Here is a 144,179-nt window from a genome sequence, read left to right on the forward strand (position 1 = left end):
ACATGACCTTTAAGTCAGGAGGCAAAATAAAGCATTGCCAGATTTTTTTCAGTTCCTCTAAAATTGCTCACGTGTTCAAGTAATAATCTTCCTGATATGTAGCTCCCAGCTCCTGAACTGATGGCTCCTGGTCCTTTTTTTGTGAATCCATGTGGGACTATGCATAGGTGTGAATTCTTCCTCTCCAGATTTTGCTGAAAGAATTGGAATAATGGCTTTTATGTTTTCCTCACGTTTTTATTCAGTGGTTAGAGAATGATTCTTTGCATTGTGACAAACCCTTCCCACAGGCCCATGGCCATTTCTGTTTTGCAATGACACAAAGTGGTTACATCACCGAGTTTCACTCGGTGGTGTGAGATGGGTGTAACTACGTCAGCTGCAGGGTGTAATTTCTGATCAGAATGACACGTATGGAATGTAAATATGTTCCACCACAAGCTTGTCCTTCCCCATTTCATTGTTCTGCACCTCCTGCTGTGATACCACGCTCCAGGGGTGTTGAACAGGGCAGGTGGGAGTGGTGACTGGGTGAGCTCTCTGGGAAGGTGTGTGACCCAGCATGCTCCAGAAACACCCTGGCACTGAAGGCGTTGTTGGGAGGCGTTTGCCTTTCCATGCTGTGGCAAACTCCTGAAGAAACATGTGTGGGACCACGTTTCAGGGGCAGACACGCCAGGTAAGCTCAGCACCTTACCCAATCCTGCCTCAGTTTCCTTGCCTGCAACGCAGCTGCAGCCCTTGGCTCCCTTGTCAGGCACCTGGAGATGCTGCCAAAAAAACCTGTTGGGAGATGCAGCCAAGAACAAGAGTTACGTGGCAGCAGTGCTGCCGTTGATTATATTTCCCTTGGCCTGTCGTCATTCGTGTAGTTTCCTTCCTAGCTCCACCCTCACCCAGGGCTCTCCAGGGCAGTGCTGCCAGTCCCCTGCCCTTTACCACCACCATCCCCAATGGCCCTGGGGTGTTGGCTTCGGTGGGAGTTTGATGCCTCGGTTTTGCGGTGGAGTGGGCGGGCAGGATGCAGGTCCGGGAGGGGAGGATGATGCTGCGAGCAACAGGACCCGCAGGAGGATGCTCCAGGGGGATGCTCCAGGGGATGCCCCAGGAGGATGCTCCAGGGGGAAGCTCCAGGAGGATCCTCCAGGGGGATGCCCCAGGGGGAAGCTCCAGGAGGATGCTCCCAGGGGAATGCTCCAGGGGGATGCCCCAGGAGGATCCTCCAAAGGGGTGCTCCAAGGGGATGCCCCAGGAGGATGCTCCAGGGGGATGCCCCAGGAGGATGCTCCAGGAGGATGCCCCAGGGGGAAGCTCCAGGGGGATGCCCCAGGAGGATGCTCCAGGGGGATGCCCGGGAAGCGGTGCGCAGCGGATGCCGGCGGGGCGGGTTGCGGGCAGCCCCGGCGGTTCGGGGGCGGGCGGGCAGCGGAGCGCGCAGGGAGGCGCCGGCGGCGGCACCGCCCCGGCAGGCGGGAGGGGACGGGGACAGGGACGGGGCCACACGGGGCTGGCGGTGACAGCGGCGACAGCCACACGTGCCCGGCCGGGAGCGGCGCGGAGCGATCCGATGGGCGGCTGCGGGCGCGGCCGGCAGGTAAAGGAGGGGAGCGCGCCTGGACAGGGCAGCCCGGCGGGTTCGGGGAGGGTGGTTCTGGAGTTTGGGGTTTTTTTCTTGTTGTTTGTTTGCTTTTTGAGGTCTGGCGGGTTTCGCCCGTTTTCTGCCAGCTCGGTCGCTCTCTCTGTTCCGCTGCTGGTGCTTCCCCAGGCACCCCGCAGAACGAACTTTGCCGTGGCAGGCTCGGGGTTACTTCGCTTTTTTTTTGGTGTGTGATGCCGCTCCTGTGACTCGCACCTTGTGTGAATAATGCTTTTTGTTGCCGTTGGTGTGAGAAAATGATGCTGGGGTTATTCTCTGCCTCCTCAGGCAGCTCTCACTGAACCGACGCATCCCCATGTGCACTTGCTGACTGAAATTGAGTTGGTTGGCTGTTGACTTTGACTAAATAAATAAGCCACTTAACAGTAATAATAAAACAATCCCTAAACTAAAAACAAACAACAAAGTGGAACATTCGCACAAGTGCATTGACACAGCGGAGTTGTTGTAAGGGTAACTTTGAGGGAAATGTTGTGCATACAGCGTAGTTTGTTTAGTTTTGGTGGTTTTGTTTGTGTTTTTTTGGGAGGGGTTTTGGTGGCTTTTTTAGAAAATTTGTTTTTTAAGGATCTGTTCATACAATTGTAATGAAAAATAGTGTCAATTTTCATTGATATTTGCCTAGCACAACTATGGCAACTGGCAGGGATCCAGTTGGTGCCGTTAGTTTTATGACAGTCGGTTGGTCACAGCACGCTCAAAGCTGAATTGCTGCTATGTGGCATTAAGAAAACAGAAGCTCTCACCTGGCTATCTTACTATTAGGTTACTGTGATTAAACTGTAGAATTTGTCATGTATTTTGCAGTAATTCTCAGAAATGATACTGTTGAGTGAGTCGATTTAGCTGTCAAGTTGAATGAGTGTATTTGAGTAATAATCTTACTTGTTTGATTTCTTGCTGCTGTTCAATGCCATCATAAAATTGCTTATCATAAAGCAAATAAACTTGCATGTGCTGTAGCCTGAAGATGGATTCAGTATGTGTAGTTTCACTTTACCATACTTGTGGAAGGAAAAATTAAAAAATGGTGCAGAGAGGAAATTTTAATTTTATTTCTTAATAGTTTTGCACTTTAAAAAGGATAAGAATGGTAAATTTTATGCAGTTTAGACAAGTTTAACTTTGATTATATCAAATGAGCTATGGGATAGTTTGTAGATGTGTGGGTTTAAGGTGTCAATTATAAACAAGGGCATGAGGAGAGGCACTGCTGTCATTGACAGGAAGGTGGGTGTCTAAGCAGCCCGGGGATTCCTGTAATCATCCCCTCCTGGGACAGTGCAAGAGGCTGTGCCAGTGCTAGAAGTGTTGCTTATCATGTCATTCAAGGTAATTAGAACCATAACTGGCTCAATTTCACTCATTTCGCCGATTTTTTTTTTTCCCAGTGTCTTTTTCATTTGGTAATGTAAGCAGCTGCTTTTGGACTAACTGCACCTCTTACTTGAACAGATGATTATTTAAAAAATCTACCTGCTTAGCCAAGGAACACTCTTGGGGAGAACAGCGGTTGCACCTTGGATGTTGAAGTTCAGTGGGATTTGGCGGAGCTGGAGTCAGGTTGTGTGTGTGCTGGAGTGGGCTTGGGACAGAGGATAAACCTCACTTCAGAAGTTGGTCCCACTGACATTTCCAGGCAATACCGAGTGTCTGCTTCTCCTCCTTTAGTCTGTGCAGATTTGCCCATTTTATCTTTAATTTTCATAGACAGCAGAAGGTTGGCATGAGGCCCCTACCACTGGCTGTCAAATTCAGGCAGGATGCGTGTAACAACTTGTGCTGTCACTTCATTGTGAGGATTTTGGGTTTTAACTGTTTTGTTCACCCATCACCTGTGCCATGAGCTAATTCTAGTGTAAGGATTTGAATTCCAGTCTCCCAAAGTGCAGAGGGTTGGGGGTCTCATCACCTGGGGTCCCTCTGCCTGGGCACGGGGGAGAGGGAACATTTACCTCAGCCAAGGAGAGCAAAGCATGCCAAGTATGCTCTGCATTTCCTCTGTGTTGTTTCCACCCTTGAGTGGAAAATTATTCCTGATTTCCTCAGAATTGGAGGATTTATGTTGGCACTTATCCCACATTCCCATTTTACTTCCAGTTGTACTTATTAGATAACACGCTTGTATAGGAGCTTGTTAATAAGAAAAAGAACTTTTTTTTCCCCAATCTGTTCCTATTCAGCTTAAGCATTTAAATGTTCCCTGGGCTCAAGGACTTTGTTTCTTAAAGCTTAACTAGTCTTTTCAGGATTGTGAGGATGTTGCAACCACGAGTATCTTGAACTCTGATTTTAAATCACATATCAGTGTAACAGCTGATCCTGAGTGCACCTCTGTTTCCTGAGATGATGATGCTGTAAAATCATCATAGAACCAGATGGAATATTCATATTTGGGCAATTTTCATGTCTCAATATCAAGGCTTTCTTTGTGTATCCCACTGTAATCCTCATATGATTTTCTGTGATCCACATAAGAATTAACTCCACATAAGAATTGTCTTCTGTGTGAGGGTTCTAATGAGGACTGAGAGTGATAAGAGAAACTGGGCCAAGTCTCCCATGTCAGATCAAGTGATTGATCCCCTTTTTATATACCTGGCAATTTCTGCCTTGGAGAAATTAGCTTGGGTGTAACTACAGGTTTACCAGCATAGCCACGGAGTGTGTTGATTGCTGCGTGGGCAGATGGTTTTGGTCCAATTTAGGGATCAGTAGTAAGGAAGCTTTGTTGATAGAGACTTTGTTTCTGTTAGGTGTTCTCTATCTTCCCTGGATATTGGGTGTCTTGTGAGCTGCAAGGCACTGTGGAAGTGCAGTGTCTGTCCTGCCCTGAGGATGTCACCTCCTGAGGCACGTTTGATTTTTGGCACCCCTGTGGCCTCATGCCTTGCTGTGCCAGGGTAAACACTTGCAGGAATATAATTGTATTTACAGTAACTCATCAAAAACCTACTCTGGAGTGATATAAAGGAGGGTTTTGCTCTAATTTTTTTTGAAATATTAAGGGATTACAAATTTTTCTTAATCAAAAACTTCACTCCTTTAAAAAGCTACATAGCCAGAGGTAATTTTCAAACCCTTTAAACTATTCTTTCAACTTTGAAATCACTTGGTAAAATATTTGTAAAGACTGTAGAAAATTAGATGTTAATTACCTTTTCTTGAAACATTCTTAGATGGTTTTGAACTTAGGTTGTTTTGCACTACATTATATATTTGGACAAATCAATTATCTTGGTGGGGGAAGCCTGTGGTGTGTGCCAGGTCAGATGTTTGGCTGGTGTAACAGTAACCAGGTTCCTCAAAGGAAACTCTCTTTCATTTAAGAGAGTCCATTAGAGAGGAGAATGCAGGAGTGGGAACAATCTGAGTGATGTGGGGTAAACAGAGAACAATTATTTATAATTTCACATAATTCAAGATGTTAAAGAGGTAAGAATAAATGAGCAAGATTCAAAGATTTTTTTTTTCCCTAAGATCCTCTTCAATAAAAAAAAAAGTCTTCTATAGCTAAATTATGCTTCTGCTTCACACAAGCATAATTTATCTGTGGAGCTCATTACTCCAATATCTTCCTGTAAAAGATATAAATGAATTTTAAAAGTTGTTTGGCAAATTAAGAGAGAAAACGCCGGGGGCTGTTAATCACAAAGATGCAGGTACAATTTCCAGCTGAAGCGGCTCCTAAATCACAGATTCCTGGAAACAAGGATTATTTTGCAGGCAGAATCACTGTGTGATTTTGTGACCTTATAGTCTTTCCCTGAGCATCTGTTTTTGGTCAGAGTTAGAGGCAGCTTATTGGGCTAAGTGGATGTTTGGAGTGATGTGGTCCCCTTGTGTCCTGTGTGTGATGGAAATTTGGATGGGTTTTCCTGGGATCACTGCTGTTTTGTCTGGAATAGTTTCAAACAGGTGAACGTTAGATGCAGCTTCAATTTCCACACTTGGGGAAAAAAACTTGAAGTAAATAGTATGCTGTGTTTCCTTAAGTTTTGATTAACTGGCTATTCATAAACGTAATCTGCAAAGAACACAGATGGAGTTGACCTTTTGCAAGGCTACAGTGCTGCTGTAAAACTCCATTGTGAAATAATTGGATTATTCTGGGAAAATCTGGAGTGTGTAATAATTTTAGTTTTGATTTCTATTTTGTTTAATGCACACTGCTTTTCTAAGAAGACTTTTTTTGTTCTTTCCTTCACATAAGCAGCCTGCTGACCTTTAGGCATTTTTTTTTAACCCTTGCTCTGGTTCTTTCACTGCCTCCTGTCAAACCCTAGGTGGGGACTGGTGGGGACAAATTGTGTCTGTGCTTTCCTATTAAATTCTGAGCAAAACAGACCCCAGAGCTCAGAGTCTTCAAGTCTGCCTGTGAAATTGAAGCTGGATCTTCCAGTCTGATCATCTGGGTGTCCAACCAGAGAGGACTCTGATGTTGGGTGGGTTGGATGTACTCTGTGACCACTTTTGGCATTAAAGGAGAGCCTCTTGGTAACCATTTCTGGTGGTCTTTAGTTCCAACTAATTAATTTGCTTGCTGCTCCTGGTGTTTTGGTCCGTGGTGGTGAGAGCCAGAGCGCAGTGACCCAGGGGGTGACTCTTCCTCCTGCCGTGGTGGGTGCCTGCTTCTTGTGTATTTACACAGATGCTCCTTCACTGGCTTGTTTTCACTTTCCCACAAAAACAACTTGCTAAAATGCAAGCTAAATACTAACGTAGCTTTTGAGATCTTTGTTTGGCTTTGTTGGCCCTTTGGGATGGGAAGAAATAAAGGGAGATCTTATTCATATCCTTCCTTTCTGGGAAGCACTTGTACCCTTGACAATTCTTCCTGTTGCCCACTCCTAGAGCTATAGATGTAGTCTGTGGAGTAAATTTTGCTTTACTGGAAACTTTAGGTTTGGGAGAATTTCACTGTTTTGGGAATTCTTGGAATTGTATAGCTTTACTGCCTTGAGATCAGAGCCAATTTAGAAATAAACAGTTCTGCTTTTGCGTAATGCCATAAATTAAGGCACAGAAGCAGCTTTGTCTTATCAGGATTTATGAGTGTGCACTTTCATTCTCTCCTCCCAGATAGATAAGCCCTGCTCTAGAAGTTAAGTTTCTAGCCAGGGCAGGGTGTATAATCTATATTGTTTGATAATCTTTTAATGGGGGTGAATGGAAATGAGGGGCCCATGCTAATTTATTTGAGCAGGAATTTGTCTGTGTTGCCATTGATGTGGAGGTGGTGATGATCAGGAGCTGTCAGCGAGGATGGGGCAGTCTCCCTCTCAGCTCACTTGATCACGTTGAGAAAGTTTTTTTTTTTGAAAGTCTGACTCATTTGGGTTTAAGTGAGGAGAGATAAAGAGCTCAGTTCTTTGAAATTTTATTGGATGCAGGTTGGCCTTGAAGTAAAATCTTATTGAACCTAATGGTTTTGACAGTTTCAAATAAAAATATCCAAATGAATGAACATAACTCATCCCCTTGTCGCTGCCTCCCTGGGTTTGAAGAGGAATGTTTTTTTGCTGTCTTTCCTCATGAGAAACATCTGCAGATCCAAATGGCAGACCATTAATGTTCATTCAATAGCAGGCTTTGTTCCCAGTTTCTTCGATTTGGAAACAATTAACTGGAGAGTTTTATTTTGTCTTGTTTTCCTTTTTGAATGCAAACATCTAATTCCAGTTATATATTCTAGTGGATTTTGTAGATTCCTGCTATTTGGGATTGCTTGTAATTATTTTAGAATAAATGCTCCCTACTCAAATTCAAATGGCACCTTTGTGCTTGTGGTGCAATTTTAATTGATTTTATTGTATAAGTGGCTGAATTTTCTTCAACTCTGTAAAACTGTAAGATACAAATCTCACTCCAAGGATTTGTGTTCAGGCAGGCTTCTCATTCTTCCCGTTCACCAAATGCTTCACAGTAGCATTTAACAAATAATCTGTCTGGTCTTTGATAGTAAGCAAACGAAAGCTGATCAAACATTCACCTACTTGGGTGCAAAAGTTGTTTGAACCAGAAAACCTGCAGATCTGTTCAGCTGACTGTGAGCAGTTTGTATTTCAGGACACTTGCCAGATTGGTGACTCCTGTCCATACCTGCTAGACAGAGGAACTGAAACGTGAATAGCTCTTAAATCCATTTAAAAAACATTGCTACATCTTTAAAGGGTTTAGTGACACCTGTTGAAAAGTTCTGGATTTGAGCTTTATGTGATTTTAATCCATAAGCCAAACCAGGAAATTGTATAATTATGAGAGCTGAATTAAAATACCTTTTAGTCTGTATTCACCAGAACTAAACATCCATGATTATAAACTCAGTGTTTTGTTGGTTAATTAGGGGCTAAGTAGTCATAATTTGTGCACTTAACATTTACTTTGAGAATATGTGAATGGGGCACGATAATGACAAGTGGTCAGCTTGATCTGTTCTAAACTGTCCTGCCTGGAGCTATGTGTGCATGAAGGAAGGATTAAAAACATACAAAAAAACCCCACGGTGGTAGCTGTGTACAAAGGAGAAGCCAGTGTGGTTGGGCAGCAAGAGCTGTAAATCTGCTGAAGGGAAGGTGTTTAAAGTTAGCAATCTACCCCACCGTGCCTGTGGCAAATATGCCCCAGATGAATCAGGCCCAGATAGTTTTTTAAGGGCTGTAGAATGTGTCTGCAGGTTTTCACGGAGCAGGTTTGTCATGTTGAATCATAGAAAAACAGAAAGTGAATTTTAAATTGCTTCATCAGGTGTCATCCTCGCTCAGCAATGATAATATTCCTGTTTTGTGGAGCTTTTCTGATTGGGTCACTTCCAGGAATGAACAAAACCAGGCTTTGCTATAGTTGAGGTTTTCTGAACTTCTGCAAGTAAAATCCTGAACAGGTCACTTTTTATTCACCCCAGCAGAGTATTCCTATGCTTTAATTTTTGTCCCTTTTATTCAAGCTTAAAATAGTTACTGGAATCTTAGTTTGTGGTTTTCTTATGATGCTGCTGCTGCCTGTAAGTAGGAACTTCATCTTTAGCAAACCAAAACCCCAGTGGTGAGACTTTGGAAGTGCCAAAGTGTAATTGCCAATGCACATGAGGTAAATTTGCAAACTTTACCTGATTTTCTCAATGAGAAAGTAATGCTGTAACAGAAACTGGGGACAAGGTGCAGATCTGGAGTTCCAGGAGGCTGAAAACTCAGAAGGTGAATAGAAAGAGAAACCTCAATACTTTCTCTTTCCTGTGAAAAATGACTGGCATTTAGAGATGTGTGCTGGCATATGTTCAGTCCTTACAGTTGGAAAAAAAGGAAGTTTAAAGGAGTTAAAGGAGTCTTTGGGTTTGCTGCCATTTGTGTGCTGAACATTTTGCTGTCGTGACTTCAGGGGAGCAATGTGACTGGTTTTAGTTGGATGCATTGGCTTCTTCATATTTAAAGTACTAAATTATTGTCCAGGGTGAGACCCTCAAACACCTGACTTCACCAGGAGATTGCTAAGGGCTTTCTCTGTCTGTGTCCCTTCCAGCTTTCTCAGTGTGATGCACAACTCCAGGTATTTCAGTGCTGTTATTTTCTGTAGGGAGACTTGTTGTTCTTGCAGAAAATCAGGGCTGCTACTGGTACAATTCCCTCATTCTGTGCCATGCTGCAACGCACCAAACTCTCTTTTCTTTAGGGATCTTCACCCTCCTGCCTTTGGGAATTAAAAGGCAGCAGAAACACTGGTTCACTTTACCTGCAGATGCACCCAAGTCCTGAGCCTGGCTTGTGCCATGTCACTGTTGGACAGAGGAGCATGGTGTAGCAAGGAGAAAATAAAAAAAGGGCAAACCAGTTGGTTTTTGTCTTGCTCAGGTTGTCATCAGGGCATTTTTATGAATCAAGAGTGTTCTGTTTGGGTTATTTTGGTAAATTGTTAAATAAAGAATCACACAGAGCTTTTAATAGACCTCTCCTCTATAGTCACTGAAATTTGATAAGAAGTGTGACATTAATAGTAGTTATTTAGGGAGAAATGCTGGCACATGGACAAGTAATTTGCGTATAGTCACAAGCTGCTTTTATTGAAATATGTGATTTAAGTGCTAGTAAAAGGCATGAGTTGATTTGGCCTCCAGTGGAAGTGAGTCTCTGATTTCCTTCCTAGGTTTGTTTTCCCTGAGAGTTATGGAAAGGGAGGATCTATTTCTGTACACCTCTTGTTATAAAAATAAACCTTTTGTTATGAGGGAGGTGAGCAGGGGCTGGAAGGAGAGAGTGAGGAGGGAGGGGCTGGATTCCCAACAGAGCTCCTCCAGCAGGGACCAGCTCCCTCAGCATGCCTGTACCTGCTTCTGTCCTGGTCTTGTGGTGTCCCTCATGTCAGCTCAGTTACTTTAGAGCTCTTTTTACTTCATTCTTACTCTGTGTGTTCCTACACCTCTCCTTCCCTTGCTGCTCACCAGCTTTCCCTCTCCCCCTGCTCCTCCACGTGCCCTGCTCCAGGTGCCAGCATTCCCAGGGATCTTCTGATGGGATTGGGAACAAGGAGACAAATGATAAACCAGATTCAGTCAGTGGGGAAGAAGTGTCCCAGTTGCTGGTGTAGTCTCAGCAGATGGCACAGTGCCCTCAGGAGAAGGATCTGCCCCTCCAGGATCTTCCTTGGAGTCTGGTTTGAGGTGCACATCATCAGTGCAGGAAGCAGATCTTTGTGCACAGGTGTCCTTGGGAAGCTCTGCTGCTCAGCAGGTGTTGTTTGGGGGGTAAAGATCAAATCTGATTGCCCCATTCTGGTAAAATCCCACAGATTCCACTGGAAGGGTTGAAAGGGCCTTTTTGCTTGCACAGGTACAACTGCAAGCCACAATATTTTGAAGGAAGCTCAAAAGAGTGGAAGGAACTTGTGAAATATGTTTGTAAAAATACACCCAAACACTTCCTCCTTCATTTCCTCTATACATACTCATCATTTTTCTTCTGTTTTAGAAAAGACAGAAGCAAAATGAAAGCAATACTTTCATAAGCTGGAGGCAGGTGCACGGTATTTTCTCAGTAACTTTCACTATCAGATGCTATTTTAAGATGCTTGTAGCAGCTGGTCGTTCTCTTATTTCTCCTAGTTACTGTCTGCTCATAAATGTTGAGAAAAAAGCCCTCCAGATTGTGCAAAAGAGCCCCTAAGGAGTTAAAGTGGCCCTGTTCCTCTCTTGCTGCTAAGTGGAGGAGGATGTGTGCTTGTTTCGTGTGTTTGTGAAAGATGAAACTCATCACATTTGAGCCAATTAAAAATCAAAAAGCCAAGCATGGCATCTAAAAGAGCCTAAAACCCCACAAATCTGTGAAAAAACCCCAAACCCAACTGAAAACAACCAACCCCAAACCTAAAATAGAAAATATTACTTTAGATGCCTTTATTATCTGCATGGAACAAACAGGTTTTCTTTAGGCTTTGTATTTACCCTGGATGTTACTTGTGATCTTCTGCAGAGACTGTAGATTTCTTTCATCCCACATCAAGAAAATAAAGCTGGTTTGTTTTGGATATCTTGCTTCCATTGAAGCATGTAAAATTGCTTCTTATGAAGCACTTGTTCTAGTTTGGCTGACAGCAACAGGTCAAGTCTCTATTTTATTTTATGTATTTGAGTTTAGCATCCTGCTTTGCTCTGCAAATGAATCTGTTACAGCAGAGCAACAGAAGAGCAGGATCTGTATCCACAGACTGGCATCATTTGAAGGCCTCCAGGGAAGCTTAAGCTCAGTGGGAAGATTTGGAAGCTGCCCAAGCCATGACCCTGCTTTAGCAGCAAATCACCTGTGCAGTGAAGATTTTACCTGCACTGCATCAGTGCACTCCCTGTGATGCTTGATAGTGCTAAAAATAATTCTAACACTGATTTCCCCTGGGTAATTAGCCTGTGCAGAATCAGATTGAGATTAGATTCTTTTTTTTCTGGTGCCTTGTCAAATTTAAGTCCAGGTATTTGCCATATGCTGCAGGGAGAAAAGACTGTCTCAGTTTGTCCATATTGTGCTGTAGGGAATTCAGTGTTCCCAGCTGCCTTCTGGGATCACACCCAGCTCAGCCTTCCACTTGGGACTTGGTTTTGCTTTTTTTTTTTTTTTTTGCAAAGGAGGTACAATGCTTGCTTGAAGGGGTTGATGATCCAAGGAACATCCTGCCCCTGGTAAAGTATTCCCTTTTCTTGTAATAACTGGTGCTGGGTTTGGAATGCTCCAGGGCAAACTAGTAATGCTGAACAAAGGGTTACTTTATTTGGATGATATTTTCTTATCTCTGTGGCTGTTGGTGTTCAGCATAAAGCATTGTCAGATAAGGGACTGAAATAAGCCATTGCAAAGAAGGAAGTGTTGGTTTCTTTAGAAAAAGTCATTCCATTCCTAGTAATGGTTTCTCTTTGGCTGTGTTTGAGCTACAATGATGTTAAAAACCTGGGGTACTTGGTGTGTTCTGCTATAGAAATAGCCACCCATGCAGTGGTTGTTCAGCCAGCAGAGAGCTATTTCCCTGAAATTTTCTTTTCTCTTCCAGGGAGGAATGGTTTAATTTATGGCTCCTAGAGCCAGAAGACTCAATTTATAGCAAAAAGATAAAAGAAAAATATGAAAAAAGTCCTCAGTCCCTTTTTCCCCTGCTCCCTTATCACCTTCTTGTCAGCCTTGTTTCTCAGTGCACAGAATTGAGACATTATAAACCTAATGGAGGTTATAAACTCATAATAGAACTTTCCATAGCCAAATATTATGTTGCATAAGAGAAATGTAATTATCTTTTCTTGTAATTTGTACAATGTCTCATGCATTAGAGTCAGTGAATGTGCCAGACAGGCAGAGATTGGGGTGAATATCCTATTCCAGAGCAGCCAGAATCAATAGGGGTTTTACACTGAGGGAGTTCCATTAGTTCCTTCCAATTTGAACCTGTGCTAATATGCATTCAAGTGAGAAGCACCTTCCTAACAGCCTCTGATGCATTTGTTGGTAATTTCAGCTGCCATGGATTTAGGTGTTTATTAGCATTTAGTTATAGCTGAAAACACTCTGGTTGAATTTGAACTTAGAGGCGGCTGGCATGCACACTGACCCAAAGCTTTCACCTTCATTGCATAAACAAATGAGTGCAAGGATTATTTGATTTAATTAATCTAGAGCTGTAATAGTGTTGGCATGGTGCTCAGGTGTGTTTTTGTCATCATGGCTGACTTTGAAGATGATACTTTAAAAATATTAACCAGGAGCATCTTCAGTGTGCATGGGGCACTTCTGGGTGTGCAGGGAATGGTTCCATAGTGAAGAAAGACAATTTCTTCTATAATTTCCAGTGTGAAAATCAATTTGGGCTTGTTCAGTTTATTTGCTTGGTTATATTGGGCACTTTTATAATATTTTCAGAGTGTCTTGCAGTATTTCTCACTTGTGGCTTTGCTGGCTTCCTGTCAAGCCAGTAAGTGAAGTAGAATTGCAGGATGAGTTCTCTAGGCTTTCAGTGCCATTTGAAATATCTCTTCTACCTGGTAGAACATCTAAAAAATCATTTAGCTGAAATATTATGTGAATTTAAGGGAGTGCATATGGAGTGTTTTAATGAAAGAAACCAAAGCACATAAAAAAATTTCTAAAAAATTCCAAGGACCATAATTAGAAGATACTTAAGGGAGGATAAAATGCTAGAAATAATTGTTCAGTCATAGTGAGCTGTGACCAACTTTTTTGTCAGTAATCCTTTCTGTTTTGTCCTATTGCCCCCAAAAGAGGAGGAGATAGCAAAATAAAAGGATATAATAAAAATGACAGGTACAATCAAAAGCAGTCTCTCTGAAGGAAGAGATTAAAGTATATGGATCCTTCTGAGCATTTGAGATTTGGCAGCATATTAAAGAGAAGGCTGAAGGAGATAAACTGAAAACGTTTTCCTTTTCTTGTTACCTAAGAACAAGGAGCCATTCAATAAAATCAAAAACAACAGAGTTAAATTGATAACAGGAAGTGTGTCTCTTTGAGTGTTTTCTGTTTACAGATTTTTGCCACAATATGCCATTGAGAGGGGAAGAATAAAGAGGCCAAGCTTAGGCTAAGAATTTGGCAAAATACGTTTTTTCCCTGTGGTTACTTAGGGAATATTTGGCAATGCAGTTGGCCATGGACTTCTGAGGTTGAGGAAGGAAGAGAGAAAACTTCTGGTCTGTGGAGGATAAGGACGACCTGAACAACATGTGGGTAGCAAGGGCACACTTTCTACAGGCAAGGGAGAATTTCTCTCTCTCCAAAATAAAGTTTCCATTGATTTCTATTGATGCTGTTCTGAATGGAGGAGAAAAGCAGAGGAAATGGATGTAGGAAGAAAGAAGGGTTTTGTGTGTGAGTATGGGCTGGCCGCAGGAATCTTAGCTCCAGCACCACTGGGGAGAAGGGTGGTCCCCATTCCCACTCTTCCAGTGATCTCCCTAGGGAGCATTTCTTGTCACGGTGCTGATCTGTGTGTCTTCTTGAACTGAGGAAGTGAAAAAGCAGATGGCTGATGTCAGAGTGTATTTGCCCTTCAGACTGTATTTACCCTTTTCTCAGATGAGAACACATTGCCTATTTGTTGTTAATTATGTATTACAGCCATCATTCAGGTTAATTTATTTGTAAATACAATACTTATGTAAGAGAAGTTGTAGCTGCAGCTGGCATGTGGTTGTAGAGGTCCAGAGGCAGAATATGGTTAAACTTTCAGGCAGTCTAGTGACCAGGGATGGGCTTGTTCTCCTGTGCTCTCAGTCAGACAACCTGCTGCTTTCTGTGCAGAAAATATCATTGATGTGTTGCTCCAGTACAGGAACTCTGAGGTGGCAGCTCAGGGGAGCCATCCCTGCTGTCTTGACAAAAGCCCTTTTAAATTTTTTTTAACATTTTGATTCCACTGTGTTGCTGCTGGGCTTGAGGAGGACTCTGCCCACTCTGGGTTAAATGCAGGTTGGTCTCAGAGACACAGTGCGGTCTCTTTTAGAACGGGCATTTCTAATCAGCAACTGAGGCAATCCAACTGGGAAAAAGAACATTTGACTTGGGGAAAGCAACTGGAAAAACCTACAGGAATAAGTCTGCTCCTTGGTAACAAAATCTCAAAGCAAACAAAATAAAAACAACGGCAGTGGGTCCTCAAAGTGAGAGGGGTGGAGAATAACAGGAAGGGAATGGGAAGCAGTAAGTGCCTTGGGAAGTGGATGTTGAGCTGGGCTCTGCCTTTATTTGCAACATCTTGGCTCTCCAGCAGGTTTCAGAGCAAGTAGGCGAGCCATGCAGAGAGCAGTAGCAGAAGATGAGTTGTTTAAATGACTCCCAGCAGTGTGTTTCATAATGTTTTGTGCAAACGTGTTTAGCCCAATAACTTCTGTTGCTGGCACGTGATGTAACGCTGCCAGGGAGGCTGTGCCTGCCTTGTCAAGATTTTATGAAGACAGGGAAGGGCCTCAGTGAAAGCTCTCAGCTGCAGTGAGCAAATCCAGCCATGTCTCCTGAGGTTGTGCAGGGCATCAGGTGCTCCAGCTCAGGCATCCCTCCCTCCATCCCCAGTCAAATTGGGCTGGCATTTATGTCTCTTCTCCTCCCTCTGTAAACTCAGCCTGAGTTCAGTGAGAAACACAAAGGTGTGGTGGGTCTTTCTATATGAAATCTTCCTCTGTTTTTACATAGTGGTACAATAAGGGACAAAAACCAATTTCAGTCTGTACGTGTGCACTTTGATATTGTGGCTGTGTTAAGCTAATACATCTATACTAACACACATTCCTGTTTGGGCAAAACCTGTTATTGCCTTGTGAATGCATGCAGTGCCATTAAGATTATTAATTTATTGTGTTGAATATAATAATGCTGATATTCTTTATTTGCCAGTATAAATGGGGGAGGGGAGGATTGTGCAGCTTTAGTTAGACAGCAATGCAGTTAGGGAATTCTTTTGTAGATTCCTGAACACTCTGCAAGTGTGGTGAGGTTAGTCATAAAGTTATTTAAATAAGTTATTAAGTAACTGGTTATACAGCCTCATTCAAATTAATGAATGCAAGAGTCGATTTCTTTGAAAGCAGGCAGTAATTTCTCTGTGTGCATTAATCTAACAATTGTGTTTCTGCTGCCTTTCCTGGTGTTTTTCCTAGTAATCAGGAAAACAGTGGGAAGTAATTTTTTGTCGATTAGAATAGTTAGAATGTAAACATGCTGTGAGTTTAGGAATAGCCCTCATGTAGTTAATGGGTGTATATTTCTAAGGATGTGGGTTTGTACTGTAACCTCTGTGTGACTGTGAAGGAGTAAATCTGCAGGTTTCACCAGCTTTTTTCTTACTGGGTTTTGATGATGATTTGACCACCTCTTTTCACAGAGTAAGGATGATTGCTCAGCTGTTAACCACGGAAGAGTCAGTCTGTGAGGATATTCCTGTGCACAGAGGTGTCCCTGTTCCCTTACGATGCACATACAGTGAGTGATTTTATTTTAGCTCTTATATTCCTGACCTTCCCAGCTGTGTAAATGCTCACTATGAATCAGCTCAAAGATGAGTCCACCAGTAGGTTTTCAAAAGTGATCCACCCATCCATTTTTGTATTATTTTTCTCTCAATTGCCTACTTTATAAGGAAAAATAATTCTGCAGTTTTCACTGACAGTGGGCTAATGTCAGGGAGTGTTTTGGGGTCCCAGCTGGGATTCCTCAAGTTCCACGTGCTCTCTTCAGCCTCAGCTACTTAGTTTTTACATATCTGCCAACAACACATGCTGTAAGAATCCATGTAGCCTTGGAAATAGCCCACAAAGCCCTACATGGCCTGGGAAAGTGGCAGCAGAAATGTCAGTGCCAGCTTTGCCAGCATGTTTTGTGTGCTTGCATTATCACGATTTAACTCCAGTCAGTAAGCCTTGTGCAGGAACAGTTTCAAATTGGATAAATCTCAAGTTTTCACAAATCAGGGCTTGACAGAAGAAGAAATATAATGTCCCCTCTTAGAAATAATGAAGTAGTGGGCAGACATTGCATTTTTGTGTAGGAATAAATACTTGCTCTGGCTGTTTTCCTCCTAAATAATCAAACCTACCCACCAGATTGTATTTGGAAGCACTTACTAATGTGACATGCTCCGTTTTAACTGTTCAGAGAAATGACTGAAAGTTTTAAGATGAGACAACATGAATCATAGTCTTGAGCGGCTGTTCACTTTTGTGATTGACTTGCCTCCTTCCTACGTTCCTTTTAGTCACCCTGGGAATCGCTGAAGCTGTTCTGTGCAGGAGGCATTGCTGAGATTCCCCTTGCAGCAATGGACTTGGACAAACAATCCGTGTGGGGATCCCTGAAACAGAAGACGCGGCCGTTCCTGCGAAACCTGAGCGTGAGGAAGACGAAGAAGAGGTCTGGCAAGATGCTGGAGAGGAAGGGCCGCTCCTTGGACCGCTGTCTCAGCGTGTCAGTGCCTGACATGCTGGAGGTGGACACTCTCATGGAAGAAGAGGAAGAAGAAGAAACAACTTACTCGAGCGCTCAGGTGTTTTCCAGCTGCTCCCCCAAGAGCTTTTCCAGGTCTGTGGTGTCCCTGAAGAGCAGAAACGCTTCGGTGAAGGCAGTGGGAGAGGACTGGCTGTGGGCGTCGCAGCAGAGGACACGGACGGAGGTGACAGTCACCCCCCCGGACACGCAAGCTGTGGGCATTCACCTGGTGTCCTCACGAGGAGCTGAGGCTGTGGGCAGCCCTGTGTCCGAGGGGAAGAAGAGGAGACCCAGCGAGGACCTCTTTGACCTGCTGCAGAGCTCCCGGCTGAGCGCCGCGCTGAGCGACGAGGGGATGGAGGTGGGTGCTGGAGCAGCAGTGAGGCTCAGCCGCCACCTCCTGTGGGCTCCTCCTGCTTCTCCTTAATTTTCTGGGTTAAAACGGGATGGAGGATCCAACCAAGGCCAGGTTGGACGGGGATCTGAGCAGCCTGGTGTAATAGGAGGTGTCCCTGCCCAGCAGGGACTGGAATGAGGTGAACTTTTAAGATCCTTTCCCACCTGACCCGTTCTGTGGGGAGGGGGCTCTGTTCAAGGAATGAATGAGCAATGCAAAGAAGCCTAAGCTTTACATGATATACACATTATTCAAGACTAATTCAGCTATCCTTCCTGTCAGTCTGGAGCTGCAAATAACACTGCTCCAATTCTTTAGTTCTTTTATTATTCTTCTGCTATTTGTAATGATACTTCAGATTTTTCAGATCTGTTGGAATTGCTTGCTCAAATCAAAAGTTGTTGCTGTTCTCTGGGAGCAGAATTAAGGTGCTGATACGTTTGCTTTCTAGTTAATATAATTACCAGGATTGCTATGTATCACAATCAATTTGCCATCCACCCACTTCAGACTCTGATGAAGGCAATAGGTGAAAGATGGCTGTGAGCAAGGTGAGCTCTGCCTGTACCTGGAATTAACCGAAACAAGCATGTGCTTGGGGAACAGACCATGTAGCATCATTCTCAGGACTGTTTTTTGGACTTTTGTGATGATGATTTAAGGAGGTGAAAAACTAAAATGTTTTCTCTGCACTGTCTTGTCCCCCTTTCCTTCCCCCTACTCTTTGGTCAGTATTTGTGTCTGGACATAATGTCCCAGGAGGATCAGAGACCAATATTGTCTAATTCCTGTCTGGCCTGAGCAAAGTGGGAATCCTGAGGAGCTCTATGATAGCTTCATTATATCGACAGCAGGTAAAGATTGTGGCTGCAGGAAACACTTCAGGCAAAATTTATTTTAGTTAGATTTTGTGGAAGTATGTCTGCTCCTGTTGAGTTTTCTCTGGGAAGGTTACGTTTCTAACTTTCTGAGGCCTTTTTCTCATTACCTGACTTTTGCAGTTCTGGGAGCTGCCTCTGCAGTCATCCAAGGTGCCAAAATGGGAACTGGGCGTTTTTGTTCCAAGTCCTCCCTTGGGAATAGAGATTTCACAGGTTAATTGTTTTTTAACTGCACCTTCAAAAGGATGATTCTCATTGATGTGGGGAAAGTGGTCCTTTCTGATAGAAACTACTTGTTTTGCCTCTCAGAGTATATTCTCAGAATGTATTCCTATCAAATGGGTGTTGGCTTCCAGTCTGCTGTGATGCAGAGTGTCAGACTGGTAGTTACTGACCATCACTTGTGGTTTAGGTTTGCTAAATTGTTCACAAATTGGTTTCATCTTGCTAGGGTGTTCATTGTTTTGAGGGCTACTTAAGAAAAGTGACTGAAATAGTACAGTGCTTTCTGTGCTCAAAGGTTACTCAAAAGTTGCAGCACTTCACTCGGTATATGGTAAATATATGGATTCAGTTTTTTCCTGCTGTTGTACACCAGAAATCCTAATCTAAAATCTACCTCAGCACGAGATTAATACTAAGTCCTGCTTTGATTTTTGGGTGAATTGAGTGTTCTAGAATGAAGTACCTGTATAGATGAAATAGCTTAATCTCAAGTCAAGTTTCATCCAGATGTACAATCCGAGTCTGGCTTATTTTCTGCAGCACTTACATCTTTCCCTCAATGTGTATTTCTATATTTGCTGGTGTGTGTAAATCATTTGGTATTTACTTGTGTGGCAAATCATCTCTGTGTGAATATGCTTCCTTACTGTAATCTGCCTCCAGTGCAATTTATAAAGATCTTTTTCCTCGAGAATAAAAGGAGAGAGTGAAGCAAAGGAAAGTAGAAATGAATAAGGAGAATGGAGCAAATTTAATTACATTGAATCTGGTGAAAAACAAATTCAATATTGGAAGGTGTCCATGGCAGGGAGAGTGGAACTAAATGATGTGTAAGGTCCATTGCAGCCCAAGCCTCAATATTCTATGATTCTATGACAACTTCAATATTCAGCTTTGCTTGTACTTGATTGAACAGTTACTGGGTGTGTGCCTCGGATGGCAATAGTTTGTTAGAGGACTTTGGTCCCTGAATGCTGGGTGGGGTTGCTCTGAGGAGCACAAGAGTTCCCTTTGCTCTTGTGTGAGCATCACTCCCTGCCCAGGGAGGTAAATCAGAAGGAGGGCAGATCCTTGGAGCAGAACAAACTAAAAAAAGCAGAAATGTAGGCTGAGCTTCTTTCCCCCCTGAATTGCTTGTCACATGCCACCTACTCATTTCCTGGTTGTCTTTGGCCACCCGATACCGTGAGATCTTGGCGGGTGAGATCAGCTTGTGCTTGTGGTTTTCTCACTTGTGTGAACTCCCCTGCAGAGCTGGGGCTGCTCAGCACAGCCCATCTTCTCCAAGGCTCTGCCCACTGGGACCATTTTCCCATTTGTAGAGAGGTTTGCTCTCTGTTCCCCATTGCACCCAGCTAGGCAAGGCTGAAGAAGCAGGTGAAGTTGTGCTGAATCCCTGCGTGATCCAGGTTGTAAAAGGTTCCTGTCATGCCTTTTTTTTTTTGCCATTGGGTTTTGTCCGTGACCATGTGTCATTGCTGAAGTGCTCTGATATCTCTTTATCTCCTTGCCAACACTTGCAGTGAGTCACTGTCCTGGTTTAGGGCGAATTTGGGCAACTCAAAGCCTTGTCCTGTTGCAGATGCATTCAGTGGTTTTGTATTTTGAATGATTCTTCTGCAGAAAACAAGGGGAGGCAGAGATGGGAACGCTTGTCAAGAAGAACTTTCAATTTATTTATATTCATACATCTACTCTTGCTTCATTTGTTTTCATGCAAATATATTTGGGGCTGTGACCCCCCTGCGTGTGCCCACTTTTGTTTAAAGTTGAGAAGTGTCACTGTAGTTCGATAAAATCAAGGTTTCAGGACCATGTTTTCACCAAGACTTTTATCTGTATTCAGTGATCTCACTGCAGTTAGCTACCTAGAATTACAGTAATTTATATTATGTGGAGCTAAAATGAAAAAACCCCCAAGTTTTTCTATTTAAAATTATAATTGTTCAGTATCTGTGGATGTAATGCAAGTAAACAAAAAACAGAATAAACACAAAATCACAATTTTGAGGGTAGTTTTAAAATAAATGATATCAAGCTAGCCAAGACAATACTTTTAAAATTATTATAATTTCAATGCAGTTCTTTGATCCCGTGTTAGTGCCGTGTAAAACAAGCTGTAAAGAGAGTCCATTACCAGTGCAATGATGGTGCCTGAAGGAGATTCCTGTGAAGCCAGAGACTCCAAGAAACACTAAGTTTAATGCACATGAGTGAGATTTTATGCATACTAGTCAGAAAATTCAAAGTTAGGGTTCCCCTAGCAGCTGTAACTCAGCTCCGTTGTGTGAGAAAATTCTTCTGCTGTTCTTTATGATGATAATTTTTCCACTTTTAATGTGTTTTTGTAAGGTGGCCAAGTTATGATTACTGTGGGAACCATAAAGTTAGATTTTGTCTGTCGTGCAAGGGAAATCTCCCTTGCAATGCTGGATTACTCTACTTCCTGATATGTAATATATGTATTTGCAGGAAGAGGAGGAAAAGAATTACACAAAGGGTATTTATGTTTATTTCAGCATGTCAATACAGCCAAGATTTATGTACTTTGGTGCAGGAGCTGATTGACTTTTAAATGTTTCTGTAGTGCTGCACACAATGCTGCTCTCACCGGAGAGGTTTGGATGCTCCCACCCTTTCACATGAGGATCGGATTCCACCTTGTGTGCATTTCTGCAGCCCGAGATTGCCCTTAGCATCAATCTTTGTGTTTGAAGGGGCTGTGATTGCCCTGCATCAGGCCAGAGGAGTTTCCCAGGCACCTTGGTCCTCTTCAGCTGAAATGATGGTCATGGGCTCTTGGAGCAGCCAGAGGAGCATCACAGGTGTCCTGGCTGCTGAATCACTTCAGCCAGTCTCGATGCTGGGCCCCTGTACCCTCAAGGTGTTGGAGGAAGAAATGTTTGACTTCCTCTCCTAAAACATCCTTTGGATCTTACAGTTATTGCAGCAAGTTGGGGGAAGTATGCATTTCGTGTGTTTTTATTTTCTCTTTTTGTCATGGTTTAACCCACCAGGCAGATAAATATCACAGTTTCTCTCTTACTCCTTGCTCAGTAGGAACCATCATGTGCAGGAGAGAATTGGGGGTAAAAGGTAAAATTTGTGGGTTGAGATAAAGACAGGAAAGGACAGAAAAGGAATAATAATAAGGAAGATTATTATTATTATTTTTATTATTTTAATAATATTTTATGTATTATAATATAAAGATATTATAACACAAAAGTCTAAAAATTAATCATATTAATTATAGATTTAATATTTTAAATAATTTATATTTTTATAGAAATGATAGTTAAAGTATTCAAAACAAGTGAGCACAGTGCAATGGTTTATCACCTGCTGACTGATATCCAGCCAGTTCCTCAGCAGAGGGACAGTACTTGTCCAGCAACAACTAAAAACATCAATGTGTTATCAATATTCTTCTCACCCTAAATCCAAAACAGAACACTGTACCAATTACTCGAAGGAAAATTAACTTATCCAAAGCAAGGACGCCTTTCCCTTTGACAATTTCTTTTTAACTTTTCCCCTGAGCAATTTAATTTCAAACTCAAACCAAACAAAAAAACCCACACAAACAACAACAAAAACTCCCAAACATCAAACCAAGTTAAAAACTATTTAAAAAACCTTTAAGTGGAACTTGCCTTTTGTGTGGTGAAGGAGAAGTTGTGGTCAAGAGAGAGCAGCCGGCTGCCAGACACAACAACCTTCAGACACCAGGAGAGTTTGTGATAAGAGCCTTCAGCACCCAGTGCTGGGGAGGAGAAGAAGAAATTTATTCCTAGCTGGAAGCAGGCAGTTGTTTTTCCTGGATTAAACTCAAGAGACTAAGAGCAGTTACTGTAGAACAGGAAAAATAGAGATACATTTAAATTATCTATAAGCGTAAGTAAGAACATTTCATTCATTACAGGTATGTATGAGTAATTTCTTGACTGATGCTAGGAGCATTTTCTTTCCTGTGTTGTTGTCTAATTCATTGTATCTTTTGTTTTATAGTGTCCGTGTGGAGAAATGGATTTTGACTCTTCCTTATCATCTCAAAACTTTGATGACCAAATGGTAAGTCCTGTCGTTTTGAAGCTTGATCAGAAACAAAATTTATTTTAGATTTAGGTTCTTTGCTTCTTACAAATTCAAAAACTCATCAGGTGAAGAGCCCATTTAGAGATTTGCCAAGTGTGTTGGGTTTTTTTTGTGGGGGTGTTTCAGTTTGTGGGGGATTTGTTTATTTAGTGGTGGGTTTGTGTTTTTCTTGTTTGGGTTTTTAGTAGTTCAAAGTGGCTGCTGGTGTTTTGAATAGACCCAAACGTTCTGCATTTTTGGAAGTACTCTCTAATATCTATATTGTACTGGTAACTGATGAGACCAGCAGCATAAATACTCAAATAACAGTGTAAGGACAAACTGGATTAAAGTAAATACAGCAAGTAACACAGCTGTAGGCTTTGACAGATAGCAAAATCAGTTTCAGGGCAGTGTGAAGAGGCACCAACAGTTCTGACACGCAATTCTTATGTAAAACATGTTTGCTTTGTGGATGAACTTCTCTACCTTTGCTCTCTGATAACCTCTCAAGTGCTGCCTTCACGGAGTGTTCCAGCTGGAGGAGGATGCTGAGCTGTGTAACCCTGTGGCAGCACCTCTGAGGAGCAAAAATCCTCTCGAGTTTGCTTCTGCTAAAGCTCACAACCAGCCCTGCCTGCCACTGGCTTTCTCTCTTTTGGAGCTGCACAAAAGTGCTGTGCTCTCCTCTCAGCGGCGCTGTGAAATGTGTTCTTCCTCCTGAGGTTATCAGGTGGATACAAAGGACTCAGTGATCTTTTCCAACTTGAGAGATGCTGTGAATGCACAAGAAACAGCTCAGAAAAAAATGTACTGATAGGATTTGGAAAACCTGTGCATGCGTCTGTGATGGTTATATCACCACTCATTTTCAGGTAAAACCCTTGCTTTGTTGAACATACTTGATGCTGATACTTAGCTACTTGCATGGTGAAGGAAAACCTGGGAAAGAAAGATTTTTTCTTTTGCTTTTCCTTTTTTTTTCCCATTCTGTCAAAGATTGCCCTAAGGAAAGAGCAGAACTTTGTCTCTGCAGCAGCACTGGGAGCACACCTGCCTCATTTATGATCTGCTTCCAGAGGTGTGTGACTGATTCCTTTGTTCTCCTTAGGCTCTGGAGGAAGCCAACGACTGCCTGAGTGAGCTGCCCAGCCCCTTTGCCTACCTGCTGACCATCCACCTGAAGGAAGGCAGGAACCTCGTTATCAGGGATCGCTGTGGTGAGCCCCACCTTCCCTCTGGCTTCCTGCAGAATTCACACACTTTATCACTTTGTTCACTCCTTTATCACTGATCTCAGTTTGGCAGCAAGCTGGCTGCTTATCTGCAGTGCAAAGAGTCGTGGCCTTGTGTCTCTCCTGCAGGTCAGAGCGCTCAGAGGTTGGATGCACAGGGCAGGGAGCTGCCCTCTGCCTGTGCAGCTGCAAAGCTCCTTCTCAGCTGCCCTTAGCACCTGGACCCGTTCAGGAACTGCAAGGGATTCTATTTGAGCTTAAAAAAAACCTCCAAAGAATAATTGGAGGTTTTTTAAATGATGGAGCTGCTCTTAGGAGTGCTTTTGGGGTTATCTGCAAAGATGATAATAAAAGGGGGAAAGCACAGGAGCAGGGCTGTAAGCCAGCAATCCTCTCTAACCTGGGATGTGACAGAGCAATGACAGCATCCTAAAAACCCAATAACCCACCCTCAAATGGCATATCAAAGAAATTGTAAAATATTTGGGGAATTCCTGGAAAAAATGTGTGAAAACGCCTTCCCTTAACCTGGCTTTTATTCAGGATTTTGAAAGAGGGAATAGAAATTCTTGTGAGCAGCCAGTCACTTGCTGTGGAGGAAGAGCTGCCCTGCCAGAGGCTCTGTGCAGCCTGTAGGACCCTGAGGCAGCAGCTGTGGCAGGACCTTCCATCTGAACCTGTCAGAGACCTCTTCCATATGTCCAGGCTTGATTTAATATTTTTTTTTTCCCTGCATGTGGAAACAGTTCTGGTAGTTTTGTCTTGCAAAATGTCTGAGCAGCTTCTTTTGAGGTGAAGCCATGGGCTTTATTCATTTGGTTTTAAACAAAATAAGCTTGCACAGCCTAAAGGCCTGTGAAGGTTTGCACCTGGAGGGACCTGTCTGATTTCACATGAGGTGCTCATTGGGATTTCTGTTGTCTGCTATCTTAGTCAACTTTTTCCATGCTGGTTTTTCATGGCTTCACAAAACTGTAACTTTTGGTTGAGTGTATGCTTGTTTTTCCTACCAGTTTTGGAAGGAGTGAACCAGTACTTAGATTAAGATCTTTACTGGTTATACAAAAGTCTGTATTTCCTAAGAGTGTTCATCAGATTTTACTAGCAGGCTGCACAAGCCAGGACACATCCAACTGCTCCTAGGAAGAAGATGCTAGAAATGAGCAATTCCAGCAAAGTGGTATTTCTAGGGAAGACAGAGCATACTTTGCTCTAGGCTGTGTTTTGTTGTGTAAGAAAGCAAATGCTTGTCTTAGTAAAGCATTGGACAGCACAGGGAAACAACATAAGGTGGGAAAAAAATCCCTTTTGATGAGTCTCTGTTGCTTTGTGGCCAATGACCTCTCATTTAGTAAACTGAGTATGTGAGGGGATGCTTCCTTCAGTAAAACTGCTGCTTTTTATTGCACAGGCAGCAGGAGGGGAGGAAACAGTGCCTTAATGATTATTCATCAGTCGCCACCATGCTGCAGTGGTGGCTCCTTAAAAAAATAAAAAGCCCACAGTGGATGACCATCGTTACAGGCCTCTGCTGTCACTCTGGTTATGTGACATCTTTGTGTGATGCTGGGGCTTGACCTGCAGCCACTGGGCTTTCTCAAGGTGCCTTTGAAAGTGGGAGGTTGTCAGCTCTGCTCATCTCTTCAGTGTGAGAAAGCCCCAGAGATAACTTGTGGCTGGGAGTGTGAGACTTCCCTCCTCTCCCCCCACCCTGGTGCTGGTTGGAACTGCTGTGCTGGGGTCTGTCAGCGTGCTCTGAATAATTTGATATTCACACAGACTGAGTGGAGAGTGCCCCAGCATCTTTAGCCTAAATAACATAAGTCTTGTAATTTCCCTAAATTTGAATTTTCACTTATTATGCAATCAGCAATTTATCTGGAAAAAAAATCTCAAAGCAGTCATCTAAACCATCAGCTTACATTTTTGGAGGGAGTTTCTTTATCTACATAAAGAAATGGTATTTGAGTGTGGTGTCCTGCCTTCTTCTCATGTTTGCACTTTTCCCCATAATTTTATTTTACCACTGTTTAAATAGCTCAGGCTTAGGTGCTGCAGTGTGGGTGGGTGATGCCCTCTCCTGGCAGCTGAGTAAAGTCTCTTGTGCTCATGTTCAGTCTGCTTCTGCCTCTGTTTAGTCCCAGTGTAAGTATTTATCTATGTGAACATGTAAAAATAAATCTAAGGCGTGTGACCAAGGAGAGACATTTCAGACATTGAAAACAGCTATTGCTAAAAACTGGCACTACTCATCAAAGCCACAGGTTTCTCCCTGGATTTACTCTTTATATGCTTAAGTTATTAGTGGGGAATAATTATGCTTGGCCAAGTAAAGGTGAGCAGGAGTTCCACTCAGAACTGCAGACTTCACTTTTTTCCAACTTTCCCAGAACTTTTTTCTGATTCTTTGCCTCACTATGTACTGCTCTTTCCAGGATATGTTCCCTTTGGTGTGATATAAATTCCTCCTTCACTTTACCAGATTTTCATTGCAATTTTTTTCCTCTTCATAATATTAATCCTGTTAACATCTGCCTTTTCCTATTTTTTTCCTTCATTTTTTATTTCTTGCATTGATTTTTATCTGTCTCTTGTGTCTCTCCTGTCCCTGACTTTCTGCAGTTCCTCTCCTTGTACTACTCTCTATATAGAGGGAGAATTAGCCCAGGACACTGGTTCAGAGATGCATGTGCTTCCTTTAAACAGCACAACAATGCAGAAAAGAAAAAAAAAAAAATCAGAGTTTCAGTGTTTTCTTGTCCTCTTTTATCTAGTTTTTGAAGGATAAGTGAAAGAAAAAGCCTCTGTATAGCAACACCCAACATGTGTCCCCATCCAAGGAATCCAAGTGATGCTAAGCAGGATCTTAGTTCTGGTGGAAAGTCAAGAAGCTCCAAAACCTCCTTTTTTGGGTCAAAATCAGTGTCCTATCTAGGGATGCAGGATGAGAGAGGTGTTACCTGTTGGTCATCAGCTTGCTTGGAGTCTGATTTACTTGCTTACAGTCTCACCCCAGTCACAGAGCAGAAACTTATACTTCTTGTAGGGGAATGAGCCAAACACTGAAGATTATGTATGTGTGTACATACACAGCACCAGAAGTTTGATTTTTTTAATGTATTTTTTATGGTGTTATTGTTACTAGATGTGTTTCAGTGGTGGCAAGGAGTTTGCATCTGTGTAGTTTTAATATTGCAGGTAGTAAGAAAGCAGAAATGTATTTTTTTGATTAAAAATCTGTGGAGCACTGCAGCAGCTTGGCAGAACAGAGAGATGATTATTCTGTATATCATTTGGCATTAAAAAAAATCACTGGTGCTCTAAGTGTTGGCATCTTGTGGCACCCTTAGTGGTTTTAGGGCCTTGATGAGCTTTGTTTTGTGGAGTCCATCTTCATGCTTTGAGCTGGGAGAGGCTGGAGCCCATTTCCACCTGGTTGTTCACCTTCAGGGGCAGGGTGATGCCTTGTGGTTGAGTTAACTTGAGGAAATCTCCAAGGTTCTGCTCCCCTTTGGGATGCTGTGGCTGTGCACATTGCACCTGGTGGAGTCACCCTTCCAGAGCAGTGAACAAAGCGATGCCACAGCTGTAAGGAAGGGCTGCCTTCCTTCAGGTGGCAAACCCAGCTCTGCTGCTGTAAGAATAAACAGAAACTGGGTTTTGGGTGCCTGTGAGGGTGAGAAACCCCTTCCATTTCCAAATCCTGTGCTTTTAAAGTTCATTTTTCATCTGTTAAACAGTGTAGTTACAAGAAACACAGTTCTCTGACGTGGCTGTGGTTGGTGTCTTTTTTCTTTTTCTTTCCCCTTTAACCACGTGTTCCAGCCTGAACTTTGTGTGTGTCTCTTTTCCACCTGGTTTTGTGTTTTGTAGATCTTTTTTTACAGGACCTTTGTGCCCCATCTCTGTTTCCTGTTGCTGCACTTTGGTTTTCCTCTCCTTCTTTTCCTCTGATGATGGAGGCAGTGTGCAGGGAGCGAGGGGAGGTGCAGTAGTGCAGAAGATGCACCATTTCTGTGGGTCCATCCTGCTTTCCTTGTCCTCAGCACATCATCCTCTGCTCTCACATCCCAGAGCTGTGCCAGAGATCAGCCTCCCAAGGACAAAATAAAAGGGAAGAAACTTGTAGAATAAAAAAAACATTTTTAACTTCCAGCAGCAGTGAGCCTGCAGGAGCCCACCACTCATAGCTCTGGGCTGTCCAGAAGTTAGACCTTGGTGATCCCAGTGGGTTTTGCCAAACTCAGGGTGTTTTATCATTCTGTGATTCACTGCCTGGGTCTGTGCTGATACCAGAGTGCCAGAGGAAGGGATGTGTGTGTGCTCTGCTGGGTATTTGTCAGCTTAGAGCAAGTAATTGTTTGGAAAGCAAATGCTCAGAGCAATTAGGCTGAATTGCTCTCTGCAAACACGCTGATTAATTTAGACTTTCTCTGTTTTCAGGGTATCTGCAATTAGATCATTAGGCCTTCAGATTTATTAATTATTGCCATGTATTAGGCAACTTCTCACACTTCTTTTTAAAAGGCGTAATCATGGCTAATTTACAAATGCTGAGAGTTTGGATGGTACTGAGCACTCGTTTGGATGTTTTCTTTGAATGTTTTTTGGATGTTTGGGATGGTTTTTTTTTGGATGTGAACAAGGGCTTGTGCTGAGAGCGTCTGACTGTGCCAAGCCCAGTTTCTGAAAGTGCACAGTGCCTGTAACTTTGCCCTTGGGCACAGTGATCCCTGTGAGCATCCTGCCTGCACTGGTGTGGGAAAGGAATGCACTGAGATGGGAACCTCAGAAAAACAGGAGGAGTTCAAACAAAAGCAATTTAGGTGTCTGGAGGAGTTCAAACAAAAGCAATTTCTATGTCTTTCCATCCTTGTAATGTTAAATTAGGAAATGTTGGAATGACAGCATAGGAAGAGAATATTTGGGCCCAGAGGACACCCTGTGACTCTTCTTGTGTCAGAACTGTAGTTTACAAACCAGGTTTCTTAAACTGTTCTAGCTCCATCAGTCGTCAGAGCTGAGTCTTGGGGGACACCTGCCTGCATTAGCAGCTCACACTGCATCTTTCTGAGACCTTGTAAGAAGATTTTATTGGGGTGAAGACTCAGAATGCCAGAAACAATGCTGAGTTGGGGTTGTTTAGCAGAAGAGAAAGCTCCAGGGAGATCTTGGAGTCTCTGCCAGTGCCTAAAGCAGTGCTCAGTTGGACTAATTCTTACCAAAGACAATTCTGTGCTCTATGTCACATGTCCCTAATGTGTGTCACAGGGCATTTTGGTAGGTTTTTCTCAGTTCCTTTACTTTTTTTTTTTTTTTTTGGTGTTTCTGAAGCGCCTTGAATAGAAAGTGCTATATCTGCATCTTTCATTCTATTAAGTTCAGGCAATTTTTCCCCTCCTTCACCTTCCCTTAAACTGTTTGCACACTTTCTTCACACTTCTCTGGTCTTTTTTGATTTATTGGGTTTTTTTTGTAGTGTTTTTTTTTTTAGGTTTGTGTGTATTTTTCTTTTTCTAGTTGGTTTTATTTTCCCTTGGAACCTATTGGGACTTCTTGTTTCCAAGCAATGTTTCATTTCCATCTGGCCACGTAAAACTAGCTGGGGACAAAACTTTCCAAAATCACCTGAATTTCCTGCCAGCAGAATACTTTTTTTCTGATTTCCCCCTTAGGCCTTGATCTCGACTGTTTCTCTGCAAGGATGTAGTGGTTTTCCACTTAAAAAGAAAAATGTGTGTTCTATTTTAGAATGCCTTTTACTCCTTGTCGTAAATAACTCCAGTAATTCTATTTCTAGGAAGATTTTCAGATATTTATTCTTTACATGCCTATAAAATAAATCCTTAATTTCCTTCTTCAGATTAAAATTTAGTTTTTTAACCCAAACTTAAGATGGTCTAGGTTATATTTCACACTGCTCTTTGATTTTTTTTCAAGATTTTAAGGCAATTTGGTGGTCATTTTTATTTATTTATTTATGGAACGAGACTTGTTTCATATGCTACATTTCCAGTAAGTTTGCTCCCATAAAACAGTGTGTGGCTTGAAATTATATTGGGTCTTCTGGGTTTGTTGGGTTATTTTTCCCCTCGTTCTGAAGCAGTGGATGTGATCCACCTCTCGGTAGCTGCTAGAGGGCAGCAGTATCCATTTAAAAACACCTTTAACAGTTTAGTTTCTTGGGCTACTAAACCCCCTCGTGCTACTCCATCCCAACAACTCTTTGCTCACTGAAAAATTCTTTGACGTCTGGTCTGCCTGCACTCATTGCTTTTTAGTGTTAGTGGAAGAAAATAGAAATTATATTGGTATTATGCAAAGGAATTCCAGGGAGCATCACTGTCAAGATGAATGTTTTTTCTCTCATGAGGGAAGAGGCCTAGCTGATGGAATGATTTTTTTTTAAGAGGTCAACTTTCCTTTTCGTCCTTTATTTGCTTTGCTTTAGGCTGAAAAGTAGATTATCTTGGATTTTTATATATATTTTGTCCATATATATTTGTGTGTGAGAACCTGCTTGTTTTACTGCACAATATACAAATTAACCTCAAAGCACCTTGCTTTCCCCACCAGAGAGATATTTTTTGGGGCGAAATTCTCAACTGGCTTTAACAATAATCCATTCCCCTGTTGATACTGCTACTGATGTGAGTGAGACCTTGCTTTCAGAAGAGCCTGTGTGCATGTGCTTAAAGTTGTTGATTTGGTTGTCTTCACAAGGAAATGGATGCTAAAAAGCTTTTTTTTTTTTTTTTTAATTGGTCTGGCTTTTTCAGAAAATTATCCATTTCTGTCACAGTTAAAAGAAGATTATAAACAAAACCCCCTTTTTTTAGACTGGTTCATCTCTAACATCACCAGGCTCTTTTCAAAAAAAGTTATGTTTTTCTGCCTAGATTGTAGATTGTCTCTTATAAATAGCTTTTAATAGACCCAGACGTCTTTCTGAGCTTGAATCCAGAAGGCTTCAAGCCCTGCATTCAAATGCAGTCAGTAATTTGCAGTCTGTGCTGTTCATTCCATCAGGAGAGGCTTGCCCACCTGGCTTATTTCTCATTCCCTGTCAACTATTTCGGTCACCTGGATGCAATCTGGGGTGTCTTAAAGGAAACCAGAACCAGACACTGTGAGCAGAGAGCTACGTCAGCATCTTGGGAGCCGGCCTGGGGCAGGCCCTGGGGGCTGTGGTGCCACGTCCATCCTGACATTTCTCTACCAGCTTCACTCCAGTGACCACCACCAGCCCCCAGGTGCTGTGTGTCCCCCCACCCAGGTGACAGTCCAGCTGCTGGGTGGCACACAGCTGCCATCCTGCAGTTTGTAGGATGTGGCAGCTGACTTGGGACTGACCTGGGGCAGGCCCTGAGGGCCATGGTGCCACATTCACCCCTTAAATTTCTCCACCAGTTTCACCCCAATGACCACCACCACCTCCCAGGTGCTCTGTGTCCCCCCACCTAGGTGACAATCCAGCTGCTGGGTGGCACAGAGCTGCCATCCTGCCATTTGTAGGACACGGCTACGCTCCGGTGCCACTTGGTACCGACCTGGGGCAGGCCCTGAGGGCCATGGTGCCACATTCACCCCTTACATTTCTCCACCAGCTTCACCCCAGTGACCACCACCACCCCCCAGGTGCTCTGTGTCCCCCCACCTAGGTGACAGTCCAGCTGCTGGGTGGCACGGAGCTGCCCTCCTGTCATTTGTAGGACGTGGCAGCCACGCTCCCATGCCGCTTGGCTGCCAGGGCCTGCCACTGGTTGTTCCCGTGCTGCCATGTCCATCCTGACATTTCTCCACCATCTTCACCCCAGTGACCACCCCCAGCCCCCGGGTGCTCTGTGTCCCCACCCAGGTGACAATCCAGCTGCTGGTGGCCGTCTGTAGGCCGCGGTATCCGCGCCGCCCCATCCCTCGCCCGCCTAGTTGAGATGTCACCCCCATGACAGCCCGACAGGCGAGCACCACAGGACCCCCACCCCGCCACAATTATTTTCCCTCACAATTAACACCGGTGCTAACTTGACACCTTTGCCTTGTTTGGCTTTTGTAAGCCGCCGTCCCCCTCTCTCTGGCCGTTAATTCGCCGCATTAAATATTTTCCGCGGCGCGGGTGCCGCCGCTCACCCGTGAAGCCGCTGGAACATTATGGAGCTGTCAAGATAGCGAGGGATTACCCAGGCTGCCTTGCCGGAGTAAGTGACACCACTGAGGCCCCGCTTTGAGATGTTTATTTTGAGAGTAAGCTGACAAGCATGAAGGCCTGATCCCAGAGTGGCAATCTTATTTAATTAAAGGCCTCTTTTTATTATAGCTTTCCCCCCTCCCCGTCGCTTATTTTTTTATTTTTTAAATATGCAATATATATTTTTATGTAAACAAAATATATTTTGCTTTTACATATATTCATTATATATATATATATATATATATATATATATATATATATATATATATATATATTCTTTTAACCCAAATTCCCTTTATATGTATGTGTTTCTACATATAAATACAAAAGAAGAGTTTATTAAAAATAAATACGTGAGAATGATCACTAAAGCCTGGTTTGCATGAGCAATGCTGGGCAGCCCTTCCCTCCCCCCCCCCCCAACTTTTATTTTCCTTTACTGTATAACAACCTGGAAAGCTTTTCAGAGCAATAATGCAGTTGGGAGGCTTACTTAGCTATAGTCTTCTTGCTTCCCATCCTCAGAGAAAGGGCTTGGAGTTTTCTGCTTGTTGGTATTGAACTTGCTGGCTGTTTGCTTTTATTCTGTATCTCCTATTTTTCTCTCTCTCTCTTTTCAGGTTTTGTCCTTTTTCATGGGTTTTCTGTGCCAAAAGCAGATGAGTTATGGCCATAAACCACCTGCCTCCATCGTCTCTTCGTGCTTTCATTTCATCACTTGCTTTTCTTGTCTTGGCCAGTTGCTCTTTCATGCACAGAATAGGTTGTGGACATTTTTATTATTCTTACTTTTAATTATGCAGCTTTGTCCAGCTTACCCTGTAAATAAAAGTCAGGGGATTTTTTGCTTTTTTTTTTGGTCTTTTAAAATCTTTTTGAAGTGACACCAAAGGGCTCAGTGCTGTTATTTCTTAATTCTGTATCTTCTGAGGACTGCTGCCCCCCCACACTGTGGGGCTGTGATCTATCTGTGTGTTCCCACTCCTGGACATTGTGCTGGTTTTAAGCTGGATGCTTTGTATAAGAGTATAATCATAGTTCTGAGAAATTTTTAGGGAAAGGTCTAGTCCTAACCCACTGGGAACAATAAGAATCTGCCCTCTGACTTTCCTGGCTTTCCATCAGGCCCTTATTATTAATCTCTCTTAGAGGAGAAGAAAAAGAAAATTCTATTTAAAAAGTGTGCAACTTTTTTTTTTAACCAAAAAAAAAAGTGATTTTTTTTTTCAACCATTGTTATTCAGAAAAAGGATCAGCTGCAGACAGTATTTGAAAGCCAAGTGATATTTTCCTTCTGGGACCAAAATGCACTTTATGCACAGAATAGACCAGGTTGTACAACTCTTCCCTTTTGAAATTAAAGCAGAATAAAAACTTTCTATAATTCTTAGAAATATATCTGTCTCCCAGGAGCACAGTTCTTTACAGTGCTGCGTAATTCCAAATAGATGCTTACACATGATTGTTTTTTCCTGAGTTTAAGTCTGTCTTCACATAACACTGATGAGAGCTTTGGATGTTTAAATATGGATTTTTCACATCCTCACAGGTGCACCAAATCATTGGCAAGACCGAGTATTGCTCTTAGGCTGGGTTATCCTGGACTGCCATGTGTTTGTCGGGCCAGTGGGAACCAGGGAGGACAGGTTCAGATTATTTCTGACTCTAAAGTCTGCTGCAGAAATCAGTCTTTTCCTCCAGCAGCCCTCACTGCACGCTGGGGCCAGATGGGACCACCACCTTAGCTGTTACCCTTCTGATGAAATGGAACTGTTAGGAGGGAAGTTTAATTCCAACTATCACACACAATGCAGAAAATACTGGATATGACAAGTGAATGGCACCTAGGCTCAGTTAATTGTAGATGCTGCTACATCTCATTTTTCCCTTTTATTTTCAGCCTGTTGAGATTTTTTTTGCCAAGTCTGTATGAACAACGAAATCAACCATCCTCTAGTTAAATCCTCTCCCTGTGCCTTACTCCCCCTCTTACCCGGTGTCCTGCACGGTGGTTGGTGTTAGGGCAGATGCCACCAGTTTAATAACAATAATAAAAAGTTGATTCCCTCTTCTGTTTTCCTTTGACAGATGCAAGTCTGTCTATTGCTGCCGAGTGGCACGAGCCTCACGCTCTGCCCATGGACATCTGCTCCATAAAAACAGGGGACATTATTGCCCTGGCAAATTGTGCCACTTGGATTAAAAAACATGTTACCTGGACAGTGCTCGTTTTTGCAGAGTCTGTTCTCTGTGTGGTTTTTATCCTGAGCTGATGAATAACATTGCTACTTTTTTCACTGAAACCTCAAATTGGGTTTTAAGTAAATTGGCAAAGTGACGCCAGTGATGAAATCCTGACGGGTATTTTAGCTATTGTTACTGGTTTCCTTGGAGCTCCTATCCCAGTTACGATGCTTTGGAGTTTGGGTCCTTTGAATATATTCCTAGTCACAGGATCACGTCTTCTTTCTTCCACAGTGTCATTAGTTGGCCTGTAAATAGTGCTTCAGTGCTGCTTCTGTTTGCTCTTATACCAAATTAAAATTTTAACAGAGTTGTTAAACAACAATTAATATTCTTAAGAATAAAACAACAGAGATCAGGCAAACAATGAAGATTTTTTTGTTGCCTGCTTTCAGGCAACTTTCTGGTTCTGTCTGAGCAATATTTATATAGGTAATTAAGTATATACATGTATCTGTAATTACAATTAACTGTTTAAATTATTTTATGAAGATATAATATAAGGTTGTGGAGTTGCATATGGTGCTGATGCTAATCTATTTTTTAATTATCACAGGTACAAGTGACCCTTACGTGAAGTTTAAACTGAATGGCAAAACTCTTTACAAAAGTAAGGTAGTCTACAAGAACCTCAATCCAGTTTGGGATGAAACTGTTGTGCTGCCCATACAGACCCTCGATCAAAACCTCTGGATCAAGGTAAGTTTTGGTCTCAGATTTTTGAAAGACTGCCCAATATTTTTTTAAGCAATTATTTTCAACTTTAGAAACATATTGATTTTTATTCCCTGTAGCAGCACGGCATAAAACACAATCCGGTTTAAGAGCTTCAGCAATTTCAAATTAAAATGCACATATGTCTTTCCCAGATTTTACTTGCATGTTTTGCTTTCCGTCTGCAAAAACCCAAGTTTGAAATAAAACTCCTTGACTGGATCTGTTTAAAGCCATGGAGCTGAATTCTGCTCTCTCTCTCTCCCTCTCTCTCTCCCCCCGTGCTTGTGCAAACTCAGGGAAGCCAAGGGCAGTTTCAGAAGCACGTTTTAGGAGTGCAATTTGGCTGGGCTGCGCAGAATTATTACCTGGGATGCAGCCCTGACAAGTAGCAAAGCCTTTTCTGGTTATGAGTAACGTTACAGTTACCAGAACCACAAGCTACCAGTTGTGAGCACTAATTGCTAAAACATCTGTAAGCACAAGTACCTGATTTTTGTGCAGCATTTCATTATGCTGTCGTGTGGAGTATAAAGGAGCAGGCACAATCCATAGCAGCACACACGTCTCTGTTTACATAATATTAAGAAGATACTTTCAAAATGCTAGTTAAATATTTAGCTAAAAATACAAATTAAAGCGGGGAGATGGAAAGTGATCCCTGAATTATATCTAAGCTTTGATCTTTCAAATACAAAATTGAACTGAAAGGGCTTAAAATATCTGTTCTTTCATTGCCTGGGATAAACTGGCTTATGATGTGAAAATTGGAAATATTTGTCTTATTTTGCCACCAGGTGTATGATCGTGATTTAACGTCTTCAGACTTCATGGGTTCGGCATCTGTGGCACTCACTGAACTTGAACTCAATAGGTAACAGTTCATTTAATTAAAGGTTATTAATGCAGCTTAATTGAGAAACAGAGGGAAGTGGTGAAATGTTTTTTTTTCTGGCTCGGAGTTTTTCTATTCGTGAAAACTTATTTTTGACAGAAGAGCGGGGATTTCAAGAGAAATCACTTGAGATAAATCTTCTGCACGCGTTTTTATCCGGCATTATGCACTGGATTCAAATCCAACCTGGACAGAGCCCAGCTCTAGGACTAAGAATTTCTGTGTACGGCATTGTTTAGGGTGAGCTCCACCAGGACAATTTGTGGAGGTGGGAAAAGGAAGAGGGGGAGAAGATTTGGGACCTGTCCTCAGCTTCAGGGGGTGCCTTTCTCTGGGGCTGAGGAGCGTTTTTCCCGGCTGCCAGCGCCCCTTTTCCAGCCTCCCCCTCATCCATCCCTGCCTGCAGCAGCTGCATCTGGCCCTGATTTAGTGCCGAGACAAGCCCTGTGCCTTTTGTCTGCTGCTGCTGCTGCTTGGGCTCAGTGTGGAGCTGGAAGCCAGGAATTCAAGTTTTAGTTGTTTCTTTTATACTCCCTTGCTGTGCGATGACTTTTTTGGGGGGGAAATAAGTTCTCCCTGTGAGGGGGGTGTTGTAGCTCCCGTGGCTGTTGTATCTGAATTTCTAGAAATGTGAATTTGTCCAGGAGATAGTGCCACCAGGTAAATACCAGCATTCCTGTTTTCAGCAAGGGAATGGAGTCATGGAGGGGGATTAAAAGCAGGCAGAATAAATATCTCTGGAGTCAAATACAAACCATAAATATTAGAAAATTCACTTGGATGAGTTTCCTGTCACTCTTCTGTGTAGTGGAGGTAGTAGTAACTTAATTCAGTGTGTACCTGCATATGAAGAGTTATGAGTAGTGAGCAGTGCTATAGGAATATGTGTTGTATTATTAAAAGAGGGGTGTATTTTGTCAGAACCAAGAAAGAACTCTCCAGATTTCCCATTTTAACATTTAAACTCAATATTGGGAATTTCAGACAAGAAGCTGAAATTTGCACAGCTCAGCCTGACCTTTAATAATCAACTCGAGTTAACTGGAGTCAATAAATGCACAACTTTTTTGTTTTTCTTTTTTTTTTTTTTTTTTTTTGTGTTGCCTTGTAGAACTACTGAACAGGTTTTAAAACTGGAAGATCCCAACAGTTTAGAAGATGACATGGGAGTGATTGTATTAAACTTGAGTCTAGCAGTCAAGCAAGGAGACTTCAAGAGAAATGTAAGTGGCTTAGGAAATCAAATTTATAGCTGGAATTTGTAGGGGGTAGAAAAGAAGAGCTGGCATAATGTGATTTACTGGGAAATGCCACCTTTATTTTCATCCTCTGAGACTCAATATTGAAATCGAGATAGAGCATAACTTAAAAAAAAAAAAAAGCCTTGTATTTGGCTGGGTTAAAGTTGTGTAGACATTTGTAGCTGGATGCTTCTGTCTTCTCACTGTGATGTGCACTGTGGCAGTGCTCCCTGTGCTCTGGGTATGTGTCCAGCACTGCAGTGGGCAGGCTGAAGAAAAGCTGTTATATTTCTTTTTTTTTTTTCCTAAACAACAGTGAAAAAACTTATCCATGTGAAAGCTAAAAATTGAGCTTGGATGTTAAGACTTAAACTGCCCCAGTTGTGTGGAGGAGCACCAGGCTGAGAGGAGGAGGTTGCTTGTAAAACCCTGATCTTCCCACTGACAATGTCTTCACTGGGTTAATTGAACTTGGCTCCTGATGCAGAAATTTGGTCATTAGTGATGTTAGAAACCCAGAGAAGCTGGGCAGAATCTGAGAGCACCATAACTGAAGGTGATAGGTTTTTTTTAATTTCAGATCCTGCATGTGGCTTTTTTGCTTCTATTTTTAAAGTTTTCTCCTAGTGTTTTATACAGTGTGTACAGCACACAAATATTGGTGAACTAATCCTGCTCCTGACCAGCAAGGGGTGGAGAATACCCAAGATCAGGCAGTCACTTGGACTGTCTTAAAAACCAAACCTAGTTTTAAATATGTGCAATACATATTAAGAGAAAATATTTCTACAAGTTTTCTGCAAAGCTGAGTATGAAACTTGCTGTTTACAGCACTTTAATGAATTATAGGTATGGAATTCCAGCCTGAATGGGATTATTTATAGAAACATAAATGTTTCAAGGGTCTGGAAACCAAAATGAGAAGAAGCTTCTGTGGAATATCTGCTGTTCCTTATTCATTTTTCAAATAGATGCCTTTTGAGAATTGTAAAGCCTTAATTAATAGCAAGGTAATGATAGAGTTAATTTTACCTTACTGTGTGATTATTTGAAAGCTTCATGACAATATTTAAAATAATGGTGTATTTATATGTCTATAATATGAGATGGGTTTTATTTGGAATGTGAACTCCCCTTTCACTTTTACAATCAGCATGGTTGGCATGTGTTACTGAATTGCAGGAAGGGGTGAAGCAAAAATGTAAAGTTGCTTTAGCAAAAAAGTCAGTTTAGTCAGAAGAACCTCAGGAATTCTAGGATTTTTATTAGGGCCTGGGCTAAAGTGGACCTAGCCAGTGAAACAAAGCTTATTGGTTTAAATAGCAGCTTTTGGTACTCTTGGGTGCTTAGTTAACATTCAGAGTGTAGATGATAGAAGAGCTGGTGCACACTGTAATTTTTTTAAAAGACAATGTTTTAAGCCCTCATATTTCAAATGCAGATTGCTCAGCCATTTCCAAAGGAGTCAGAACAGTGAAATAGCTCTGTCCACATTAGCACTTAACAGCAAGATGATTTTTTTCCCCCTTTTTAAATTAGCTTACTGTAGAACCAGATGGCACCAAAAGTATAAGCCATGTTTCTTACTAATGGCTCTGGGTCCCTCCACTTTTTATTCTCAATTACTTTTTTTTTATTGCCTCTTTTTTTTTGGTGCAATGCAGGTATTTTGAATTTGTTGATTGTTATGTTCCATGAAGCAGGGAAGGTAGATGGAGATGTAGTTGTAGATTTAGCCCTCTATTTTGAAATAGGCTTTTCTAACTCTTTTTGGCAAGCTTCTGTTTGAATTATTTTACTAAACACTTTCCCCATTTTACTCCTTACCCGTTTCCTTTCCCTGGATTCTCTTTGGTACAATAATGGGGACTCATGAACAGAGATGGTCAAGTCGAAAGAAAAGAACTTCATCCAAGGTAATTTATTTTTTTTTTTTACTTAAAGAAAATGAAGGTCCCCTCCCAAAATCTGTGCCCTCCTCTGAAACAGTCTAAACAAAGGAAAACTCAGAATTGTAGAGGCAACCTGTCACAATGTGATAGTTGTGGTAACCTTTGCTTTTTTTGATTTTTCTATTCATTGTGATGGGAAATTGCTGTTGTTTTCTAATTGTAGGTGCCGTGGTAGTATCTAGTGGCAAGTGAACTTAAGACCCCATCCACAAAGAGCTGTAGAAAAAAAGAAAAACTTTCTGTACTAAAGAAAGGAGTGCAAATTCAAGCAAAATGAGAGGAGCTGTGGAGGGTTTGAGTTGTTTCAGAACACCCGGACAGTGGTTGGTGCGGGAGTGGAACCAGACTCTCCTGGATCCCTGTCTGTCTTTGGGACTGCCTCTCACCATGGGTGGAATTTTGTGAGGCAGTATTTCTTCTAGTTGCCCCTGTGGGTTTTAAAATTCCTTTTGTTCTTGGGATGGAGGCTGAGCAGGGAGTTTTCATTACCTCCATTGTAACAGGATTTCCAAGATTTGTGTGTTGCCACATGGCCGTGTAGCTTGCTTCCCTTGGTCTCCTGTAGGATCCCTGCAGGCTTCCATTACTTTTATATTCCTGTATCATTTTTGCATTAGATTTTAACTTGTTCAGGAAGCAGACTGTGGCTTTTTATGTGTTCTGTAAAGCTTTAATTTGCTATTGAGTAAATAACAATGATACAGACACTGCAAGCCCCAGTACCCAGCTTGAGAGCTGTACAGTCTCAGTCTCTGAAAAGCAGAATTTGGCTCTCAAGATGAGTGTGCTCTCATGATATTTTCCCTCTGTAACTATCGGTTTGTGCCTAAATAAATTGAATCATTAACCTCCTCTTGTTTTATTCATTACAACTGTGGTGTGCTGTGTAGAGGAGCCAACCATCTCAGGTATTGTGCCAGCAAGAATGTTTTTGTCAATAGAAGAAGTGCAAAGTACAGCCTTTGGAGCCCTGATTGCAGGGATTTTGCAGTGCTTGGAGCAGAGAGCTGCCAGGAATGCCTGAATGCCACATGATAGACAGTGATGGAATAACTGAAGAGCTTATCACTTCAGTTTTTAACTAAAACTCTGGAAATTACTGTGCCCTGGCTCGGTCAGCGTTGCTTGATCCCCATCTTTCTCACACAGCTGTCTCTGGATGCTCGTTGGCTTTGGGACCTGGGAAACGGACTTGGGTTTTTAAACTCAGCTTTTTCTTCAGAATAGGCAAAATTCTGTTTTGGTTGTGACTGCTGGAAGTTTTGGGGTGCCTTTTTTCCCCATTTGTTTAGGGTTTTTTTTTTTTTTGTTTTTGCTTTTACACAATATCTCATTGGATTTTGTATAATTTTTTTACACACATGTTTTTGGACCTTTAGCTGTCAGCCTTTCAGCTCTCAAGACTCTGTCTCCTGCCTTACCACCTTTCAAAATAAAATTAAGAGATGTTGGAGTGTGGCGCTGATTTAGGAGACATGAAAGTCTTGTTTGAAAGGAAAAAAGCTTCAACCCTGTGCTCTGTTCTGTTCCAGTCACTAGAGGGTAGGAGAGCTTCAGCTCTTCCTAGGGAAGACACAGTTCATGCTCCAGTGTGATCTCTAAAGAAAACCTCTGTGACCATCCAAAGGCAGTAAAAAATATTTCCCAGCATGCGCTGGAAAAAATCTGACAAAGCAGTATTTCCTGGTTTATTGATTCTGCTACTGCACTAAAACACTAGTACTGTACATCAATAACCATCTTTAGTTAGGAAACTCTGCTCTGTGGAAGCAGTACTAGCAGTTTGTGGCAGAACATAAAGGCTGGGAAGAAAAATTGTGTGCATGGGGAATATAGGTGTCTAGGGAAGGCACAAGAGGTTATGGAAGAATAGCCAGAGAGTATGATGGGGTAGAAAACAATGCTGCTGGACGAGATAAAGATACAGGAATAAGGAGTGCAGGGGAAATGGAGAGAGCTCTGTAATGGATACACAAGCTTGTCTGGTTTTTGGCTCCTGAGCTGACTCTGGTTGGGTGTTGCAGGAGGAAAACACAGTATACTTTCCATTCGACCAACATCTAAATTTCCTCTCTCCAGGTTTAGGCAAATAAAAGTTTTCTATTGGAAATAGTTTTCCTGGGAATTTTTTTTTTAATGTACTGAACTGCAGCTGACCCCTATTGTAATATTTAGCTTTTCCTCTTCTATAAATACAGGGAAAATGACTTATTTTAAGGATGGACAAAATGAATATAACTTTCACAGCTGTTTTTTAATCTGTATTGCCTACATGAAAGAAATCTGATTATCCTCTAATTTGACCATTTTATGTTGTCTTAATGCAGATTTGGCACATCAGTGTCCTAAATGAGTCTTTTCACATTAATCACGGGATTCTTGCTGACTTCCCAAATTTACCCCGAATGTTGATGGCACTGGTACCTGTTGCAGCTCCATGTCAGACTGGCAGCAGGGCTCATGTGGGCTGTTGTGGATACTGTGCTCTCTTCATGTGTGTTCTCTGAGCTCCCTTGCTTTTTGGAGAAAAAGCTGCATTTCAGACAGCAGCAAAAACAGTGTCAGCACAAGATCTCCAGTCCAGCTCCAGTAGCCTCATGGCCATTACAGGGAGTATGCAGGAAGGATTCCAGCAACTCAGTATGGTCTTTTAAATCATTTTGGAGCCAGAGCTGTTGAACTGCATGATTTAGGTGTCTCTTGATTGTTACACAGTATATATTTTTCGCTGCTGCTGGAAGGGAATCATTGCATATTTGGGCAGATTCCCCAGACATGGGCAGCACATTCAGATCCCTCATTTTTCATGGGAGCTGAGAACAGCATTGTCCTCCCTGGGAGCTGTTTTCAAGAGTGTGGCTTTCTTCTTTTCCTCATGGAGGGTGGCATTGCAAAGGGAAGAGGATGCTGTTAGGCAGCATTAGTATATTCACTCATGTCTGTGTATTGACATGCTCTCCTCTGTTCTGCTTTCCTTTCTGGGGCACAGAGGGAGTTGGTAGCTCTCTGCTGGAGCCCAGCATGCTGATGCTCACTACCCTTGTTTGTCCCGGGTGGCTTGAGTCTCACCCTGAGTGCCCTGCACGCTCTTTCCAGCATTTGTACAGCTGAATAACCTTTAAGTGTTGAACATCCAGGAGGCAGATAAGCAGGTCTGCTTGGGGTGGATTGACCTGCAGCAGTTCAGTCCTGAAACAAAAGCGACAGAATTGCCACCTTGATAGCTTAAGCTGATTGAATAAATTGGCTGAAAGGCTGACCGGACCCAAGGGCTCCTCAAGCATCTCATCACAGGGGAAAATCCCTCACTCATCCCTCACTCTCCTTTCTTTCTTTTTTTTTTTTTTTGTGTTCCTGTGTGGGCTGTTAGGTTTCATTTTTGTCTGCCTCGTTGTGTTTGGCTGTCTCCCCCAATCCCCCGTGGGCAGCGCGGAGCGCGGGGACTCGCTCGCCACAGGGTCACACATCGTGGTGCCAATCTCGTGTTGGTTCACTTGCCTTTCCCTCTGCCCTCTCCTCTTTCCCAAGGGGAAACTGCCTCTTGCAGAAATGGTTTCTCTGCCTAATGAGGAGAGGTCCGAAGAGTCCTCCTATTTGTGTGTTGTTGTTTTCTCAAATGGCAAATTACGTGGCCCAGTTTTGACGTTGACCTCTTCACAGGGATTGCAGCAGGCTTTCTGTTGTCCTGTCTCATCCTTTTAAATGAAGGATGGGAGAGATGGGCTCACTTCACACTTGGCCACCTCGCCGTGTCATTTAAATGTACGATTTTTCTGCATCTCTTTATTGCTTCAAAAACAAGTTTGAACTTGGGGCATGTATGTGTGTGTCAGGAAAAGAGACAGATTTGAAAGCAGCCCTGATGCACCAGAGGGGATTTGCTGGGTGCCTATAGAGGGAGATTATGGACAAATGGAGTTATCAGGGAGACTGGAGCTCCTAAAGGATTTTGTGAAGCTGGGTCAATGAGCTGGTTCTTTCCCCTCCAAAGCTCTGTCATTCTTGTTCAGCTCCTGTATTTGGCTCTGTGGAAGCAGAATATAGCTTACCTGCTCATTCTTCTTTTTTAAACCAGAACCAGAAAGTGATAAAAAATTGAAAGTTGATGTGAGAAACTTTTATATTCATTTTGAAACCAGGAACAAGATTTTGAGAGTGGTGATGTGAATGCTGATTTTTAATTTTTCTGTTCAGAGCTATGGGATGCTTTTTGTGCAAATTTTTCTCCCTTTCTAAGCTGAGAGAAGAACCATCTTTTTGTGGCAGGATCCTGCTCTATGACCAGGCCATACTTTTGCTTCAGAGATTACTCTTTACTTATCTGATGAGTTACAGTTCCAAATTATGCAGTGGACGTGGGTTCTTAAACTTAAAAAGCATCTAGTTAGTTCTAAGGAATAAGGATCTCTGGATATTTTAGTGCTTTGTGTCTGATTTTTGTTACTGTTTTTTTTTTTTTTTTTTTCCTGGCTGGCTTGTTTGAGGGATGTCTTTAGTTCCAGTTTTTATCCATTTTACAGCAGGGAACTGCTCACAAAGGTGAGTTTTATGGTGTTACTGCTTATTTGCACACAGAGCCCAGCCAAAATCAGAGTTCTAGGCTGTCTTGAGACAACCCTCAAATTTTGGTCTCAAGGCTACCTTGATTTCAGAAACGATGAGGGGAGCGAATAAACAAGTTTATCCAATGCCTTGTGCTTGGAACATGTGCCAGCTTCCATCATGTGTTTCTTAATTTCCAGCCCTTTAGCCTGATCCCAGCTTCAGCCAACTTTTCTTACCTCGGCAAGGCACCTTTGCTTGGGTCTGGGATGTTGCCAGAGTGTGAGCAGAGAGCTTACAGGAAAATATAGCAGGAGAGGCCTGAAGGACCTGGCATCCAGTGTGGGAGCCCAGCTGGAAAGGGCTCAGGTTCAGCAGGGGAGGAGCTGCAGTACCCCAGTGTGGAGGCATCAGTAGCCTGGGAGGTAGCAGCAAAAGGAAGAGCTGAATAGATAAAACACTTCAAAATTGTCGCTGATTAAGCAGTTGTGTCTTCATTTCCTGGCCAGTTTGGACCAGAGCTTTGGCTTTTCTGGTCTCATGGTGAAGGCAGGTTAGGGTAGTGGTGGCTGGAGGCAAGGAGGAGTGTTTGGGGTGTTTTTTTCAGTGCTTGTTTTGCCCAAGTAACTTTGTTGGACTAAAGGCTGTGCTCCTCTGCGCTCTGCTCTGCAATAGTTTTGCCAACTCAGAGGGAGGCTGTGAAGTTGAATCAATTAGCTCTGTGTAAATCAGTTTGAAATGAGTAGGTGTGGGGTATCAGAGAGGAGGTAAGTCTAAAATAAATAAGGCAATATCATTTTCTTGTCACCTGGGAGGCATTTTCCATAGTGCAGACTTCCCTAGGCAGCACTAAAGTTGACTCATTGAAGGCCTGGGTCTGTGGGTCTACCACACATCTGATTTTCCCCAGACGTGCTTCCTTCCAGAAACTGTGAGTGGAATCTGAGACACTGCCTGTTTCACTGGGATTTCCATCAGGGTGGTCAGAGGAACAGCCTGCCAAATACCTGGGGAGGCTGGAGAGGTGGCCACAGAGCAAGTACAGAGGGGCTCTTTGGTGCTACGAGGCGCAGGAAATGTGCCAGACCTGCTGAGCCGACTCTGTGGGGGCGACCTGGGCATGTCCAGGAAATCCAAAGCATTCCTCATGGCTGTGTCTTGCAGGGGTGTAAGACAAGCAGCCTTCCCATGCTCAGTTTGGAGAGAGCCCTGTGCCAGTGGCAGGGCTGGACTGGGGGAGTGGGAAGCTGGGGGGAGTTGTGGAGCTGCTGCAGGTCAGCACCGTGCCCTGAACCGGTTGCAAACATCTTGGCTCCACTCTGCAGTGGGATGCTCTCAAGTGATGCTGGATCTCATGCAGGTCCTGTTAGCTGGAGAGCAGCACACCCCTCTCCTGAGAGGAGCCCAGAGCAGCTGCACAGCCAGAGAAGGGGGTGCACGAGGCTCTTTGCTTGGGGCCACCTGTTTTGGGAGGTCAAGGTTGGTGCATTGCAATGTGTTCCAGTAATACTGTGTGCAGGTGCTGATTTTTCCAGGGGCTGTGTGGGATCCAGGCTGGTTTGGGTACCTCCCAACAGTCCTTTGAACTGTCAAGTCAGCAGCTACAAGGGTGGGGTTATGTGTGCTGTAGAGCTGGGGTAGGAAGGTCCCCAACGCTGAGTGACTCCCTGAAATACTGGCCTGGATGAAAAAAAGAAAAGAATCCAAGTTTGATTTGAAAACTGAGTGATAACAACTGTCTTTTGTGTTCAGCCCGGAAGCTTTGAAGAGAGCTGGATGCTTTGTTTTTAAAAGAAATTGTAACGTGGATAATAAACTTCATCTGTTTTTTATTTTTTTAATTTTTTTTTTTTTTTTTGTGAGCTAACATCAAATACCTCTTCCTCCTCCAAGGAAGGAGCAGGAGGGGGAGGGAAAATCCTTGCTCCTAAAGCAGCGAGTACATCACATCAAACATGACTATGTTAAATACTAAAATGTTCAAAGTACAAGCGAGATAGATAAAGGCTTTGATGGGAAGTGGATATTTCCCAGGGACATTACAAGCAATAATCCAGATGTTATGGTGTAATGCAATGAGTGTCCATGGATAGATGGGGAGCTCAAGCCAAGCAGCGCCTGCTGTAGGCCTTAGCCCTCCACTCCCATGCTGTTACGCCATATGGAAGCAATCTCCAGGCCCCCTTAATAGCCAGCTTTGGATTCCATTTTCACAGGGCTCACAGAGCTAAGTGGAGCTGTTTTATGGACAAGTTAGATAGAAGCCTTTCCAAGATAAACATCCAATTCGAAATTAGGACATACCAAGCTGCAAAATTATTTTAGGGCATATTTCATGGAAGCACTGCCATTTTTCTAAGGCGATTGCCAGACTGTAGAATGCCCTTTGATCCCTTGTGGACATTACTCCCTTTTTTATAAAAAGGATTTTGAAATAGTTGCAGTGTTTAGGGAGGAGTATATCTGCTGGGACTTTGAAGTATGTCCATGGGAACAGTCATGCTTTAGCTTTTTGGCCCAAAAGACGAACTTTAAAAAAGAAAAAAAAAAAAAAAGAAGAGAAAAGAAATTACATTGCAGCTGGATTTATGAATCAAAATCTCGTTTTCTTTTTAAAGGTAGGAATTTTTACCCGTTGCGCCAGGAAAGCCAAACGGGGTGTTTAAATAGAAGTATATTAATATGCTTGTGGGATTCAGAATTCGGTATTTTAACCAGTAAAAAGCAAGTAAAAACTTTGTGAGTTCACCACCTATGATTTAAGAATTTTGTTGCCGGGTAATTGATCCATAAAAAGTAATCTCCAGACATCAGGTGCTTTTGCAATCGTTTTATTTAGCAACAACATTTCTTACTTGCTTTTAAAGCTAACACGTCCTGTTTTAAAGTGACTTGTGAAATCTTCTCCTCCGTCTTGCTCCCACCTGTACATGACATGATTGAAGCTCCAAAGTGTGGCGAGTTAAAAGTTGCTTCAGGAGAATAAAATATGGCAGGATTTTTACTGCGGGAAGAAGAGTATAGCCTTGAGTTTTAATGTTTCCAGCTCACTCCCCCCAAATAAAGGCCTATTTAATCATCCTCTGTCCAATAAAATATTGCCAGTTAGCAAACTGTTAGCGCAGCCGTGCTGCACAAGATGAAGCTGCGAAGGTAACAAATGTGGCTACCAGGTAACCATAACTCCAGATAAAGAGCCTGGTGGTGTCAGTGTTTTTTCAGCAGGCATCAGTATTTTTGATTCGTGGGCTCAGTTTCTGGAAGCAGGAACAGCAAAGTTAGCAAAGAGCTAAGGCGGGTGGCTGAGTGATGGAGGAGGTGGAAGATGCTGCTCAGCCTTTCACCTGGCCGTGGGCTTTATGATCCTGGGCTGCCTCCTCAGAAAGGACAGACCTGTTTTTTATGGATGTAGCTGGAGAGGTTTTAAGAGTTTACTTTAGTTTCTCCCCTGTTCCGTTCCCCATGACTCTCCCGTGCCTTTCCCTGAGCCAAGGTACCAGACTGCTCTCAGTGCTCAAGGTGTGCCCTCGCCACAGCTCAGCCAGGGTAGCTGAAGGTGACTTCTCTGGTGGTCTAAGCAAACCCTGCTGATTTTGCTGTGACATTGAGCACTGTCCCTTCAGTTGGGCAGAAAATCCATAACATCCTACTGCCTTCCATTGCCTGCTTACCCTTAGGGAAGCATGGCGTGTCTCTCTCACTCCTGGTGTGCTTTCCTAGCACAGTTAATGTGAGCATGAAAATGTTTGGATCTTGAAACATTCCGTGTTGTGCCTTGCATTTCAGTCGAGTTAACGTGAGCATGAAAATGCGTTTGGGTCTCGAAACATTCCGTGTTGTGCCTTGCTTTTCAGTCGAGTTCCGCGCGGAACCTGCGGCTCTCGGAGTCGCTGCGCAAGAACCAGCTGTGGAACGGGCTGGTCACCATCACCCTCTTGGAGGGCAAGAACATGCCCAGAGGGGGCTTGGCAGAGATTTTTATTCTCCTCAAACTGGGGGATCAAAGATACAAAAGCAAGGTAAGTATTAAGGATTTCCTTAAGTTGTCTGAAGTCAGTAAGGTGCTTGGTGTTTCTTTTACTGGTGTTGCTACCTCAGATGGAAATATTCTTGATGCTCTTTTTGATAAGTGAGTTCAAAATCAGGAGACCAGACCATTAAGCAGTAGAGAAAGAGCAAGTTAGGAATATTGTGTGTTATCAGTGTTTTGTGCACTTAGCATACTCATCATGTTGATGGATGTTTGACATTAATATGAAATGAGATAAAGCTACATGCATCACACATGTTTTGTTCTCTGCCAATACAGAAGTCGGAGTTGCAGTGCTGGGAAAATAGACCTGAAATGGTTTCCAGTGCAGGGGAATTATTGTACTTTTAAAACACTTTTCTTTAAAAGTATGTTACATATTGCAGAACCTGCCCCTCAAACAGATAAAATGTTCCATGGTTTTGATATAAATTTTTATTCTTCTAGGCTGTGTTTATCTGTATACAGTTCAGTTATATAAGAATCTAAGAAATTAATGACGTTCCCAAAGATACACATTTCATCTGGAAAGTCTAATAAGAAGAAAGGCTATAATTAAAATAATACTCTTTTGAGAGAGCAAGAGCTCTGCATGTCATGAACTGGAAGTGCAGAGGAGGAGAAAACAAACCTCCTCCTGTACAAAATGTACAGAGCAAGTTCACAGAACATAACATTTGGATGTAGGCGCATCTGAAACCTGCACTCTGTCCCTCACATCAGACCTCAAACCAAGGTCATGATATGTTTTTGATTTAGAAAAGTAGTTTTGAAAAATAACAAACGGTTTAGTTACTTTATCCCCGTTACAATCCCTTTTTAAATGTCTCTTAAATGGTCCATAGATGTGTTGTGAATCTGCAAGACTGAGCTCTTTGCTTAACACAGAAGGGTGAAAAACCACTGCTTTGGGTTCTTTAATTCATTCAAACCTGTTTCCAGGTGATTGTCTTCAAAAGGGTTATTCCTGGTTTCTTCCAGTGTGTAATGGTGAATGATGACCATGGAGCTGGTGGGATCTACCTTGCGCTTTGGAATTTTTCCAGCCATTCATTCAGATAACAAGTATATATTTATTGTTATAGAGAGGGAGGAAAGAGAATATTTAGGAAGATGAGATTGTGTGTGATGGGCTGGGGAGCTTTGGTTGGAATGACATTAGTACTTGATGCTCTTACCTCCAGCCTTGTTCTGTAGAATTAATTTCTTTTTTTTCTTCTTTTTGATTTACTGTGAAAATAAGTACTGTTTAAGAAAAGTAAATATTATAACTGCATGTTTTCTAGACACTGTGTAAGAGTGCAAATCCTCAGTGGAGGGAACAGTTTGATTTTCACTACTTCTCTGACAGGAAGGATATGTTGGACATTGAGGTGTGGAGAAAGGATAACAAAAAGCACGAGGAGCTTTTGGGAACGTAAGTTGGGTTTGAGTTAGTGGTTTTTTTTTTTTGGGGTGGGGGGAAAATGGGGTAAGTACAAAAAAATAAAGTTATTTTTATTATTTTTTAAAACTAATAAATTTGTTTTCATCGCCACCATCATAATATATTTTCCTGTCCTTATTCCAGTCCTTTCCAGGTTGTGTTTACATTATGTTTATAAAAACCTGTTAGCGGGTAATCAACTAGACAAAATCTGAATGCAGAGACACCCAGGCTGCCTCTAAAACCTGAAGTACTGTGGGAGCTCAGTGGCATCAAGAGGCAGGATTTTTCTGTATTTTTGTGGTGATATTGCTCCACATTTTTATTTGCTCTGCTGGTGCCAGCCCAGGAGTTTTGTGCTCCTTTTGAGAGTGGTGTCCCTTTTTTTCTGTTTGCACTTTAATGCTGTGCTCTTCTAAGATTCTTTAATTCCATTCCACTCTCTCTGAATTTTTACACTGCTGTTTTCTTAGTAGTACCTCTCTGTTCCCTGCTTTGGTTTTCAGCATTGTCCTGTGGACCCATCTCCCCAAACAACATCTGTGCTGTTGGGGACATGCAGCAGCACCAAGAACATTCACTCTACTGGACACCCTCTTTGGTCTGTCCATGCTCATCTGCTGGCAGGATCATTGCCACAACTCTCAATTTCCTGAGGGTAGGGACCCTGCCTGCAGTTGTTTGCTGCTCTCACCTGGCCAGGGTTTCACAATGGGCTGACTAAAGAGCAGAAACTCATAAGGACATTCTCTTACTTTAGGCATTCAAATAGTTTGAGACTATTCACTGAGAAGAACAATGCCCTTTGGCTCTACAAATGTTTGTGGTTTTGCAGAGCAGGAAATTCTTTCTGGCTGAGTGCTGTTGCTCATCACATGGAGAAGTGGCTGAAGATGAATCTGTTCCTTCCATTCTCACAGTTACTTCCATTACTTCTGATACTCTGTTTAGAGTTAAGAAATAAAGCAGTGTTTGCAGCTTGCCTCGGGTCAGTCTCTGATGCTGGAGCAATACTTCCTGAGGTTTTCCCCCTTTACTTTACTTTTTCCCTAGGCTTCCCTCAACTTTTTTTCCTCCTGGTTTCTGGCAGGTGGTGTGGCAAAAATGATCCATGAAATGCTTGTTCTATTCAGCACTGGTGAGGTCTGTGTGTTAGATTCACCTTAAAGAAAAGGTAAATCTTCTAGGGTAAATTCCTGGAAGTGTTCAAGGCCAGGTTGGATGGGACCCTGAGCAGCCTGATTTAGTGGAAGGTGTCCCTGCCCATGGAACAAGATGATCTTTAAGATCCCTTCCAACCCAAACAATTCCATTATTCCATATTTAAATTTATTTTTGTTGTCTATGTGGAGAAAAATTTTTTTGCTTTTGTTGTCTTAAGCACAGCAAATTGGCTGTAGCATCAAAATGGAAAAAAAATACACTAGTTTTTGAAGAGCTATTGCAAGAATAGGTAAACACCAAGCACATAATAACAAGTATTGTTTTTACAGTGTAGAAACTTTTTGACACCCTATAAATAATATTTTATGAAGGGTTCAAATGCAGTCTAATCTGGAGAAGGATTCTGTTGGAAAAACAGCATTATGAGGTGCCATGTTTATTGTCTCCATGATTTCCAAGTTGAGTTTTGAGATTTCTGGATTTCACAACATCATTGTAAGAAATATTCTTTAGTAAAATGTTTGTGGGTTATATTCGGTCATTACACACAACAGTGCAGCCAACTGCCCTCAAATAATTTGCATGGCTTTAAGGAAAAAAGAAAATTTTCTGGATCTGACTTAATAATTCTGCGGTCAATTTATGAATAGAGTTAGAATTCATTATGGTCCCTTCCTGTTCAACCTCCAACTGCGTTGGTTAAACCTTTAAATATATTCATGTTTTAAATATTTAAATTAGGCTGGAGGTGCTCCCAGCAAAGTCAAATCTGATAAACTTTTGTGGCACGAAGACTCCTCTTAATTCCTTTAGACCCAGGATTTCAGATAATACGGATGCCTTAAGACTCTGGAATATGGTTCTTCTCCCAGGCATAATTTGTTTTCAAGGTAAAATATTGTTCTTGAAATAGGACCTGAAGTGTCTGTGGAGAGCATGGAGCATGTAGAATAAGGAATGCCTTGGACCTCTGGTGCTGAGCGCAAACACCTGGGGTGTTTGTCTGCTTCTGAATTAGTGAGGAAACATTTCATGTCACCCTTCTATCACAAAACAAACCCTCACTGTCAGTGCACATCACAAGCTAAATTATTACATTCAGCCTACCTGCAGTCTCCTCAGAGTTTCAGCTGGGTCCAATTTCTCTTCCTCACTTAAAATCCCACAGCCTTGAGTGGTTCAGCTGCAGGCTCTGACACTGAGGGCTGGCTGCATTTTGGTGCTGGCTGAAATAATCCCTCTATTTAGTCTGCACAGGACTGTTAGTAACGTTTATTGAGTGCTTTTTGTGTCCTTTGGGAGAAGAGGCATGCTATAAACAGGAGAGGATGTTAATGTATATGAATAAACAAAGGTGTTAACATGTGCAGAATTTGTCCAGGCAGAGTTAAATTGTTTATGCCAGGTTGTTAGAGAGTGTTTCTGCATTAGGGGATATGTTCTGGAAAAAGAGATGCTGCAGAACGTTGAAGGGTTTTCCTTCACATATTTACCTCAAGAAAGAGATTTTACAAAAATTGCTAAACTTAAGACATGAGCTCTGAGACTGGAGTGCATCCAATATCTTTATGATGAATGCCTCCAGGAAACTGTCTTTGCAATAAGAAACACCCCGTGTTTTAAAGGCTGTGCTGTTGGGATGGAGCAGTAAAATCCCCATTATGGCTGCAACCAAATCCTTCACTTAAATCTCACCAGGCTGTAGGATGAATCAGAAAAAACAAAATTTTTCCATTGAATAAGTCATAATAAGGCCTTATTAATTGTTTCCCCGGCACCTTTGGCATTTGAAATTTCAAGTATTAATCACAGATATATCTGTCTCTACTCTCTGATGATTCTGATCTCTTTTGTGAAGGGATTTCAAGAAATCTGCAGGGGGTAGAGTGTGCTGTTGTGTACAGATTTTTTTCATCTGTATTTATATGCATTTAAAGGTTCCTGTCATAATTTGATTAACTGTGATTGGGAAAATAAAATACAACTCCATGGCTAGTAAGAAGCTAACCTCAGCACCTTTTAGTGAAATTTTAACATGTAATTCCCTGATATTTTAGTATTTTAATCCCAGATTTGCTGTGTACTGTTCTCAAGTACTCTTTCTCTGCAAAATTAGTAAAAAATGGGGAAAAAGGAAACTACAGGTGAAGGCTTTAAGTCAGAAGAACAGTCTTAAATGAGAACTAAAGCTGTACAGGACTAGAGTCTTAATATAGAGAGGTAGACCTCAATACTGATCAGGAGGAGGAAGGAAAGCATTTAATTAATTGTGGTTAAAAGAAAGGAAAGTGATACAGCTGTGTGCACAATGCAGTCTTACAGAGCTGCAGCCCCTATAGATTGTTCATGTAGCCACTTGTGTGAAAGATTATGTCTGAATTTAATATGTAGCACAGCAAAAGATGACAACAAGCAGAGCTGTTCTATCCAAAGACAGGATTACTCTTGAGAATTTAACTCAGGAGATCATTTGTATCACCTAAAATACAAATGGTCTGAGAGTTTTGCCCTTTGCATTCAGAGCAGACAACTTTTAAACAAAAGTGGATTACCTCCATTAATTTGATTCTGTGCCCATCACAAGTCTCTTACCACTTTCCTGTGAAATAATTATGTGTAGTAAGATCTTGCAGCTAAAAGGCTGAGAAAGAAGGAAAAGAAGAGTTGTTGTTTCACAAGAATGAAGGAAGTAGTTTGGAAATCATTAGAGTAGTTTTAATAGTGTAGAAGTGTTAGTGTGGAAATTGCTGAATTTATATAGTAAATTGAATGTCTAATTGTTTTACCAAGCTGCATTCTCCGCAGTCTGACTTTATAACCTAAATGAAACAGAGTATCTTTTTTTCTTAAGCCTTTTGCCAGTGCAAATGTGGATTTTCTTTTCTCACAAGATTTTTTTTCCTCACAAGAAAATATAGGCCTACCTTGAGTGAACACAGATGTTTTAAGGAAAGTTAGTTTGCACAGAAATCAGACATGATTTGAGGAAGAAATATTTACACTCTACCTCCTGCTGTTTTCCCCTCCACATGTGCATTGCTCTGACCCCCACACCCTTGTACTCCATCTTTTCTTTAACTTTATGCAAATGGAATTCTTTTCAGGAGAGAAGCGATTCCAATTTGCCAAAACAAGATAGAATTATATTTGACTTTGCCTTTGACATCTGATGGAGTTTGAGGTTATCTATTGGTGGGAGACGCTCTTGTCTGAACAAGTTGTGTTTTCTGTCTTACTCCATGGAAAGTTTTAAACATAAAAAAATCAACTGCAGCTTTTCCCAGCTTTTTGTGGACTGCATTGAGTGGGTGGTGTATGAAATGCTGATGTGGGAGACATGGCCTCTACTGCCAGCTGAACCACAGAGCAGCTGGGTGACCTTGAGATTTCCCCTCTCCTTCCTTTAGTTTCTGCATCTAGAAAAAAAACCAAACCAAAAAAACCAAACTCCAAGATAAGGATACACTCCCCCTCCTGTGCTGATACCCCAAGTATCGCTGAAATTGCTGCAGCCTGAGACATGGCGGTGTTAATGCAGCCAAGGTGATCTTGACCTCCGGCATGGAAGCGATAAGCGCTTTTTCTCAGAAAGAAATAAGGTCTTTTTCTCTCTCTTTGTTGTTGTTTTGTTTTCTTTCCTGCTGTAACTTTTCCTGTCATATTTCTCTGAAGAGTCTAGGTGTAGCAGTGAGCTTTAAATGCAACCTCTCACACTTGGAAATGGTGTTGAGAGGCAGCCTACGCGCTGAGCCGTCTTGGTACTCTGCCTGGTTTATTTTCCTTCTCTTTCAAAGCACTTGAAAGCAGTTAATAAGAGTAAACTTGAAACCTGTTGTACCTCCAGAGCAGTGGAGAGAAAAGAGCACACTTAAGGCAAAGTCATTCCCGTTGATTGTGGTCAGAGGAAGCTTAAGGAGTTGTGTTTTAATACACAGAGCTACTGGACAGCTTCGAAACTCATCAGAGCAGTGGCTTTTACTTCATAACATGGTTTCTTGGGTTCTCAGGCTGAAATGTTTTGAGATTTTTTCCTCTTTTTTTTCACCCCCTTTAGCATTCACAGAAAATAGGCTGTTAAGAAGCGGAAAGCATGCAATTTATAGCAGATGGGCATAAACTGCTCCAGCTCTACTACTGGAATGGGATCAATCAGGAACACTACATGCACCATTTACCCAGAAGAAACACACCTGGGGGAACCCTGTGGAATTTTAGCCTATTAAGACAACACCTTAACAAGTTTAGTTTAAATAAAAACTTGTCGGCAGGCATTAAGTGAAGCAAAACCCCTCGCTCTCCATCAGCCACTGCCCATCCCTTTGAGGAATGTTCCTCCTCTTGCAGTGTGGCAGCAAACCTTTTCCTTCCTTCTTTTTTTTTTTTTCTTTTTTCTTATTTTTTTTCGCTTTGTTTGTTTTGTTTTGTTTTGTTTTATTTTTTACCCTTTTTTCATCTGTAACTTTTTCTCAGCCTGTTCTTATGAGCCAAGCCCCATGGAGGTTCAAGAAAGTTCCACTCCATTTACTGGACTTCTAAATAGAAGGCATTTAGCTGAGCCAAGTGATTACACTTTTTGTTGCATTTAACCACTCCCTTCGTGTGTAACTGACTGCCTGGTGATCTCTCTGTGTTAGCCCATGCTCATATTTTATTGTTGTCTCTTTATGAATGTTTCTCTTTTATCCTCTTTATTTTTATTTTTGGGGGAAGCATCAAGTTAATGATACATATTACATGCAAGGAGTGGGTGGGGGGGACTTTTAAAACAGTCCTTCCCTTTGGGAAATATAACAGTACACTGAAAATGTAGCTCTAGTAAGGCTTGTAAAAGAGATTGGGGCATACAGTATAATGTAGCATAAAATGGAGTATGTGACTTTAAAGAAACTAATCTATTTTAGGCTAATGTTTTAAATTTTGCATTTGCCCCTTTTCTTTTCCCCCAGGTGAAATTGAATTGTGTTTCAAATCCATCACAAAACACTGGGGGATTTTAGAGGGGAAGTGAGGCAGGCCAGAGTTAACTTTTCCTCCTGTACTTGCAGCCCAAACCTTTTACTTCCCCTTACCAGTAGACAGAGCAGAAAGCAAAATCTGACAGCAAGTGCAATAGAATCTGCCTAACTAGTATCCCATGTTTAATTTTGGGATGTTTATATTTTTTGCACTGAAGAAGCAGAAAGTTTTGGTACCTGCTTGCTGCTGAAATCAATATAAATGTTGGTTGGTTTTTTTTTTTTTGCCACCTCTTTTTTCTTAATAACCCTTGGCAACGTCGTTCCAGGTGCCACGTTGACATTACTGCCCTGCCAACAAAGCAGACCAACTGCTTGGAGCTGCCTCTGGAGAAACACCCAGGGTCCCTGCTGATGCTGATTGCTGTTGCCCCCTGTACAGGAGTGTCTATCTCTGATCTGTGTGTCTGTCCCTTGGGAGACCCCAATGAACGGCAGCAGATTTTTCAGCGTTATGTGAGTTTGTCTTTTTTTTTTTTTTTCCTTTTATTTTTTCTTTTATGTTTTGGTTTCAAAATAGTCAAAATTGCAGAAAAAAAAATTTCTCCAGTCATAAGGTCATGTCCCCTCCCGAAGAAAACTATTAAATGGAGTAGTTGCATGTTGGATGACAAGGAGATTGGCAGGGCAGGTAGACCCAAGCAATTTGGCTGTTTGTATTTGCTGAGTTTTAAACTAATGCTGTTCTTTGCAAACTTGAATTGTATTAGGAGATTATCATGGGGAATGAGACACTGAATATCATGAAGAGATAATAATACACTTAGCTTTATTCCCTCCTTTGGGAAGGTTATTTTCTGGACTTTAAATGTTGGGAGATAAAGCTTTGTGATGGCTTCCATGTCCTCAAAAGCTGGTCAGGATGGAATAAGTGTATCTCAATTTGTGCCTGGGGAGGTTTAGATTGGATATTTGGGAATATTTCTTTACCAAAAGAGTTTTCAGCACTGGAACAGGCTGCCCAGAGAAGTGGTTGAGCCATCAGTGCTGGAGGTATTTAAAAGATGGGTAGATGTAGCTTTTAGGGACATGGTTTAGTGGTGGGCATGGCCGTGCAAGGTTAGTTGTTGAACTTGATGATGAGGTTGCTTCCAACCTAACTGATTCTGTGATAAGTTATTTAGTGGTCCATAGTCTCTGTTTCTTACTGAATTACAAACAAAATACATCTTTACACTTTTCTCCTTGCAGTCTATGAAGAATTCCTTTCGGGACATAAAGGACATTGGCTTCTTACAAGTCAAAGTTTTAAAAGCAGTGGACCTGATGGCAGCAGATTTTTCAGGTATTTTATTTCTGTTTTGCAGCATAGGATGCTGTAATATATTGCAAATGATCAGTTGATCAAGGAAAAGTGAATCACTCCATCATCTCTGTAGCACTGAAACCTGCCTCAGGGAGCTGAGATACCAAATGGCTTTGACTGCCAAAAGTATGTGGGAAAGTCCAGTGGATGGAGTTCTTAATTTCCCATTAGACCTGAGCAATCTGACAGATAACTTTACAACAGCACATCATGCTAAGTGTTTTTTCCATCAGGAATACGTAAAATAAGAGTTGATACGCAGTAGTGGTGCTCGCAGAGCACCTGCAAAGCAAAGCTTCTCCACCTTCTATCAGGTGTCTTGTGAGTTTGGAGCAAGACTGAGAGATGCTGGGGTGTCTGATGTGGTGCTGGGTGTGTGGGTTTGGGTGGTGCTGCAGGCTGTCACCTGGCAGAGGAAGCTTGTCAGCAGCAGGGCTGCGAGTGCGATGCTTTCTCTTAGAGCTTATTTGAGGCTTCACTTTGGCATGACCTTTTTGGTGCTCTTACTCCATGAAAAATATGGATTTTCCACTGAGCTGTTCCTCAGGTTGTGCTTGGTCCTGACAGCAGTGGACACTAACACCTTTTAAAACCACAACTTTATATTGTACCTCTGGGGAAAATCTAGGAGGTTGATACTTCTCTTGTAGAGACTGCCTGGATATTATTATTTTTATTATCATCTTCTCCAGGATTCTGGAGACCTTTTAATTCCCCTCTCTATCTCACAGCAGCTCATAATTCACAGGCACAGCATTGTGTGTTGTGTATTTGCTGACACAGTAATTTTTTCAAGATAACTTGTTGATAAAGGCAGGAAAGATGGTAGAGGGAAAACATTTTTGCCCCATTCCCTTGTTTTTGTGAAGGCATTGTTACATAAGAGAATGCTGCTCCTGAGGAGCAAAGGACAAAGCCCACTATTAATCATGGTACTGTTTTAGGGCTGTATGCAATTCACTGCTAACCCTGAATTGGAAAAAAATGTTTACTGCAGAAAGCAGTACTTTAAGGAACTGAAGAACTTAATTTGGAAAAAACCAAAAAACAGCCCAAAACCTGTCAATAATGAAAGGTAACTTGTAAAGAAATCCACATCTAAATTGACATAATGTATGGGTCCATATGGAATTAGGGGTGTAACTGCACCTTGCTGACTAATTTAATTTGGTAAGTGTAGCACAGCTTTGCCATGTGCCAAAAGTTCCATCTAGAAATATGTGGAGTTTTAATATAGACAGAATTCACGGAAAGAGCTGAGCCCAGGAGGTTATTCACCCTCAGGAAGACTTTGCTGATGCTGAAGCAGTTGCATCAGTGATGGATTTGGCCCCCTCTCCCTCAGTACTCAAACAGGAGCATGTGGGTGGATAATGAACATTGGAAGAGACACGCAGGTTCTTGATTCTGCAATTCAAAGACTTTTCATACAGAGTATGTGATACACATTCCTTGTGCATAGCACAGAATGAAATTCTGCTTAAGTAAAAGGTTACTCAGTCTGTCATTATATTCAAAATAACCCAGGCTTTGAGCCTGATTCATGAAGCAAATGACAAATTGTTTTTCAATGGCAGTGCTGAAAATATCCTAGTATTATGCTGTAATAGACCCACCAAATTGCAAAAGGATGCAGCCATTTTAGGTAAAAATAGCATAATTTCTGATCATGAAATGAGAGACATAAAGATTAATTATCTGTTCTGAGCCATTCATAAATGATTAGTGCAGCAATTATGGGCTTCCATAATAGAGCCCTCCTAGAGCAGTGCCATATTTCCTGCATTGCCAAGGAGACTGCTCAGATTTATTGTTATTGATAAAAGTAAATTCAAAGTCCCAGCTAAAAATCTAATAAAGGGAAAATCACAGAGGGAATCAGAGGTACAAAGATTTCCAAGGGTTAATAGAGGAGCAATATGAGCAGGTAGTGTCCCCTCCCTGTCCCTTCCCGTAGCAGCCACGAGTCTTAAATCCCCCGAGTCCTGCAGCCTGGTGGGTATGATGTGTGTAATGACACTTTATACCTTATTCCCACAGTAAAGACTGGATTTTGGTGTGATTGGGATTTCTGTATGTTGTCATCATAGATTTTAATTGCAAGTTTTTAGCCTGCTGTAATAATAGTGATCAGAAAACACACACTATCTGCTTTGGTTTCAGTGTTCTGGAAATCCATATTTTATTCTTGGACATAAATTTTTGGGCTGGTTTCCAGACAGCTGTATCATATATGTAGAAGCTCTTCACCCACAGCTAGCCCAGTTTGAGCCTTCCATACTTTTATATTCCCAGATAATAGTTCTGTTGATGTGGAAATGACTTTTTCTGCTTTGTTGGATGTTTTCTGTGTACGCATGAGAGTTCTTCTCAAACACTGCATTTGCTCACTGACCAAAAAATAGCATTCAGAATACCAAATTATACAGTGGGATTGTTTTTGGCATATACCAGTTTGCATTTCAAGCAGTTTCTCTGAAAGGCTACATGCATTTTCCACACTATCAGGGAATGGGCATGTAAGCTGAAAAGGAGAAGACAAATAGATTCCAGTAATACACATGGTCTTTAAACTTTACCAATATTGACTAGTTAATACCCACTGTTTACATACTGAAAAGATTCCTGTTTAGTTTATAAACTTCTGAGAGTAAGACCCTTAAAAGCTCTGCATTAATAATACAGAAAATAAGGATTAAGAAAAGGACAGCTTTTGCTTAAATAGCTTGTTTGTCTGATATCTAAATCCCTGCATTGCTGACATATTTAGTTGCCTACATAGAAGTTAGGCTGGAGTGTCTGTGGCTGAGTTGTACATGAGCATTGGAGATGAGATTAAATCAGATACTGAGCCAGACATGCTGATAAGGGGCCACTCTGCTCACAAAGGAAACTGCTGAGCTGCAATGAGTTGGTCAAACTGCAAATTCATTTAATGTGAGTGATCAAAAAATACATTAGCAAACATGTTCACCTAATGGATTCCATGTTGACATCCTTCTTTAGAGAGGAGGAGGTTTTTTGCCCTTTTTTTTTTTTGCCTTTTTTTTGTTCTGTTGTGGGGGGTTTGCTCTGTTTGTTCGCTCTAAGTCCAATACTTGGATCATGCATGGATTCTCCAGTTGATGTTGGGTTTTGTTTAAACTGTGGCACAGTGTAGAGCCTTCAGAGCTTCAAGGACTTGCTCACATGGAACTAATTGAAGAAATGCTTCTGATTTCAGTCAGTGTTGTGCTTCTTTTCTCATGATGTGGATACTTAATCCTGTAATCAACTGAAGAAGACCACAGGCTCTAAGCAGAGGATAAAACAGGGAGTGTAACTGCAGCGCTGCTCCTTCCCTGGCTCAGGGCAGTGGTGCTGCTTTCCTAAGGTGGCTGAGTCATTGTCACCACAACAGATCTTGCTGTGAGGACTGAGGGATGATTCACTGAAGGTCTCAGATTTCAGGTGTTAGAGTGAAGCCCCCTGAGTGAGCTGTAAGGTAAGTGTTGGAGTTTCCAGAACTGGGGATGATCAGAGATACTGGATTTTTTGGCAACAGAACGGGGCACTTCTCAGTTGCTTTAATGGATCTGATTTTATTAAACAAATCACTTCCTCAGCCCTACTGCAAAGAAGGAGTCTGCATGCTAAATACCATAACTTAATTTTCCTTTCCTTTCCCTAGGCAAAAGTGATCCTTTCTGTGTCTTGGAGCTGGGAAATGACATGCTTCAAACACACACCGTTTACAAGAACCTCAACCCAGAGTGGAACAAAGTTTTCACATTGTAAGTGGATTGCTTTGGAAACCCTGCAGCAACTCCACTTAGCAGCTTAACTAGGAAAGCTATTGACTTTGGGAAAATGCAAAGGTCAAGTTTAAGATATGTCATTTTTTTCATAGTCAGAGAGGATGTTGGAGAAATCTCAAATATAACTTAATTAAAGCCTTTTGCCTTTTACTAGTTCTTGCGTGGAGTTTATTAATAGAAGTCATTAAAAGAAAAATTACTGTGATATTTATAGGAAGAATCATGACTAGACATAATGGAGTCATAGTTTGATCCAAGAGATAATGTAAAAGAAAGTTGAGACCAGATACTCACGCCTACATTTTCTGTAACTTAAAATAAAATATGTTTCATTGAATCTTGATAGAATCCTTGTTCAGTTTGAAGTAAGCAGAGAATAAGAGCTCATGTTGGTGTTGGTCTATCTCCTGGATATAAACTAGTCAAACACTCCAAATTGGATGCTTAAATTTTTATGAAAATCAAGGTATTCTTTTATTTGTCACTTTGTTAATAATAAAAGTTATAATTTAGGTATTGCTTTTAGGCAGCCCAATTTTTTGATCTTGCTGTATGCTGACAAAGGTTTTTGTGAATAAGTGGGTGAGATGAATGTCTCCCAAGACTGCAGCAATCTGTGCAAAGGCTGGCAACGAAGCATTGGTGACATTTGCATCTGTCCAGTGGAAGAACAGTTTGAAAATTATGAACTTCTTGCTAAAGAAACATTCATAAATACTAGGCTGGATGAGAACACAAGAAAAACGATCTGATTTCTTTAATAGAAATACTTTGCTGTATTTCTGTTTAATTCAGGGGTGCAGCTGGATGCTTGTCTCTTGGAGTCCTTTCTCATACTTTGTTCTCAAGAAACTTCCACTCATCACTGTTTTTTCTGAGACTGTGCCAGCAGATGAGTCTTGTCGGATGTTCAGCCAACAAAATAAATCCAATAACAATCCAAATTTATTTTATTTAAAAAGAAAGTTTGTGTCTGTACTTCCTGTGGATCTCAGAAATGTCAGCTATGGACTCTCTCTAACTTTCTTACTAATGTTGCCTGGCTGATCCAAGCATCAAATCTGCAGAGCCAGTCAGGCACTTGTATCTCTCCTTAGATTTTTGTCCATTTAAAAAATAAAATGAATTAAGCCCCTTAAAAGCTATTGATGATTTAGATTTATTTTGGAGCAGTGTGGATTGTTTTGTGTGGATGAGTCCATTTTAGCTGGACCTTTCAGTACCACTACAAAGCCCTCCCTATTATATCCCGGTTTTCTGCAACACACTTATCTGTGTGTGTCACTGTGCAGTTTTAATGCAATGAAACTTGGGTTTGAATTCAGCCCTTGACCTCTCCCAGCAGCAACATTCTCTGTTGGAGAGCTGAGTTTTACATTGATAGCATGACCAATACACAAAATACCAAAAAGTCATTGTCTGGTAGTTTCTTTACCTAGTTATGCAATTGAACCATGAGGGGAAAGCTTGGGGGGAAGCCAAACTTTGATTCATTTTGGGGGGGAATTTAATCAAATGCTAGTTATATACCCCAAGGTAATGCAAACTTAATTAGTAAAAAAGTAGTCTCAGACCATTGTGGAGGGGACTGTGTGCATGTGTATTGAATATTATTTTTTATGTGTCTGCACTTTTTTGTTCCAGCCCTATTAAAGATATTCACGATGTTCTGGAGGTGACAGTGTTTGATGAAGATGGAGACAAACCCCCTGATTTCCTTGGAAAAGTTGCCATCCCTTTGCTGTCTGTAAGTTACCTTTACCACATGTGTCATGGTTGGCTGGGAACAAGTTGTGGGGTTTTTTTTCCCCCTTAGGACAAAACCCCACAGATTTAAACAGATTATGTGATCTATACATGCCTTGGTTGGCAGCGTTTATAGTTCTCCTTAGTGTCACAAGCATTGTCCATCCATCTTAATACAAATTTGGTTGATTGGAAAGCAAATTGCAGAAATGTCTGTACTTCATCAGTGCCACGTAGGTCTGAGAATATAATTGAGTTGTTCTGTGTGTTTCCACATCATCTTCTGAAGGTAACGTTTTAAACATGTCCTTGTTCTGTCTTGCTTCTTTTTCCTCCAAATAAGTAATTTCACATTGCAGTAGGATTGAGTAGAGATAGCTGTTGTTATTGGCACAAGTGAATGAAATTACCTAAAAAGGGGTGTTTTCCACTCCACAGTGCTTTCAAAGACTGGTGGCTTTTGTTCTGTAAACAAATACGTGAGGAGTGAGCGCTACCATGGGAGTGCAAAATCAAAACTGGAAACAAAGCGAGCTCAGGGGAAAGTGGTTGCTCTGGAGATTAAGGAGAGTTGAAGCTTTTTCAGAAACAGCCAAAAAAAGGCCAAGCTAAAGAGAGTGGAACATGAAAGGATCATTAAAAGACTTTAATAGAGGAATGGGGGAAAAGCAGCTTTGTGTTTGGTTAGACTGATTTAATTTTGAAACAAGACTGGTAGTATTAGTGAGCAAACCAGATCAAGAGGATGTAAACAGCTCCATGTGTATGTGCAGTGTCACAGAAGGTTCTGTAGTTTTTACTGTAACGTGTAGGAAGAACTTTCTAGGCTGTGACTTATTAAATCAATTAGTAGATGAGGCTTGAAACATCATGGGACTCTTGTGTCATATTAGCCAAGTTGTGTAAACAGGTTTAGCTGAAAGCATGGGGTTTGCTGTGAGCTGGGAGGCAGTGATGCTCTGCAGGAGTTCCCTGTGCTGAGGGGATGCTGTGACAGATATTTGTGCAGTTGAGCCCTGTGCAGGAGTGTGAGGGGATGATTTGTTGTACAAACATGCTGGTGTCATTCTCGGGGTTGTCCTGTGCAGGAGGTGGACTCCAGGATCCTTGTGAGTCCCTTTCAAGTCAGGGTATTCTATGATATGACATTTATGCTTTCCATATATAACCACAGCAGCACAGGCTGTGGAGAGATGCTTTCAGTGATGCTCGGTGTGATGCTGTGGGTAATAGCACTCTCAAATAGGCAGATGGTGGATCCTGATTGAAACTGCAGAGTACAAAATTGCAGTCTTGTTTTGAATCATCCCCGTGAAAGCAGATTCACCTCTGCAGAAAGGATGCCACACATCTTCCAGGGTTAAGGCAAGAGTTTGAGTTTTAAAGGTTGGCTGCTGCAGGAAAAGGCAGGGATGGGTTTGTGGGGCTCTGTCCCAACAGAGACTGGAGAAATTGGAGATTTCTAGAGGGAAAGCAAAGATCCCATCTGATCAAGGCAGGCCATATAGGCCTCATAGCATCAGCACAGTTTAGGTAAGGGACCAGTCTAGATCTGAGAGGAGGGACTGAAACATTTGGTATTTCCAAATAAATAATGAACTGCCCAGAAAACTCTTGAACTAACTTAGAAGATATGTTCCCAAACTAAATAATGCTTCACAGTGGTAAGGAAATAGGTCTGTGTGCTCCAGTTTCGTTGTCATTTTTTGTCTAAATAAGTGTATTTCTTGTACATGTGAATTAAAACTAATGTGGCTTCTGAATCTCTTCCCAAAAGTGTATATGCTTTCATCCACCCTGTGCTGTTCATGCTGGTGTCTGACACGGGGGAACTCCAGCAATTTGGGGATATAAAGAGTCTAAGATCCAGGATCTGAGGAGTAAATACTGAGCTCTCAGTGGCCTACATGCTGTTTTGAGCTTTACAGTGCTCCTCCCTCAGACTGTGTGATCTTTTTGGGGATATTTTAGATTGTCCATCTATTTTTGTAGCTCGAGTTGTCAATATCTTCTATTTTAGAATAATATTAGAGTCAGTTGGGCATGGAGGATTATTTGATGTTTACAGGGAGGAAAAAACCTCTTAACATCTTTTATTCCATTTTTGATCACTTTGTTAATTTCTCCCCAAGTCCTCGTATCTCTGATGTTACTGGAAGAGAGTGGCTGGAGCAGCTGCTCTCCTGCAGACCCAGAGCTTGCCAAATGGCCTGCATGATCGGCAGCAGGCTGTGTGGGCTCACAGTGAGAAGATGTTAGATTTGGATTTTCTGTTGATTTTATAGGCATTTGTCAAGTATCCCTTAGGAAGCATGTAACAAGGCAGAGGAGGGGAGTGCATGTGTGTGGTAATGGCCAAACTATTCAGTGTAGGTTTTTCTGCGTCCAAGGTTTGGGACAGGAAAAAAAAAAAAAAATAAAAATTGTTTATGCTTTCCCTTGCCAACTGATCTTCTTCCTTCCCATCCAAACTTCTCTGCCTCCTATTTCAGTCAAATCTAGTGTAAATATACTCATCTCTGCTTCTGATTAAAAACATTTTGCACCTATTAACTTGGTCTGCTCAGACAGAGAACTGTAATTTTCTAAGCTCTTTTTCTTCAAATAGGAATTTCAATGTATGTTGTCATTTTGACTGTAACTTTGAATGTATCCTTTGAACCATTTAGATAAATATACTAAAAGAGAACAAAAGTAAAAGACTCAAGGAAGCCTCACAACCATGTAGATTTAATTTCTGTATGTAATCAGGCCTAATATTTGCCTGGCATTGAATTGTCTTTTGAAAATAGATGTGCTTTTGCCATTCTTTTTTCCTGTTAAAAATGCACAAGTTTGACTTGTGAGCTGTCAGCACATGAAGTAAGTTTACTTCAGGAATTGTTCATGGATGACTAGATTCTTTTCTTAATGAAAAATGGCCTTGAATAAAGTATGTGTTGGAGGGATATGAAATGTTTCATTAATATGACACCGAATTTTGGGTTAAATGTGTTCAGTAGTCCCACACTGGCATTTTGCAAACATGACTACACCCTCATCATCACATTAGCACAGGAATAACCTTACAGCATAAAGATTCAGGAATGGTGAAATTATATATTTTTTCTGTTCATCCTTGACTATGATCTAGGGTTATTACAGGAACCAAGTAAGAAAAATAAAAAGCTGGGCAGCATGAGAAGAGTTTTAAGGTGCCAAATGATTAATAAAGCTGCAAACTTCATGTTGTGGTAGAGGTGATCAAGCAGAACTGGATAAATGCACATTTTGCTGGCAATAAACTGAATTTGGGGACAGAGGGAGAGAAGTTTGTAGTTTAGCTTTTATTTTTCCATGTTGATCAACCTGTTGTACTTTTTTTCTCCCGTTCTTTTTGTCAAATTACTGTCCCCCTCTAAAGCATGTGTGAGACATCATCTCAAGCACTGCTCTGGCCAGCCACACTCACAATTTACACTAGAAAAGAAACAGATCAGTGCTGCCACAGCAAAATGGATCCTTCTCTTGCCAGAGGTGACCCACAGAGTATGGCCTTGGGCTGGGAGGCAGATTTTGGGGTTTGGGGAGTGGAAGGGAAGCCCATGAGCACAGAGCAGAGCAAGTTTTTGTGCCAGAAACTGGAGAAGAACCTGGGCAACGGAGAAGTAGGGCAAAAACTTTATTACTTCAAGAAAGAAGTTTGATAGGTTTTAGAAGTTTTGTAGGTTCTGGGGGACTTGAACTAATTATCAAAGAAGTTCTTTCTGTCTCTGTGTTCCTTTGTGTCCTAGATCTTAGTAAAGGCAACCGTGTGTCTTTGTGAGGGTCTGTCTTTTTTCTTCTGCTTCAAGAGACCCCTGTCTCCTAGAAGGCTGCCAGTTATTAGAGACATGGGAGCCTATAGTGTGCTTCAATGAATTTGAAAGCAGAGTATATCAAATATCCTCATGTAGAAAGGCCTTTGAGTGAGAAGTTGTAGCGCAGAATGGAATGTTTTTTTATCTGCTGGATTATCAGGTCAGGGTAGTCCTCAGCTGCACCCTTTTTTTCCAGCCAACAGGAAGAGGTCTATGAAATATTCTCAAGTGCCAGGCAAGGTCAGTAGCCAACGATGCACTGAAAACAAGGAGTGTGCCTTTGGCAAGCTTGATTGTCTAAAGCATGGCCTGGATTCAGAGAGCAGACACCTGACGATTGCACTTACTTAGCACTTGACCATAAGTGCACAGTCCTTTCCAGGAGAAAGTTTTAGAGTTTGAGAAAAGTGAAATTGCTCTGTTTACGCAATGTGAAGTGTGCTGTCAGTTCTGACTTTTATCTCGATCATGAACCAGGATTTTTGGAATGGGGAAAAATCCCCCACCTCTCTTCCAGGGAAAACAATGTCTTGTTTCTGGCATTAGATTCTCCCCCAGCCACTGGCTGCTCACTGAAAAAGTACCAACAGGGATGTTGTCTCAAGTATCACCTAGGATCTTTGTGCTCCCAGGGTTTTCAGCTCCTCCTCAGACTGGCTTGAAGCCCTCATATGAAAGCCCTGCCTGCTTTCCTTCAGTCCATCAGCTCCATATCTCTTTGGTCTTTGGATAGCAGTCCTCTGCCAAAAACCCAAATCTCCATTCCACTTTGGATCCCACAGGAGGTTATTCAAAGTAAAGAGTTTTGGGGTGAAGGAACGAGCATTTTGTACAAAATTGGTTCAGTGCATATGGCAAGACTGGGGAGGAACAAAACCCTCTTTATTCACGTGCAGGTGGATCAAATATGTGGCTTGCTTTCATCTTTTCCTGGGGAAATACGTCCTTTGATAAGGGGAGGTGTGTGCCTATTACAAGACAGCTTTATGTTATGCAGGGCAAATGGGATGACATTGTGCATCAGCAATGAGCACAAGCAGGAGTATCAGAGGTCCCAAATGCTTTAGATGAATTACCCTTGGAGAGTAGCCATTACCCTCTCCACACGTCACAGGTGTTGATGTACAGAGGTTTAACCCAGCGTTCTTCTGTCAGGTCATCAATATATGACATTGAATCTGCATCAGAGCTGGATACAGAGTGAAGTTTTCTTAAAATCAATGTAAAAAAAAGCCTCCAAACCATATTTCTTTAAGACAAGAGCAATGAAAAAACACGCTTTGCTGCGTAAGGGTCCTGTCTTCTCCGTGTTTTGTGTCATATCAATCTTGGCTTTTGCTATTTCATTAAAATTCCCAAGCGGTCAGAAGGTTGTTGCTTAATAGATTTAGCATTGGCTTGCTACATCAATACTGTGTTTAGTCACATTTGTTTTACTGGGGACATCTGTGCGAAGAGTTTAGCAAATATATTCATTCATTTGAGAGGAACCTGGCGCACTTTGGACCTTGACTGGATGGTGGTCTTGTGTACCTCAACATTTCCTTCAGTTAGAGGCAACTTCAGGGAGTGTTTTGCCTCAAGTGTCTCTGTAGGTTGAAATATTTATTGCAAAAAAGAATTTCAGCTTTTCTTCCAACTGATAATTTCCTTTTCGTGGCTCTGTATGGAGAAGGGATGTGATATAGAACATACAGTTCTTTCTGTAAAAATATGGATGTGTTTTTGTCTTTCTGTGTTGATTCAGAAGAGGGAAATGCCCCAAATATCAGAAATTCCCATGGGATGAAAATCCAGACTATGTTTCTGATGGTGACCTTGCAAAATGCAGCGTGTGGGTGTGGTAGGCAGTGCTGTCCTGGTGTTAATCCCAGGGCTGCTTGGTGTTTGAACCCCAGTAAGCTATTTCAGAAGCTTTCAGAGAATGCAGGCATTAGTATTCAGTGAGGATATAAAGCATCATCAATAAAGGAATAATATTGATTATGTCTCTTTAAGGTGCTTACCTGCAGATTATTTTCACATTTAATTTGAACATTCCTTTTCCCTTCCTTTTCCCATAAGTAGATGCTAAGCAGTTTTAGACACAGTTATCAGAACTACTCATGGAGTCAAATCTGTGTGACATCATCAGGTTTGTAGCAAAAGGTGTTTGGGTGACAGAAGAAAGCTGATCTTTCTGACATTAAGGTTCATCCTACGACCCCAGCCCTGGCTGCTCTTCTCCACAGCTGGAGAGAGCATTTGAGCACTTTGGGAATTGCAGAGACTGGGGGAAAGTACCCAGAGAGCAGAAAGAAATAGACGCAAAATGAAATTATTGTAACTGTTTGTCTCTCAGGTTGGGGGAGAAGCTGAACAGAATCTGAACTCTGCCCCAAAAACAGGATGCAATGAAAATGAGGAGTATTTAATGCTCTTTTGCATGTTTTCTTGTGGGCACAGTTGAGACACGCCACCAGTGTAATCTCCATGCAGTCATGGGTCTCAGAATTACCCTGTACCTTTTGTTGAACCATGCTGCCCTAGCACAGCGCCAAAACTGTAAGAGAGTCTTTTGTTTGACTTCTTTTTCAGTTTTTTTCCTTTTTATCTAAATGAAAATGCAGTGGAGACAGGCCATTTCATAGCCTGCCATTCTTCTCTTGTGCTTTTTTTTCCCTCTGAAGAAAGTCTGAAGCTAAAATATCTGTATAAATGTTTAGTCCTAGGCTGTGTTATACTTGCACATCTTTTTCCAGACAATCTGAACACTTAGAATTAAATATGCCAAATAAATCTGACTCTAAAACTGTATTTGCACTGCATTATTTCCTGCCCTGTTCAATTTAAGAATAACAGCAACAATAATAATGACACCATTCAAGAAGTTTCCCAAGCAACCCCTATTTACAAACACAGAGGTGGAAATTACTTGTTGCTGATTTAAAACTTACTGTTTGAAAACACCTGCAGACACACCCAAAACGTTTGATTCAGCTCCAGCTCTTAAAATGAAGAGTCTTTTTCCCAAAGCATTTTTTTTTTGAGTGCAGAATACCTCAATATCAGGCTCAAACACTCAGAAACATTTCTTTTCCCTTTTTCTATCAATTTAGCTCTGTGTCACATTTCTTTTTCTTGTGGGTTATGCTCTTGAAAGTTGTAAGAAAGACATTTATCCCAAAGAATATAAAGAGGCTTTCTCACTGGCTGTTGCTTCTGATGTAACTGGCTGAAATGTGATGAGAAATATATGTACCTGCAATACAAGGAAATTCAGCTCCAAAATGAATAACCATGGGGAATCCAGAATTAGGATATTGTGATATATACTGGACACCTGCATCTCTGCAGACACACTGGGAATAAAGTACATTCTGTCCTTTCACAGCAGAGTCTGTGAATCAAAGGTCAGGCTAAACCTGTTGCTGCTTGCACCAAGGACCTCAAACCAAATCCTTCTGTCTCAGTATTCCTGCCATCAGTAAAACCATTTATCCTTTTATTCATAAAAGTTAACAAAACCACTATTTTCCAAACAAAATTTTGTTTTCATTCAGTAAATTCAATTTTTTTTGCCTTTTTTTTTTTTTGAAGGGGGGAAAAGCAAACTGGTGAGAGAGCAGAAACCTGTATGATGGGTTTACAATGCTGCATGTGGCAGTTGGCCCAAGGACCTTCTGATGCCAGTCCATTTGGCCCTAGAAAAGGGTTTAATCACTTTGGCAGCTCTCCTGCTTTGAGGCTGCAGGACTGCAAAATGTTTTTTTACCTGGCCCTTCCCTGCAGCATTCTCTGCTGCCAGCTTCAGCTCTGTGTGTGTTTTCTCTTGTGGTGAATGCAGAGGTGCTTTTTGATCAGTTTAGCGTTATTGTTTTTATTTATTAGTATTAAATGAATTCCACATAGGTCTCTGTAACTGTAGAGCTTTGGGTGAGAAAAATGGAAATAGCTGGAGTTCCTGGCTGTACACCACTGAGGATGCAAAGTTGGTCCTTGTGAGATCCCTCTTCCCTTTCAACCCTTAGACAGAACCCCCATCTACCTTTTGACAAGCTGTTTTGGTATAGAAAGGGTGGAGCAGCATTGGGAAAGAAAGTGACCTTTCCCTTGTCTTGTGAAATCACTTAGTTCCTATTACACCTTTTTTTTTTTCCCTTACTCTTTTCTACCATGGTTTATAGGAGTGCCTCTTCTAAATGCCAGAGCAGCAATAGCCATTTTAAATATGGTTGCAATTTCATGCCCCCAAATTTCCTCCGTTATCTTTAATCTTTGATCATTACAGTCCCTCAATATAGCTTTTTGGTAGGCTGCAGTATTTTATGTTACTGCTGTTTAGAATTAACTGGTCTGCTTCCTAAAAAGCCAAATGTTTAATCAATACATATCCCACTGTGTGTAATAAATACATTTCTGCCATCATTTTTGAAGAGAGAGTGCTTTTGCTTTGAGCCAAATAGTTTACAAAATGGCAAGGAAGGTATTTTGTTTTGGGGCTGGTTGTTTTTTTTTTTTTTAATAGATTCTTAATGAGATAGGGCCAATGGGTTGATCAGAGCAGAGAAGTGGTATTGAAATTCAGGGGTGGGATGGGGGGAGAAGTCTTTTACATGAATTAGTTAATTTTGAACATTTGTTACATTAGCATTTGCTCCACTTCAGCCGATTCATTTCTTTGGATTGCATTTGTTTGCTGGGTAATAATTTGATAACATTACAATAAACTAAGCATTAAGAAGTGGTTTCGTGTACTGGAGTGTGCAATAGGTAGGTAAAGTTGTTGTTTGTGGCTCTTTTCCTAAACTTTGGAAGGAAAATCCCATTTTAAACTTGTAATAACAGAGGCTGATTACTTCCCATCAACTCACTGGCTTTCAGGGCAGAATTTTCAGACTGGTTATTGCGTGCAATGCTCTACTATAAAGTACAAGGTCTGAAAATTAAAGTTGGACCGTAAGAGATTTAATCTGCAATTTTATAGGTCTCTAATCCAACAGTTGTTTTGTATTTCAGGCTCCGGGTATATTATCAGGGTTTGGGAGAAGTTCTTATTTTTTATTCTTTTGTTCTTGAGTTATAAATGTTTATTTATTTGTTTGCAGTGTCTTTAAATTGTATTGAGGATTACAGCCAGGAAAATATTGATGCTTTTTCTCCCCTCCCCACCCCAAACTATAGATTAGAAACGGTAAACAAAGTTGTTACACCCTGAAGAATAAAGACTTGGAACGTGCTTCAAAAGGAGTAATTTACTTGGAGCTGGATGTCCTATTTAATCCAGTAAGTTGAAGTATTTTCTTTTTTCTTATCACTGGTGTCAGAAAAGTGCAAATCTGCAAGGACAAGGGTGGGGGTGATGCTTTTAAAACCAGGAGCCAAGCCAGAAGAGTCCTGTTCCCATTGCATCTGGTGGTGGAGGGATGTTTGATGCTGTGAGTGAAGAAGATTTGGGCTCTCAGAGCTGTGATGGGACAGAGAAGGGGCATTCCTGGAGGGGTAAATAATCACAAGCAGTTTAGGAAGGAGGTCCTGATTGCGTCAGCCACGGCTTCTACTGCAACAGCCAAAAAAGGGCTTCAGGCTCATTTTATTATACTTTACTTTTAATACCTAGTTCTCCCCTAAAAAGCTGACCCAGGATGTTCTCTTCCCAGGGTGTTGACAGGAAAATTAATGAGGCATGGACACAGTGCTTAGTTTTTAGGTGGCTGAGTCAGTCTCAATCCTTTATGCCCTCTAGTCTTTTACTGAGTTTAACTCCTATTTATTAAGGGCATTGTGGGCCACAGCTCTGCTCCTGCTCAAGTGAGTCCATCCTTGCCCAATTTAACTTGTCTGCATTTTCTTTAGCATGGGATCTTAGAGTGGTTTGGTTTCCAAGGGAGCCTAAAGCTCATCTCATTCACCCTGCCCTGCCCTGGGCAGGGGTACCTTCCCTTAGACCAGGTTGGTCTGGATCCTGTCCACCTGAATGTTTCCAGGGATGAGGCATCCACCCTCTCTGGCCAACCTGTGCCAGTGCCTCACCATCCTCATTGTAGCAAATATGTATTAAAAGCAGCCTCTATGTCACACATAGCCTGGAAAGATTGAGAAATGCTGAAATTCCTGATCTTCCTGAGCAGCACTGGTGATATGAAAATGAAACAACTCCTTTAAAACACCATGATCTTATTTTTATATTTTTTTTTCCTAGATAAAAGCAAGTATTAGAACATTCAAGCCCCGAGAAAAGCGCTTTACTGAGGAGAACCGCAAATTTTCTAAAAAGGTGAAAATTGGGTCTAGGCTAAGCTTTTGCATCTGTAAGATTTGAATTGCTGTAGCACGGTTGCAAGAACAAAACCTATTTATGCATAAAATGCTGAACACATGTAAATTCAGTGTATTTCTGTATATATTAAAAGGTTTGTTTGTGTTAACATGAAATTGCTTTCTGATCTGGCTTGCATCAGTAGTTCTGCTTTGTGCTTCAGAGTGGGGAAAATGATAGCTGTGGATTTTGCACACTTCGCAGCACTTAAAGCTCAATGAGAGCCTTATTCCCTTCTTTGTGAAGAAAGGCTAAATTCCTTATGTAGAAAATCCATAGGATTTAAGAAAATGGCCATTATTCTTTTTAAAGTTGAGAGGCCTTATAATAAGTCTAAAAATCCCTATTTATTTCTATGGACTAGTCCAAAACATGTAGAATAGAGCAGCAGAATACATTTTCTCTGTCCCTTTCCCTGAGACATTGATGTATTTTAAGAATTGAATGACGATAAAGGTAGGTTTGTATAACTGTTTTATTTAGTTTTGGCATCAGTTTGTGCCTTTTTTTTTTTTTTTTTGTAAGAGATGAGGAAAATCTGTAAGGTTTGGGTGTGATCAGAAAGCAGACAGGAGCTGGCGAATGTGTTTGAAATAGAGGCTTTATTTGTAATATGTGCCCTGGCATGCATTTGTAGCCTAAATTATCCCTTTTTCTGAAGCCATAGTAGGATATTAGTGTGTTTGATTAAACTCCTCTTCTCCTCCCCTCCTCCCACTCAATATTTATCAGATCTTATCAAGAAATGTTGATCGCGTGAAAAAAATCACCATGGCAATATGGAATACAATACAATTCCTTTGGAGCTGCTTTCTCTGGGAGTCCACAGTGAAGAGCCTGATAGCATTTGTGGTAAGTGGATTTCTTCTTTTATTGCATGGGGCTGAGTGATCCAGGATCTGGAGTGTTCCTGTGCCTTCCTCCCCATCAGTGTTCCCGTGCCTTCCTCCCCACCAGCGCGCAGCCCTTTCTCGTTGGCTGTTGTTGCTGTTTTGTGGCTGCAGGGCAGCTTGGGCCATTCTGGGCCTGGTGGAGATGGGAATGAGACCTTCAGGAGCAGCCTTTCCTGGCTGGGAGCAGAGGTGTTCACCTCCTGCACGGAGCTCTGGGGGTGCCCGTGTCCGTGGTGGGTGATGCCGCCAAGCACAGGCTGTAACTGTGTGGCGACTCTGGAATTTTGAATTATTTTTAATTTGAAACATGGCAGCTGGGGGATAGGAAAGGCAGGAGGTGGTGGCCAAGAGGGTGATGTGGGGTGATGCTTTTGATTTCGGTGGTGCAGTGAGCTGATGGGTTTTGTGCCTTCCATCTTCCATTGCAGTGAGGCATCACTTCCCTGCAGGTTATCAGTTCCTGCTCTGCCTGTTGCAGATGTATTCTCCTGACTGTAATAATACATTGTTCAGAAAAAAAAAAGGAGAAGGCTGGTCAGCGAGTTCTACTGCACTCTGCAAACCAAAAGCCAACTTCTCCACCTGCCTATCCCGCTTTTCATCTCTCCCCTTTTTCCTCTTGGTGGTAAACACCCCATTTGCAGTTTTCTCATCATCCACTCAAGCACAAAAAGGTTTTGCCTGCTCTTTATTCTGCGGTGTGACATTTTCTTCATGCTTGAAATGTTTGGCATGCCATTAAAGGTTGCAAAAATCGTTTTGTGGTGGTCCAGCATGCAGAAAGAAAGTTTTTGAGTTGAGTGTTTATTAAGAAATACAAGATCCACATCGCTAAGATTTTCTCCTGCGTTTACTGTCTGTGAATTGTAACATACTTAAAGGATTTTTTAAGCAGAGCTCTTCAGTGTATTTGCCACAGATGGGTAAAGTAGACCAGTCCTGATTGAAAGAAGCTTCAGAACAAGGGCAGAGGAGCTGTCTTGACTCTGTAGGTCAGAGGGATGGCTCACACAGATGAGTGGATAGGATGAAGAGGGTCTTTTGTCTCTAATTTTTTGTCTTCCTGTTTCTTGAAGTTCACTCAGAAGATACTATATTATTTATATTATATATAGTTAATGGCTGGAGAGCAGCGTGGTTGGTACCTCACTGAAGTAAGAGTGGCTGTGCAAAGGAGTTCTGTGATTGTGTCCAAGGGAATCAGACAGTTGTTCATGCTGGGGCTGGAAAGAGAAGGTAAAATCCCAGTCTCCATGTCCTGCCATCACTGTACAGCAGGAATCTAAGCACATATTTAAAAGGATTTCTCTTTTTCACCAAAGTGCTTGTGAAGTTACCGCTGTCAAGTTCAGTTTTCCAAACCTAGGAAAAGTTTGGAAGGGGTTGAGAGGCAGAAAAATAAGAAGGTGGGAAAATAGGTCTACAGAAAAAGGAATTTATTCCCAGTGAAAAAGAGTATGAGCAGGTTACAGGTTGATAGCATCTTTACTGGATACCATATTACTCCTGGATTCCTGAAAGGAAGTGGGTAATGGGAAAGGAATAAAAATACTCAACTCTAAGAATAATTACCACAGGTTTCTTCTACAACCCAAAATTTAAGTCTATCTGATTTTTCTCACATGGAGATAATTCAGCTCTGGCACTAAAAATGAAATGCTAATTATATATCTCTCTCTCTCTCACTATTTCCAGCGTGAGTGTTCATAGTATTGAAAATACACACACAGCACAGTAGGTGCAGCATCCCTCCCTGCCCAGTCTGTGTGGAAAATCCACTCCTCATGTGCTGGTTAAAAGATGAGGTGAGGAGGACGCACAAAGCTTCTCCACCCCTTTTTCAGCTGAGTTTGTGAAACCCTTTATTGGTAGCTTTGATGCCAGTTAGGCCCTCAAACTAGAAAATGTGTTTTTTAAAAATTATTTTGCCTTGCAGATGATGTCCCTCAGGCCCCTGGCAATTACCATTTTGATCTGGTATTTCCCTTGGTTTCCCTCTACAGGTAACCCATGCCCCTTCTTCCAAGGGGGAATGAAGTGAGGGAGGAGGAGGAAGACAAGCAGGCGGTGTAATTATGAGAGCCTTGTTTTCTTCAGCAATCAGACAAAACCCACTGCCAGACAGATAAAATATTTGTGAGGTTGTCAGAGCACAGCAACAGCCAAGGACATGGAATCTTTCACCTTCCTGTTTCAGTCTTCCCTCCCCATTAGTGAGACAGCTCGTGTGTGTGACAAGGACATCAGCTGCTTTTGGGGGTGTAAGAGAAAAAGAGGGACAGGTAAAGAGGGAGGAAACAGAGGACAGCACAGGCAGGGCACGAGTGAATGAGAAAAATGCTCTCACTCTGTTTCCTCATTTATAAGATTCATCATCCCAGGCTAAATTTCTTTATTAGGATGTAATGGTGAGAGGAGACAGTCCAAGAACATGTGAGTAGATGAATTTTTTTGTGCTATAAAAATGTAATCACATTTTTCATCAGCGTTCTGTGTTTTTAATCTGATGATTTTTCATCTGAGTTAATTGTATAGGCACAGAGGACACTGGGCTCTGCTGAAGCACATGTAAAATCAGAATTTTTTTCAAGCTTAGAGGTTTAGGGAAGAGGGTTGAAAGGGAGGTGAGACGAAGAGCAAATTTTCACTTTTGGTGATGTTTGCCCTGTACATAAAAAGTTTGGTGGAAATGGTGTTACACAACCAGAGAAAACATCCTGGGTCAGAGGAAAGGGTCACACACAGAATTTCTGGGTTCTTCATAGTTTACCTCTTCTCACTGGTCTGTTGTTAAAAATGGCCACACATAGTTGTGTCTGCCTGGGAATATCAGGAATATTCCCCCATGTGAAAAATGTTGCCTGTAGAGTTGACAGTGCTCATATACCAAGAGATACCTTTCATTACTTTGCGTATTCTTCTCCATCCGTTCAGGGTTTGGGGAGATTTGGGGACATCCTTTTCTGTTTAATCCTGGTATAGTTATCTCTGTATTCAACACAGTATGTTGTGTTTTGATTGAAACAGATGTCACAAAAATCCTTTATTTTGGAGATACCTGGACACACAGTGCAGTACATCCCTGTGTGGTCCTTCTCCTGTGCCTGACGCTCTCCATGCACACCTTGGACAATTTTCTACCAGTTTGCAGTCCCAATATTGTAGCTTTAGCCTGGTCCTCTTCACTCCTTCCTCACCACACTTTTCTCCATTGAGACATCACTTCCACACAGCATTTCTGGTGTCCAAAAGCTGGAGTTGTGTCCTGTAGTGTGCCTGAGGGAATGCCTGTTCACAACTCAGCTTTTATGTCTGATTATAACCTGTTTGTTTTTCCCACTCATGCATACAAAAACTTGTCTTCTTACCTTCCTGTTGCACATTTAAACCAAATTTTTGATCCTTCCTTCTGTATGCAAACACTCCCTGCCTGCTCCGCTCCCCCTTTGCTGGTTGTGGAAGTGAAGTCTGTAATAACCAAATCATTCTTACTGTATTATATGTATTCTTAAAATATTGAAAAGTTAATTTTAGTCACAATGATTTTCATGAGGAATTATGCATCATTGCACATTGTGCTTGTGATTTTATACAACATAATTACACCTTCTATTGACACTTTTCTCTGCATTAATGGTAATTATGCCATTTAATGAAATTACAGTAATTGCATTAAAAAAATATAAGCTGGTGCGAATTAAAAGGATATATTGACTGGAATTTTTACTATCATATATATATTTTTTTAAAGTTTGTATGATAGTTGCAAGAGACGTTGACAGGATCAGGCAAATGATGGGAATCCAGCCACCAGAGCACCTCTAGTGTGGCTGGCAGTGCTGCTCTGGATTCCTTCAGGGTCCCTGCACACTCCCCCATGCCAGAATCCTTCATTTGCACTGGCAGCATTTCCCACTCCATCAAGTTCAGGATTTTCCTGATCCAGGCTGCTGCCAGGGTGGGGACAGGTGGGAGTGATTTTTCCAGCTCAGCCCTTGCTGGCAGCAGGGGCCAGCCAGCCAAGGGATGCAGCAGGCACAGGCAGTATTTATTTATTTTGCAGTGGCATTGCACTGTGTCTACTAATTATTTTATGGTGGGAGGAAGGGCAGGAGTGTCTGATGATGCAGCATAATGTGTTGGAAATGTGGGGCTTCTGGTCCAACTCCCTGCAGCTATTTAATGGTGGGAAGCTGGGAAAGTGACAGGCATGGGGTCATATGGAGCACTTTGGGCTTCCCACAAATCTGGCTGATGCAAGATTAAGGGGGCTCTTGGGGTTGTGGATGCAGCAGCACAACCCAAATGTCAACTTTTGGGCTCCTTGCTGCAGAGGTGGGATTTTGTCACTCTTCTCCAGTGAGATCCCCAAAGCTCTTTAAACCCAGAGGGAGCTCGAGGATGCCTGGTTTTGGGCACTGGCCCCTTGGGCTGAGGGAGCTTGGAAGGCTGAGGAGCCCCAGGGCTGGCTGGATGTGCATTGCTCTGCCAGATTGCTGGAGGTCTGACCTGGGGCAGTGACAGAGAGAGAGAGAGAGAGGAAGGAGCCTGCAGCCTGTGAACTTGTGGGCATCTCTGCTGAGTGTGTGATGGAGCACTCTGCCACTTCAGCTCCTGATACAGCAGCTGGATCTGAGCCCAGCTAAACTCATCTCAGAGAGAAGATACCAATCATCTTATTAGACATGAACAATTTTTGATCCCTGTTGAGCTGGGCTATATTTATAGTGATGAACTGCGGGCAAAAGGCCATTGGCTTGTTGACAGCGTCCTCTAAAATTGCTAATTGCTTATCAGTAAGAGGGAAATGTTCTTTATCCCCTCAGGAAAGACGTTTGTTAACACAAAATCTGAGCCTTCTGGAGTTTACTTGGGGTAAACCTCTCATTCTGTATGTGGACAAGTGTCTCCTGCATGTTTTGGTTTGGCTTTCCCAAGCAAAGCACAAAATGTTCCAGCCCTGTTTGTACTGAGCATAATTCAACCCTGGACATGACAACAATATATGGGTAAAACATCCAATTTAACTCCTGCATTGTTTTGCAACACAGTGATTTATTTTATTGTATTTTTTTCCTTGATGGGAGGGGAGTTATAGATCAATAAGAGGAAATTCTTGGGATGAAAATTTCACAGGGAACATGAAAAATCTACAGAGAAAGGAGACCAGTAGCAGCTATGGAATAAGATAGAGACTTGAGTCACCAAACCTCTCTTGCACCTCTGGCCAACCAAGGGGTTTAATTTAACTGAGTATTTTCCAGTAGGCGGTAATAACTCACTCTTCTGTAGGGTGGGGAAGCAAGATGTGCTCTCACATGAGCTCCCCTAAAATATTTCTTATTTTCCCTGTGGATTGTCTGCTAATTTTGAACAAGCAGTTCCCTGATACAAAACACAAACCACGCTGCCTTGACTACATGTGTAACTGATGAGAAGGGTATAGTCTTTTTTTCTCCCCACCCCCCCCTTTTTTTTTTATCCTCACAGCTGAAGATGAAATATAAATCATTGTTCCCAAACTATTCGGGAACAGCATTAAAGTAATGGTAGATTAAAACGTCTCCACATTAAAAAGCTAAATAAAATGAATAGATGTAATCCTAAAGAGAGAAGAATGAGTATTCTTCAAACACTGAATAGGGAACTTGGAAGAAGAAAAAACTTGAAAAAGAAGGAAAAAAGTATTAATGCAAAAGAGATGGTCTTTACATCCGCTTTACTGTAGAGCTTTTGCTAAGGCTGTTCTCAGCCCATTTGCAGCTTGTGTTTTGCTGCAGTTTTAAAGAAGCAGTCGGCAAAGGAAGGAAGGCAGTTTCTATTTAAATAGGGGAGCTGTAAAATATCCCTGCTACAGAAATTCGTTCATGTTCAGGCTAGAGCTGGTGCTGGAGGAGCAGCAAGAGGCAGGTTTCAGGAATTTCACCTAGTAAGTAATTCTTCAGAGCCCCCAACATTTCTTCCCCTCTTTCCCTCTGCAAATCCCGGGCAAAGGCACACCCTTAAAATCGTTGTCTCAAACTCCGGTGAAAAGGCTGGAGTGGAGAGGTGTGTTTTTATTTCAGGCTGTTATATCCCAATAGAAGTATTTTCCCAATGAAGGAGGAAGCGTTCGCATCCTGCTTCCCCCTGGCTGCCCGTGGCAGTGCCTGTGCAAACGCAGCAGAGCTGGAGCAAAGCTGTCAGGAGCACGGTACCTGACACAAGCGGCTGCTCAGATGAGAAACAGGCTTCTCCAGACAATTAAAGGCGATGGTTGCACCCTTTCCCCCTGCAATTTTTACATTTCCACTATTATTCTTCCGCGGTTGAGGGGGAAATACAGTTTAAGCTCGAGATCCCAGACTTTGCTTTGCTGCAGCAGTTAAAATTCCTGGAATAGCAACAGTGATATTGACGATGCTGAGAGACGCACAGCAAAGTAAACACATGTTATTTCCAGCTCTTTCAAAAATGCAAGAACAAACAAGGACAAAGTTAATAGGGAAATAACCACTTTGAGCCTTGACAACACAATAAACAAGATTTAAAAAGCAGAGTTAGAAGCTTTAGAGTCAGGGTGAGATGGAGCTGAGCAGAGACCAGTACAAATATCCCTTTTAACTTTGAAAAAGATGGATGGCCTTATGTTTCCAGCTCAGGAGTTTTGGGGATTTGCTTCTTACCAGTGAAATGTTCCAAAATAAAAATAAAAGCAAAGCTATGTTTTGCATCTGAGGAGTCATTTCCTCTGTGTGTTCTTAACAAGGCATTTATCCTGTATAGGAATTCCCTTGATTTTGGGGTTGAGGATCTTCCTCTTAAATTATGCTGTGCTGATATTTTTGAGGCTTTCTGTATCATGTACTCAAAACTTGAATGCATCATATCGAAATTATTCCCTCAGCCCTGGTAATGAGAGAGACCTAAATCAGTGCCTCTCACACTTTAATTGCATTTTGTTGGCTTTAATTGATAATAAAGCCTTTTAATACCTTGGCTGTGTGTGTTCAACTCTGTGCTCCAAGTATTTGGGTAAAAGAACAGTCCTGATGTAGGATAAGCCCCTGTGCAGCTGGTCAGCAGGAATGTGTATGCAGGCATCCAGTCGAGAATCAAGGCATGGAAAAAGAAATTCAGCTTTGTTATAGTATGTGGATTTATCCCAGGAAGGTGTTGATGCTGAGATAGCTGAATAGATATGTGTGTCTGTCAGTCTCCCAAACAGGATTGGAAATGTAGTTTTCATCTCTTTGGCTATTTAATGACAGCCCACAAAGCCAAGGTCAAATGTGGGAACATTTTATCTAATTAAAAAAAAAAAAAAGGCAAATGAAAAAGGGCTCTTTCTAGCCAAAACCTGAACTAAAGGCATCCACAAATCCTCCTTCCTCCCTTTGTGCTCAAGTTGCAACCTGTTGGAGAACTCTGCTCAGTGCTTGCATTTCCAGCTAATTTGATATCGCCTTTTTTTTTTTCTTTTTTCTTTTTTTTCTTTTTTTTTTGTGGCTGAAGCTTTGTCATTTGTTTCGAAGCTGTCATTTTTATTAGTCTCCCTGGCTGATCTTTTTGGGCTCTCGTCAGGTGGTGTGTGTTCTCCATTGTCTGCCTGGTCTTGGCAAGCTGTAGGTCCTTTTATTGCCATATGACGTGGGCGTGCTTGCAGCAGTAGCCTGTAATTATACCCACCACAGGTGACAGTTACAAGAGAGCTTTGGTAATAATTTTAGCTGCCTGATCTGATGTTTATGAAGAGCAAACCCTCTTTGTGGTCTGGCTGGAGTTTGCTATATTGTGTTGTACTTTCACCGTTTGATTTATGAAGCCCTTTTAATTTTTTTTAATTTTATTTTTTCCTTCATATATAACGCCTTGTGTCTTTTAAAGTCCTGAAGTTTTGCAAAAGAATTGTTGTTGATCTTCTGCTATTTTGTACTTTTCCTATTTATTTTTGCATGCCTTGTATTTATTTTGCTTTGCTCAGCACAGTAAAATAATACTCTTGCCTGTTGCTGGGTTTATTTGTATATTTAACACTGCTGAACTCCTGTATCTAACACTCCTGCCTCACTAGCAGATATTCTGTGTTCTCCCAACTGTGAGAGTAAGCACACATTAGCATTTAATTATTTAATTTTTTTTAACCTTTGAGTATTATTTAACTGTTATAGAAAAGGTGAAATTCTCTCTCCAGCAAGGCAGCACTTGTTCCTTTACTCACAACAAAATTGCAAAATATGGATTATGTCAAAGTTGAATTTAGCTCATGATTTTTATGCTTATCTTGCCAACCACCATTCTGACTTTAGGAATTTGCCACAAAAAAATGTGGACAAGGCTGACGTGCCCACTACTTAAAAGCTGCTTTTCTCTTGTGCTATATTTGTTTTTGCAGTCTTAAATTCTTTAGAGAAACTTCAGATTAAAACTCATGGGCATCTTCTGAATTTTTGATTCTTATCACAAGATTCTGACTTGTGATTCTTCTGAATTGAGTGGCAGGTTGAAAACCAAGAGAAATTTATCTGCAATAATTTGCTACTTTATCTGATCCTAAAGAGATGATTTTCCATGTCAGGATTCAGTCATTTTCATTTTCCCAATTTGCCTGGTGCTTTTTCTGAAAGTTCACTTTATTCATAGACTGGAAATTGCATAAACAAAGATGAAATTAGTATTCTGAGTTGAATGAATGTTGCATCTGCGTGAGACTCATTAAACAGGAGTGTGAGACAGAAGCTACTTACCCACCACTATTGGAAATACCAGAATTTGAGAAGCTTATTTGTAAAATTCCCAAAGTTGGCATGGATTTAGACTCTGCAAGCTGTATGGGAAAAACATAAGGCTCAGCCCAAACAAACAAACAAAAAAGGCAGGAAACCCATGGCATGTAGGATGAAAAAGGTATATATAAGGAAGCGAAAATTCCATTAAAATTAAAAATTCTTATCCTTAGTGTGCTCTTTTTTCCCCCCAGAGCCACAGGTATATTGATTTTCTTTCAGTCAGCATCTGCTTGGGTTTGTTTCATTATTCACATTACTTTGACCTGACACCTCTTAGAAAGTACCTTAAAGCACTCAGTTTTACAGGAAAATTGTAGACATTGACTATTATTGCCCATGTCGTTGGTGGAACACCCCTTTCAGTGTTCTTTTTTCCTTTTTGTTTTGAAAAGGTAGATATTTTTTTTTGTGAGCTTAGAGCAACACTGCTTTTCCCTGAAAATGAGGGAATAAGTAGAGACACATCTGTAGGCGGATTAAATCACTGTAACTCCATTAGCTCCAGCAAACCTGTGTTGTTTAACATCAGTTTAAAAAAATCTACATCCTCGTTTTGGGCAAAAATCCTGTGTGAATAGAATCATCAGGTTTTCTGAGAAGAGGAAAAGCCTGTAGATGGCGATGGACCCTCAGGAATGAGCCAGCTCTGGCATTCAGGCTTTTGTCAGATTTTTCTGGCAGGTTTTCTTTCTCTTGCTTGAACTATTTTATTTTTAATTTAATTCACCCTTTCTCTCAGTGCTAATGTAACACTAGTTGCAGAAATCGTGACAACTGGAAGAAATTTCCTATTTGAAGGTAATGCAACATTTGGTTTTATGATGGAGACAGATACACCTTGAGGGATTTCTCTTAAGGCGTTTGCTTGTCGGGCTTTTTTTTTCTTTTAAATAAGAAAGAGTTGGATCCTTTACAGGTTCTGAAATAAAAAGAGATTAGTAGAGAAGCTGCAGAGCAAATACACTTTTAAAAAAAGCCTGTTCTCATTTAGCTTTACTTTTCTTTATTAGCAACTAAGATGTGCTTTAACTTAGAGGTAATTCTTAAGTAACCAGAAAGTTCTTGGGTTGTTTGAGGATAGCAGTAATAGTAAAAATATCTTAAATCATGGTATGTCCCTTACATTTCTTTTTTTTAAAATATTCAGTTGGAAATAAATGTGGAGCAGTGGGATGACTGCAAAATCCCAGAAATCTGATTTTAAAAAAAAAATCTTTACTATTAATTATGTATAAATTTGACTGCCTCCACAGTAAAGGTTTGCTCTGCTACCAATGACATCAATAGAGTTTTGATCTCTTCCCCCACAACTTCATGAAAATTAAATCTCTTCTTCTTAATTGTGGCATCCACACTGTAGTCAAGCTTAGCTGCTTTCTTTTGGTGTTTTTCTGTGTGTTTGCTTTCTTCTTTTTTAAAGGTAGTGCTGTGATTTTGAAAAGTGTTAATAAATATGTAAAACATGTAGTGTTTTGTACCAGTCTAATATGCTGATTTATTTTACCTTTAGCATTACCCATGTAAAGTCAGCATGTTTACTGAGAGATGAGTGCCAAAGGTGAGCAAAAGTCTTCACTAAAACAGCCTTTAACTACTCTGCCAGCTCAGGTTCAGAACTTTCTACTTTTGTTTTGGGAGAAGTCGCTGTCTTCTGTACTTCCCTTCAGCTTTCATCTTTTAATGGAAGAGAAGAGCAGCACATCTCTGTATCAAAGCCAATTGTCAGCTTTCATTAGATGCATTCTATTGTTTGTTCAGATTAGAAATAACTGCATTACACTTTGACTTTGAAGGCTTGCTTGTTTTTAAATATACTGGGTATATGTGACCTTTTTGTCATTTGCGATGCACTTGGCTTGGCAAATTTGAGACACCCATTTCAGCAGCAGCCAAACCTTTTTGTCCTGCAGGTACTCCACAAAAAGGCACTTTTTGTAGGTCTGCAAAAGTAAAACAAAACCCTGCTGCAAATGAAAAGCATTGATAGCCTCACCTAAATATTTTTAGCCAAAAGGGTATCTCAAATGCATTTCATGGTGGGGGGAGAACCCCCTGTGCTTAGGGAGAGTGCAGCACCCATTTTTCAGCAGTGGGTGGGAATCCAGTGAGCTGCTTTTAACCTCCCATTATGCATTGGCCATAGGAGATGTGGCTTCTGTCAGAACATGATGGCAAGACAGTCTAATTCCATTAAAAATTTTGCACTAAGCAAATTTTCTTAAAATGTTTAGAATATTAAATGGGAAATGCATAATTGATACAGAGATATTAGCTTTTTTTTTTTTTTTAAACTGAACATGCCCATCAGGAATGAGATGATGACTTGTTCCAGCAGTTAAGAAAACTTCCCCAGATACTTCCATGTGCACATTTGGGAAAATTATTTGCAATGATATATTTCAATTTCCTTAATAAACTAGACCTGTCTTCCTAATTCCCTTTCCCTTAAGTCCCTCTGCAGGGGTTAAGAAATAAAGTATTTTGAAATTATTATCAGATAACTGTTTCTATGAATAAAAAACTAATCTAAGCTTTTTTTTTTTTCCAAAAAATAGATTTATATTCCAAAGCTGGGAAATAAACAGTGGCAGTAGAAAGGAAATATGAGATTAATAAAAATGAAGACATTTTGCAGAGCTACTCTGGATGGTTTTAATCTTGTTTTGTTTCTTTTTCTTTTTTTTTTTTTTCTCCTTTTCTGGGAAGTAGTACTTCTGCAGCAGCATGCCTTGCAATGAAAGCAATCCCTGCTTTCTTTTTTGAAAGTTGTGTGAATGCTGGCAGTGCCAGTGGTCCTTTAGTGCCCAGTGAATCCTGTGTCACACAGGGATACCTGCAGTAAGACACACAGAGTGGGATGAGATCAAATGCTCTGGTTAAAAAGCCTCAGGGAAGCATTATGTGTCTGAGGCCTGATCTATTGTCTGGGAGGTCGGAGAGTGTTAATGCACTCTGCAAAGATTAAACTCCCTCTCTAATTGCTGCAGCACTTCCTTAAAGGATTTAAACAGTCAGGCAAGGTGATGCTCCTTGTCAATTTTTGTCTTCTGACAGCTGTTGAAGTTTATCTGTCTTTCCATGGAGACCACTAGATCATGCAAACCCAGCAGTGGCAAAAGCACAGACCCCAAATTAGGACTGAGAGCAATGAATGCTGCTATTTGCAACCCTTTCAGCTTTTAAATACTCTGAAGTCCTGAGATCAGGGCTGCTCCTACATTGCCATGCCACTTACTTTTGGATATAGGAGTTCCTGAAGTGCCAAGAATAGTTTAAAGCTGAATTTGATGAAGAGTCCTCCTTTTAATTGGGAAGTGCTCATGGTGTGGTCTCCATCCCTTATTGCTGGGCTGGTGCTTCCCCAGCACCAGCTACTGTGGGGCATTCTGCTATTTACTCCCAAAATTTTCCTCTCCTTCACTAAGTCTGATTAGCATTTGAGTTCTCTTGGTCCATATAACCTGAAATAAAATTGCTTTCAGAAAACTGGGAAAGCTCAAGGCAGGAAAGTTTTCCTGCCTCTGAAGCAAATTCCCCCCCTGACAAGTACCTGTCAGTGTGGTAAAAAAACAGTGTCACTGGTTTTTTGAAGCAAAAGAGAAATTTGCCCAGTGGATCAGAACCACTTAAAAGAACCAGTTTATTATTTGGAAGTCCCGATATTTAAAATAATTTTCATTTGCAAAGGAAAGCTGCTTTTGCTTGGAAAGTACTTTAAGGGCAAGGGATGGCAAAAAAGGTAAATGTTATTGAGAGAGAAGAAGCATAGCTCCTCCCCAGGAGAACCTGGGAAGATTTAATATTTCTGCAGCAAGGCTGTGGTATCCTCACGTTCACAGCAGGGCAGCATTACTGTAAAACAGGAGTGGAATTTGACCCATCTTTTTCCAAATGCCCGTTCCTGTTTCACAGGCAGATGTGAGTGTGTCCTGTTTCACTGCAGCTCACGCAACGTGACAGGTCCTGCCGACCAGAGACCCTTCCTGTAGTTATTTTTTCTGGTGGATCAGAAGCTTTTCAATTTGATAGTGTCTGTGTTTTTGCTAGTCTTGCAGCATCTAAATGTGTTGGTGTATCAAATCCATTTCACACATAAATGTATAAATATGACCTATATAAATATACATATATTCAATGCCTCTTTTCTAGACTCTGAGCAGATGAGTAATACAGCTGTTCAAAGGAGAAAAAGATTTTTTCTTTCTTTCTTTTTTTTTTTTTTTTAAAGCCCTCTTGGCTCTGAATCGGAAATTGAGGAGCAGAATTCATCAAGTGTATTCTGATCGTTCTCAGATGGGTAGTTCCTCCTTCCCTTCCTGCATAGCATGTTCCTTTGCACTGTTGCTATATTACATGAAATGTTTCATCTGTATATAAAAATTAAAAATTCAAACAAAAATCTGGCCCACATGAAGAACAGGCCCTTTGGGCATATGGTTCATTATGCATATTCGTTTAATTACTAAAACACTTGGGATGTCTCTACTGCCCTTGCTTTCAACTTGTAAAGTTGGATCTGTTCTGCAGCACAGAATATGTTGAACAGGCATGTGTCATAAAGGACTTCAGTTTTCTCCTGCTTCAAACTCTATATAATGTTCTTGGCTGAATCGTTAGAATTTACTGATTATTAGTTCAATCCACTGCATCAAAACAGCATTTCGGGATCTCTTTTCTCTTAACACCTTCTCTAACCCCGAAAAAGCAAGTTTTACAGTGGTTCAGAGTTGTGTTTAGTGTTGAAGTAATGTGAGACTCAGGATTTAGATTTCAGGCACATTCCCTCAAAGCACCTAAAGCTGCATGTTGAAGCTGTATAACTTTTATTAGCTAGGAAGGGATTGCTGTGATAGTGTGACTTTAATTGATTTTCAGGGCAAACAGGTGGTGATGGTTTAGGCATCCCCCAGTCTCCTGCCATTCCTAATTTGGAGTTGCTCCTATAATAGCTTTATTAAAATAAACAATCTTCTGGCTTTAGTTTTACCTGAACAGCTGCCTGAAATTGCGGGAGTCTTGCAATTTTTTAATTTTTTTTTTTCTTAAGATTATTCTGTGTTTTGGAAAGCAAGATGCTACAGGTCTGCTGGTGGAAAATCTCTATTACATAGTCACGCTGTCAATATACAGGGGGTGTTTTTGTGTGTCACTGCTGTTAGCTTACAATGGTAACATATCTAGGGTATAATTACAGTGAGCCTCAGTCAGCTCCATGCATTTGTTCTGTAATGCAGCAATTTTGTCACACTGCAGATTATGAACCTGCTGGAATTGTTTAAGTGTTTTGTAATCACACTGTTCTGGTGTCCTGGGTGTGTGTCAGGTGTGGGGAGGGCTGGGGTTGTGAACTGCATTTCTCCTCTTCACTGTGGGAAATCTATCCCAGGCAGATAAAGAGACTTTCTGGGCTGGCATGGGGATGTGTTGGGGAATCCCAGGTACAGTTTAAGGACAGAGAATAAATAATCTGGAATTCTTAGCCTGAAAGGATGTAATCTCACTGCTTTATATATGCTTTAGAGGTGCTTTTAGATTTCTGAGTTTGTGGTCTTGGTTTACTGGTTTGGGATTTTTTAAAATTATTGTTTTGTTCCTTTGCTCTGTTTCAGTCTGGAAATGTTTTTTTTCTAGGACTGGAGGTTTTGGAATAGAGAGTACCAGGGAGTTTTGCACCAATGGTGCTACAATCATCTATTCCTCATTTGTCTGGGTTTACTGCCCAGTTAAGCCTGGTTTTTGATTTTTTCTTTTTCCCCCTGTGCCATAGCTGGAGATGCCAGGGAAGTAACCTTATGTGTGATTCTCACTGAACACAGTCTAATTTAACGTTTGCTTTATTAGAGAGCCCTTTTTCCTTTACCCATTCAACTCTAATTTACACTATGAACATGAAGGAGGAGTCATTAAAGTAGCTTAAACATAATCATTTAAGACTCACATTTGTTACCAATTGGAACCCAGTTGAGAGCCCAAATTTAAGAGCACTTCCACCACCACTCCTTCCACTGCTGAGCAATTACGTCACCATCTGTCCCTTGTTGCTAATGTTTCTCAAAATGTTAACAATTACATCTCCAATAAGTGGATATTTATCAGCTCAGCTAATGATAATTTTTTTTCATGACCCTTTTAAGGTGTTCACCTTATCCAGAATAAATAAAGTTTACCTATGTTTTTGACTTCTTTTAAATAGCACAAATATTTTTTTTTCTGGTACTTTTTGGAAGAATTATTTACCATAAGATCAGGCTTTTAACTTGCATAATGCCTGTCTTCCCTGCAAATAGATTATAACTTTGTGTATGAGAATAATTCCAGAGCTATGACCCTGCTGATAAACAAACCAAAACATGGGAATTTAAAATGACCATTTAATTTATCTACTATATAAAACAATAGATTTTTTTTTTTCTCTTGCATGTCACCCCCTCTTTGTTTTGGGATCTTCTCCAGTCACCTTGGTCTGTGATAGTAACCCCTTTAGAAATAGCATGCAGATTTATTCCCCTGCCCTATCCCCTGAGAATTACCCCAAAACATAGAAAATTGTTGTAATATTTTTTTTCTTTCTTTTTTTTTTTCCTCCTGATTTTAAGCTTTACTGCTTGAGGGTCTTAACTGTATTTTACTTGGCACAGGAAATGTAAAATACGTTAGATAAAAGCATGAGGGAAAAATTAGACCAGTCAGCATGTTGGCAAACAGCTATTTCTTCAGTGTCTGCCGCCTAAAAGGATTTGAAATCTTTTACTCTAAAACTGTTGTACATACATAAATATAGAACCCAAAACTCCTGTTGGAGCTGATTTTGGTTTAACCTCTTATAGGGATTAGGGATAAAGTAGGAGCCACAAGAAAATTGGACAGGGGCACCCACTAGACTCGTGGGTATTGGCTTTGAGGGTTAAATGCACTTATTTTAAAGGACAGAGGTGACACCCCCAGGAATGCACCCCTTCGTGGTGGAAGTTATCATCCACACTGACCAATGTGCCAGGCATTTGTTAAATAGCTGGAATGCAATATAGAAATCTTAAATTACAAACAGGCTTTACAGGTGATGAGTTCAGTGAAATAAATTTAGGCTTAGTGCCTCTTCCATAACCTCCTCATTGCAGAAATATATCCATGGATCTTGGTTCCACTTTTCTAGGCTGGGTAACCTCATTAACGTAACGAAAATAATCAGAATAAAAGAGAACCATCGCTTTTTAATTAGCTTAGTTCTTGTTTTGTTGTTATCTCTTTCTGATCCCAAGCATTGTTACGAGTAGGGGATAAATCCATTGAAGGTGTTAATGACAACAGTAATTCAGGCTCAGAGTGGGGACATTTTGTAAGTGTTTGCAGTCTTGAGTGTAGCATCCCAACCTTCCCTGATGGAGTTTCCGACGGCAGTGTCCCAAGAGGATGGTGGAGAACAGATTGCAATATTGTCAGCTCTTCTGATTTCTCTGCGACTTTTGCAGAACATGCTTCTTCTTAAAGCACCATTTCTTAAGAGTCCTGTGATTGCACATGAATCACAGCTTTCATTTAAAACACAAATGAGTCTCTACTTCCTACCAGCAGCAGAGAAAATGAGATCCCCCTGAAGAGTCTAAATCAGGCAATGACAAAAAAGGCCCTAACACATATTGACTTAAACAGTATGAGTTTCTTCGCGTGTTTTTGGGACTATTTTTATTGGTTTTGCATCTCTTTTTTTTTTTTTTTTTTGTTGGGAGTGGAGAACATAGTTTTTTTTTACTTTTGCTTTTGAATATTTTGTAAAATTGTGACTATTCTGACCAGAGTTGCCATCCTCCTCCATAGGCTTTATTCTTTTACTCCTTTTTCTTCTTGAATCCTCACATGAGATGTAAATTGTCAAGCACTAGCTAGGCACTTCCTAACAAGTTGGACCCCCCTTTTCCTCCTCGAGCTCATCCTGGGCCATTCACTCAGCAAGATGCAGTTGGGAAAAGAAGAGTTGGCACATGGATATGGGAGCAGGACATGGCTTTGTGTCATTTAGCCTGTGCAGACAACTGGGTTGGGCTACCATGGCTGGTTTGTTTTCCAAGGCATTACTTGAGGAAAAAACCCATTAACTTCATGGCCATGGTAAAACAAATTGTGCAAACATATCCTTTATTTCTACTTCTTGGTTCTGTGCAGCCACACGTTAGGCAGACTGAGGTTTTTTGGGGCACATTTTGATTCTTTGGTTTGGCTCTTGGGATGTTGAAGTGGATCTTTTGCGTCTTTGTTTTTGGATTCCGGTCATGCTCACACTTACTTCAAAGAGCTTTTTGCCTTCTGGTACACCCTTAAAAAATTAGTGAGTTATACGCTGGTGTGTGGAGCAACACAGAGAGGATTTGTAATGTGGCATAAATATTTAAAGCCCTCCATTCCTTCAGGTCATTTCTGATTTTGGTCGTTGCCGTTCAATACAGAGCACGTTCCGTGCCGCCGTTGAGATGCTCCCCGTTCTTCTGCCGGGGACACAAAAAACAAATTGAATCTAAAGTAAATATGTTTCTTCTGCCAGTGCTGGTTTATTTAAATGTAATTTCTCTTCCTGCCACGTTCTCCAGCACAGCATTGCAATGAGAGAGTGACTCTGCTCAGAACTGACCCTCCTTGAGCTCCAGTTTTGTGGCTGTGAAGTGCAGTAAGAGCACGCTGTGAGGTGAGGGAGCATCAGCTGAATGTGGGAAGGAGAGTATCAGCCACAGTGACCCTGGAATACATCTTTGGCTGAGGATCTTTAGTGGAAAATACATGCTACGTGGTTTCCTCAACCTTTTTTTTTGCCTTGAGATGGGGTTGTATTAAGATAATTTCTATTCTTTTTCATAACTTCTTTTTTTTTTTAATGCTCTCACTATTCCATGCAAAGCCAGCCCAAGAGCACAAGCCTCATTGCTGCACTCCAGTCAGGCTGGGCCCTCACCAGGCACCCTGAGTTTTGTCAGTGGAGGCTCAGCACTGCTGTGTTCCTGTATCCATATTGCCCATATCTGGAAGAGATGTCTCCATATGCACAGCTATATATGCACATATGCACAAACGTACTGCTCTCTGTGAGTATGTTCATTCTCTCCTCTGCTCTTGTACTCTCCCTGTCTAAGGGCAGGAATAAGTATCTGTCAGAAATAATTTGTTGTAGACAGGCTTATTGCCTCCAAGGGATTCGAGTGCCCTTTTGGGGAGCCAGTATCTTATGCTATTGGCTAATATCCTGTATTTTGTTTGGAGCAGAGGGACTGAAAGCCTAGAAACCCCCAAAAATTAGAGAATTCATCCCTGAATATTTATTCTCAAAAAATTTCTCCTTTTTTATGGAGTTCATTTTTGCGTACATGGCAACTTGAAAGTGTGTAGCCCAGAAATCAGTTAAAAATACAGAAATCCTCTCCCCTGTAAATAAGGGGGAGCATGTCTTTCTGTTTCAAATCAAATTCACTGATCTGGTTTAGTGTAGCTTAGTTCAAAACCGAACTTGGACGTTCACAGCAGTATCAGCCCAAGTTTTTCTCGTGCCTTCACAAGTTACACAGAACGTGTTTATAAATCGCGAGGAAACTTTTGATGAGGCTGTTAGAAGTTTAGAGTTCAGTTAAATTGTGGGTTTTGAAACTAGGAGTTTCAAACAATATTTTTCACAGCTCTGCTGATGAGGCATTTCATTAGCATTGGAGCCTGCACTGACCAAGAAAATAACTTTAAACCATGGGTTCCTCGCATGAATTTAATCTCCTTTCACTTTTATTTCTTCCATCTGATGGAATGTATCACTCTCCTCCCATCACTGGTGTTGTCCAAGAGTTATTCTGTCACACAACACAGCATCCCTCACTGCACCACAAAGGCTTGCCAGGTCAAAAAGAGCCTGTTAATCTTACAGTTAGAAAAACCGTAATTACTGCGTAGAAAAATCAGGCAGAAAATCCTATCTTGTGCTAGGTTTCTAAGCCTCTTAAAACTGTTCTATCCCATGAATGTGGGTTTGCTGGTGACAAATGTTTTATGGGCATATTTTAGTAGACACCCGTCTAAAATCTGGTCTTAATAGTCAGATGCTAAATTGGAACCAGAGCGGCAGAAAAACCAGATTTGAAACGTGTTTCTAAGGGTTTGTTTTTACTTTCAGTTGAGACTGCCTTCTCTCATCTTTTGTGCTGCTGTCAAAAGGGCCACTCTCATGGTTGTTCAAACTCCATGCTTCTTGACAGGAACAGTTGGACCCCTCTTCAATGATTTTCAGATGAAACGGCTCCCAAACCTCCAGAGCTTTAACTTGTAGTTATTAGGCCCTTTGAAATAGCAACACATTAATCAGCTGAAATCAAGTGGTCCTTTCTCCAAGGCTGTGATATTGCTGTTGTCTTTTAGGTAGAGCTCTAGTCTAAATATTAGTTTCAAGAGCTCTTTTTCTTCTTTCTTTCCCTCAAGCTAGGTCTATCCCATTCCTGTTTCTATTTTGATCATTGTTTTAGAATGCTGTGAATTAAAGTGCTCACTTCTATAATAGGCTTTTATACTCTCAAACTGCATTAAAAGGAGTAGTGTAGAAAACTCGCTTCTGCTACTTTAACTCTTAGTTTAGAAATTGGCTGCTCTCCTTTTAACTTCCCCCACGAACAGTGTGAAGCCCAGCAGAAAAAGTATCAATTAATGTAATGGATTGTGTCTGACAGGACTTGGTCTAACAACAAGAAACACTGAAGAAAGGAATGGTTTATTGAAACTGGATCATTTGAAGCAGGGCCATGGCTTGTGTCCTTGACTTCTGTGGTACTGGGAAAGTGATCTGAACCTGTTAATGGATTCTCTTTCTAGTTTATGCATTAGGCAAAAGCAGACTGGGGATGACAAGAAATCAAGAAGATACTCTTCCTTGCATTAGCTGTTATTTACATCAGCAGCTGAAGCATTCTTGAGTTTTGGCATAAAAATATTGATAAGAAAATAATTAAGGGAGCATAATTTAAGAATTTCTCCCAGGCATAAAGTATCACGGAGGGGAGAGTAAAAGCATGCCTGATGGAGGACCTTGTCATTTGGGGAGTGGGTATCCATGTCACAGGGCTGCTGGTGCTGTGGTCAGTGTCAGGGAGCTCCCTGAAAGTTGATAAAATAGGATTTGGGCCTGCTTGGGATCTGCTTTGAAAACTGATGCTGCAGAACTCCTCAGAAGGCTGTTAGAACAGCAGAAATATTTCTATTCGCTCTATAAACACACTCTGAACTTTTATTATGTACTGTATGTTCACAGCAATCATTTCCCATACCTCGGAGGCTAAATAATTTCTGAATAGCTAAATCAATTTGTCTTGTGTCTGTGTCGTGTCACAGTAATGAAAGTTCCCTGTACTGTGGCAATAGCAGCAAAGCAGCTCTTGTTAGGGAGATGTGGGAGCTCTATCAAAGCTTCACTGTCTGAGTTATAACTCAGCAGCTGATTAACCAGCCAGCATTAGAAAGGAGGAGACAGCATGCCTCAGCTACCCATTGAGCCTACAGTGAGATTTTGTAATGAAGTTTTATTTGAGGTCTGAAACTTAATAATACACAAAATGTACTGTAAGATCTAAAATCACCAGGGTCTCGACTTCGTAGCTTGCCTGAATGACCTGTGATTGCAAGGTTGTGTTGCACTTGCAGCCGAGCAGGGTGATGTTCACATAGGATGGTGACAGATGCACTAAAATTGGGTCAAGTCCTGCAACTGAGTGAATGAAGAGAGGTTCTTCAAGAGCTTCATTGACTCCTTGTAGGACTTTGCCTGGCTGGCTGCTGGTGGGGTCTTTTTGCTGTTTCAAGGGAAGGCTGAGTTTGCTCGTACCCCAGGGAGGTGGTGCAAATGGAACCCTCTCCCCTGAGCTGAGGCAAATGTTTTGAATTAATATCTGGAAATGGGAATTTCTATGAAAGGAATTTATGTAAGGATTGGATGTATGTTTATATGTATGCATTTTTTTTTAATCTATGTGTGCCTGAGGAAGATAGCTGTGGAGATATGTACAATAACTGGTCTTTGTTCTTTGAAGTAACATTTAGAGTAGGACAGAAGCTGTTATCACCTTCACTTTGTCTGAAAAGACAAGCATATATTCATCCAAGGCAGTTGGAATAGCTTCAGAGGAACTTGTTCAGGTTAGAACTTTTCATTTATGGAGAATGTTTTAGCTGGGAATATCAAAACTATTGAAGGTTTTATTAGCTAAAGTTATGCAAGACTCCTATAAGAAAAATCAAGTACCAATTCTTGTCCTGGATTCATGTGTTTCTGTTGCCTTGCTTACATATGAGATGTGGCTGTGTGAATCATTATCACTTCTAATTTTTTAGTATGTTGAACAACAGGATCAAAAAAGGGGAAAAAAAACCCCCAAACCCAAATCATCTTCCACATTCCTGTGCTGCAAATCAATAGCATGGGGATATATTTCCTGGATGTCAGCCCATTTTATAAATGAATATATCTTGAAGATTGCTTTACAGGCCAACAAATGCCAAGAACAGGATGACAGCTGAATTCCTTGCATAGCAACAGCAAACATGAAATCAGGTGCACTCCAGAAAATGCAAGTGCTCTTTGGGCAAGGTTATGGATGCAGGCATTGTTTCTTGGTTTATGTTTGGCCCATGGTAGGTATTAACTGGCCATTTGTCTGACATCAGGCAAGTCTTTTTTTGTTTAAAAAGTTAAAACAGCTGCTGTCCTATGGGGGTGTAAATTCTCACACTGCTGAATGCAATGGGAAGTGTTTCTTTGGTGCAGTGTGGTTACACTTCCAGGTCCATAACACAAAATACATTGCTGTAAATATCCCATTCTACAACTGCCAGCATTGTCTTTACATGTAGTATTTGGCAAGCCAAGGATGAGGGGAGGTAGAGATTTAGTTTCCTCATCACCCATAGAGTTTTCCCTTTGTTGTTGTTTGAGATACTTCTACTGGATCAGACTCATTTCCATTTACCTGTGTTGTTCTAAAAAATGTGATTGTTATTTCTGATCAAGCCAGTTTCTTTTGGGGAAAGAAAAATGAGAAAAATGTGTTTGTGCCTTGTCTTTGAAGGAGATTGCTTAAAATAGCTTCAAGTTGCTACCAGCATTAGGCAGTTCTTCTGGAAACACTATGTATGAGTAGAAAAGGAAATGGGATCACAACATACATTTTATGGCAGTTCTGGATTTAGTTTATTAACTTTTCATTGCCAACCCCTCCAAGTTTGCAGTCTGTTCAGGTGTTGTTGGTCCTTGTAAGATAGGATTGCAGTTTGGCTCGATGCATTTTTTTTGAAAAATCCGGTGTGCTTTTTAGATCCCCTTCATGTTATTTGTGTTTTTCAGATTCCAGTTTGGCTTCTGGTTTTGCTTCTAGTGGGCTTTGTCAGATACCAGTCCAAACACACAGACTCATACTGGTTTTTGGGAAAAGAGACTCCAAACAACCAGTGAAATCAGAATATGCTGTGCTGAAAAATGGCAAGAGCATGAGAATGGAGACTAGGCTGACTGGATCCCTTTCCAAAGCAAGGAATCATGTGCAGCCTAAGGCCTTGCCTCCTGCAAGGTGACAGTCCTTGCTCTGTGCTGCTGTGCCAAGGGTATAGATGGATTAATGGTGAAGATGCTGATCATCCCCTGTGGAATGACAAGGAAGCTCCATGGCTCCTGTTGCACAAGAGGAAAATGCTCTTCCCTAGCCTGGGAAAGACCCCCTGGAAGTGAGAGTTTGATGAGTGGAGCAGGTTTACCTCTCTAAGTGCATCTGCTGTACACCAGCATTAAGGACAAAAGGTTTTCAGGCTGGAGGGATCCCAGGAAGGAGTGGAGAAGCCTTGGGCTGACCTCATGTTCATGGCTTCTCCTTCCTCAGGTACTGGGGAGGAGAAGCCAACAAGCAGCAGGCTAATGAATTCACACAGAACAGAGGGAGCAGATTTCTTTGCCAAAATAATAATAATCTGGGTGGTGTTAGCAGAGATTCAAGGATGAATGTGCACAGTGATAAAGACTGACAGCCTTTCTTTCTCTTTCCACACTTGTCTGTATTCTCCAGGTGTTTGTGGTCACCGTCTGGACCGTGGAGCTGTACATGGTGCCCCTGGCTTTGCTGGTGCTCTTTGCATACAACTTCTCCCTTGTCACAACAGGGAAGGTCAATAATGCCCAGGATGCCCAGGCAAGTAGAGTGGCAAGCAGAGTAACATTTCTGGCAGCCCCAGTTTTCCCTGAGCGAAGTGTCACACGCTCCAACGGCGTTGAGTTGGTTGTGTAGCTAAACAACACTCCTGTTTCAAAGTTACTGAAAAGAAACCTCAACCCTCTCAATTTTCATTATTCAATTAGAGCAATAAACCACTCAGAGTAGTTGGAGAAGAAGATGAGTGTGTAGGAGGTGGATTTCGCTTACTAAATAACTAGAAATATATTTAAGTTGAATTTAAAAAGGTTTGCAAAGCAGCAAGTTCCTAAAAGCCCTTCCCCTCCTGCCATTGCACTCTGCAACACAATAATGATTTGTGTTTCACAGAGGAGGAAAGTCAATAGGATCCAAAAGAGAATACAGTTCTTTTCAGCCTTGTCCTGTGATCTGAGGTCTTTAGAAGTTTTTATTTCTCTTCCCCATCCTCAGCTCTTAAAGACCCAAAAATGTCTTTTTTTCGCCCCCAGAAATTTAGGCTTTGGTTTTTAACTTGGGAGAAAGAAAGGTTTAAGCACAGAAATTATCACCAAGTGTGACAAAGTGCTACTGTTGGGGTATGAAATGATTGTTTGATGTTGACCACTGTCTTTAACAATGGTAATTAGAGCTGGACAGGAGAGTAAATTCATGATTATCCATAATATTCTGTTTTAAAAAGTGAAATAAATACAGTAATGAAATGGAAGTCAAAGGATAGCTTCTTTCTAACTTTTGATTAAAGGATGATAGATGTTGGTAACCATGAAAATACCTTTAACTAAATGAGTCAAGTGGATTTTACATGAAGGCATAATATCCTAGAATAAAAAAATTAAATGGCAGGTTTATTAGTTTTAGTGTTTAATTTTGCTCCTGGTTTAGTTTTCATCCACTCCCCAGTGGAAAGATTCTTAGAAAACAGGAGAAGTTGCATTATCCAGACCAGGGGAGGCTTAATTTGAAAACATGGTAAAAGAAATGCCTTTCTTCAGTTTCAGCCAAGTCCAGAATAATGCAGAAAGATACTGTGTGTCTTCAGTGACTACTTGATTTCATCAAGAAAAGCAGAACTTCCCATGTGGGAGAATCCCAGGCAAACAGATGTTTTTGTTTTTAATACAAAAGACAGTAAAAAATAACAATAATAACCTACCCAGAAAAAAAAAATACACAGAGAGTGCCTTCCAGCCCCTTCCCTCATCCTGTGGTGAATTTGTTGCATGTTCAGGTGAGGAGAGTCTCACATAAGACAGAAAAATTGAGCAGAACATCAGATGGACACTGCAAAAAGGCTGTTTCTAAAAATACAGCTAATTGTGGTAATACTAAAGAAAGGTCCATCAGGAATTTGGCTCTTTTCCTGTGACACATTCTGTAAGCAGTGCCATGCCATGAAATTCAGGGGTGCATTTTGCATAAGCAAAATCACACGTCTGCCAAAGTGCTTTGCAGGATTGGGATCATATGGAACAAGTAGTCAAAGTGCCTTTAATATTACCTGATTCCTTTTTTATGTGTGTCTATGATTCTAACCATCTGTAGGTCAAAAATAGACAATCAGGTGCTAGCCCCAGTCACATCTGTCCTGCAGATGAGAAAAGGTTTTCTTCAAAATCCCAGTGCTTTTTACACAGTCATTTATTTGTTTTTTTGCTTCTTCAGGCCTTGGCTGGATATTCACTGCCTTTGGTTTTTGTGTGCCAGCACACACATTTTGTGTATACAGAGGAATGCAAGCAAGAGTCTTTGCAAAAGTGAACCTCAGTTTCTCTCTGATTTCTGTGCTATAAAATGTGAATAACAGTATTAACCTCGTACTCCTGATCCACTTGCCAGGAGGCTAAATTTGTGAATATTGGTAAAATGTTTTATGATTTACAGATGGGGAGCTTCTATAGAAATTTAAACCATGATCAGTGTTAATTCAGCTGCTCAGACTATTCCAAAGAGCCAAAGAATAAACCTGGCTATCTGAACTCCCAGTACCTTTTACATCCTAGATGAAACTGCTATTCAGGGGAAACAAAAAAATAATTAAAAACCCTGAAAGAGAAACACCCAACCCCCTAAGAAACCCTAAATTCAAAACATCTTTTTATTGTGATTCTTCACATTCTTTGCATGTTTGCTGTATTTAAACTTGTAGAACACAGATTCAAATGTAGCTATTAAATAACCAAGAAAAAAACCTGGAGGACCCTGTTAAAGGCTCAGCTTATTAAATACCTGAATTGAAAGCCAAGTGCTCCTAATTCCAAGCCTCTGCCAAGTCTTTTGTTTTTTGTCCTACCTGTCAGCACAGAAGTTAAAGGGAGGAAATAATGCTGCATAGAAATCTGACTGGGATTCTATGTGAGATTGATTATGTTCATACTAATGTGCTTTCTAAAGTCTAATGTTTCAGTAATGGCCCTAAAGGGAGGGAGCAGTCATTGTGGCAGTGGGGATGGAACAAGTTGAGTATAGAGTCCTCAGCCTTGACATACCAGTGGGTTCATTTGCAAGGCTGAGAACAAAGTTGTTTACAGATAGTAAATGTTGGCAATGTGTTTGAAAGCCTGTTGCCTTCAGATTACTGGACACAGCCACTAATGCTTTATTTAGACTTAAAATTTGCATAGGGTATTGCATGCTTTGTTCAGAATACCACAAAAAAGAAAGGTCCTTGAATGTAAAACACTCTTTTGGAAAGGAGAAAGTGGTGGGGTTTTTTATTGACTTTCAATAGAAGAGGGAGCAAATTGTACAGTGAAACTTTGTGGGAGTATCATAAGCTTCTTGAACATTGCCTGTCACTAAAAAAAACAGTGTTGTGTTTTGTAATATGCACATCTGCTTCTGCAGGAGCTTATGGGCTTGGATGAAGATGAGGATGAAGATGATAAGGTAAGCATATCTCACAACTGTGTTGAGTAGAATCAGAGAGAAGGTGGGAGAACACAAATAATCTCTCCCTAAATCTTCAGTTATTGTCTGTATTAACTGGGAAAACAGTTTTCAGCAGTTTGCTGCTTGGCAGGTTTGAAAGTAGGAAGGGGTTGGTTTGTGTAACATCCCAGAGTGGGGGTACCTGAGCAAGAACTGACTGTGAGCAGCCCCAGGCTGTGCCTGGCCTTGCAGTGGGCAGAAGCTCATGAATGTGCTCCTGCAGGGGTGTGTGTGGTGGAGGAGGTGCAAAGATGTACACAAGGATGTGCAATCCCCCCTCACTGCTGGTTGACATTCCCTACTAATGGCTTTCCCCAAAAGATTTGGCATTTCCACTTCAGTAGGCCAGAATTGGTGATTTGTGGAGGGCTGGTTAGAATTTTCTCAACATTTCTTTCAGAGCCTGGGAAAAAAAAAAAAACAGTTTTAGTTCAGCAGCTGAAATGTGGAAAGAATTGGAATTGGCAAGGCCTGTTTTTATTTTATTGGAACATACTTACTCATTCTTCTCACTGTGAAAAATTCATTGGATTTATTTCCAAGTTTATCAAACCACAGTGACAAATGATAAAAGGATTAGAGGGCATGACATATGAAGAAAGATTAAGAGAACTTAATGTATACAGCTTGAAAAAACATAAGTAAGTGAAGGAGGATCTGATAATCTATAAATACTTTAAAGCTAAAAGGTGAGGAATTATTTAACGAGCAACAGCATGCAAAGGAACATTAGCTGTTAGGAAGAAAATGTTCATGAGGGGATGTGAAACTTTCAAATTGCATACTAAGTTAATAAGACTCTTCTTGAATATTCTATGTTTTAAAAATGCTGCAGTGAAATTGTTGATCATTAAGAAGCAAATCAATAATGCAGCTAGCGAGTGCACCTTAACTCTTCTCAGTCACAGACCCTAGGATTGAAGCTCAGCACACTAATTGATGGGAATGGTTATTTAAATTTAACTTGCTCTTCTGCTGTGCTTATATTTTAATGAGCGACCAGAAATCTGTCAAAGTTGTAAAGTGAAGTTTAGGCAATCCAGCTGAATTACAGGTTTCTTGCAACACGCAGTAGTTGTTTAAGCGTTCTCATTTATAATTTACTTTTTGAATTGTAAAATTCGTCAAGTGAATGGACCGATATCTGAAACTCTTCAAAAGTTGCTAAGTGAAAGCTGCATTTTTTTCAGAAGAATACTGTGTATCTGTAGAAGTCAATAATTTCTATTTAGTGGGTACCTGGTTCTAGACACTTGTAAGTATTATTTGTGTGATGCCTAAAGGTGTAACTTATTCACCGGAAAAATCCCATTTACTTTTTTCTATTTTAATGTTCCTGTTTTTCCCTTGCAAGTGCTGAGGTGGGAAAAGAGAAGTAAGAATGTACTAAATAGGTATCAAACCCTCTGTTTCCCGTGGTGTGCAATAGATTCATTGCTGCTCAGATATTCTAGGTTACATTTACCCTACATTTAACTCCAGTGACTTTGGTTCTCTCTGTACAAATACAACTGGGTCACTTCAACATGGATTTAATGACTTTGGGTTTTTGTCTCCCCCCAAACGCTTCACTGTCATTCCCTTTCTTGGTTTATTTTAACTAAGTGTGCAGGTTTGGTGAAGCTCCTGGGAGTCAGCATTGAGCTGTTGATGGTTTGGCCCTTCCATTTTGTGATGGGAGCTGCCTCTGTCTCCATTCCACACAAACTCCAGGACTCTCTGACACAGAGAGCTGGTAGCACTGGCTAAGGCCTCTCACAGCAGATACCCCCAGCAGGCTTTCTCACGAAGATAACACTTTGCATCCCAACATTACAGTTGTTATGGATGGAATTCTGGCACAGAGTTGCCAGAAGAGACAATTGCCAGCCCCTACATTTGTCCCATGGCCAGTGCTGTGCAGAATTGCTTTAATGTCTTTAATGCCTTGTGTGTACCCCCATGCAGCAGAGATGGGCCACGCTTGCACTCCCATGACTTGCATCTTTAAGTACACTAGGTACATCTTTAATTACATTAAGTACATTCTAAGACACTTTTCCAAGTCTGAGGGTGGCCAACGCTCTCTGGGGAGGGTAAGAAAAATGTAATTTTATGACACTATCTCATGGCAATGTCAACATTTAAACAGACAAGTCTACTTTAAAAAGAAGTCTGTGTATTTTTTTTCCCTCCCTAATACAAGAGCTCCCAAAGTTGAAATCTGCTAGTTGGGCTGTGGTGTACGAGGTCACTGTTTCTGTTTCCTGTCATCCTGCTGTATCAAAATACTTGCACACAGAGCCCTTCTGGGTTCTGCTGCCTGTTAGACATAACAGACCGTGCTTCTGGGAATTGTAACACACCCTCGAAGAGATGAACTGTTTACAAATTATAAATACACAGACACTTAGTTCAAAAACCCAAGAGCAGATTAACTCCCTCCACCTAGACTATCTGTCTTAAATGACAGGGCTTAATTGCTGACTCCCCCATCCTTTCCCCCTCTGCCCTCCCCACATACCAGCATGGAGGGCTGTAAAAGATAGCAGTGCTCTGTCCCTTTGGCACCAGCTCTTCTGTGGATAAATGCCTTCTCGGATTTGTGCCATCTTGGACACAGAGTTCAGGCTGTGTCCTGTCAGCTCTGGGCTCTGTCAGCCTGAGTAAGGATTGTTTTAAAATTACATCACTGCAGCATCTTTGGTCTGCCAGTAAGAAGGTATAGACAAGCTGCATGCAACTCAGTTTAAGTTGTCTGATTGCTGACCAGTTCTATTTATTTTATTTTATTTTTTTTTCTGTTTCTGATAATGACTGTAGAGTTTCAAGAGCAGACAGTTTCCCTGTGAATGGTTGTGTCATAGCACCTGACTGAAAAGAGCCTTGGAGTCTTCTCCATTGTCTGAACAAAAGTTTACATCTCCACAACAGACAATTAATTTACTACTATTTTCATGTCTGGTAACTGATTCAAAAGAAAATCAGAGACAAAACTAAATCAACAGCAATTCCTGTGTGAAGTTTTTGTTGACTTTTTGGGGGTTTTTTTAAGAGTTTTTGTCCTGTGGTGAGGCAGTGTAGTCCTGCTTGGCTAGTGCAATGTAACAGGGAAGAATCAAATGATACTGTGGCTTTAAGCCAAGTTATTTGGCAACTTCCAAGAAATGTTTAGTATCTCATGTATTGGGAAAAAAACCAGAAGTGGAAGAAAATCACCAAAGAATAAAAATTCAATGCCTTTAATGTAGGAAATTCTATGTCAAAAATAGGTACCGAAGATATACAAAGTTTTATGAACACAATTCAAAAAGACTCCAGCCGAACAAATTAAAGTCAAATTCATCCAGTAGCAAAGAGCTGACATTTTCCATTTGAGTTAGATTCAGCATGTGGAAACCTTCCGTATGGATCTTATTTGTACGGGTGGATTACGATGAAAATTGCATTAATTTTCTCCGCAGTAAAGGTCAGTAATTGAAACATGAACCAAGAGTCTATTGTGTAAGATGCTATATCCCCATACTTAGGAAAGGTCATTCAAGACAATATCATCTCATTGTTTTCTTCCCTGGAAGTATAAATAATTTCATTAGTTTTTTCTTTTTCTCTTCAATACAACAATTGCAATATAATATTTCAACATCCCCCATTAAGATTGCTGAAGAGAAGTGATGGTAAGGACTTGAAAATGCCCCGTGATACACAGGGTATGTTCAGACTGGAGCATCCATGTCATCCACAAAACTATGGGCAGGAAGACCCAGTGCAGGGGTTGCTTTGGTTTTGCTTTGCTCTTTTCCTGGGAGCCTTCTTTGTACAAGAAACTGGAAGTTAAATGGTCTCTTGTTAAATCTCATTTGCACAGCAGCATTTTCTAGGGCTGGTCTTATCTGTAGGCATTTCATAAATTGGCACAGTTCTAATATCAGTGCCGTGAGCCACCCATTCATAGGTTTAGAGATGGTGGGGGAGAGGAGATGAAAGGAGGTTCTTGCAGAGGACTTTTAGATATCCTCACAAAGAAACCTCAGCAGCCCTATGGCACTCCAGAATTCTCCCTCTTAAGGAGAATCACCTACCTAGATGTAGGAAAAAGCCAACACTGCAATTTCTCTAAATCTCTGGAAAAATATTAAGTAGCACTAGGCAGGTCACTGGATCCAGCAGATGTGCCTCAGGGAGTTCTCCTCTCTTCAAAATTCCAACTGTTTAAAAAGTTGTTAAATTTTCTTTTGAATTGGTCAGATATATGAATAGATACCTCCTTCTGTTGTACCCCAAATTGCTGAAGATCATGACCTAGATTATAGATGATGATCCAGTAGTTTTAAGTCTAATAACCATGTGATTGTTCTTAAGTCTCACGTGTTTCCAGGAGAAAGCACTTATTTTGACAAAATTTATTTTCTTTCCCTTTCCAGTTTTTAAATGAAAGATGACTGGTGACTTTCTATTTCCATTCAGGATTGATTCTTGTTGCTTCTTAAGCATGTGTTCCTCACCTGGATTGTGTTTTATTCTATTGTGACTGCTGATTCTGCTCGAAAACTTGTGGCAATACCAGTGGGCTTTGGGTTGCTTTAAGTGTGTCTATGAAAACGTGAGCATGTACAGAAAATGCTTCTTAAGCCCCCTGCATTTCATGCCTGTGCATAGAGAAAGAAACTGAATTATGACCTAGGGTTTTTCACAAAAGATTCTTCTTGGGCTTGGCTTAGGAGACTTCTGCTGGTCCCCTGTGCATGGATGAGATTCGTCTAAAGCAGGCAGAAAAAGCTGAGGCATGGCTGGACAAGGCATGGAGTGGTCATCCTCTGCCCTCCAGGCAGTGTTCCCCAGCCTGAGCTGTAGGATGATGTGCTGTTGCTTTCCAAATGTGTCCTTTTAAGACCGACGCTGCTCCCCTTCCTACCAGTCTGAAGTGATTCTATTGGCTCTAGTGGAATTATTCCAGATTTCACACCTTTTTAACTGAGAGCATAAATTGACCTGTATGTGTTGCATTTCCTCTATTTGGTAATTATTTCAAGTACGCTCAGATCCGCTAAATTTCCACAGGCAGGCACATTTGCAGCATGGTGTTAATAAACAAAAAGATCCTGTGATGCACAGTTTGGGGGCCGCACGAGGCAGTTGCTCAGAGTTTGGCAGCCGTCCCCTCCGCGTGCCCGGCCTCCCCTCGACACGCAGCAGACTCTGCAGCTCGGGGCAGGGCAGTGACTCAGCAAGGCAGATTGCTGGGCTCCTCTCAGCAGCCTTTGGCTCCCACCGAAGGCAGGAGCCAGTTCAAGGTTGCTGTGGTGACTGTTTGCAAAGCTCTGCCTGGAATTCATTTCGGCTACCAAGAGACTGTCTGTCACTCCATGGCTGCCACCTCCCACAAGAGCTTCGTTCTGCTGCTAGACTGCAGCGTTAGTGAAGTGTTCCCTGCTGGCAACAGAGGCCAGTGGTCTGCTGTTTATGCCCAATAATAAAATCCTTTTGGTTTCAGAAGTTCTTCACGGACGAGTGTTTTGGCCCTGAGATGTTTTTTGGCACAGCTTTTGCTGGACACCGGTAAGGTCTGAGTTTTGTAGTCCAGCAAAGAGCAAGTTGCAAATTAAATCCAACTTTGCCCAGCTCTGCTTTTCCCTAAATAACTACAGCATGTTTTGTTGGTTTTTTTTTTTTAAGCAGAATAATAGCGGAGCAAAAAGGAATGCGTGCCTGAGCTATTTTCCTTTCTTTTCCTTTTCCATCAATCTTGTTTGTTGCTAATACACTGAAGAATTAATAACTGGTACATTAGATAAATCCTGGTAAAACATCACCCTAATGTGCTTGTAGCAGCAGTAGCATAATGAGACAGCTACTGTAAGAAAGCTAATCCTGAAAGTTAGGCCAGCCCAGGGCTAGGCAAACTAATTCTTCCAATCCCTGAAGAGATTCAGGATTTTCATTCCTGACCGAGCTGCCTGTATCCTGTTTTCTTCCTCCTTTTCATGAATCCATATTTATGTTTTCTCCTCCCCTTTTCCTCATCTTTGCCCCCAAGTGTTCCTCAGCTTTATATATTGTGTTCCCCTTGGCATGCCAGAAATCTGCTGATGAATACCACTTGTTTGAAAGTTGCATGCAAGATTTTTCTCTGCAAGTGTTTTCTATGAAATCCAAGTGAGCAAGTATTCTGTAGAACTTACCCATGGCTTCAAGCCTAACTTTTCCTTGTGTGCATATGATACTCGCAGTATACATCAGAAATACACTTAGAGAACAACAGCAAAATTTGTCTGTGCATTTGGAGCGTTGCTCGCTGGTTTGGATGTATCCAGAGGAAAAATATTTGAAGGATAGATTTAAAAAATAGGAAACAGCTTTCTGTAAAGATGAAAGCTATTAATCATTGAAACAAATGATCAAAAGAAGTTAGGGGATCTCCACCATCCAAGCTTTGAATTCTGTAATGGATGCTTGGCTAGAGAAGAAGCACTAATGGGTGGCATTTGGCCTTTGTTCCAGAGCAGATGATTGAAGAATTTTGCCTTCAGTGTCTTCCCCCATAACTCTTAGGATTTTCCCTCGCAAGACCAGCTCTGACTGCTGCAGCTCACCCGTGGAGAATTGCTGTGTGAGTGCTGGGGACATCCTGTCCTGGTCTGCCCCACATTTCCACTCTTTGAAAGTCTCAGCGTTGGAAGCCCCTCCATGCTGTGGTTGTGTGAAGGTTTCTTTGGCAACTGACCCTAAATGTCTCAGAGCAGCACGAGTTCCTTCTGGGGAAGGGAGATCCCAGAGCTGTGGTAGCTCTTTAAGTGTGTTTAGATGTCCTGTTTAACTGTTACATGTTTGAGAAATAGAAAAATCTAGGAGCATCTTCATGTACAGCAGCGATTTGGTGTCTTCATTTCTGAGTTCAAGTTGTGTATGTTAGCTGGAGACAAAAGACTTAATTTCTGAAATTGCTGGGTCTTGGTTGGAGTTGTTGGGGTTTTTTTTCCCTCCCCTGACATACTTAATCTTTTGTAAACCCCCTTTTGTGGTTTTGTTCAGGCAATTAATGTAGAAATGAAGGATTCTTAAATCAGGATATGCAAGGAAGAGTTGAAGTAACACACTGATTATACAATTAATTCTCAGTTGTAAATTCATTTTGATGGAGTTAATTCTTTCCCAGAGGCTGAAGACTAGTTTTGGTCCACCCACAGCGCTGTAATCAGCTAAGAAATAAAGGAAACAAAGGCCTTGAATTAATGGAAGTTATCATGACTGGTTTTAGAGAAATAATGCCAGAAACAGGCAGGATATTTAGTTTTCAATTCATGCAAAAGCTTCTGAGCTGTGATCTTAAACTATCGGTATCCAAATCCAATTTTCAAGCAGTTTAATACCTGGAGTCCAAAAGAAAGCAGAAAGGAATGACACCTGGAGGGGATGGAGAAGAATTGTCTGGGTGGTGGGACCTTGCACGGATGAGGAAGTGTGTTTAGTGGAAGATGATTTTGGATTCTTTCTTTACACTTTCCATGAACAAGACAGTATTCAAGTACAGCTCTCTCTATGGCAGTTGTCCAATTAATGATAAAGAGGTGATTGTCCTCCTGATGGACTCTTACTGCTTCTGACAGTGTTTTCTCAGGTGCTGGCTTCACAAAGCATAAACAACACTCCAAAACCTAAATAATTTGGAAAATCCCATTTGTTGTACTTCATTTGTCTGCTTCTCTGTTGCTTAACCAGTGACCTAATAATCCTGTCCACGTGTTTAGACTGCAGGTTTCCAGAACCCAACACCAATAACAAAGAAATGACGTTGACAAATTCCCAGGATTTTCAAACAATTATGCCCATCGTGCATACGCACAGTTGCAGCCTATTTTTCTCTCGAATAACTGATTTATAATTTACAAGGTTTTCTAATCCCAGTTTGTCTCTGCCTTTACACTGTTTGGCCATATTTTGCATCAGAAATGGAGAGCATTGTTGTCCAGGGGTGATTTTAGCATGCAGCCAGGTGAGCATGGGCATGCAGTTGTCATAACTTAGGGACTGGCAGTTTCTGGTTTATTTATTTTTATTTTATGCTCTGCTTCGTGGCTGCAGCAGGAGTTGTGTGTGTTGTGTTGGTTAAACTGTGTTATCACCACATCTCTGAGCTCCATGAGGACGTGTAAATGAAGTCAGCATGATGCAGGCAGAGCTGGCAGATGATCTGCCTTGCAGCTCTGGGCAGCAAGAGTAGGCTTGCCCTGCAATATCACTTTATTTAAGTGGTTTCTTTACCCCTCTGCCTGAATTTGGACAGAGTGAAATTCCCACTGTCTGGTTTTCCATGAGCTGCTCCTCAGCTTCTGCGTCCAGGTTTGGTGGGAAAAAAGCCAGCTATGGCTAAAGGACTGTTGTACCATTCCAGTGAGGAAATAGTTAAATATCATTTCAATGTGTCATTTACATTTGAGCCTAACGAGATTATAACTGGAGCTGTGTGAAAATGACTTTTTGGTGCTATTTTCACATAAACTGACTATTTATTTATTTATTTTGTTCTGGGGTTATTTCACACCCCAAGGGTTTCATTTTTGTTGGTTGTTTTATTAATGTAAAAATACTCATTTTCACACCCAAATGTGTGATTATTTAAAATGCTGCTTCTATTCATTGTGCACTGACTTGCAACCTAAAGGCAAATATTCAAATGTCTGGAGCTTGATAACTCTGTGGTGGTTTTGGCTGGCTTTTTAAACTCAAAAATTGCTGGGAAGAGAAATGGGCAGTAAGTAATTCAAAGTGGTATAAGGGCTGCATTCCCATGCCTGCCTCTCAGCATCCAGGGATGGGTCACAGGTTATTCCAGCACCCTCTGCAGAGTGGTGCCCTGCCTCTGCCAGCATGGTAGTGCCAAAATGCTGGAGCAAGAGCCCTCACCTCTGACTTTAGATAGCCTCTGACCCTGTCCTGCATGGAGGAGGAACGTGGATGACAACACAGAGGCAGAATTGCAGCAGCATTGATGCCAAAGTCTCTGGCCCTTGCTCATTCCCCACCCACCCTTTCCTCTACCTTGACTGGTGTGGGCCATGGAGAACAGGGATACAAAATGCTCTTTACCATCATCTCCCTCCTTCTCTGGGAACAGATTGGTTAAAACACAGCTTAAAACGTTTTGTTGGTTTGTTTTTTTGTTGTTTCTTTTTTTTTTTTTTCTAAATTGGACTGATTTTTAAGTGTCTAAATGTGATGTAAAATCAGTGTCCAGGGCTCTACATTTTGTAATAAGTGAATGTTTTGCTGATTTCTTGCAAGAATATCTGCAACCACGCCAATTTGCATGCCTGTATGTGTGTTAGATTGCTGGCAAAGAAATGCTGAATGCTGATAATTGTATACTGGTTTTCAAGCCTGATTTAAGTAATTTTGATTTTTAATTCATTCTGTGCTTCCTTTTTATTTCTGCACATGTGTAGTAATGTCCTGTAATGTTGTTGCCTAAAATAAGCAGTAAGAAATCAAGTTGAGATGGCCGCTGCAAAGGGAAAATGACATTTTTTCCTTTGATCCTTTTTTTTTCCAGTAAAAGAATAAGTCTCTGTATACAGAATGCTCAAAAAATATTGCATTCACTATCTTGCTGATAATTTATATACACAAACCAGCGTGGCTGTGGGGTGCCTACAAAGCTCAGAAATGCGATACTTGAAAGTCCTGCACAAGAATATTTTTGTTCTTGTGGAGCACTGAGCAGCCAGCACTCCACACCAGGGGTGCTCAGCACCTCTTGTGCTTTGGCATCCAGTTGTGTGAAATCCTGGTTAAAATCCTGCAGCCAAGTTGTGTTAGAAGATGAAGAAACCTCTGCCCATGTGTTGAGGTAAAGGAAGAAAAGACAGGGATCTATTCAAATAATGTTGGTTCTGTGTGATAAACCCAGGGTGCTCTTTCTGTCCTTCCTGCAGTGAAATACTTGAGGTCATGGATGGATCAGCAGTGCTGGACATCTTATTTTCACCATGAAGACCCTAGAAAATTATTCAAAGTTTTGGTTTTCTGGTTTCTTTTGATTAGGAATCTGAGAAAAAGGGGCTGATTGAGAGGATCCACATGGTCCAGGAGATCATCATAGCTGTTCAAAGCATCCTGGAAGAAATAGCATCGTTTGGAGAGAGGATTAAAAAGTAAGCAATAATCTTTCCTTGCTTGACCGTGATTTGAAGTGAAGTAGAAACCAGGGAGATCAAGGTGGATTAATTGTCTTACCTCAAAAATGGCTGCAAGGTGCAGCAGGATAAGCTGGTCAGCCCCACCACTACAGTCTTTTATTCCAAAAAAACCTTTGCAGAGGACAGAGAAGAGGAGAAGCAGTGCTCCTTACTGATGTAGCTTTCATGTTTGCCTGCATTTCTGGCCTTGCTTGTTTGTGATGGGGTGGGGAATCATGGATGCCACAGATACTGCTTGAAGATGTGGTCACAGAAGCATCAGGGAATTCTTTTCAGTCCCATCACAGAAAGTGGGTACTGATGGTCAGTGTTGCCTTTCCCACGCCCTCCCCATCCTGCCCTGGCTGTTGGGGTCACCAGTCACTTGTGTCCCTGGCCAACACATTGATCTTCTTCTGTCTTTGCCATTTTGAGCTGTCTGCTTCCTGCTGGTGCCACGAGGAAGCCCAAAGGGGGTTTTCAGGGTCTCATGGCAGGGAGGGGGAGACACAGAGGGTATCCCTGACCTTACAAAGGAGGGAGGTGAAGAGCCTAAAAAAATTCCCACTGGCAAACACACACAAACCTTTTATAAATCAGTCTTTATTGGAGCTTAATTGATCCGCATTGTTGTCTGTTTTGAACACAAAGTGATGGCTTGTGACCGAGCCTCACTTTAATGAGGAGCTGGGTTCAAGCTAAAAATACAACAACCACATGTGCTGTGGTGCCACGCCGGACACCCCAGCTGGGGTGGAAGTGGCCCAAAGATGTATTCCAGTCTATGAACAGGGCACTGTTCTGCCCAGCTGCATGGCAGGAAGACTCAAAGCACTTAAACACTATTAATTCTTGCATTCATTTTGGTAACAATGGTCTTAAAGAACACATTGGGTATTAATGTGGAACCCCGATGCAATTTCAGAAGGATTCTGTTGTAGCTCGGCAGTGATGTGCCATTAAAAAATTGCTATCAAAGTTTTTTTTGTAAGTGACAGACTGAATTGTGCTACAGTTTCCGTCTGTCACTCCAGTTACACAATCACAGGGAGTTTTCATAGTTTAACTCAATTGAGCTGTTTTGCTATTTTTTATAATTTTTTTTGCTTTAACTTAAGCTACATTGATTGATAATGATGGGTCCTCTCCCACCTATTTTTACTTAATATTTAATACGTCTATTGAAGCTTAAATGTAATTCTTGAAGCGTCCTATTAATTTTATCTGTCAAGGGAAGTTTGTCTTATTTTATACCCTGATAAGTGGTCCAGATTCATTCTCTCTTCTTCCTACTCCCCATCATTGTGATATGATGAAGTTACAGGCAGATTGTGTGAAACAGAGATGCCCAGATCCATGAATCCTCCTGTGGACTAGCAGGCATCCTTGTAGTCCAGGTATCTCAACATTTGGTGCAGGGCATAGGGTTATGTCTTACAACAGCACAGGGGGACAAAGTAATTTCAAAGATGTGTTAGCAGTGGCTTCTCACCTTCAGTCCATCATTGACTTGCAGATGAGAGGTCTGAGTGAAATAAAATCCTGTTTTTCACTACAATGTGGCCAAAGTCTGAAATGCTGTGGTAACTGAGCCTCTCAAGAGTGCTCCTCTTGGGAAAGATCCGATGTGGATTGTTGGAATGCAGAAGCTTGGGCTGCTGCTGGCTTGTTGCAGCTTTTCCGAGCCAGCCTCCTATACTCAGTGTAGTAAGGAATTGCTGGAAATGTGAAGATATAGGACAAAATTATATAGAATATTATGGCCCTCATGTTATGCAGAAAAATTACTGAAACTGCTCTTTCACAGTTTGGCATCATAATCAATCCAATGCAAGTTATTTGCTGGGGTTGACTCTGGCTACCTGCCACACCTGGGCCGTGCACTGGACACACACCTCGTGCCACCTGCACTGTGACCCAGGGGAGCTGGCTCAGCCTTGTCTCCAGATCAGATAATCTGCTCATGAATAATGGAGAGCTGAGTGGCCTGCAGGGATGTGCAACAAGTGCCACACATGGAAGAAGAAACAAAAACAACTGACTTACATGCCTAACAACTCCACTGAACTCCCCAGGGCTCCTCTTCTCCCTCCTTATCATGATATCTGCCTCTCAGACATCTTCCTTAATCCCTTCTAGCATCCAGATGTAGGAATCTACTTATCCACCTTCCAAAGGACCTGCAATTTACAGCATATCTGACTGCACCGAGCACTGCAAAGGGGTCATTAAATTATTGTTGGGTAGCAGAGCACAGACAGTGTCCAAGAACAGAAATGTTGAGAGGGATTGTGTTTCTTCCTTACAGCACATTCAACTGGACGGTGCCTTTCCTCTCTGTCCTGGCGTGCTTGGTCCTGGCAGCAGCAACAGTTATTTTGTATTTTATACCACTGAGGTACATTGTTTTAATCTGGGGTAAGTACTCCACTGTGTCTCATTTGTAAGAGATAAATACAATATATGTCTACGGAGTGAAATCAAACAAGCTTTAAACGACCTGTTACACAGGCAAACAAGTGCTGTTGCTTAGAGGTGAATAAAGATGTTATGCACTTAATATTACCATTTCTCCCCCCTGGGTTATCCGATAATTTGCTTTTCTTAGGGTTCTTTATAAGTTTCCAACAACACCACAAGAAGAGCATTAGCCTAGATAAGCTACTTTCAGTGTTATTATTCTTCTGCAGGAAAGTAATTAGCATCCTGGTGCTGGAGCCCTCCAGCTGGGAAATGGTAGGAAGTGGACAAGATGTGTTTGCAGAGCTGGACCATGTAGATTTGGACCCTGGGAACCTTTTGGGTCTGAGTATCCTGGCAGTCAGGACAGGCTGTGCCCAGTGGGAAACACTGAGCATCTCCTTTTGTCATGGGTCAGAAAGTATTTGTATGAAGACACATAATGAAAAAAAAGAGGAGCTTTTAAAAAGTAAAACTTTCCTAGTGGCATTATGAAGAAATGTGAGGTCGTATTTCATAGAAGGAGATGGCATAGGACTAAGAGAAATGGCTTCAAAGAGCAAGAGGGCAGGTTTAGATATCAGGAAGAAATTCTTTCTTGTGAGGGTGGTGAGTCTCTGGCACGGGGTGCACAGAGAGGCTGTGGCAGCCCCATCCCTGAAAGTGTCCAAGGCTTGGTTGGACAGGGCTTGAAACAACCTGGTCTGGTGGAAGGTGTCCTGCCTGTGGCAGGGGCTGTATTGAGATGGTTTTTATGACTCCCTCCAAACCATTCCATGATTCCAGGTGCTGAAGACTTTCTACATCTCCAAATGACCTCCTGTCTTATTTAGGGTGCTAACTTTTATCTCAGACTTGAGGTAGAAAGGTGTAGAGAACATAGTGCAGGTAAATCCTCCCTGACCTGCAGAGCTCAGCCCTGATGTGGCTCTGAGTTGTAGGGACCCCCTGTGACCCCTGGGGCTGAGCCATCAGCTGCTGTCTTGCATGTAGAAAAGGGAGGGAAAGAGAAGGTGGCATTAAAAAAAAGCCATTCTTGGGCAACAGCAACAAAGAAATAAAAGATTGAATCAAACAAAAGAAAGGGCAAAAAGAAAGGGGAGAAATTGCTGGGAGTAAAAAGTTCAGTAACGAAATATTGTTGTTCTTGTATGGAAGACACGGTGAGTACATGAAAACTATACATCCATTCAACATCATCTAGAGTGACAGGGCCTTCAAATATGATACATGTTAAACAACTACCCTGTGGCAAGGCCTCAAAAGACCTTATGGTATTTTCTGTTTTTTAAAAATCAGGTACACAGAAAATTGTGTTGTCATTTTGCTACAAGTATATGGCTTAAAAGCTGAATCTCAGATGTGAAGCAGGTACATTTCAGGGAGAGGAGAAGGCTGGAGCAGCCATCACATTTGAAATCACTTTCAGAGAAACCACTATGAGATTTTGGACAGGGGCATGATGGAATTGAATGCTGTATTATGATTCTCAGAGGCAACAAACATTTGAATTTTTTTGCTATTCTTTAAAATGGGTTAGCTGATTTCCTTCACCTAGAAGACCTTAAGAGAGGTGAGAGAAGACCTTATGAACTTCACAATAATATGAACATTACAGTCCCATGGATCTTCTGTCCAGGTTAGGGACCTCCTCTGCCAAGTGCAGCTTTGCTAGGTCCATGGAGATGTACTGCTATTACTGCAGTTCATAAGCCTAATTATTTATACAAAGATCAAACTAAAGTAAACCTTGTGATAAGGTTTCACATTGTCCCACAGCATCATAATATGGGCAGTTTGGCCAGTGTGGCTCTGCAGAAAGGGGATAAGCCATGAGGGATGAGGAAGGGAAGCTTTCATTTTCTGAAGCTATGGAAGGAAAAAAAGATTTTTCCCAGTTATTTCTAGAGCCTTCCAGCTGGTCATGAAGGGTAGCAGATTTAACAGCACCCTTGGTTTTCAATGTGTGTATTCTCCCTATAATATCCCCCTGAATTAATTCTTGCTGCAATCACTTTTCACCACCTTGTTGGCAGCACACGAACCCCAAAGCAGAGAAATACCTTTATCAATGATGTCCCCTACTTCCTCCAGGAAGCACTTGTGAGTGATTCCACGTGACAGGGAGCATGTGTGTGGCTTTAAGTCTGAGGCACTGTTTTCACACTAATTTTTACTTGTGAATTCCCTTTCCCTTTCTCACCTTGCCTGAACAAATTTATAGGGAGGGAGTAGAAAAGGCTCGCATTATTTTGTTTGCCTTTTTTTTTTTTAATTTTTTTTTTTTTTTAATCCTAGGCATAAATAAATTTACTAAGAAGCTTAGAAATCCCTACGCCATCGACAATAATGAGCTACTAGATTTCCTCTCCAGGGTACCATCTGATGTTCAAAAGGTAAGTAATGAATGGCCACAGCCAACAGAGGCAAGGAGTGACACTGAGAGCGGCTGGGTGCTCCCTTTGGGAATACAATGCCAAAGATTTTTGAATAAGGGAGATAAGGAATCCGGGGAAAATCCACAAAGGGAGGGGGAGAGAGCGTTAGAAGAGAGGGGAGCCAAAATCCTTTGTCAGAAGGATAAAATGATTGAGGAAAAATTATCCTGAAAAGACCTACTTAAAAATGATCTGGAAAATCACTCAGCGTGGTTACTGAGCTATGGTTTTCATCACCTTTCTGCTCCAGTATTTGTACAGAGGGAGGAGAAAAATAGTCTCTTTGATAGAGATAACCATCCAAAAGGATTTACTGAATTTTCCTCTTTCTCAAGATAGGGGGAGGAATGGGAGGAATTATTTCTGTGACATTGTGCTTGAGCTCCAGGCCTCCTTTGGACAATGCCCTGCTCATCTTTTTCTTTAAAGAAAACCCTGACATGTGTTTAAAATACTCTACAGTTGATCAGATCAATCTTCTACCATTATGGAATTATAAGTTTTAATCTAACCAGAATCTATCCTCCCTCAGTTTCAGTCCGGTCTTGTCTCTTCTCCCATTTCTTTGAAACAACAACATTGTCTTCAGCAATCTCGCCTATCTTCCTGGAAATTATTTGAACAATAAATCCTTTCGAATGTCAAGATCTGTTTATTTCTCTTGGAGGAGGGAAAATAGTCTTGCTGGGTAATGAAGCCACACAATATAAGGGATTCTTTCTTTTGTTTTCAGTGACTGGAATCTGTGTCCCCAGGCCCTGATCCTGATGCCCAGGATCCCTCTGACACTGTACCTTTCTCTGTGGCACTTTCCCTGTGAGGTGCTGCTCATTGGGAATAAGGGGATAAAGTCACTTATCCATAGTGACTTTATGCTGTTGGAGACAGAAACTGAATTGCTCACTTGCAGTGTTGAGGTATCTGGTCAAAGCAGGGTTGAAAAAAGCTTCTTTATCTCAAGAGGCCACCAGACTGGTTGGTGGCAGCACTAATAACTGGAAAGAAATCTCACCATGGACTAGTGGGAGGAAAAACACTAAGCAGGAGCAATCATAGAGCCATTATGCTTCAGTGTATTTTTATTTGTTGTCATTGCTCTTGTAGAGGCCACTGGATTTGCAGTGATGGTTTGCATATGCCCTTTAAATGTTTATGTTTAAAGATAAGCTGCTTTTCTATTTATGCTTTATTTAACATTTACACTTACAACATTTCCTTGAGTGGTTTCTATCATATTGAGATCCTTTGAGCTCTCCAAGGAAAATGATCACCATTTTCTATGGGAGGAATGATAAAAGTTCCTTGGATGGGACAAACCTTGGAGTTTTCCACTAGTGCTGAAAAATAGGGACACACACTTTAGGGACAAGTCATCCATGGAAGCTCCAAAGCCCTTCTGCCTGCTTTGTTTTACGTGCTACCAATGCATCAGCATTTCACTGGGGTGCTACAGTAAGTTAGAAATTACTCCTATCTGTACAGTACCCATTTACAACCACATGTGTTGGACAAAAGACAGAGGAGGAGTGAAAAAGATGGCATTTTCAGCCAAATTTTCCCCATTATTTCACTGGGAATACTTTTGTCTCATACAACAGACAATTTGAAGATCACGCCATCCTTGACAGTCTACCACACACGTTTTAATCATTATGTTGTATATGAATTTGTTTTGAAAGGTGGAGGTAGCTTTGTCCAGGTTCTACTTGGGAGAATACTTTCCTTTTTTGAAATTAAGTATTTCAGCATCCCAGGGACTGTGCATGGTTTTGACAACAGTCATCTTACTGTCTATTGGGATCCACTTGAACTGAGACTCCTGAGAGAAGTTTATTAAACTAATAGGTTAATGCCAGAAAGATAAGAAAAACAACTCCCAAACCAAAACAAACCCAAAAAGATTGCTGAAATCAGGTAGAACCCCATGTATCTCGTTAGAAAAATCTGCTTTTAATATTTTTGTTTCAAGAAATGATGCATGACTTCTCAAATCCTTCCTGCAATTAATCCCCCATGTTCCTGTGTTTAGAAAATGATTCATTACTTTTGAACCTTCCTTAGTTTCCCTGGGTTTGTCCTGGGGGAGCCATTAGCACACGCTGCAGTGAGCTAGAGTTACCTAAGTGCAAACGTCATGCCTGTTTGTTTTTACAGGTGCAGCAGGCTGAATTGAAACCATCCAGCGGCTCCAGCCCCATCAGGAAGAAGCGGTGCGCGCTCTAGGATGCAGCGGGGTTTGGGAACGCAGCGCCTCCCTCCCTGCACACGCGGGCACACACTGCTCCCCTCCCCTCCTTCTCGCTTCAGAACAACACTAGAGACACTGCCACGGACTTTCTCTTTCTTGGAAGATGCGTTTTTTGATAAACACCTATCTTGGGTTTCTTTACTGGGTTGTCTTTTTTGGTACGGAATCCCAAAAAAGAGCAAGGTGAAACGTGAATTATTTTGTGGGACGGGGAGGAGAATGGAAGAGGATGGTGCAACTGCACCTTTTATTTTTCTTTTTTTATTTCCCCCTTTGATTGCAGAGACAAGGCTAGATGTGGCAGCACTCCCTGTGTTATGTAGGAAGAGATAATTCTGCTTAGTGTAGCAGATCAGCTGAGCTGATGTGAGGAGATGCTCTGAACCAGTTTTTAACATATCCAACAGATTTACATTAAGATATGAAAGCTATTCTTTTCTGAGTTAAATCACTGTGCCTAGAAAGGTTTAAGCTCTGAATTAACGAGTCTTTGATACCCATCTTCTGTTCAAGCAGTGTACATTTTAAAAAGTTTTTTATCATAATTAGCAGAAAGAGCTAGGAGCTCCGACAGTATCTCAATATTTCATCCAGCACTTGTGGGTTTTCCTTTTTCCTTTTTTTTTTTTATTCCCTTTTTTTTTTTAAAGCCCAGCCTGTGGTTAACTCTTTGTATACTGGAATCATCAGAGATCCATTGCTGGCAATGGATGCATGAAAACCTTATGCCATGAAAGGATTAAGAGAAAAGGCTAACTCAGTGACCTGAAAAGACTCTGTTGGCTTGCCTTTTATAATTCCATCTCATCAGATATTTTCAGCATAGCTGTTGTTTTCCTGTCTAAATCCAGAGGGGGTCAACACTACAGATCCAAGAGGAAAAGAAAAACCAACACTTTTTAGCCTTAAAGAAACAAGTGCTTGTGCAGAAGGAGAGCACACGCCCAAAGAAGTGGTTGTGCAATAGGGTGCAGGCTTTGGTCTACCACTGATGTCTTCTTGCAGTCTTTCCTGGTGGTTCACATGGAGAGAACCCAAAAGTGAAGTCAAGTGGAAACAGCAATGGAAAGACAGAAGAAAGGACCCCATTTTGTGTTCTGTGGATAATGTGATTTTTTGCTTGCTTACCAATCTTTTAGCAATTGTGCATTTGCTTTATGTATTTCAGAAAACCAGCATTAGTCAGGTTGTTTGACTGGGAAAACTAAAACACAGACTCGTGTGTAAAACCTGCTTAATTTTGGTGATACTGCAGCCCTTGTTCCTTTAGGTGTTGTGGGACATTTTGGGAGTAATTTGTCACAAGTTATTGGCAGCACAAGAGCTGGATTTGTTGCTTATGATTCCCAGGCAGGGATTACCACCAGCATTCCCTGGGGTAGTTGACAGTACAAAGAAATGCAGAAACCTGAGAGAGAGAGAATTCTTTTTTGTTAAAAAAAAAAAAAGGCTTTGAAAGTCATCTAATAAAAGGTAGAATGGTTAAAACCTTGCTTATGGATTTGTGATCCATGGAATTGTGTGTGGTTCCATAGCACAATCTTGTGGGCTTGTTCCAGGAATTTGAAGGAGGAAAATTAACAGCGGACTATCTTCCACTGGGTTATTAGGCAGATTCAGTAGTTTTTCATAAGTTTATTTTTCGAAGTCCCACTGTGCCTTTGAATAAGGACAGGCACATTTTCATATACTTGATTGGCTAAAGAATGTATTTTGCTTATGCAAAGCTGTGTGTAGCTGCAAATGGAAGGATTGAGGAAAGATTATCCTGGTTTAAAAAGCCACAAAAATGCCTCTTTGTTTGCACGTGTGCTTGTGTACCCATGCATATACAGAGTTGTGTATAAAGAGTACATGTATAATGTATTTATAGGCGAGTGTGTGGGGGAAAATGGGTGAATATACAGATTTAAAAACCTTGAAAATGTTTATGAAAAATGCCAAAGATTCTAAAGCTTATCATCTCGCGTCTGTTCTTCTTCATTTTGTATCTTTCCCGGCATGTCTCTCTGGCTGAGCCAGATCTCTGCATGATTTGATTTACTTCAACTTAATGAAGCTGGTTGGAAAGAGCCTTGTAGAAATTACAAAATCTCCAGTAAATCTCCTTCTTGTACATACAATAGATGTCCACGGAACCCTTTTGTTAAACCAGTTTCTCAATCTTCTCTGTAAACAATGCCTCATTGTCTCGCTTCAAACTATCATCTGGTTTATCATACTGTAATCTTGTCATTTTGTAAGGACCAAAGTCAGGCATATTTAAGCAGGCGTGTGGGATCTGATCGCTGATTTGAGTGAAAGCATTCAACTGCAGGAAAAACTGTTTATTTATTCAGAAATTCAGATTGATACTTTAGTAGTTTAGGGGTTTTTCTGTAGGTTTTTCCACGTGGAACTAATTTCTGTTCAGGAGACAGGGTGATATCTTTTTCTTTTTCTTTTTTTTTTTCTTTTTTTTTTTGTGTAAATATGTTGGGTTTCAGAATAATTTGTGTTAATCGTTTTGCTGGAGTCGTACCAAATGAAGGGATTTGGATGGTCCAGTACCTATATATGTTGTGATGAGCTCTTTGTTTTGATAAATGCTGTTTGAAATGCAATAAACATTTGAGGTTAAGCTGATGCTTTTAATTTGTCTGGATTAGGAGATATGTTTCACATTCTTTGCAAAATGCTGTGCTGTAATATTTAGTATCTGACTAGGTGTGCAAGGACATCCCTTGGCAGTGCAGTGTAACAATTCACACTGGAGTTTGCTTGGAGTAAGGAGTGTAAGTGCATCTCCTGCTGCAGCAGGAAATGAGGTAAAGCCTCATCTCACCTTCCTACAACTCCTTAGTGGGATTTCCTAATCTCTACTTCAGGGAAAGGAGGGTTGTGTTTTCTTGCTGCACAGTCCACTTATCAAACTCTATATTCAGATTGGTCATGAGGTTCTTAAAGCAAAATTATCTCTCTGTGTCCATTTCCCCATGCAAATGATCAGGTTTTACTTTTTCAATCTATTTAACGTATAGCATAGAAATTAAAAATTTACATTTTTACTTCAAGGTACTTGTTTCAGGGCATTTGCAGTCTAAAGTCTCTAAGACCAGAAGCCATACAGAAATTCCAGTCCAATTTTGGGTCTTTTGGATTGTAGAATCATGGAGATATGGGAATTTGAAGCATGTTCACTGACTGTAAGGTGTGTAGATAACAGGGTCTGACAGGTGCAAATGCAATATTTACCTTTGCCCAAACATAAGGTTCTCCTGAAGCTTTGGTTTTTGGAATATTCATGAATAGGACTGAGGACTTGGCTTCCCTATGGATCATTGTTAGTAAAAGTCAATCACTGAAACACACCTTGTGGGGAGCAAGCAAATAACTGAGTACAGCACAGCTGGAAATGCCACACACCTTTCCTTTTTCTCTGCTTGAAAACCTCTGATTTTAACCTTCAGCCACAGCTCTGCTTCCCCCTCAGTCACCTCCTGAGCCACCCACCAAGCAGAGGAGAGCCCAGGCTTTGTCCTGCTGCCCAGGGATCCCACTGGAGAGCCCTGCCCAGCACACCAGCACCCCTGTGCATGGCTCTTCCCTAGGAATTAAACTGTCTGCTGCTAATTCCTGCCTGGGGTAAGAGTACAACAGCTCCCTGAACTGGGCTGTCCCACTAGAAAACAGACCTGCCATTTAATTTCCTGTTCTCTATATGGGGCTATGTTTTATTTTATATTTTCAATTTGGAGGGCCTGATTCTGCAGGCATTATCACAAGTGGAACTGGAGTTATTTTCCCATCAGACCAGGAGGTTCACACCAGGAAAGAGTTTGGCTTCTCTGATACCTTAGTTGGAAACTTGACAAAATACATTCTAACCAAACCTTAACCTTTAGATTTTCCATCCTTTAGCTAAGCTGATAGACTGGTTTGGAAATGGTAGCTTTGGCTTTAGAGACTATGGCATGTGTTAGTAGTGAATTTTGCCCTGATTTTATTATTGTGTGTTGTTTTATCTGTAAAGCTCCATGTGTCAAGGCCTTGGTGCATCTATCCCTGTAAATCTCACAGAGGCTTAATAAGAATATCTGCTCCTCCATCTCCTCCATCCTAAGAGTTACCAGCTCATGAGGAAGCTGAGATACTCCAAATTATTGTTGGTTTGTTGCAGATAGAGTGTTTTAATCATTCTTGAATTTGGGTAAATTAAGCCTGGTGAAATATGATTTTGGGACAAAGTATCTGCCTGAGAATTTATTAGAGGGGGAGAACCTCAGCTGGGTAATTCAAGGCAAATGTAAGCAAAGGATATATTTATGAATAATGTAAGTATTCACCAGCATTTAGAAATATTGTTGGAGTGAAAAAAAAGTCTCTTGACATTACAGCATTTTCAATCTACTTTGTGATGTTTTGATTGAGAACAGCACAGCATTTCAAGAGAGTTTAGAGGGACATTTTGTTTTGCATGAAAGACGTGCTCATCTGACATAAATCATGAAACTGAGCACGGGGAAGCAGGAGATGGCATCCAGGTCTCAATGTCACCAGCAGCACCAGCACCTGGGCAGGCATGAGTTCAAATTCTCAGCCTGGCTTTAACCTGAGGGCTGGAGATTCTTGTTAAATTTTACCTGAACGAACGGTGCCAGTCGGTTCCTGCATGCTGGATTGAACACCTGCAAATTCCCTCTTGGCTGAGCATGATGGTGTGCCTCTTGCAGGGGAAGAGAGTCAGAGCTGGAAGATGTGCTGGTGTAAAATTTGTGCTGATGTCCTAGTGCAACCAGCCACCTAAACTGCTGAGAACTTCTTGCAGAAGGAAGGTAGGGCAGTCTCACGGACTGGGCGCGTATGTCTGGTGCTGGGTCTTACAGGGTCAGGTTTGGATGGTCAACAGATCTTGCCTCTCACTCTAATCACTGTCTGCTGGGATAGCTCAGCCAGGTCATTTAAAGAGTGGCTTTCAGCCCAAGAAGGAAGCAGAAGGCCCTGGCCCTCCACTGCTTTGGGGCATAGATGGATGGGTTTGGGGAGGGAGCCTGTGCTAGGGAATGCTTCCCCAGGGAACCTAGGGACTGCTGAGCTGGGAATCTCTCCTCTGGGCTGGATTTCTTGTCATCAGACTTTAGCAGATGAAAAAATGATTTTTTTTGCCATCAATCTCTGCATTTTGGTAAGTTGCTCTTATGGTGGGATAAAACATTAAATGTTGAGCTGTCATCTACAAACTAAAGGTGATAAAACCCTGAGGACTTGGGCCTGCCACTTCCAAATGCACAATCAGCCTCAATTCCCCTGCAGTCCCAAAGGATCCAAATGCCTTCAGGACAGTGCAAAGTCTGCTCACCAGTAATGTTACAGTGCCTTCAGAGATGCTGGTGAATACTTCAATTTCACACTCAGTACTGGTAAGTGAATATAAGGGAAGTGTTTTAGTGACACTACTCTTTATTTCTACCCTGGGTATTTTTTTCCAATGAGATCACATGCAAAGCAACAAACCAAATTATTTCTATTTCTTGAGCAAACTTTGCTACTTCTATCCTAGCTGCTGTATGTGGAATGTGGGATTTGACTGGTCTTTGATCTCTCACTATCATGATACCTTGGGGTTTAGCTCTCTATTTTTTTCTTTATTTTTTTTGATTTTGTGCTGCCTTGGTGTGTGGGTCTGGGTTTCATATAAGGGGATAGTAAGGTGTGGGTTTTCCTATATTGGGATAGGACAATTGATTTTATGGGCCTGTATCTGTGCACAGCTAAACCACATATTTTTCACTTGCTCAGTACTGCCACCTCCCAAAGCAAAGAACATCTCTCATCCTCATTTTCAAGAGGAGATGCACAGTGGAAAGAGCATATGTTCCTACAGACAAAAAAAGCCAGTTAGATTCTTGTGTGCTAAATTTTGCTTTGATCATGGCTGTCTGCTTTCTCCCTCCATCTTCTGTCTGCCCATGGTTGGTTTGAGTATCTGAAACCACACAGCAGCTACAACCTGAGAAGAAGGGCTGGGAGGGGGGTGAAGTCTCCCTCCAGCCCTGGCAATAGACGACTTTACTGAAAGTCAATGCCATTCCCTTGCATTTATCACTGCCACTCTTGCTCTGCATATTTTTGGTATTCGCCATGCATTGTTAGCAGTGATTGTCATGTAATTAAATCACTGCTCATCACAAGAGCCTATTTTTATGCTGAGATAAGCATCAGAAGTCTGCTGCAGCGTCCCCCAGATCAATAAAGATGTTCCCTGTAGGATTACAAATAGTCTGGGGTTGTACAGGGCACTAGAATTAATTAGGAATGATTTCTCTTTTTCTTTTTTCTTTCAATACATTTTTAATTGTTTATCCATTTTCGATGGGCTTGTTTTTAACTCCACTGTGATGGCCCAGATGCTTCTGTTCAGACCTTTTCAGTAGGATATGATACCAATTTGGGCAGTACCATTTGATGTAAGCAGTCACAATTATCATCATCTTTCCATAGCCATGTGTGACTGTTGCTTCAAAATATGTTTTTGAATGAGGTGTGTGCATCTCAGGCTTTGCACTTGAGATTACAGTTAAATGGGTTTATTAAATGATTGAACTTGGAGATCCAAACACAACAAGTAACCTTCAGGTGCTACCCCGAAGATTTTGGTATTTTGATCAGAAGGCCAGAGGGCAAGTGGAGAAACTCGAGCCATTTCCTGAAGGAGCATTTGCCCATGGTCACAGAGCAAGTATGTGGCAGAAAAAGCAGCCTGGTTTATTTTGATTTAGGCTCTCCTAGTCTCAGCTGTCCACTTTCCTTTGCATTGTTTTTGCATTTTGTCCGGCTTGTGGGGCAAGCTGGTTGTACCACCCTCATGCGATCCATAGGAGCTGTGGGGTGTGAGACAGAAGCTTCTGGAGAGTTGCCACAAGCAGAGTGGGAATGTCCATGAATGGATGAGGCATAGGGAAGTGAAAGCCTTCTTTTCCCCTCCCCTTAAGTCAAACAGCTGAGTGGCTCGTCCTTCTGATCCAGCATCATCAAAAATGGAAACAACTTCTGCTGTGCTGGTGAGAGTGTGTTTGCCCTCTCTAAAGCACAGGGAAAGAGTAGATTCCTTTCAGGGAATAGAAGCAGCATCAGGATTCCTGTAGGTAAATACAACCACTCCCTGCATGAAAAAGCAGTGAGCAGTTGAGGTTTTGCACTTTCATTGCTGTACTGAAGTGGTGCTCTTCATGAGCTGCACCTGAAGTGCCCTGAAATCAAATGCCTGTGGAGCTCAAAGGTTTTGGATCACTCTCCAGAACTCTGTGAAAGGGGTAAGCAGTGGCCAAATTTGCTGCTGATAACTAGGTGCCCTTAATGCTGAGAGGATGGTGATGCCCTGAAAGAGGATTCCTCACAGTAACACAGTGTTCCATGGAAATGATTCTGTTAATGCTAGGATTAGGAGACCCCATGCCCAGATCCACTACAGGAGAGAGGAAATACTTTAATTTAGACCCATTAAGACCCAAACTATGTCAGTTTACTGCACCACAAACTAGCTGAAAGTGCCTGTGCCCAGAGCATGGTGTGATGCAGCTCCTGTCAGGCAGCCAAAACCCAGGGCTGGCACGGGGCAGCACAGAAGACCTGGCAGCTTCTGAGTATCTCTAGGTTAAAAGCTTGCTGAGAACACTCTGAATCAACCTTTTTCCATAGAATCAGTCAGGACAGAGCTCCTGCACAGGTCACATTCTGCAGCAGAGGCTTGTTCTGTCCTCCCCTGCATCATTGAGCACTAATAGTAGGAAGGGCACCATCGTTCTGCTTGTGCCAGCAGAGCCTGGATGATCCCAGCACTTGTTCCTGGCTCACCCCATGCAACAGAAAATTCAGTCTTATTCCTTTTCCACTTGCCATTTCCCTCCTTCCCCAGAGGGAAGGGGTTCTGGGGGATTCTGTTTGTCCCCTGAAGCTCTGCAGGGCTGCTGCCCACCAGAGGCAGCGCCCAGGGGTGCAAGGTATGAATGTGCTCAGAAAGTGGAGTGGGATTTTGGCAATATGGAGTGGGATTTTGGCAATTTTTCTATTGCACATGCAGAGTGTTAGGCTTCTTTGCAGGGAATTTCTTTCCAAAATTATTTTCAGTTTTCTCACATGTTCAGTCATTCCCATCATCACAGTGTGACCTGGATTAAGGTAATTCAAAACAGGATATTCCTGTAAAAGCCTCAGAAATTTTTATGAGAAATAATTCTTCCTATTGCCACCTTGTAAGGTGAGTTTGTCCATTTTTTACTCTTATTATTAGAGTTCAGGTGCATGAGATAAATTTAACATTCTCATACATTTTTGGGGAATGGTTGGCATCCATGCTACACCAAAATGCTCAATGCCATGGAAAACTGGATGACTTAACCAGAGGGGGAAGTACACTGAGATTTTCAGTGGGCATTTACCTTAAATTCAGTGAGCACCATCCCAGTCCTGCTGAAGTCAATGCCTTTTTATCTGAAATCAGCCCTGGACACCCTTGCTGGGCGGTGACCTCTGTGGCAGTTGCATGGTCGCCTCACAGATAATTTGCAAATTGCCCATGAGCCCTGCAAACCTGTCTGGTATGGTGCTAATTTACTGGCAAGGTCTGGGCGCACGGATCCAACGCTCTGCTCCAGCTCTGCCCAGCAGCCAGCCTGGAGGTTTGATTTCTATGCAGCATGTCAGGGATATCTGATGGATGGGCTCAGCCTCCCTTTCACATGTGTTTGGAGATCTCCAGCCAGGCCAGAATTTGCCACAGTGGGGAAGGCATCAGAAATATTTCCGTAAATATGACCCCTACACACCCCAAAAACTTATCTAGTTTGTGCATGGGTGTTACACAACCCTTGCTCAGGGCTACAGGAAGTGGCTGGACATTATCTGTCCTGTGTTCCGGCTGGGTTTATTTTGGGGTGGTCCGAAAGGAAATCCTAGCGGAGAGGCGGGTGGAACATTTTTTGTTGAACTGATGTGAAAAAGAAAAATACCTGGCCATTTGAAAGGGTTTGAACTCTTAGCACAAGGCTCTGGGAGATGGATGAACGGTCAGAGGGAGGTGACGGGCGGGTCAGAGATCCTGTGGCACAACTCATCACTGGGAGAAATCCCTGTCTGCCAGTGAAAGTCTCAGGACTGGCTGGCAGCAGCGTGATCTGTGGCAGCCAATTCATCAGGAGGATTTCCCGTCTGAATATGCAGATGTGAGCACAATTATTTCACCTATCTTCACAAACAGAGCCCGCGTCCCTGCGCGCTTAAATAAATCTTGGCACTGTCCTTTCCAGGAGGCATTTCAGGTTCAGCCTGGTTGCCTGCATCCTGCAGAGTTTTGTTCAGCAGAGTCCTTGCACACAGCCCGTCTCCTCTTCCCTTTCCGCTTCCCCTTCCTCCTCCTCCCATCCCACCGCAATCGCTGCTGCCCAGACCCATCCTTCACTCGCACAAAACTGATTTCTGTTTATGGAGCAGCTGGCAGCAGCAAGGCTTGAGCACTGAGCGATGACTAAGAAACAAGCCCACTTTTCCCTTAGCTGTCAGGAGCTTTTAGAAATAACACCCTCCTCTGAGGAAGTCAGAATAGCAACAGGAAAATAAGTAAAACCTATTATAAAACAGTTGTCCAAGAACTTAGGCACGGCGCGGGGTAGAGATCAATATGCTGTGAAGGTTAAATCTATTTTCACACTGTGTTCTATTTCACAGTTTAATGGTGTTTTAATGTGTCTGTCACTGAGCCCCCTTCATGTTGTGCAGGTAGAGGCTTTACAAAGGAGAAATAACGTTGGCTTTACAAGCTTCACAGTAACATCTTATTTACCAGCTGAGATCTGATGCTTTCCTCTCTGGAGGTACACCAGGACTATTTTATTTTATTTTATTTTATTTTATTTTATTTTATTTTATTTTATTTTATTTTATTTTATTTTATTTTATTTTATTTTATTTTTTAATTTTATTTTATTTTATTTTTTTATTTCACTTTTTATTTTTTAATTTTTATTTTATTTTAATTTTTTATTAGTGTTTTATGTTATTTTTTATTGATTTTTATTTTATTATAATTTTTTATTAGTGTTTTATGTTATTTGTTCCTTTTTTTTTTGGTTTTTTTTATTTTTTTTTTTTTATTTTTTAGAAGACATAACGCGTTGTTGCATTTGCAATAATTTCAGATGGCTTTTGGGGAATGCCTGTAGGGTTGGGAGCAGCAGGAGCATGTGTGTGCTTGTGTAGAAGGGACAGAAATATCTACTGCTGTTTATACAAGCTAAATACATGGAGGATATGCAGAATTCCCAGGCTTGAGTTTGCATCCAATTCACAGTAGTACATTTGAGTGCTTCAGCTTGAACTCAGCTGATGCTGGGATGTTGGATCAGGTTTGGAAACAGCATGAAGGACAAAGTAAATGTTCTGAGAGAGGGTGGGGGAGAAGGAAGGCTGATTTTAGTGGGAAGGATGGAAGGAGAGAGGGAGCAAAGGCAAAGAAGTGAGCTATATAATCCAGGGTATGTGCAGTGCTAAAGCACAGTCCTGTCCTCTGTGTTTGGGGTGAAGAAATTTGTATTTCTAAGGCTCAACTCACACTCTTTGTTTAGAAGAGGAAGAAGGGGAGAAACCCACTGTTCTGCTTTAATTATGTCTCTTGAACTTCAGCTGGGGAAGGGAGAGGTTGGGACACCCTGGTCCAAGGGCTGGCTCTGTGCTCCCTCGGGGAATGGGGCAGGCAGACGCTCAGGTGTGCTCACCTGCTCAGGGGGGCTGCTCTGAGAAACCTCCCCCCGCCCGTGGCTGAGCCAGCAGCTGGACCCTGCCCCTGGCCAGCCACAGCCCCTGCAGTCTGTCAGGGCTGCACACACCTGGGCTTGCTCCACTGACAGAGCCAGGTGAGCCACAGCCCAGCAGCTCCTCGGGCGAATCTGAGTGCCTGGGTTTGCCAGACTGAGGTGTGGAGCTGGGGGAGGACAACCTGCTTATGCCAGTGGCTTCTCCTGTGTGATCTCTCTGCCATCCTTGCCCTCAGCAGCTCCCTTGCATCCCTGGGAGAGCGTTCTCCATTTCCTTGTTGCCTTCCCACCTCTCTCATCTTCTGCTCCCTCAGTTGCTCTTTACCCTCCTCTTCCTTTGTCTCGCAGCCAAATGACTGAACTCAGCACAGCCTCCTGGGAGGGGTGGGCTGTGAGAGGGGAATGCAGCAGAGGAGGAGATATGATATTAAATCTTCTTAGGAGCAACTTATTAAAAACCTCACGCTTCCCCTCAACTGGTCTCTCTGCCAGAGTAACAACCTTTGCTCTGCCCAGGTCTACCGAGGGCAGATGTTTGTTGGAGTGTGAGTTTTTAGACTTGCAGAGCATTGACTTGGCTTAACCTGTGTATCCCACCACAGCAGAAATGTCTGCACTGTGTGTTTTGGCTTCGGTGTGCTGCCTGCTCTGAGTTCATCTCTTTCCCCCCTTCCGCTTTCCATTGTTGGAACAACAATCTTCTGCTGGATGCAGAGCTCAGCCATCTCTGTATTGTGGGGCCAAAACAAACTCTCTGCTAGCGTGTTTTCCATCCTCCACAAGTTAAAATACCAGTGCTGAGAGCAGCTGCCCTCCCAGGTGGGGAGCCTGTTGTCCGAAAATCCAACGACTGACTTCATGGGGCAAGACTTTCTCTCAAGCAATGCTGCTGAGAAATGAATTTATATCCTTTGGAGGGCTCCAGTGGGTCCCTCCCCGACCACCACAGCCACCAAAGGTGCAGCCTGGTGAGCTGAAATGTCACCAAAGTTTTGTGCTGCAAGCTACAGTGCTGAGCACTTGCTTCATCTGTGCTTTCCAAATGGATGGAAACCTCTGAGAAGGTCAGGGCTGGGGACAGAAAACTTTGGGGAGACACAGTCCCATAGGGCTGCCCAAAAATAGCTTCAATCCATTTTTCTGCTCCAGTTTTTCAAGTCCAATGTATGTTGGTTGTCAATACCCAATACTTTCTCAACATCTCTAACACATTCATATCTGGCCTTGGGTGAAATGGTGATTTAATAATATTTTCTACTTGGTAACATAACCTGTTGTTTGAATCTTGTGTCTTTGAGTTTTGGTTTGTTTTGGTTTTTGGCAGAGTCCTTTACTGTTTAAGGGTTATTTCACCTATTCCAACCATTAGAATATCTGAATATTCAGGAATATTAATGAATCCAAGAATATCTGAATTACCACCTTGAATGTACACTTTGAAATTTAGTCCAAGTGTGGTCCCCTTTCTGCAAAAAAAGTTGGATACCTGTTATGGTTCTAATATTTAGGGACCAAACTTATGCAAGTGTGCCACCTTAATGACAGAGTTTTAGATTAAGCTGTAAATTTGAGAAAGCTGCCTGATCAAGTGGCTTTGACATTTAATGTTCATTTTTAGAAGTAAAACATTGATGCCTTGGGCAATCTGTGGCCAGGTGCCTTATATCAGGTGTTGGGGTTTTGGAAAATGACAAAAGCGACACTGAAGCAGAAATGCTTCATTTTTGTAAACTTTCTTTCTTGCTTCACAGAGGAGACCTAAGGGAAAGAACGCTTGGCTTTTTGTCTTGCTGAAAATAAACTTTAACAGAGGTCATTAATGCAATAATATAGTTTGTTAGAAACCTCAGATTTACTGTGGGTTTCCCTGTGAAATACTGAAACACTGAAATCACAGATTAGAAGTAAATATAAGGTAAGAGACAGGAAGATATCCAAAATCATGTGAATTTTAAAGGAATTAATAACACACAGGGATATGATAGTTTAGTGTTGGCTAATTCTTATTGATAGAAGCTAAAGGAGGATTTTCTAGTGTGTTAGAATTAATGTTTCTGGTAGCAGAGAGAAGAGTTTTGCTTCTCCTGCTGGGAGAAATTCAACATTCCCAGGGGATGGTGGCAGAGGGAGGCTTCAGAGGTCTGCACATCTCCTGGAAAAGAAATGGGTCTGGATGCTCCCAGACAGGGGGAAAAGTGAATTACTGAGCACCAGCCAGGGCAGAGCTCGTGGTCCTGTCCAAAGAGAGAACTGTGCTGGTTTCCTGGCACAGTCCATAGAAATTAATAGTTTTTAGAGTATAATTTAGATTTTTTCCTTTACATATTCTGTTAATCAATCTTGGGAAGTATTTTTCAGAACTTTGTCAAATGAACATTTGAAAGTGCTAAGTTATGTCACACAGAAACCTTGTCCTGGTGGATTTTAATGAGCAACCTGAAATGTCATGGTCCTGGACTCTGAGGTAAAGAAGTCCTTCAGCTCTTCATAGACAGTTCCACTTGCATTTCACATAATATCTACTTGTGGAGATTTTGGGCTTCTTGAGTACATTTTTGAAGTCATATTTCTGCCACTGAGGTTAGCTAGTGGCTACTCATATTTTCCCAGTGTCTAAAATTTTCTCACTTCACATAAAATTCTCTCCCTGTAAAATTGACCCTATAAAACACCCAGGATGCATCAGCACCACTGAAGCAATTTAAGTGAATTGAAACATCTAAAAAACATTGTTTAAAACCCTCACCTAGGCCTGATACTTTGTGAAATTTAGTGGAGTATATACATTGGAGATACTTATAAAGATAAAATCAGTTCATAACCTGATAATAAGTACAGTGATACAAATTCATACATTTCTCTGAAATGCTGAGGCCTTCTTGCCATTTCTAAATTGGAAAGTCACAAACTTACTTATATGTTTTATTTACATCCCCAGCTACATTTTATTGCAAGACTTTGGAAAATATTTTGTAACAGTGCAATAGTTCTGACAGTAAGTCAATGTAAGATATCACAGAAAAAAAAAATTCTCAACAATTATCCTTCCCACCCAAACCTTTTCTTAGAAGCAGTATTAGAAAACTTTAATGGCATTTTACTCCCACCATAGGCAAAAAGAGGTTTTTCATTGACTTGAAGGGAAGAAATGTTTAACCCCTTACTTTTTTGCAGTGGAGTCATTGGTGGATTTTGGATTGAAACTGATTTATAATAAATAAGGCCAGTTTCATTTAACCTGAATTGAGCAGCTCCACAGCTGAGCTTCTCTTTCTCTGCTTGCACCCCCCTCTAAAAATATCTGCCCAGGTGATGTTGTGATGCAGTGAAAAAACAGAATCCAGTGATGATAAAGAAGTTGCTGCTGTGCTGCAGGCCGTGCAGAGGCTGCAATGTGATATCCTGGCCCTGACACAGCTCCAGCAGAGCTGTCAGAAAGGTCAGGATTTCAGTGACGTGTCTGTGCGTTTCCAGAGCTCTCTGCACTCCTTCTCCTGCTCTGTGCTTTCCTTTCCAAACCACTCTGCAGCAAACCCAACCTCTCATCAGACCTCCCTGGACTCACAAATTGGGGTTATAAATAAGTGGGGAGAGTTTCAAAGTCAGAAATTTCCTTCAAAGCCTTTTGGAAGGGGATGTATTTTGGGGCATGAAGGCCATTTTGGATCCTCGAGCTTTCTCTCACAGCTCTCTTTTCCATGCTGAAAGTCTTGTACCTTTTCTTTTTTAGAAGATTTGCTAATTCTCTTCTCACCCTCTGTCCCCATGCCAATTCTTCTCACAGTTGCTGCATTAAATGACACATTTACAAGGTGTGATTGACCAGGTTCAGGTCTGAAATTCAGTACGTTACATCTAAAACTCTGATTCACGACTGCAAAATTGCATCAACTCAAGTGCAAATTAGTTAAACTTGGGATACCAGTTCTCACCTGAATTTCAGCCTCACTTAAGGGCATCAAATCACTGTCTGCACCTCTGCTGTGGGAACTCAGTGTGGGCTGCAATATCTGTCTGAGGAGCTGGGGATGCAGCAGGGTTAACTCATCCTGAAACGGGTCTGACCAGATTGCCCAGGTCACACAAGACAGCTGGGACATGTCTAGGGATAAAGTTGTGGCCTTCTGTAACCATGATAGCCTCCTTTTGAGCAGATTGCTGATTTTTTTTTTTTTTTTTGCCACTCTCAAACCCATAAAACATTACCAGTAGAGATGAGGATTTCTGTATAATTGTGAATCTGTCAGAATGGGCTTGATCTTCACACCAGAATTTTTGGATGTACATCCATATTCCCGTTCAGGTTCACATATTTAATGGTTTATTTGAAACCTGTTGCATACTTTTTATCTTTGTCTTTAGTGAAATATTTACATTTCTTCAGTGAACACTGAACAAAGTCACAAAGATATCCCCCATACCCACCTCCAAAGCCAGTCATTCCAAGTGACCTTTTTTTTTTTTTTAAGACATATATTTCTACAGCCTCTTTATTAGTGGTATTTTTTCCAGGTTTGGTCTTCAGGTTAAGCTGAACTTCACTGTGTTGTGGACCATCTTGCAGCTCTGCCACCTGATACCCAGGAGTAGAACAGCCAAGAGCTCCTGCCTGGAAGCAGGGGATGGACTGGAGCAGCTTTTATCCTGCTGGTGAGTGTCCTGGATAATGAAGTGTGTGATGACATGAAACATCTCTTATTTTCATCTCTTACTCTGTCCATTTTTGCTTGTTTCTGAACTTGGTAATGATTGCAAAGCAGCAGCTGGGAAAACACATCTTGAGTAATAGATGGAGGATTTTAGGTATTGCTAAAATCAAAAGAAGCAATGGGCCAATCTCAAGGAAATCACCTGCAAAACATCAAATGGCCAGAAGGATTTTAAATGGCCATTTATTCCAGGAACTGGTACCTTTTGTGTAATCATACTTAGATGTATCAAGTTCAGAGGGAGAAGTCCCACTCCTAGGGGGAGTGTTAGTAAACAAGTAAACCAAGGAACATGAGGAAAAGTAATACCTTTTATTTGACACACTAATCTCAGTTGTGGGCAAGGAGACAAGCTTTCAAGTATTGAAGCCTGTTGTCAGGGCTGAGACACCACACTGGTTTTCTGGTTGAAGCTCTCAAGTTCAGGATTGATCATGTCTGATTCTACCTCAACACGTACAATCACTACAAGGAGCTGCAGACCTCTTTCAGTGGGAGTTTCTACTGGAAACACAGCTCCTCGATTGAATTCTTTAAGAATGAAGAATCATTCACAGCTGCTGGATTATGAACAGGACACAGCCTAAAAATGAGGCTAACTTTGACTTTCAGTCTGTTTCTTAGCAAACTGGTCATGTGTTTTCCCAGCAGGATTGCTGGAGTGAAAGTGCCCACTGTGTTCTGGCCCAGTGTAATCTGCATTTCTAATTAAGGCTATTTGCAAGTCCACTTATCTGACACGTGCAAATAACAAATAATAAAGCAATGAGAAAGTAGCAATCTGCAATGAAACCTTTGTTTTAAATTTCCTTCCTTTATCTTCTCTCACATAAATGTCCAGTGCACAGTTAATTGAAAACCAAATCTCCAAAGGTGTGAATTGTCAAGGGAAAGCTGCATTATCTAACATGATGTATCCTTGTGTTGAGAAGTTGCAACAGGTTGGTCTAAATCATGATTTGCTTTTAAAAAGCAAGAAAATTTCGAGCTCTGGGTTTTTTTAGGCTCCTTCTCACTGCTAAACCTTTAGCAGTCCCTTCTTCCTATTATTCATGATTTCTCTGCTGTTCTCATAAGAGGTTCTTGATGATTTTTGATTTTAGAAGACAGCGCTATAAAAAGCAATTAAAAAAGTCAAAATATCAATAGACTTGTGATATAAAACCACAAGACTTGGCAATACTTCATTTTCCTTCAAATTTAGTGTCTTCTCATGCACAGGTTTTCTCAGATTTCTTTTGTGAGGAAACAAGACTGGAGCTCTGATTTTGCTGGGCACGGAATAGAAAGAAGAAGAGAGGAACAGTGGACCTCTGCCATGATGGGAAAACCTAATTTTTATCTTAGTCCTTTGACTGAGTAAATGTTGGCTGGATGGAGGAGCTTGCTCTTGTGGTCAGAGGGAAGAAAGCTGGAATGAGGATGTTTGACCTGAGAGCTCTTTTCTGTGAAGAGATAAGAAACATAACTGGAAGGAAACATTCAGAAAAGAGGTAAATAACCTGTGAAGTGTTTGGTCTTTGTCCTGTTTGGGCTATTTTTTCTGTTAACCGTTGTATTACTCTGTCCATCCTTTGTTTTTGTTGCTCTCAAAGTGTACCCAACACAGCATCATTCGTCCCTTCCATGATTCCCTCTACCCTTTGGCACTACCATATGCAGAACATCATGGTGAACAGGATGAGAGATAGATCCATTTTAGTAATTTCTCACCTTATGCCTCTTCCCATGGTCTAAAATTCAGCAGGATCTCATCTCTGGTGTGATTCATAGCCAGGAAGACAAGAACACAGCTGGAGGCTGTAGTATGCAACAGGTATGAAAAGGAGGGGAAATATTTTATGCTGCTGTTATCACCAAAAATAGATCTGTAAGACCAGTGATGGAAACCATCAAGATTGAATACAAGTAAGGGAGAGCACAGGTGAATCTTACTCTTTTATTAGCTACAGAGAAATAAATGTTAGGGACACATAATCCCAACCTGTGACATGCAGCTTTTATTTCCAATATAATATTAAAACAACAGCATGTAAAAGGAGAATTTCCTTCTTCTTCCAGCCACTGCAGAAAGCCCAAACCAAGACAAACCACGAGTGACCCTTGGTAGGTCAGAGCTGAGCAGGTCTCAGCCACTCTGTGAGGACAGGGAGAGCCCAGCTCCCCTGCCCACCACAGGCAGCAGCACTGGGGTGAAAATTCTGAGATCCTCCGACTGGGAAAGGTCAGGAGAGCATCGCCGTCTCTTGCAGGAGCTCCAGCACCAAGGGGAAAAATAAATCACACAAAGCTTAAATAGGAAACCGCAGCTGCTGTCAGATTAAATCTGTTACAAGTGCATTCCACTGCCTTGCTGAACAGTGTTTTATTTCACACCTCAAAATGTGAGGCCCTGTGCCATGGACTTGCTCCTTTTCCCCTATTCCCCCTAGATGACTTAACAAGCTGAAAGTGCAGCTGGAAATTAATGCTTCCTGTCTTTTTAAATAATGTGACATTGAAATCTTGGTATTTAATGCGTTGGCATTTAGCATGCCACAATATTTCAGTTACTTTGCAGTGGTTGGGGTGCAGAAGTGTTATTACAGCTGTTCTGAAATTCTGACAAAGAGGTGCATTTCTCTCTTCTTTTTTTTTTTTTGTTTCTTTTTTTTCTCTACTCTGTCCCACCATAATTGCTTTTTGCTGCATCTCTGAACCGTAACCATGGCGATCTGCCACATTCATCAGAGGACCCTCTTGTTGTTTTGCTTGTGTGAATGTAAGAAGGGGAAAAAATATAAAAAATAGAAAGAAAGAAGAAAGAGGAGACATATCATATTTTCAGAACTTTCCCCAAAAAACCGCAGATTTTTCTTTTTTTAATCCCCCTCCCCCCCCCTTTTTTTTTCTTTTCCTGAAGACAGAAGCTGCATTGGAGAATTGGCCTGGCCAAAACACCAAGGACTTGTTCACAGCCCAAAAAAGGGAGAGGAGGAGTCTGGGTTTGGAGGTGTCACTCTGTGGAGAACAGGCTTCCATAACTGGAGCTTTCAATCCATTCCCCCCTGAAAGGAGGAATTGTTATGTGCAGAAAGGTCAGGAAAGGTTGACCCTTTTCCAGTTCTGTCTGATGACAAGCTGGTCCTTGTTTGGAGAACAAGTTCATGCAGAACACCATTACCATAAAGTCATGCCATTTCTGACTGGGGTAGGAGAAACTGCTTGGATTTGGACAGGAGCTGCTCTTTCCTGGGTTTGCTGGGTACATGGTCTGTTCCTCATGCCATGGGTGGTGAGGAGGGACAGATGTTGAAACCACTGGCTGTGATGAGGCAGGCAAGAGGTGAAGGGGAAAGGAAATGTTCTTGCTCTGACAGATTTTTCCACATCTGACCCCTTGGTGTATTTCTTTTTGACTGCTTCAAGGATTTTTGGAAATCAGCCTGAGACTTTCATGTAGAAGGACTTGGACAGTTCATCTTTGCTCATGTTCTGGAGCTACTTTGAAGGGATAGGAAAGCTGTCTGATATCCAAAGTGTACTTTGACAAGCTTTGCCCACCCAGCCCATCACTGTTGGTGGGCTCTTCAAGACACAAGGATAGAAAAGCTAGCAGTGGTTGTCAGAGGGTCTTTGTGGGATCCTGTAACTTGCAGTGTCTGTCCCATGAGGTGTCTGGGGATGAGGGTTTGGTGTCCTGCAAAACCTGGCTGGTTCAGCTACAGAAGAGATGTGCCCCCCTGTAGAGGTAACTCAGCTCATTTCCATGGAGCAGACACGACTGCCTGACATTATTTTGCTATCCTTCGGCATGACAGCCTGGAAGAGAGTGATGAAGCAGCTGTGCTCTGGATCCTATGGCAGCACTCACAGGGTGATTTTGAGAGATTTCCTAAACGTCCTTGCTGTGGCAGTCGTCTGCAGCAATACCCAATTGTCTTGTAAACCGGTAGCTCTTGACACAAAGCTCCATCTGAATGAATAATTGCATGTCCCAAGGCTGTAAGTTGTTGTAATTGGGGACTGGGCTTTGTTTTGGCTTTTCATCATTTGGCACAGGAGCTCTGGTGTCTGGGACTTCAGAGCAGCAACAGGCTGGTGCAACTGACCCCCAAGCCCAGTTTGAAACTCCTTCAATCTTGTGTTTGGCTGGTAGTGCTCACCAGCAGTGACTGTGGAGCTGTGGCAATTAGGGGAGCTTTTCTGCTCCTCCTTTGCCCTCCCTCAGCCAGCAGCACCTTCCCTAACTTCCTCATACAATGGAAGTTCCACTCCCTTCCCCACCACCTCAGCAGTGGTTCTGGTGGGTCAAAACCTCCGTGTGTGCTGCCAGTGCCCCAATTCCCAGGCTGGGATCCCCCAGCCAGTGTCTGAGGTTCTGCCCCTGGCCAAAGCAGGGCACACATCCCTCCTGCCATCAGCACAGGAAGCCTGGAGGAGGCAGGAAGGTTCCTCAGGCAAAGCTGCTCGTTGATGTGCCTCAGTGTGGGCATTTGCTGGCGAGGCAGAGCCACCAGAGCATTGCTCAGTGACCTGAGAGGTATTTGGTTAGAAAATGTCTGGTTCTGTTCTCGTCTGGGAGCCATTTGATCCGTCCCCAAAGATGCAGCACAGCAAAGGCCCTGGGGCCCTCCCATGGGTGACAATGGATATGTTGGGGTCTGCAGAGCAAACCACGAGTCAAAAAGTCTTAGAGACCCGTTTGTAGGTGGGATTGTCAATAGAGAATAACAAAGCGAAAAGCACTCCGGGCTAAATGCTATCAGAGATTATTTTTAACTTTATTTTTACTGTTTCTGATGTGTTCTTCAATCTGTCTTGTTGATGTTTATTTTTCCATTTGCAGTAAGGGTCATATGTCATGCTTCCCTTGCATCAGGTGCCATGTACTGTCCTTCCCACAAACAGTTCACAAAGTCTTTCTCTGGGGATGAGCTCTCACTGGCTCTGCACTGCCTGACTTGTACGTGCCCTGTGACAGGAGTTTCTTTAGAGGGTGTAGGACTCCTCATTTCTCTCAGTTTTACCGCCTAATTGGAGGCAAAACAGGATATAAAAAGTGCAATAATATTTCAAAATATTTTCCATAATCAAAATTCACAATAAAAATTAATAATTATTATAATTCCTCAAAACCAGTATATTTATATTGGATATTTAATATAGGGAAGCTTATTTGCCCTGGAGTTGTTTTCTGCCCTTTTTTTCCACGTGTTTCCTCCACATTCCCTAAAAACCTGGGACCTAAATAGTAAGCTCACAATAGGTTTTCAGTTATTTATCAACCATAATGTAGAACTTTCAAAATGCTGAAAAATTCCCTGCTGAATTCTGACGAAGCGTTTATGGAAGAATGCTCTGTATGTTGTTTGCAGGGGACAAAGAACCTTTTTTATGAGTTGGACCTGCACTAAATCCTCTTCCACAATGTTCAGTTAAGGATTCATTGAGTACTTGTCTGTAAATGTAGAAACCTACTGGTGAAAATAGATATAAAGCTACTCACTAATGACTTGAAAAGAGGTAAATTAAATGATGAGCAATAAAAAGTGAAACAGCAACTTTTCACTGAACAACTGTCTGAACTTTGTTTCACAAGGAAAATAGGACAATGAAGGAGATATGTGAAGTCCCAGTGGACCATGTGAGGTCCATCCTGGGAAAATGCAGGAACCCTGGGAATGCAGCATCTCATCTCAAGGAAAAATGGCCACAGGATGAGGTGGGCTTTGGAGATAGTTGTGAATGTGATACAAGCCTGAGGTGCCAATTTAAATTTAACTTTTTTCCCCCTAGAAGTGAGCAATGTTTTCAGCCTCCTGCAGATGAAAAACAATAAAGAGATTCTACAGGGATGTGTCTTGGTGGGACTAGAGAGGTGCTGTTTCCATATTGCTGATCTCTGAGGGAATTGTTCCCAGTGTAAGGAAGGTTCTGAGCCACAAATGCCTTTCATTTTTTTCAGCTCTATTTTGGTGGTTATGGCTGAACACAAAATAAGGCTCAGCAGGGCCATTTGCTGGGGCTGCCATAGGGTTGAGCTTTCCACACAGCAACACTGCAGAGGGCTGTGTGATGAGCACCACCAGCTGCAATGCCAGGTAGAGCAAATGGAACTCAGAGCTGAAAATTGAATATTTTTAATTAGAATCCACATCTGCAAGCCACTTGCTGAGAGGAAGGGTTTGGCTGCCGAGCTCTGCTGCCACGCTGGGAGCACCAGTGCCAGAGCTGGTGATTCCAGAGAGGCAGCCAGCAGATCTCACTGCTTAATATTTAAAAAGGTGCTGGTGCCCAGTGGAAAATGTCTTGTGTGAAATGCCCTGTCAGGAGTGATTGTATCTGCTTGTGAGTAGTGTCACAGGTGGGGAACATGGCTCTCCCTTCTGTCAGGGGCAAACCTGGCTTTTGTGAAGGTTCCAAGATGTCTTGGAGCTCTTTTGATGCCACTGAATTTGTTGTTATGCCAGCAGAGTGCCATGAGCTCAAACTCAGCCATCCTCAAAGTCCCTCTGAATTCCTCTGACTTCCCTTTCCATGGCCTTGGATAACATCTCCTGGCCATATCTCACTTTTTGTGCAGGAGGCTGAGGAGAGACGGAAAAGGTGCTGGTAGGGTTGCCAAGCCAGGGGTTTGTCCTGCATGTCCCACATGTCCTGCATGTCCCACATGCTGCCTCTCCACTGTCCCCCCAGCTGCCTCACAGCACCCCCTGAGCAGGGCTTGTGTCTCTGTGGGGTTTTCTGGAGCTGGAAACACCTGCCAGGAAAGGTTTTGTTTCACCACCTCTTCTTGTTTTTAATGGAATAACTTGATCAGTCTCACACCATCCGTCCTCATGCAGCTACAGAGGCAGGGAGGAGCCAATGAGGAGTTAATTACATTCCTCTGCACCTCTCTGTCTATGTTATGGGCCGTGAGAGAGCAGGTTTGAAGCCTGTTAGCAATGATTTCCAGGCAGGAGAATCGAGCAGCATATTCATACCTGGTTAATATGCCTCAGCTCTCATCAGCATTTAGCAACCCCCCACTCTGCCTTTACTGCTGTGTTGGTTTTCTATGCAAATAGATCTAGTAGTATGTTTTTCATGAAAAACAAACAACAACAAAACCTGCATCCTAATATCTTTTAGCAGGAAAGGAGTAACGTCAAGTGGCAGATTAAGAAAAACATGCCAGAAATATTTAGAAAGGCTTTGGGGAAGAGAAAAGCTAGAGCTTTCTGTTCAGTTCCTAAATTTCAGGTTGGTTGTTTAGGTTTGTGCCTGCTTAAATGGAGGAGCAGGAGTGGTGAGAGAGAGCAGAGAATTTACAGACTTTGAACAGGAAGATCTCAGCAAGATGAAAGCTTGTCACCCTCACATCTCTTCCCAGTCAGTTTGGAAACGAGACTTAATCAGCTGAGGCAGTCTGAGCTAACAGGGTTATCATTCAGCCTTCCCTAAAAGTGGCCAGATTAATACTTAATTCTGTTAAACAAGAAGTGAAGTTTGGAGAGGCCAGCCCACCTTGGAGAAGGGTGGCTGTCGGTGCTACAGAGCAGGCAGCGAAAAACAAATGGTCAGGTTCAGTTTAGTTTAAAATCAATTTCATTTGCTCTAACACAACCAGGTTGTGTTTGTCATTTTCAGTAATGGCTGGGAATAATTAATTCTCCTTGGATTTAACAAATCTCTCACTCTCTCGTCACTCTAACGAAACCCCCAAGTTTTATTAAAAAAAATTACTTTGACACCAAATTAACTCAAGATTTTAAACCAGTTGTCAGTGTGCCTTTAAGTCAAATCCTCTTTCCACTTTTAGCACAGACGTATGAAAGAGGAGGCTGCTGTTCCTCCACGAGCACGGGGGAAGATTGAGTTGTGTGTGGGAGGACAGAACAGGAGAATACTCCACTTACTTGGGCCACTCCTCCAGCAAAATTAATAAGTATTGTTAGAAAGTACTTTACAGGGTAAAAAAAAAAAAATAAAATTAAGCTCCTAAGTGTAGTCGAATGATGGGGCTGAGCTGGCAATAATAATAATTAAGGGGAAAAAAGAATTGAAAAAAGGTGGCTAATTTTCTCCACCATTCAGACTTATTCTGGGGAAACAGGAGATAGCGCTTTTGTCGCTGTTTCCAAACTGGATAAATCACCCAATCTACAAGCCATAACAAATCTTTCTTCTGTTCCAGCTCTTTCTGAAATTATTTTTCCTCCAGAGAGGGCAGATTGCAGCCCCAAACTTGATTCTGAGGGGTCCAGGATATTCAAGCCTTCAAAGGTCATTCAGACACAAACTAAGACAGACCATCTAGCAAGCATGTGGGGATTGAGTTCAAAATCAAATCTAGGTACTACAAATACCCTGAAGAATTTTCTTTCCATTTTCTATTTTGCCCCATCACTCATATATTGTACTATTGAGTTATCTAAAGAAATAAAGCCTGTTTATGTCATCTAGGTATATTCAGCAAACTTTATTCCTCTCTCAAGAGTTCATCCATCAGTTTCAGCCTCCCTCCAAGCTGGGGACCTGTGGATCTGTAAGTATATCACTGCATCTTTCTACATCCTGTTCATTATGATGGCTGATCAGCAATTTGGGCTCAAAGTGAGGCACCAACTGGACCCAGACAAACCCCACAGGCCTGTCAGAAGACAAGAAGACTGAGGAGGGGATAAATCCTTTTTGCTCTCCAGAAGTAACCACAGAAACCTGATGCATAAGATAAATACAATGCAAATAAAGAGGAATCCAGTCTCCTTTCAGCCCTTTGGGGTTACACTGACATGCAGGATTCATGTCTCCTTGGCAATACAGCCTCTTTCAAAGGCTTATCAAATTTCAGCTCAGATTCCCTTGTGTTTAATTTTAGAAAATGATAACAGAGTTTCAATACTCAAATAATAAATACCTGTGTTGTTTTATTTTCATGGTGAGATTATTCTTGGTTAATCTATAATTAACTGATCTAGTTCAAATGGTGTCCTTCAAATTACATAATCTTTCTTTACTGTTCCCCTGGTCTCACCATCCTGAATCCTGAATGCATTGAAGAAGAATCATCCCAAATTCTTTTCAATCTTTAGATGTTTAAATAAGACAAAGTCTCTTAACCTTTTCATGAGGGAGCCAGTGCATCCTGTCACATAGTTATACCCTACTCTGCACTTGTCCCAGCAAGGTGTCTGTTCTTAAATACCAGAACTAGATGGAATATTTCCACAAGTTTTTATCAAAGCTTTGAGCATTGATAGCTTTATATCAAAAACACCTCTCCTAACACAGTCTAGCCATTCCCTGGATGACCAATAAGCCAGACCCTTTGTTTCCTTTGTGGCACATATTGGATTACTTTTTTCCAAGTTTTTGGCATCTCTCTTTCCAGGGCTTGGTGAATCTTTGGAAGAGCACAGATGTGAAAATTCCAGTTTGAGGAAGCCAGAGCTTTGGTTGTTGACCTTTGCTTGTTGGTGAAATCTTAAAACTCCATTTCTTCTTGGCATCTCTTCAGCTATTTTCTGCACAACTTGTGCTCCAAGCAGGGCAGACCTTGTTCCTGTGCCTCGACAGAACTGGTAAGATGAATACAAGTCCCATGGCCACAATGATAATAATAATAATGATAATAGTAATAATACCTGCATGGTAGTCTAGATGAGCCCCTCTTAGCTTTTCTTCCTCATGTCTTTCCGAACCAGCAGATGAAAAGGGATTTGCAAATGCAATGAGATCGTTAGCCATGCTCTCAGCATCTTTTGCTACTGGGTTTTGCAAAATTACAAATCAAATTTGTGTTGCCTATCAGGTTTCCTAAGAGCCACAGCAGGAGTTGAAGCAAGTGGTGGGGACTGTGGGAATTGCTCAGGTGGTGCTCCAGCAGCTCCAGGGTGGAGCCCCTGTGTGTGATAAGGTCAGACCAGTGGAGACTGTCCTAAGTCATAATTCACTTTTAGATCAAAGATCATATTTTGAGATGAAGAACGCAATTATGAATAGTTTATAAACTGTTGGTAAATTATTAATAGAGAAGAATACCCAAGTCATGAATAACATGTTATAGATTATTTAAAGCTCATCAGTTCTAGTGGTGTAGATGAATATAAACCTGGCTAATAAGCACAGTATTGAACAGCCCATAATAATCGATTTACTCATTATTAATATATCTATTACTGCCTTATTAATGTGTTCACTATTTATGCGATTGCTCTGGCAGTAAATTAATCTAAACAGATTTCTTTTTAAACAATCATTTATTTGGAAAAATCATTCTTCTGCACTTTGAATTTGGAATTTGTTGAAGAATATACAGAAGTACCTTTTTGTCCCAGTAGTAAATGAAAAACATTTGACTGCTTATAATGGCTACCCAAAAGGTGGTATTTCCTCTGCCACTGCCATCAAAACCCCCTTCCATAAACTAATCAAATTAATGTGCAGCCAAGAGAGAAATCTAAAATAATTATGCTGATCTAGGGTTTTGAAAGGAAAAAAAATTGACAAGCAGAAAGTTATCAGGCCTGTTGCAAGTGTGGTCCATGTGAGAATACCCTGGTGAGATGGGTGGGATCTGCAGCTCTGGCTGTACATAACATTATCTCAGCACAGCTCCAGGGGTAACACTGAGGAAGGAGCTGGTGGGGTGAATATCAGGAAGCATTTCCTGGCAGCGAGGTCTGTCGGGTGGTGGAGTGATCTCCCTGGAGAAATGGAGGAAGTCCTGTTGCTGGAGTCAATTAAAGGCTAGTCTAGAGAAGCCCTCCATTAGGATATTCTCCCAAGGAGGACCCTTGTAGACAGAGAGGGAAATGACAGGAGGGATGGGAAAATGACCTCATCCATCTCTGTCACCTTTAAAATGCAGAGGCTATGTTGGTGTTGGCTACCACTCCACAGAGGATGCCAGTAAAGATATTAATCATAGAGATGGTTTTGTGATATGGCTGGGAAGGAGACAGTAAATATCAGTGACTCATAAGAATTGGCAAAAAGGTCCTTCTGACGTGTCTTTAGGTCACTATTTTTGTGGTGAGGGCTGTATAATAGTCAAGCACATGGGAAAAGCTATCTGGTCCATTTATAGGGCCCAATCAGGTAGCATTTGGATTTCATCATCATGAAAGATAACAAAAGAAAAAAGATTAAATTGCAGTACACCTAAAAACCTTGGAGTGTCACCCACTGGAGACAGTCATCTTGTCTCCATCCACTGGAGCTGCATTCCTCTAGAACTAATGCTGCAGCACAATCAATAAAGGGAGCTCAGCTCCACCTGGGTAATGGAAAAGGGATTTATTTTATCTCTCCTGGTCCTGTGGTCCGTGCTGGCATCAGCAGCTGCTTGGTGGCCTTTGCTGCCACAAAGCTGCCACCCCGGTGGGAGACCTGGTAGCTGGGACACCCATCAGCAGGATGGCACTGGCAGAGCAGGAGGGCTCTGGGGACATCTCTGCCCTCTCCATCCTGGTGCCTGGCAGATGGGACACAATCAAGGACCCCGTCTGCCTGCCTGGCAAGGAGGTGTTGGAGCAGCTCCCTGTTGCTTTTGTGGGCACCATAAATGTGATCAGATTTAGGGGCTGCTCCAATTTATACAGCACTGGCACCTCCAAGACAGCTGGAAAGCAAGAGTGGCTTTAAAACATCACAGAGATGCACCAAATAAGTGCTTAGCTCAAAAACTGGTCCTATGCCTCATGCAGACTGACAAGGGTCAGTCAAAATCTACCTGTGCAGAAGAACATGGAGGAGATAATGATGGTTTTTACCTTGCTAAGGTAGGAATTATTTTCACCCTGTGCAATAAAAGCTTAATGGTGTACATGCAAGGCACAGCTGTACAATTCATCTCGTAGTCAGAATGTTGTCCTGAAAATTAGGTTTTAGTTAACAAAGCACACAGCATTTCTCCCCTCATCCAACAGCTAGAAGTCCTGAAAAACCAGGTAGGGAAAGCAGGCTGGGAGTAATTTTCTTCCTCTCACAAAACATAAATTGCTTTTGACTATTTGTTTGTTTGTATTTATTTATTTATTTATTTATTGAGTTTCCAAGGTCATTAAAAATGAATGTAGGCCTTTAAATTTCTAAATACCAGAGGAGCCCCCATTAGCTTTCATCCTCCTGCCAGTGTCTTTTTCGGGAATACTGAAGCCACAGATGCGGAGGAAATGCGCCCGGTCGGTAGATAACGCCTGACTGGCCTCTGACCCCGGGGTTAAACTGCTGTCTGGGCTGTGCAGACCAGCATCCCCCTTCCCAGGGATGGAAAGCTGCCAGCCAGCTGTCAGCGTGCCAGG

General features: G+C 41.6%; 1 protein-coding gene across 1 annotated transcript; it reads left to right on the forward strand.

Moving 5' to 3' along the window:
- Nucleotides 1–16,930: 16,930 nt before the first annotated feature.
- Nucleotides 16,931–116,477, forward strand: MCTP2 (multiple C2 and transmembrane domain containing 2). The gene is made up of 22 exons (XM_084213731.1): nucleotides 16,931–17,479; nucleotides 22,633–22,695; nucleotides 23,810–23,918; nucleotides 34,925–35,067; nucleotides 35,880–35,956; nucleotides 37,089–37,200; nucleotides 39,099–39,134; nucleotides 47,567–47,731; nucleotides 49,029–49,159; nucleotides 55,617–55,803; nucleotides 56,539–56,632; nucleotides 60,324–60,426; nucleotides 62,095–62,197; nucleotides 71,199–71,300; nucleotides 72,217–72,291; nucleotides 73,066–73,185; nucleotides 96,058–96,180; nucleotides 99,028–99,069; nucleotides 109,132–109,241; nucleotides 111,574–111,683; nucleotides 114,024–114,121; nucleotides 116,318–116,477. Exons 1-22 carry the CDS (start codon nucleotides 16,952–16,954, stop codon nucleotides 116,384–116,386), a joined length of 2,700 nt encoding a protein of 899 aa, XP_084069857.1. The 5' UTR covers nucleotides 16,931–16,951; the 3' UTR covers nucleotides 116,387–116,477.
- Nucleotides 116,478–144,179: the final 27,702 nt, after the last annotated feature.

Source organism: Fringilla coelebs (genome assembly GCF_963513975.1).
Source record: "Fringilla coelebs genome assembly, chromosome: 12".
NCBI classification, from domain to species: Eukaryota; Metazoa; Chordata; class Aves; order Passeriformes; family Fringillidae; genus Fringilla; species Fringilla coelebs.

Bases quoted from the DNA above. Each gene is read 5' to 3' on its own strand.
- MCTP2 (XM_084213731.1), top strand. From the start codon at position 16,952: ATGGACTTGGACAAACAATCCGTGTGGGGATCCCTGAAACAGAAGACG. The intron at 39,135-47,566 runs GTAATTTATTTT...CTTGCTTTTCAG, and splicing joins AGAAAAGAACTTCATCCAAG to TCGAGTTCCGCGCGGAACCT. The intron at 62,198-71,198 runs GTAAGTTACCTT...CCCAAACTATAG, and splicing joins TTGCCATCCCTTTGCTGTCT to ATTAGAAACGGTAAACAAAG.